We start from the raw sequence: 142,495 nt of genomic DNA, 5'->3' as shown, positions 1-142,495 counted from the left end.
GTTTCCGTAAAGCAGGTTAGGTCTGACTTTACACTAAATGTAGCATTTAGCTGCAGGATGTTGTTAACTTTCACTGTCTGCAACATTTTAATAGGAATAACTAAATGATTTTGTTACACAAGAGGAGTCAGTAAGACAAATATAGTACAGTACTTTGAAATAAAAATGCCTTTAATCTACTGTAGCCTCAAAAGCTATCATAAACTAGTGACGTGAGACCAAACAACAGGTTAGAAGCAAAACCCTTCATTTTGGCTTTCAATTGCCCCTAGGGGACAAATAAAGTTATTTGAATTTTAAGTGTTTCAACCATCACATAAGTCACCTTTAGATGGAATAACTGTAAAATGTAAAAAAAAAATGTGGTTCATAGAGATATTCCCAATAGAAAGCTTGGGTTCAGCTACATCCATGGAACAGTTTTTACAACTGTGTTTAATCTGTGAAACTGTTTTATATCAAGCCCTCAGATATCAGACGGTTATCATACATTGTCCAGGACAATAACAGTTCAACACCTCCTGGTTACCCTCTGCTACATGTACAAATAAGAACAGACGAGACAAATCTTTGCACAACAAATAAGAAATAAACTCTCTGTACTGGTCTGACAACATTTCAATACATTAAGCTCAAACAGGTGCCTGAAGAAATCAGATCTCACAAAGAGCTGTACTGGGTTTTAACATCAACCACTCACTTTCACTAGGGAAACAGCTTTAGATTATTATAATAAACGTGACTTCCTGGTCCGGTCTGCTGGCTTTTCCATTTCAACAGTAATAGAAATACTTTAGTAGCACATTTGATAGAACAAGCACGACTAACCAAAATTTGTCTGTTCTTTCTTGCGCAGGCAGCTGAATATTTTAGTCAATACCAACTAAAATTTGCTAATTTAATCCATCTATGATAACATAGGGTTGTCAAGGATGGCTTTGAGGGAAAAATGGGTTCATAAAACAATGTAACAGCAGTTTGAGGCTCAGAAACAATTTGTAATTATGAAAAATGAAACACAGGTACAAAAATATTCAACTGAGTTTGTGTCACATTTATCTAAAGCAATAAATATTTCATATTTCAACTCTAACTTGCTTTGCTTTAAAATCCAATACTCCTAATGTCTTCACCCTAAAATTAAAATCCAACTGAAGATATCAGAATTCCGAGTTTTAAAAAGATTTGAAGAATTTTTTTAAGTGGAATGGTATGAGGGCACTGAGAGTCCTATTTCCAGTCAGTGGTTCAGGAGGATTCACTGTCAGACTGCCTTCCCAAACTGCCCAGAATCTCCCTGCCAGGCTTATCTGATCCTGACCGACTGGATGCCACCAGCTTCCCTTTTGACTTTTCCCCAGAGCTGACTGACCCAGACTCAGTCTTGACACTGACATCATTGAGGCTTGATCTTTCAGACCATCCACCATGACAGCTGTAGCGTCTGTGAGAGTCACTAGTCTTTGGGTGCTTTAATGCTGTCTGAAAAATTTGACCAAAGTAAACATCATCCAAGGGATTCTGGCTGTGCTCAGAACCTGAATCACCCTGAGTGACCGGCTTTGAAAACTGATACGGTTTCTCCGATTTATTTACATCAGGGTCTAATGTAGGTCTGGAGGTTCGATTGATGGTCACATCTAGCAGCATGTCTTGATGCGAGGACTCCCTGACAGAGGGTAGAGTTCCTGGAATATCAGCTGCTTTCCCGGAGAGAGCAGGTGGGACATCGCTTGGCTGAAGCTGGAAAAATGGGGGTTTAATGAGAGATAAAGAGCAACAATTGGATTAATCATTTCAAACTATTCATATGAACAGATAATACTTAATTATATAATACATTCACTATAGAATGAGCAACACAAAAATTATGGGATATGACCCTTTGCTAGTCCTATGAGAGGTACTTAATGTAATTTTCCAAACATATTCTTTCTTGCAGTGAGTCAGCCAACTGTGAATGGATTGCTCTAAATATATGTGAGAACCTTCAGATTAAAAATAAAATATGCAAGATATGCCTTGCACAGAGATAACTACAGATGGATAGCCTGAATAAATCCCTGTCATTGACACATCATTCAAAAGCATGACTTTATGGCTGTTTAATGTGGCTATTTTCAGAGAGGTAGCTTAATTGTATTAAATAGCCTCAAAGTTGCTGTAAAAAACTATAAACATTATAAAACTGTGTATAAACACACACACAGTGCATCTTGAAAGTATTCACAGCACTTCCACATTTTGTTATGTTACAGCCTCATTATATTTATAATTCTAAATTGGTGGTCCTTCCCTTAACGGATGGAGGCCACGGTGCTCACTGAGACCTTGAAAGCAGCACAAGTATATTTTTACTCTTCTCCAAACCTGTGGCTCAAAACAATCTTGTCTCCAAGGTTGACAGACATCATGTTTGGTTTGTGCTCTGACATGTACTGTTATCCTTGGGACCTTCTTAAGACAGGTGTGTGGCTTCCTAATCATGTCTAGTTAAATACATTCACTGAAGGTGGACTCCAGCCAAGTGGTGGGAACATCTCATGGACGATCAGTGGGAACGGAACGCATCCGAGAACAATTTTGAGCTTTGTGGCTATGAAAACCTGTGTAGATGTAATGTCTTTCTTCTTTATTGGTAATACATTTGTAAAAAAATTGAAAAGAATTGTTTTCACTTTGTCATCATGCGGTGCTTTGCGGCGAAGATTAATTTATTACATTCTGCTTCAAAGCAGTGACGTATTGTAACTTTCAGTGTTCTTTTGTTTGTCCGTCTGTCCACCAAATATCTTCGCAACTGTTGCAGATGGAAATATGAAACAAAAAGCACATTACTCGGGTGGCAAAGGGGATGATGACCTTGAAAAAACTAGGTCAATGCCAAATTTCGACTTTTGTACACTCAGGAACTAGATAAGAAAAGGGAGAAGGCCAGTGTGAGTAAGACCATAGATCAAAGCACTATCTTTGATCTGTGAAAGTAGGTCAGGGTAAAATTTTATATTCAGGGGTGTCGCGGGATGTTGCAGTCTCTGACTGCCTTGGTTCTAGTTCTATTTTGGAATGAGGTTGTAACATAACAAAATGTGGAAAAAGTGAAGCTCAGTGAAGCTCAGCAAATGCTTTCTACTTTACTTCATGAGTCATTTAGAGAGCATACAGCAAAAGTTTCTTCAATCACGTGCTTCAGTATGTTTCAAGTTCTTAAAATGTAACAATAGCACTGCATGTGCTTTACCAGTTGTTCTAATGAGCCAATTACCCAAACCAGTTGTTCTGCCCTGTAGCTTCATTTCTAAATATTAGGCTACATAAAATCATCTAACATGAAAACCCCATGTTAGATAGAAACTAATATTTGTGCAGGTTTTACACCTTCAACAGTAAAATATACCGAATAAAGCCTCCAATATCAATAATTCTTTCATTTTGATCTGAGCAGAGGCAATTAATGGAAAAATTACTCACTCCAAAAGGCAAAAATGATCACTGATTAGATGTCATCTACGATTAAATGTAGTTTGATTCTTGGAGATTTATTTCAGGTATTCTTTAACCAATGTAATCTCATAAAAGAATATCATTGGTCCACTGTGCAGAGCTAAATATATTTACTGCAAAGTGTGCCTTTCTCTGCATGACAAGAATCATCTCCAACTTTAATCCTTATTCCTGAACCTCTTTAAAAAAATTCCAAATTTTTAACCATGAAGTTGTGATATAAGCAAAAAAACTGGCCCGGCATGAAGATGCTGGTAGAAAATGTCATAATCAGTTATGTTCTTAGCTGAAAGAAAGGGCAAGAACCGGACAAAAATCAGGCAAATCTACTATGTGGACTGGAGTGTCACAGAGGCTACAGGCTTCAAATTAAGTTAAAGAAGAACAAAGTAGTGGAATGTTTTTCTTAAGTCATTCCTTGCAAAACAGCAGTGCTTCCTCGTCAGTATTACTGTTGACTTGCGGCTTTTCTGCAAAATTATATCATGTTCTTGTGTTTGGTTTCTCTGCTCGTGACTAATTAACACCGCATTGTAATCCAGTCCAACACCACTACACTTGGGGCAATGACAAGGCAAATTGACCTTTGTTTGAGGATGTAATTATGTATTCGAGGAGTGGCAAAGAAAAACATCTGTCTTCTACTCTTAGTGCAGACATGAAGCTGAAACACAGCTGGTGGAGTTACCTGACAAGGTTTTCCAAACATTGCTTTACATACCCTTGCAAAGGATGAAGAATCATTCTTTGTCCCACCATCCTGAAGGTCCCTTTTAGTTAGTGATACAGCGCTACCCAAACAAGGCCTGATTGTAGAGGAGAGCTGAGGTCTTCCCAGAGACTGGAAATCAGACTTCTCAATTCCAGCCATCACAGGTAGCTGGCCAAGGCTTAAAAAAAGGGGGAAAGGGATGAAGAACATTTAAATGACAACATTACAGTGTCCTACTTACACTTCACTCACAGATAGATAGATAGATAGATAGATAGATAGATAGATAGATAGATAGATAGATAGATAGATAGATAGATAGATAGATAGATAGATAGATAGAGATAGATAGATAGATAGATAGATAGAGTAGATAGATAGAGTAGATAGATAGATAGATAGATAGATAGATAGATAGATAGATAGATAGATAGATAGATAGATAGATAGATAGATAGATAGATACTTAATAATCCCGGAGGAAATCGTATTATGTATACGCCAAAACATGAATTATTTTAGAAGGTGCATTTAATTGGCATTATATGTAATTGTAAAAGTAGTATAAAAAAAAATAGTGATGGCTATCTATAGACGTCAGTTTCGGACGTGGTCAGTTCCTTTTTAAACCAGAGCCAAGACCTCTGCTGCCCTCTACAGGTATGGAAATATACTCTAAAAATATAAAAAATGATTTCCAAATATTTAGTTAGCTATTGTCATAATCTCTCAAGAGGTTCTATGACTATCTCTCACAACTCAAGCAGTGTCTTCACGGCTTCAAGTCCTTTTAAATTCAATACTGGTGTGTGACAAGGATCCTTTCTCAGTCTTCTTTTCACTCACTCACTCCATTGTGTGAACATTTTTCATCAGATAATCCAGATTAGTATGCCCCAGGTTCCATTCTTAATCTGTTAACTGAAAAGGCAGTCAGCTTTCAACACATTTCAGATCTCTCATATGCATCACAAGCTTTTATTTCTCAGTAACTAAATGTAAGAGATTTTCCTGCTAACCAAAGAGCCTATTGCACATTCTGAAGCATTTAGTGCACTAAAATTGAAACTGTTGAATTTTATAGATATTTAGGGTTTAGGACTTACTTCTAATAAAACTATCAAGTAAACTAAAGGACAAAATCAGATTCCTTTACTGGAAAAAAAATCTGTATGATATTCAAAAAAATCCACCACATTTTATGTATAAATAAGGGCAGAGAGGCGTGGACTGCAGAAGTTTCAAAATTCAAGGTCTGAAATAGTCTCCAGCAGACCTGGGACCCACAAGTGGATAAGTGGCTATAGATAAGACTATTGCGATCGAATCGAAGAAAAGGGAGGGGTTCATGGACAACATCTATGAGCTATAAAAACGCCAAAAGGCCTAGAAGTGAGTGTAAATATCTATGCAAAATAAAATATTTAAATCAGGACGAACTGCAATGAACTGAACTGAACTCCAATGATTTTTAAAATTCCCACCCAGCATCATGTAGGAGATCCAGGAAGGCATGGAATTTGGTAAATGAGTTCTCAATGCTGCTGAGGACTGCCTCATCTTCAAGAATACTAGGACAAGCTGCTGAAGCAGAGCCAGTGGCTGCAATCGCCTCTGACAGGGAGAGGTTGGTGTTACGCAAATGAGCATTCTCCATCTCCAACTGGATGAAAAATAGAAAAAGATTGTGAAAGAATAATTCTAATAACTCTAATAACTAGTATTAGTTTCTAATAACTTATAAAGAAACACATGTTTGACTGTTCGGCTTTCAGAAATTGCTATCACCATCTATCATAAAAGGAAGTTTCATTCCATAATAATCGCATCTTTCAGAAATATAACTAATAGAATTTTCAATAAAGTTCCTGTACAGGAAATAAAATAGAATACAACAGAAATAAAACATTACCTCCATGAGTCTTGACTGAGCTTTCAATCTGGCTCTGCGCTCCTCTGTCAGCTGAAGACGACACTCTTTTAGTTCCATCTATGTGTATAACACAAAAACAGACACAAAAATGATTAAATCCATATATTCTGCCTTTGTCATGTCTACAAAACCGCACTAATAAAAGCTCCAGTTCAAACAACAGCACCTGTATATCTTACCTGCAAATGTTCAATGTGCTGTTTGGTGATCCTGTCTTGTATATGAAGAGAAGATGGTCTCTGCTCCTCTTCTAATACAACCTTTTCCTCTTCTTCATCTCCCTCTGAATCTGACTCCAAAGTAATCTTTACAGTAGCTGCATCCTAGAACCAAACCATGTATTTCACTGAGTATACTCGGGACAAATTCACTGACTTTAAAGACCTTTTTAATACCTCCTAAAATAATAAAAACACCAAATCCCCAACAAAAGATATTGTCTAACTACTGCCAGTCACCACATTTTTCATCTTTCAACCACTTCTTATGAAACTTAATGCATAAACATGTTACTGTAACAATGCTGTGGTATATACCCAATCATTCATTTGGCTCATGTGACACCCCCCCATATCAATTTTCTGAGTTTTTTTTTTAGTGTATTGTTATCTCATTTTTACTGATGGAGATAAAAAAGGACTTACTTTAAACCCTTCATTGATACAATGATAGAGTTCTAATCTGTTTTCTACCATGGAAAGTCTCTGGTCAGGTCAATATGAAAATTTGGCAGTAATGTGTAAATGAAACTGATCTCACCTGAAAGCTTTGGTTATTCACCCTAACTCCAGGCGCCATGCCTCTGCAAAAGATTTTAATTGGAAACTGAGTGCTAGCATGGAAAGAAAAGAGGTGTCAATGTTTGGAGTGACCTCCTCACCTTTGGCGTCCAGCTCTAGCAGCAGCCCGCCAAGGGACATCACGGGGGTGGGAATATGGCTTCTGTGTCTTCGCAACGCCTGAGCATCTCCCTCCAGGAGATGTTCTTTCATGGGGGTCTGCACCAGAGAGAAAGAGCCATATAAAGACATTGAAATTCATGAAGGAAGTGGTTCATACTGCAGGAAATGTGCATTGAAAAGTGGGCATGGATGTGAAGGCCAGAGTTCATTTTACCTCAAGAAAGTAGTGCATCCCTAGGATGCGTTTCAAGAAAAATGTGTGCATCCCAACACGACGTTTATGCATTCCCAAAAGTAATAATATATGGTAGAAGCGTCAGCAAGGATTAGGTCTTGCCAATAGTACAATATCAAAACTAAACAAACTGTTCATTTAATGTTTTATTAATTACCTTATTAAATACAACTGTTTAAAAGAAAAACTAAAATTATGTATTAGTATTATTAAAATGTTAACGCCTCATAGTCCTTTAAAAAAGTTTTAGAAGATGTAATAGTTTTTTTTTTTCACTTTTGCTTTTCACTCAAAGGTTTTCTTTGCCTTTAATTCATACTGTATTCTCCTGTGGAACAGACACCAAGCTGACAGAGCCTTCGCCACACACATTTCAGTAATATCTGTCAGTTCTATCAGTCTCTTTTTCTTCATTAACTTTTGATTGATTTTTATGCAAGAAAGCCGTCATTATCATGTGCGGATGACCGTGGTCCTTCACATCCACAAACACTGGTCCTAAATATCTCAAAGAAATGAGACTTAAGAATGCTGGGTCAATTATTTATTAGCCAGCCTGGCACTTCTCAACTTTGGCAAATATAACAGTAAATGCCATAAAATAATATCACGATACAATAAAATATGTTCAAGTATGTGACAGAATGATGATGTTCCATAATGGCGGGGATGAGCTAATCCTCATCCTCGCCGCTTCACACTCGGATGCAAACCGGACCAGTGAGTGCTGCAGGTCACAGGCCACATCATCTGCAAAAAGCAGCGATGCAATCCTCAGGCCTCCAAACCGTAAAGCCTCCTCACCATGACTACGCCTCGATATCCTGTCCATGAAAATCACGAACAGAATTGGTGATAAAGCGCATCCCTGGCGAAGGCCAACAGCTACTCGGAACAAGTCCGACTTACTGCCGAGAACCTGAACGCAGCTCTCACTTTGGGCGTACAAGGATTGGATGGCCCTGAGGAGAGGCCCCCTCACCCCATACTCCCACAGTACTTCCCACAGTATATCCCTGGGGACCCAATCGTACGCCTTCTTTAAGTCTACAAAACACATGTAGACTGGATGGGCATACTCCCAACCCCCCTCTAGGATCCCTGTGAGAGTAAAAACCTGGTCCGTTGTTCCACGACCAGGACGGAACCCACATTGTTCCTCCTTAATCTGAGGTTCGACAATCGGCCGGACCCTCCTTTCCAGCACCTTGGAGTAGTTGGCACACACCCTCTGGTCCCCCTTTTTAAAAAGAGGAACCACCACCCCAGTCTGCCACTCTTTCGGCACTGTCCCAGACTTCCACGCAATGTTGAAGAGGCGTGTCATCCATGACAGCCCCTCAACACCCAGAGCCTTCAGCATTTCCAGGCAAATCTCATCAACATCCGGGGCTTTGCCACCAAGAAGTTGTTTAACTACCTCGGTGACTTCGCCCCAAGAGATTGACTTGGATCCCCCATCATCCTCCAGCTCTGCCTCTGCAACAGATGCGAAGGAAAGTGTATGTCCTATGTGTCCCATGAATTAACTCAAACTCATACTGTTCATCCTTATATGTTCTTGTTATTCCTTGTACTCGAACTCATCCCTATATGTTCTTGTTATTGCGCAGTAAGTACCCCAACTCATGAGAGTTCCTGTGAACATGTCAGCCTATGAAATACACCACCTGTTTCTCCACGAGTTTCCTGTAAACGTGTCAACCTGTGAGATGTACCACTTATTGTATTATCTTAGCTGATGCTCGTATTTGCCTTATCAGCCTAAATAAGGGGAGACTGCTGGCCTTGACCAAAGATGGATGTTGCCTGCAAGTGGGGACCGGCCCTCCTCACTTGCACGCGATATTCCACTATAAAGAAGAGAGATTTTTCTCTACCAGTTAGAGTCTACCACGGGTCTAGGTACGGACGCCTGGTCATTTGTTTTTCATCTGCTGCTCTGACTGAGGTGTTGGCTCTCCGCCTATTGTCAACGGTAAGAGTGATTTAGCTGATGACTTTTTTGCATTCTTGAAACTGATGTTAATGTGGGGATTGCGGGAGTGACAACCTGTATCTAGCGTTTTCATCACTGTTGATTATATTTGCTTGCTTTGTGGATCTTTTGTTATAATAAACATATTAACCATTTGTGAGTGTGCTGACTTACTTCGGACCTTAGGTCTTCAAATAAGGCTTAAAATTTCTACGCCCCCTAACAACGGTAGTTAAGGGGCGTCGCCGAAGTGCTGACTCTCACTGACTTGCAGCCTGCTGAGAAGAACACCGGTGACCGGCTACGATAACATAGAAAAATATTTTCAACAATTCTTTAAATAAAGTTTGACTGACTGATCTCAGTATTTTCCAACTACTTTGGCGCCGGAAATAACCCATTTTAAACTTAATTGGTCTAAAAAATGCCATTGTGCTGTCATCTGGAATCTAGTGACGGTCCATTCTATTAGTCTGCGGAAACACACGGAGAAACTGGCATAAAGGTGAATGAAAGACCCTCAAAGCTGAACTTCCAGCCTTTTCTGAAATTTCAAAAACAAAGTCACTGCTAGACAAAGGTGTCTGGTGTGCTGCAAATGTATCTGTGTAGGTTCTCAGTCATTTGCAAATGTAGTTGATAGCTCTGGGCGGGTGGCGGAGCCAGCAAGCCAGCGACGTGCTGTGAGATTCACAGCGGTGAGACACCGATGTTAAAGTCAGTTCTATGAGTAAAACAGCGTCGCATTTGCCAGTAAATTAGCAGCCCGACATCAAAAACTGGTTAAAAATTGCTTGGGCAGCAAATAGCTGCCCCTCACCTCCGACTGGACAACCGATCGATTGAAACAATATTTAATTAATAAACAAAGACGAACGTTGGAGCTTAAATATCTGCTTCGAACTTCAGATCAGGGAATAATCCCCTGTTTGAACTGAGTAATGAATGTAACCAGTTTTAATGTCATGTTTTTTAATACGCATGCTGACTTCTTTCTAAAAGACGGCAAAGTGATAAAACGATCAGGTTTCCTTGATGAGCCTCAGGCCCCGTCCACACGATAACGGATTTTTAAAAAAACGGAGCTTCTTAAAAACGCATCGAAAACGATTCCCGTCCACACGACAGCGTTTTTAAAAAAATCTCCATCCACACGTAAACGCAGCAGTGCATTTTCGAAGATGGCTATAAGCATGCCAAACCATGTTGTGGCAGTATTGACTCAAATTTTATCCAATAGGAATCCTCCGTGTTTTGTTGTCACAACACACGGGCCCATAAATATGATGTCACAGCGGTTTTCGTCGCAGGCAAGACGTCAGCGTTTTTTAAAAGTCGCGGATACGCCGTCCACACGAGAACGCAGACACAGCGTTTTTTCAAAAATCCACCTCGGCCAGCGTTTTTAAAAAGTTGCGTTTTCGTTCCGGATATCTGCGTTGTCGTGTGGATGGAAGGCGTAAACGCAACAAAAAAGTTGCGTTTTTAAAATATCCGTTATCGTGTGGACGGGGCCTCAGAATGGCTTCATTGAAATAACAATAGGGCCATTCATAGCTGACTAAAGGTACTCACAGTCATGAATGCTCCAGCTAGTGGACGGATAGCGCAACTACAGCCACTAGTTTTTTTCAATCTATTTTGATATTTTTTATTACTTGCGCATTATAATCCGGTGCGCCTTATTTATGAAATAAATTATAAAATAAACAATTAATTAAGGGTGTGCCTTATAATCCAAGTGCGCCTTATACTGCAGAAAATACTGTGCTTACAGTATAGTGGTGAAGCATTGTGAGTTGTGCTTGCCTGGGTGTTTGCAATTTGATTGCTTAGTAATGATTGAAGTACATTCAAAGTGATTTCAGAGTGATCTAGAATCCACAACTGCATGATTTAACACATCCTTTGCCCAAGATCCACTCCCAGCAGAAGCTGCAGTAGATTTACATTTCTACAAATGTGAAATTTGCTGTCTGGGAACATTTTTGTCCCTTACATTGTTGAAGCAAGATTATTTTATGAGCCTGATGAGGTTCTGAAACAGAATCCAAATTTAATAAAAAGATTAGATAGTTTACTAAAAGGAGATAGATGGAGCATGTTAACTCTGGCCGGGGTGATGATTTCAAATCAGTTAGGACTCAAAGTTTGAGTGGGAGACGAGAACAACATGTGTGCACATACCTATCTTGAATGTAGTGTTTCCTCTCTTTGCACTGGGTGACACCAGTCTCTTAAGACTAGGAGCTCTCTGTGGCTCTTTGGCTGAGGGCTTGATCCAGCAGTACTGTAGAGCATTACACACAACACACAAGGTATTTACACTTCCATCGGAACTTTAGACTTTCATTTGGGATGTTAAGTGACACTGACCTCTGATGATTGGTTATCAGTATTCATCAACACTTTCTCTATCACAGTTTTAATAAGGACCATGTCTGTAGTGGAATAAAAACAACAACAACAAGCAGTCCATCAGCTGTCTGACAGCAATTACACTGAAATAATAATAGTATAAGCGCTTATGAAAAGCGTAACAAACACTTGAAACAGCAACATTAAAACTTACTTAGGAGATCTGTGATCGTTTATATGATAATGTCATAGAATATATATGTGCTTGAGGCTTGAATGTAACAAAACGTGACACTGTCATTTGAATGTGCTCTTTCTAAATAAGACGTTAAAAATTAAAAATAAAAATAGTACAAATCAATGTCAGTAATTTACAATAAGATAACTTTAAATATAGTATTGGAAATATGAATGAAATTAACATGTAACGAGGACACAGCTACATAAAACATTATGCTAACTGAGGCTTCAATGTTCTATACAACCAAAATAATTGCCATGTAGAATACAAAACATATCAATAATTAAGTATTTGTTAAGGGAACTTATTTACGTACCAACTAATGGGTTATTTCGAATATCCAGTACATAAAGAGTAGAATTCGTTTTCAAGACCTCCAGCAAATGTCGAGCTCCCTCACTGGACAGACCACACCTCTGCAGGTCCACAGCTGTTCAACAAGCCAAAAGGCAGGGACAGATCCTGAGCCTCAGGAAACAAGCTCTTTTCTGTCTCATTGTATTTGTCAAAAATGCTGACCTTTAACCCACAGATCTTCCGTCAACTCATGTGCAAGAGCAGCAGCACCTCGGTCCCCAATCAAAGTGTTACAGCATAGTGTGAGGCGGCGGAGCCCTCCCATTCCCTCAAACTCTGGCCGTTGATACCTCAGAGACTCAGCCCACGCTGTACCATGCCTCTGCATTGCCTGATACTGACAAAAAAGCATTTTAAAGGCTTTGGGTTTGTAATCAATAATTAACTACATCAAACTAATGTAGAAAACACAATCCTAGAGATGACAGTGCACCTTGATGATCATGGCCATATACTCTGCTCCTCTCCAGGTGAGATTGCATCCTGTAAAATCCACTGTCCTGATGCTTGTAGAATACCTAACACTTTGACAAATAACTGAAACACAAAAATAGCAGTAATGGAGATAACATACATGAAACAGTATAACATTGTGGCTTTCATTGATCTAAAGGAAAATAATACTCTGAGTATACATACTCTCTAATCCCTCATCAGAGATTGGACAATTAGCCAGAGATAGGTGTTCCAAGCAGACAGCTCTTGCCAAACCCTTGAGGAAAAGATTACATCTAGTTAGTTTTAAATTAGTTTCCGTTTCAACATGAGTCAGTCTTAATGAGAGCAGAGAAAAAGACACCATCAAAATTGTGTGTCCTGCACATTCAAATAAAGCTTACTCATCCAAAAAAGTATTCACTTAGAATAGAGAGGAAACACCCCATCTTGCAATGTTCAAATAGTGGATAGATATTTCACTTGTCCAGTCAATGAATCGGCTCAAATGTTATGTCACGGCCGTAGCTCGTGTCTATTGTTTATATTGTGTATCCCTCTGCGACCCTACCTCTGAGCTGCCAGCACTGCACTACTCCTGGATGCTCCGCCCTCGCTCGTCAGTACCTGGTTGGTGCAATGTCTCTGGGATTGCTGGCCACGCCCCTCCGCATCTCCTGATTGGTGCGCCGTCTTCTTGACAGGCCCAAGCTCTGCCTCGATGCCTGGCTTGGACAGTTTAAAAGCTCTGCAAGTCATTCAGTCAGGGGCGACTGTCTGACTGTGGCAGCACGCCTTTGAGCCCGTTGAACTGTGACCTTGTGAATTAAATTGGTGTCTACCCCTGGTTAAGAACTGGTAGTATTTTGTTTTCCACTTGTATATTTTAGTTAGCGAGGTTTTGGTAATTTTGCATTTATAGCGAGTACTCATTTTTGTTTATCTTTGAACAGCTCCCATTGGCAGTGCAGTGCTGCCAGCTCAGGCATGGTCGCAGAGGGATACACAATATAGACACAATAGACACGAGATGCGGCCATAACAGTTTAATTTGTTCATTCTTGGCTCAACTCTTTCATTTAATTTCATTCAAGTGTGCTAAATAAACAAACAAAATAATGCAGAGAAAACAATAGAGGCGAAAGAAGATACAGTAAATAATAACAAGATTTTTATTACCTTTGTCAGTGTAATGAGGTCCCTCTCTCTCAGTGGAAGTCCAGTAAGCTGCAAGCTCTTGAGTGTAGGAGAGACAGTCAGACACTCTTTGAGGGCTTTGCATAACTTAAATGTCATATCCTTTGAGCAAATGGCTGGGACATTTGTCTTTAATCTGGGTTTAAAGTATCTCCCATCTGAAATTAAAAATTATATGTTTTATGTTCGTAATAAAAATGTAGGTCATTTTCACGCATCAGCTTTCTTTTCCATCTTACCTGCATCTCCAGATCGAGGATTATCTTGGTATGTGCTACTTATTGCAATGTGGTGCAGATGTTTGTTAACAGAAATGGCATTGAGGATGGGAAACCAGTCTATGTGTTTGACTCTGTCTCCATTGAAGTCCAGCATCCCTTTGTTAAGGTTAATCTTAACGGCAGGGAGAGGGACTGATTCCTGCTTTGCACAGGCAAAATCATAGTATGCCAAAAAATCCAGGGCACCCTGCTGCTGTACATGAGTCCGGTCTTCAGCCATCTTTGTCCTTGGAAAAAAGGTAATTTTATAGTTATGACTGAATTTTTAGTCAGAGCAACCCACTTAGAAAAATAAACAACCTTTTGAACACCTTTGTGACCGGTCAGATTCTGTGATGTTTATTAATCTCTCTCTCTCTCTCTCTCTCACACACACACACACACACACACACTCACACACACACACACACACAGTATATACTGTATATACACATACATACAGATATATATATGTGCATACATACACATATATACATACGTACACACAAATATATAGAGCGCCCTCGTTGCTCGCAGTTAATGCATTCCAGGAAGCACACGCGAACAACGAATTCCGCGATATATCGACAAACTATCTTATTATTTACAGTAATTTAAATGTTTATGAACCCTCCCCATACTGATATTAAACCACCTTCTATCTGTACACACTTATCGACTGTTTAAAGCACTTTTGAGTGTCACAGAAATGTGCTGCGTTCCGAGACTCACCAAACGTAGCGCACTTCCGAATGCCGCCAGCCAGTAGAATGCACATACGGTATCACGTGACCGCCTACCAAAACTCCGCAGTGAGCTGATGTCGCGATTGTTGATGCACGAATGCGCACTATACATATACTGTATATACATATACATATATACAGTATTTTCCGCACTATAAGGCGCACCTGAAAGCCTATAATTTTCTCATAATCCGGTAGTGCATCTTATAATCCGATGCACCTTGTATATGGATTAATGTTAATATTAGTATTTGTTAAAAACAAGATCGCTGAAAAAAAGCCGGCAGTCTGGACGGCAGTCATGCCGCACCAGGAGGCACCCTCAGAAGGCACTCAGGCCTACGCCCCCTAACAACGGTAGTCAAGGGGCATCACCGAAATACCGGCTCTGACTGAGCTGCTCTCAGACGGTAGAGCAGACTGTAGGAGCACCGGTGATTACGTAGCAAAACATAAGGAACTTTCAACAATTCTACTTATAAAGTTTGACTGACTGACTGATCTCAGTATTTCCTAACTATTTGGCGATGGAAATAACCCACTTTAAACTTAATTGGTCTTAAAAATGCCATTGTGCTGGAATCTAGTGAAATTGTTTAGGACACACAGCAGCAAATAGCTGCACCTAACCTCCGACTGGACTACTGATCGATTGAAACAATATTTAATTAATAAACGTAGACGAACGTCGGAGCTTAAATATCTGCTTCCAACTTCAGATCAGGAAATAATCCTCTGTGTTTGCACTGATTGCACTCCTAATGAATTTAACCAGTTTTTAATGTCAGGTTTTTTAATATGCGTGTTGACTTCTTTCTAAGATGGCAAAGTGATCAAGTGATCAGGTTTCCTTGATGAGGCTCAGAATGGCTTATTCATATAACAATAGGGACCATTCAAAGGTAGTCAGGAAGTCATGAATGCAATCATCTATCTAGACACTACTATCTATCTAGATCTACTATCTATCTATCTATCTATCTATCTATCTATCTATCTATCTATCTATCTATCTATCTATCATCAGCGCGGCTCAATCTAGTGGACGGATTGCGCAACTACAGCCGCTGCAGTTTATCAAAAAAATTGTATTTATTTTTTATTGTGTGCGCCTTATAATCCGGTGCGCCTTATATATGACATAAATTATGAAACAAACACATTATTAAGGGTGCGCCTTATAGTCCAGTGCGGCTTATAGTGCGGAAAATACTGTAATTACAAATCCTGTAATTGGTACAATTGATTTTTTAATCGCCTGACAGCACAAAAAAAACAGGTTTCTTTTTTTTTGGTGTACGACAAGGCAAGGATGATCGATTGAAAAAAAAAGATAATAGAGTGTTTTATAGTAGATTTTGCATTAAAATTCTAGTGGTGAATGCTGAGAGGGGGTAGGAGTGGTGACAGAACCATCAGAAGGTAAATGAAAGATGTTATCAATATTTTTTTGTAGTCTTACACTTTTGATCTCTATGACCGGCAGGAAGAACCAGCATGTAAATGTGTATTCACCTCGCTTGCTATTTTTCATGCCTTTTTAAATTGAAATGAAAAATCATACTATCGAATTAAAAAACAAACAAAATATGGCATACCAATGGTGTTGTCTAAGTCAAAGTTAAATGTATTCTAGTCCAAGTAAAACTTACAAGTAAACATTGAGTAACATTTTGTACGACTGTATCTTCACATAGTGAATGCAATTTTTCGATTGTTGAATCTCACATTTATACCTGCATAAAGTAGGATAGATATAAAGATAGTTACGCTTGAACTATTGACTTTAGTGTATTTTTGTAGGTAAACTGAACAGAAGATTTTGCCCTCAGAATGCATGAAAACAACCTCATTTTCTAAAAAATTTCCCGTGGGGGGCCCCCGGATCCCCCCCCCCACACCCCTACAACGAGTGTGGTTTTACACACCCCAACAATTGAAAACTTTCATTCACTATGTGAAGATACAGTCATTCAAAATATTACTCAATGTTTACTTTTAAGTTTTACTTGGACTACAAGACATTTAACTTTGACTTAAATTTGATTCTTGGAATTATTCAATCTTTACTTTAAGTTTTACTTGCTATTATAGCAAGCCGCTGTCTTGGACACAGAAGGTGCCTTTTTGTGGCTTGGTCAATTCTTTTACACTGAGTCACAGTGGCTTAGTCATATTACCTCCTAGTGCAAGCCCAGAATGGGGTAAGGCCTCTGCTATGTTGGGAGAAGAAATAACTACACATGGACTTCCTAGTTAACATACAGTAATTTTAGAGTGTCATAATTGTTCCAACAATTTTCATCTATTTTGAGCAGAGTCCAAACAGCAGGAACGACACAGAAAATGGCAACGAATTCTAAGTGAAACTCTGACTGAGGCCCCGTCCACACGATGACGGATTTTTTTAAAAATACAACTTTTTAAAAACGCATCGAAAACGATTTGTGTCCACACAACAGCGTTTTTAAAAAAATCTCCATCCACACGTAAACGCACCAGTGCGTTTTCGAAGACAACTATAAGCATGCCAAACCATGTGGTGGCAGTATTGAGTCAAATTTAACCAATAGGAATCCTCCGTGTTTTGTTGTCACAACAAACGGGCCCATAAATACGACGTCACAGCGGTTTTCGTCGCAGGCAAGACGTCAGCATTTTTAAAAAGTCCGGGGATACACCGTCCACACGGCAACGCAGACCCAGTGTTTTTTTAAAAATCCACCACGGCCAGCGTTTCGAAAAGTTGCGTTTTCGTTCCGAATATCTGCGTTGTAGTGTGGACGGAAGGCATAAACGCAACAGAAAAGTTGCGTTTTTAAAAAATCCGTTATCGTGTGGACGGGGCCTGAAAGACAGGAAAGATTTGCATCACAAAAAGAGAAGTACTACTTAGCCAGAGCCAATGAATGCCAAGCACAAAAGGAAAATCGCCAAGAAAAAGAAAGGTGGGGTATGCAAAAAGTATGCTATACATTCAGTTGCTTAAAGTCTATCAATCAAAGGTGTCTATTTATTCTTTTCATGTTTGGTATGAACTCTGATATTATTGTTTTATCGTGGAATTTCCAGGGGTTCCCACTAGTATCATTTTATATATTTATATATATATATATATATATATATATATGATATACATATACATACTTACAAACACACACTCAGTTGTGAGAAATGATATCCAATTCCCATTGCATATTAGGTTTATTGGCAAAATGTTTGAAATAACCCAATCACCCAACAACTTAAAAAGATCAATGCAATGGATTTCAAGGTGTTGTGGTTTTACATTCAACAAAAAATGCTTGCAATCTCAAAATCATTCAACCCCCCCAGAGTAACATTTATCAAAAGCGCACATACTTACAAAAGAGATGTTGTCAACCTTCACATACATATGTAGCCGGTCTGGCCAAATTTGTCCATTAAAGCACTCTGCGTTGTGTAATGTGAATCCTGGACGTGGAGGTTCAGCCGAAGAAGTGGCGTATTTATTCTGTACAAACTGCACAAAATGGAGTGACACAATCACACACATCGTGAACACTGAGTGGGACAACAAAAGAAAACTTGTGAAAAAGAATATTACAGCGGAGTCCCTGAAATCTTTCCTGCGTAATACACATATTCTAAACATCAACAAAACACTCCATTTGTGATGAAAATTGAACTTGAAAAACTAAAAACTAAATCGTGCCAACCTTACTTCGTAATTACATCCCGCTTCAAAGGGATGATATATTGTAATTGTCAATGTTTGTCCATTCGTTCGTCCACCAAATATCAGTGTGAGTAAGACCGTCTTACTCACAAAGCAGAACAAAGAGAAAAGCTAGTGCTTTGATCTGTGGTCTTACTCACACTGCCCTTCTCCATATGCACCAGTCTATGCATTAGTCAGGTACTACTTTCAGGGTACCCCGACCTATCCTGAAAGTAGGACAGGGTAAGTCGTATAGATAGATAGATAGATACTTTATTAATCCCGGAGGAAATTGTATATATCCACTGCTCAGGCATTACATGTTACATACATACATGTTACATACATTACATGTATATTACAGTCTCTGACTGCCTTGTTAATAACTTCTTTTTTTACAGTTACATTGTATTCATTTATTTTCCTAACCATTTCAGCCGCTGGAGCCTATCCAGGATGACTGGGGCGGGGAACACTCCGGCCAGGAGCCACACAGAGACTCAGACAAACACGCACGCACGCACACGCACACACACACACACAAACACACACCTACGATCAATTTGAAGCTGCCCAATTAACCTGAAGTACATGTTTCTTTGGAAGTTGGAGGAAATTGGAGAAACCGAAACCCACGCAGACACAGGGACAACATGCAAACACCGCACAGAGTGGGACTCGAACCCGAAACCGCCTTGCTGTGCCGCGTCAGCGCCACTCACTTCGCCACATGCCGCCCTCGTAGATCTTTTGGAATCATATTTACTAGGAGCACTTAGTAAACTCACCTTCCTCAGTCATCACCCAAACGGAACTGAGGGAAGCTCGGCTAAGGAAGTGACGTCATTGGTCAAAAGTAACGGGAGCCCAAAATAAAAGTTGAATACGTATTCACAAACAAAATTTTCCTTACGTGAAAATAAATACAAAGCATTATTTGAAACAACAGGATGAAAAAATTTTTTTTTAAAAACCCCAAACAATTAGATATGTCAGATAGCCCAGAATTAAAGGATATTGTTCAGATCTGTAGTCTATTCAGAGGTGACTTCCTAACAACGGTAGGTGAAAGTGACTCTAGCAGGCTCCATGGTTACTAAGCGATACACGCTTTCGCTGCATGGAAGTGCTTTGTGAAATATTGTTGAATCGTAGTAGAAATATTTTGTTTACCTTGAACACATGAGTAGACTTAGGTGCCGAGTATAAAGTCCAATGAAGTCGGTTACGATGCCGCCGTACCGGTCAAAAGTGGCGCTGTTGTGTCCTGGAGCCACGCCCACTTCTCTTCTTCTCCCGACTGGAGACGAACGTAAAGGGATATGGTCGGATACTGCCACCTACCGACAGGAAAAGAAACTACGTAAATTCTCTATAATTTGTTTATTCTAAGTCATACTGTACAAAGCACAGCACAGCATTGAATTGAATGCAGTATGTTTATATGGTGTTTAATTAGGCCCTAGCCATAAGCCAGTGTAAACTGATTAAATTAAATCCACTTTATTCGTCCACTCGTGGGGAAATTATCTTTACACTCTGTTATTGTGCAACTTTTAGACAAGAGGTTTGAAAGGCCATTGGTGGACAGGAGAAGCTTCCATAAGATTGGACCATTACATCCAAGGTGATCAGAGAAAGGGGCAGGAGAGTGCTCGGAGCCTCTTTTGCACCGTATTTATAAGGTTGACGATTTGCTGTGTTAGGTTTTCTAACTGTAATAACTATATTCTTGTGCATTTCTGTGTATCCTTGTGTACTGTGTATTCTCGTGTATGACTGTATGTGCCTGTTTGTGGGCAAGCAAAGGCAAATAATTTCCCTTTGGGATTATTAAAGTATTTATTCATTCATTCATTCTGGTGGGAGTGGGGAGAAGGAGACTGGGTGGTGGAACCCTAAAGTACAGGAAACTATACAAGAGGCTAGCGAAGAAGAGGTGAGAAACTGAGAGGACCAAGGAAAGGAGATGAGGATACATTGAGATCAACGTAGACCCAAAGTAGAGGTGGTCAAGGCATAGGATGATGTGTATGTCAGGTTGGATACTTCAGAAGGAGAGAAAATGGATGGGAGATGGAAGGAATATTTTGAGTTGATGAATGAGGAAAATGAGAGAGAAGGTAGAGTAGAAGATGCAAATGTTGTGGACTAGAAAATAGCAGTGATTAGTAAGGGTGAAGTTAGAATGGCACTAAAGAAAATGAAGAACAGGAAAGCAGTTGATCCGAATGACATTCCCGTGGAGGTATAGAAGCATTTAGTGATGGCTGTGAAGTTTTGACCATTTTTAACAGAATTCTAGAAGGTGAGAAGACACCCGAAGAATGGAGGAAGATTGTCTTTTTAAAAACAAGTGTGATGTGCAGAGTTGTGGGAACTATAGATGGATAAAGTTGACGAGTCACACAATGAAGTCATGGAAACGAGTAGTAGCGACTAGACTGAGGTCAGAAGTGAGTATTGGCGAGGAACAAGATGGTTTCCTGCCTAGAGTACCATAGATTTATTATTTGCCATGAGGATGTTTATGGAGAAGTACAGAGAAGGCGAGTAGGAGTTCATTGTTTCTTTGTAGATCCATAGAAACCCTATGACAGGACACCCAGAGAGGAACTGTGGTACTGCATGAGGATGTCTGGAGTGGCAGAGAAGTAGGTTAGAACAGTACAGGACGTGTACGAGGACAGCAGAACAGCAGTGAGGTGTGCTGCAGGTGTGACAGTGGAGTTCAAGGTAGAGGTGGGACTGATCAGGGATCAGTCCCACCTCTACCTGTCTGATTCCCTTCCTGTTTGCAGTGGTGATCGGTAGGCTTGAAGTTATACTGGAATCCCCATGGACCATGATGTTCGCAGATGACATTGTGATCTGCAGTGAAAGCAGGGAGCAGGTGGAAGAACAATTAGAAAGGTGGCAGAATGTGTTAGTGAGGAGAAGAATGAAGATTAGCTGAAGTAAAACAGAATATTTGCGCGTAAGTGAGAGGAGTGGAAAAGGAAGAGTGAGGCTACAGGGAGAAGAAATAGTGAAGGTGGAGGACTTTAAATACTTGGTGTCAACAGTCCAGAGCAAAGGTGAGTGTGGTAAGGAGGTGAAGAAATGGATCCATGCAGGCTGGAACGGGTGGAAGAATGTATCAGTTGTCTGATGAGACAGAGGAGTCTATGCTCGAGTGAAAAGCAAAGTTTATAAAACTGTGGTGAGGCCAGTTAGGATAGATGGATTAGAGACAGTGGGACTGAAAAGAAGACAGGAAGTTGAGCTGGAGGTGCCAGAAATGAAGATGTTGAGGTTATCATTAGGAGCAACCAGGGTGGATAGGATCAGAAATGAGTTCATTAGAGCAGAGGTCCCCAACCACCAGGTCGCAACCCATTATCAGGCCACGGACCATTAGGACACACAGATCGTTTGGATTTTTTATTTTTTTTATTGACTATCAGTCTAAAGATGTATTGTACGAAAAAGTGACTTCTGTGTGTAATGACGCACAGACAACTGCATGCATCTGTGACACTTAACAGGTCTCAGGCACGTGACAGGTTACTGGCTGTTACCCCCAAAATTAAGCACACAAGCAGAAATGAGTAAAAAAAATATCCATCCACCCATCAATCTTCAACCGCTTATCCAGGGCTGGGTCACAGGGGCAACAGTCCAAAGAGGGATGCCCTTACTTCCCTCTCCCCAGACACCTCCTCCAGCTCATCCGGTGGGATTCCGAGGCATTCCCAGGCCAGCGGAGAGACTTAGTCCCTCCAGCATGTACTGGGTCTTCCCCGAGGTCTCCTTCTGATAGGACATGCCCGGAACACCTCCCCAGGGAGGCATCCAGGACGCATCCAGGACAAATGCCCAAGCCACCTCAGCTGGCTCCAGTCGAGGCGGAGAAGCAGCGGCTCTACTCTGAGCCCCTCCCTGGTGACTGAGCTCCTCACCCATCTCTAAGGGTGTGCCTAGCCACTCTTCGAAGGAAACTCATTTCAGCCGCTTGTATCCAGGATCTCGTCCATTTGGTCATGACCCAAAACCCATGACCATTGGTGAGAGCAGAAACGTAGATTGACCAGTAAATCGAGAGCTTTGTCTTGAGACTCAGCTCCTTCTTCACCACAACAGACCTATACAGTGACTCCATCACTGCGGAAGCTGCACCGATCTGTCTGTCAATCTTACATTACATCCTTCCCTCACTCCTGAACAAGACCTCAATATATATAAACTCCTTCACTTGGGACGAAGACTCTCCACTGTTCTGAAAAGGGCACACCACCCGTTTCCGGTTGAGAACCATGGCCTCGGATTTAGAGTTACTGATCCTCATCCCACACATGTCACACTCAGCTGCAAACCAGTCTCAGTGCATGCTGAAGGTCCAGGTTTGATGAGGCCAACAGGACAACATCATCCGCAAAAAATAGAGATGAAATCTTTTAGTCCCCAAACCGGACTCCCTATTGGATCCTGGTTGCACCTAGAAATTCTGTTCATAAAGATTATCAACATAGCCGGTGATAGAGGGAAGCCCTGCTGAAGTCCAACATGCACCTGGAACAGGTCTGACTTACTGCCGGCAATGCGAACCAAGCTCTGGCTTCGGTCATACAGGGACCGGACAGCCCTCAGCAAAGGGCCCCAAAACCCATACTCTTGAAGCACTTCCCACAAGACGCCACGAGGGACACAGTTGAATGCCTTCTCCAGATCCACAAAACACATGTGGACTGGTTGGGCAAAGTCCCATGAACCCTCGAGCACTCGATGAAGAGTGTGGAGCTGGTCCAGTGTTCCGCGACCAGTTCCTCCTGAATCCGCGGTACGACTATCGGTCGGGAATGTCTATTCCAGTACCCTGGAACAGACATTCCCTGGCAGGCTGAGAAGTGTGATCCCCCTATAGTTGGAACGCACCTTCCGGTCCCCTTTTTTGAAAAGAGGGACCACCGCCTCAGTCTGCCAATCCAAAGGTACTGTCCCCAACTGCCCTGCAATGTTACAGAGAAGTGTCAACCATGACAGTCCCTGCACATCGAGAGACTTGACGTACTCAGGGTGAATCTCATCCACCCCCAGTGCTTTGCCACCAAGGAGTTTGGCAACCACCTCAGTGACTTCAGCTTGGGTAATGAATGAGTCCACCTCTGAGACCTCAGCCTCTGCTTTCTTCTGTGTAAAACATGGTAGCGGGATTGAGGAGATCGAACTATTCTTTCCACCACCCAACAACATCCTCAGTCAAGGTCAGCAGCTCTCCGCCTCTACTGTAAAGTGTTGGCTGTGCACCAATTGGTGCCTCAGGAGGGGAAATTCTTTGGAAAGATTCTTTAGAAAGGGGAAAAGGCCCAATGAGGAGACAGAAGAGCCTACGACTTCCAGGAACAGAAAATATGCATTTAAAAGACAACGTCAGTAGTCCTACTTACAATACGGTTTTATCTCTACAGCGGAATCTCCTGCGCTTAGCCTGCTCTGTGGAATATATGGTGACAAGCTAATAAATGAGTCAATGAAGCCTTTAAAGCTGCCTGGAGACCAAAACATTCTGCGTTAAAAGACAAAGCTTTGAAGTTTTTTGAAAGAAAAAAAAAACGTGAACACAAATGGCAGAAGCAATTACTGATGGCCACCACATCAACAAATGTGAGCGCACTGAGAGCACCATACTTAGTGGCTAATCGTATTGCTAAGGCGAATAAACCTTTAGCAGAATTGATGCTGCCTGCTGCCAAGGACCTTTGACATGAACTTCTAATTGAACATTAATTTTCATTCTTACTACTAGTTGATGGATTTGTTCACCCTTTCAAAAAGGAATAATCAGTATTTCTCCTACGTTGTATGCACTGACTGTAAGTATCTGTATTTCAAAATAAACCTCATCAACACATTCACTTGAATCGAGTTTTGTTGTTACATTCATTCATTCATTCATTTTCTGCCGCTTTATCCGACGTAGCGGGTCACGGGGGGCTGGAGCCTATCTCAGCTGGCATAGGGCATGAGGCGGGGGACACTCCGGGCATCCCCCTTCAAAATGATGATGTATTGTAATCATCAGCGTTTGTGTGTTTGTCCCTTTGTCTGTTCTTCCGTCTGTCCGTCCACCAAATATCTTCACAACCACTGCAGATAGAAAGATGGAAAAAAAAGCACATTACCCGGGCGGTAAAGGGAATGAAAATTAGATAATGACCTTGACAAAACTAGGTCAAGGTCAAATTTTAACTTTTGTACATTCAGGAACTGGATAAGATAGAAAGTTGAGGTAGAAGGCCAGTGTGAGTAAAATACTGAGTAAGACCTACTGTCATAGATCAAAGGGGCAGCTTTCATCTATGAAAGTAGGTCAGAGCACTAGCTTTGATCTTTGACATATGCAAGTATGTCAGGGTAAAATTTTGAATTCAGACGTGTCGAGGGATGTTGCAGTCTGACTGCATTGGTTCTTGTTATAATTATTCTTTTTAGAAAGGATTTTCATTCTAAAATCAATGTAGATATCTGCATTTGACATAAGACCACTGCGGAGGATTTATTATTAGACTACAACGGTTTTGGTGTCATTAACGATTTTCGAGCAAATGAAGGCCGGTCTGTGATGCAACTGGTCCGTGGCACAAAAAAGGTTTGGGACCACTGCTCTAGTGTACTGCTCCAACAAATTGAGTGTCACTACAGCTTTCAGTGTTCTTTCAATACCATTCTCGAAGGGTTTAAGAAATGCATATTTCAGCAGATCATCATCCAAAATTGGGATTTCTCTCTTTGGCAACAATGAGAGGCATTGCTGTTGTATCAGAAGTGTAGTTATTTCCTTTTGCTTTCTCATAATTCCCAGCATCTTGTTTTGATCCTCATTTTTTGATCCAAATCCAGTATTCCATACATCTCCATTTTGATTTTGGGTGTTCTCATTAGCACTGTAATTCACTGAATATTGTTTGGGTTCAGAATGGATGGAGTGAGGTGCAGTTCTCATGTTTAATTTCCTTCTGTTTCAGTGAAATTTGTGAAATAAATGAATTTGCATTAGTATTGAGAGCTTTTGGTTTTGATTTTTCTTTTTTCAGGTAAGAGTTCATTCCATCAGAACACTTGGACAAGGAACCCTTTCCACTTAGAATGTTCTGAGATCGTAACACATTTAATTTAGCCATGTGTGCTGCAATGTCTTCATCCAGTTTTAGCTGCTCTTTCCTTCTCCTCATCCGTTTTCTTCTTGTTCCTCCAGCTCTTGTTTGTCCTTTAGTAGTTACTGTCCTGCCATTAAAGCTTCCAAGTCAGCCTCACCTATAAGAAGAAGGAGTAGAAAAAGCCGACTTTCCTCCAGTAGCAGAGTTTTTGCTTCCCACATTTGACACACTGTCACTTGGTTTTATGTTATCTTGCACATCCTTTGTCAGGATTATGGATACAGCCTGAGTTGGAGCTTGATGTTCATTGTCTGTTGGACAATGAAGCACTCCTTCACTGATTGAAGCAGGATCTGACTGACCAAGGTTGTTATTTGGTTGTGGTTCCTCAGATTCACTATCCCACTTTTTAACATCTTCAAATGTGTTACTGTATTTCATGAGCCCTTTTATTTTATTCACAGCAATTTTGAATTTTATTTGCCCAAGCCTTGACTGCGAGTTTAGTTCCCCTTTTCCCACACCCCATTTCAACACCGGCATTTGTTTTTTTTTCAGTACAGTATATTGTTTTTGCATATAAACCACATCCACAGAAGACAATGAAATTCATCCAGTCATCATCATCAAAACAGCAACATCAGAGTGACAGAGCGGAGATTCACACATTCATTGTATGTAGATAAATTCGGCACCACAATGAATGATGATGGCGCTGGTGCGCCGAAGGATTCCGATGGCGGTCGTTGTTAACCCCGGCAACGACCAATCTGGTATGGAAGTCATAGATTTGAATGGCATGTTTGATTTGGCAAAAGTATTACATCGGATGCCCTTCCTAACACAGCCCTCTGTATTTATCCGGGCTTAGGACCGGCAAATAAGATATTAGCTTGTACCCTCTTGCGGCTACATTAAATACTTGCATATACTGTATGTTTGTGTTTGAAGTTGAAAATTATCGTTTAACGGGGAGTAATGTAAATCTGCTATAATTGAGCAACTTGAGTAGGATTTTTATTAATTTTTAAAAAATGAGAAGAGTATGACTTCTATATCATAAAAAACGTTTCATTTGCCAAACTGCATTGAGACCTTTTTTTTTAAATCTTACTTTTTCATAAATAATCTGGTACTGGAGTGATTAAAATCGTCTTGATCGAGGACAGGGTACTCTGGACAGAACCGTAGTGGTGACCCACGCTGGTCGATTATTCGTGTAGCTGTTACTGCAGCACGACAACGCCCTCCTCTGTCCCGGACCCAATAGTCGAATCCCATTGGTCCGTCCAGACGTCAATCGAATAGCCAGGTCCTCTGTTTTCCAGTAATCCCAACCTATTTTGATCCACTGGAATGGTCCAAGAAGTGCGCACGGGGCGGTGTAGAAAAGAAAAACTGGATTACTGGATATTAAACAGAAATTACAGCGAAGAGGATTTCTATTTCTATCAGAGGTAATTTTGTACGTGAAGTCGAGACAACGTTTAGCGTTAGTTCGGAGGTATGGTCTGTAGCTCGCAGTGGGTTTCCAAATCCCTGTGGCCTGGATGCGTGGAGTGTTGTGGGGTTTTGGTAGCTAGCTGAATTTTAAATAATTTTCAGTTCGGTACTTTCCAAAAAACACGGTCTCACGCGATAAATCGCTGTTAGTAATGACAGCTAAATTAGAATTATAAAGTGTAGTCCATCACTACCTGTCCGCTGTTCATTAAATTACTGTCCTTGTGACGATATGGGTTAGCGTTATCCATTAATTGCTAATGCCTGTGACGTCAGCTGTCCTTGGAAAGTCTGCGTTATTGGTAAAATAAAAATAACCATTAAACACGAACAGGATTACCATCTCACTTGGATTTAAAACACAATGTTGAGTTTCGCAGTAGAGTATGTTTTATTCCAGGGGCGTTTCTAGACACACAGGTCTCCCGGGGCTCAGACACCCTTCAGTCATGTCACTTGTTTATTTGTTGAATGTATGCTTTCTGTATGAAATATGAACACAGAGGATCTACTGAAGTAAGACTTATGATTCTGAGCTTTACTTCAAACAAACTGTCTTATGAACCCTCTTTTTTTAATGCAGTCTTTAATTAAAAACAAAAGTTTGAGTCAAATTATGAAACTATCTCTGTATTTCACAATAATTATTATTATTCACCCAATGTATCCCGATTGACTCAATAAATGCTTTTTATATGTAAAAAGTTAGCATCTACTTAAGTGTCACTCAAAATGGTGTTTGTAAGTCATGTAACGACGCCTCTTGCATGTTTGATTACTGCAAATGTGAGATCTGTCATTTTAAAATTTAAGAAGTTGTATCAAAATAAAAATCTTGACCGGCAGGTATTCTTCTATAGGTAATACAGTGATACGATCGGCATCTACACAGAGGAGACATTGTTGATATTTCCATACATTTCCATAGATTTGTATTGCAGTACTATTAGAATTTAGATCACTGCACCTTCTTGTAGCTGGCAGGACAATAGCGACAATGTTCAGATGTTTTCTATATTACCAGTCACTTCACCATTTATGTGCTGACTACAGTCATCTGGGTGGACTGGCATGGAAGTGACCCCCATACCTAATTTTTTAAAAGATATTCAGTAATTTAGAAGAAAGCCTCTTAAAGCATTTCTACTGTTTTTGTATTTTTGATGTTGTGTTTTTTTTTACCCATGTCCTTCTTCTGATGAAAGCAAGATTTGCTTTCATGGGGAAAAGGAAGGAAGGAAATTGCATTTGGTTGAAGACCAAAATGTGCACACAGAGGACTGAATGTCCCCTATTGAATGAGGTCAGAGAACCAACATTCCACATAGACACTCATCTTCTAACCGTGTGTTTGTTTTATATTTTACTTGTTCCTTCACCAGCATCCGGTCCCTTTGCCACTTAAAGGTCAAACATAATTAGCAGGAACTTGAGCTCATGTTTCTAAAACGACGCCACTTATTCATTGTAGCAGAGTCACTGTATGCTTATTCCTTTGGTGGTCATCATATAACAGTTTAATGACAGCATTGTTGACAGCAGGGCGAGAACAGGCGCACTACAGTTGAGCCAGATTTTGTTTTAGCTGCCATCCCACACACTTTTGGTGCAGACAGCACATTGAAAGTTTGGTTCATTCTTTTTGTATGTGGTTTGCTTTATGGAAAACACTGCATTATTGTTTTTGTTTCATCTGGTTTGATGGCAATTTAACATTTCAGAGATTTTTTTTTTTGTGACTCAATTATTACTTTCTAATTTGTGGGTTGTTGTTTTGGCTCAGATTCATTTTATTTTTTCCTGGTTCTGGTTCTGACTAGGATAACTTTCCACTTGAAACTAGAAAAACTAGAACTACAACATCGATGAAGCTGAAGCAAGTGTTGACAATTAATGTATTAAACAGTACTTTGATAGTTATGTGAAGATGTAGTCTATGAAGTGCTTCTCAACCACACACTCTTAGCAAATGCGTTTTGCAGATTGGTTGAACAGTCAGCGTTATTAATATTAATAGAATGTAGAGTTGTGTCAGGCCTTTGCAGTATTGACATTTATGTGCACTGAGAACACTCCATTGCTGTGGGACATATCACATCACACATAGCTTTTTGTGTCTCTGGAAGTTAAAACGATCAAAACATGTGTGTGTTCCAGGATCTTTGTTTTCCAGTCTTTTTGGGTTTAGTCGTTTAATTGTTGTCTTTTTTAACCTGGGCTTGGTATTCTTGAACTAAGTTTTCCCTTTTGCAAGGGACAATTGAGGCCATTTGAGGGAATTCTCAGAAACGATTGCATCACAGGATTGCTCTGTATAATTTGTGTGTGACTTTTTCAGACAGTTTCCATGGGCTACACCAACAGGCTGCCTTTGCAGCTGAAGAATCAAACAAAAAAGTATTGAAGTCCAGTGCAGAGAGGCAGATCACCTAAAGTCAGGCTTGGCTTTTCAGGGAACAACTGTGTCCTTGTGGGTTTTATTGTTTGTGGACGTTTTGATTAATGCTACAAAGACAACAAGCAGAACCAAGTACAGAAGTATTGATTTTTTGTGCCTGTGTGCATTTGTGGCTATCAGTTTCTTGGTTAGATTTCCCAGAATCTATGGCTGTGTTTTTCCCGCTTCCCAATCATACACTCTTTACTAGCTATACAACATGACATTTGAAACCTCGAAATCTTAACGGCACACAGCTGTATTTACTAACACCATTCCTAAGAATTTCATCTGGAGATGATGTTTGTTAAGAGAGTAACACACTTAAAGCTTTGTTCCAAATCCGAGACAAAGGTGGAACTCAGCAGTACAAAAATATACGTTAAGTCTTGACAACCAAGCTCAAATCAAGAAGTTAAACTAGGAGTAGTGATTTTTAAGTCTTTTATCCCCCTCAGAATAACTGTGTTTGTATTGCACACATTTGTAATACTCCTCTTTCTGCACGTAAAGCTTCTCAGTAGTCCACCCAGAATATTTTTTCTGAACTACATATATCTTTATTCTGTGTTTTTGTTCTGCAGACATCTTCTTGTTGTTATAATGGCAGACTTTCCTTGTGTTTGCATCCTGTCTTTTACCAGAAGCCTAGATAAAAATGATGCTTACTAGCCTGTGATTTGGAAACTTAAGGTATGCACTCAGATAAGGAGGCTAAAAAACGTTTTGTACTTTCCAGTGATGTAGGGTTTAATTTCCATGGAATCTATGTGTCATCCAGCGAGTCAGTTTATCAAACTCTGATGAAAGAAAGATTCAGTAAGAGACATATTTTTAAAGTAAATGTAATGCAAACAATGATATTCAGAAATGTTAGCACAAGTCACATATTGCTACAAATAAAGTATTTGTCCTTGGGACATTTAACGAAAACACAGTTTTTTCCTACCCCAAACCAAAAGGGCTTGTGTTGCCTAGATACCGGCAGACTGGGATCTGATCAGCCATCCCAACCAAACCTGCACCTCCATTATAACCTTGTGTATTATTAAGCTGTTAGCATCTGATTTTGTGCCAATTATTTCGAAACAAAAACAAATTATTATCCACTATTATCATGACAACAGAAAGCAGACTTGCAAGACCAAGATAATTGTTTATTATTACATTTCCAGAGATGGATATTGGCCTGTTTTTTTCGTTTTTTTAATACATCTCAAACACTTGAGTCATCAATCTTTACAGAAACAGATGCAAAGAGAACGTCTCTCGTGTTTCAAGAGGTATGCAATTGCCACAGTAAAAATACGATGACCTTGAAAGCTCCATTAATAAAGCAGGGAGGCTGAGGCTCCTCAGGCCTGTTCAAACCTGTCCTAAGGGGAACAAGTTCAGCAGCACAGCAGTATTTTGGTGACACACTAACAGACACCAGATTATTACACGCACAAATGTGTGTACATATTTACTCATGAAAAAGAAGAATGAGCATAATAAAGAACTTTTATTGCAATCTTTTTTATGTTCCAATAAGGTGTGGATGTATTTTGGAGAGAGTAGCAAAGCCATAAAATACGGTTTCTTGTCACATCTTTCTCTCTCTGTGTGCCAGTCGGATAAAAAATCTTTTCCATTAATATTTGCTTTCCTAATTCTTTATTACCTTTAAATTGTAATTCTATTGCCCCGTTATTTTGTTGCCACTACTTAACTACTAATCACCAGTTAGGAGACAGTAAATATTTCACCACATTTGGCTCAAATTAATGATTAAATATTTTAAATCCTTTGGTTTGTAAAAAGCCAGAAAGAAATGACAATGCTTCTCCCAGGGGAGTGTCCTGTTTTGTTTGTTTGTCAAACCAGCTAAACAGTTGAGCCAAAACAGTCGACCCTTTAGAGTTGTAGTCTGTGCTGCATACGTCATTCTCTGTCCAAAAATCCATTTAGCAGGTAAAATATTGAAGAAATCTGAGGAAGAGTATGGATTTCTTTAACAAGGTGGATGAAGGTGACCAACAGAGTCAGAAATATACAACAGTGTGGCCCATCTGTTGTTGTTTTTTTAATAACATTGTCAGAACTACAAGGATAAATCTAGGTGATGTCACCAGACAGTCACCACATGTGCTTGGTAATAATGTGATGGTTTTCATAAATATACGAGTAAAGTCTTGCATGGAATATAGGCAGTGAGTTTAAGTGTTTTACCGGCTTATTCAGTAATACTCTGTAAGTTGTGCATAAATGCTTACTTGAAACATTTGACTGTGTAAAGTTGACTGACAGAACACTGAAACTGAAATGATACTGAAAGGAGCAGCCAAATAGGTTTCACGTTTATGTGCCATGGAACGACACAGGATGGGGGCTCATTCAAGGGAGTCAACCAGACTTGAAAGATCTAGTTTTCTACTAGTGTAAGCATTTCCAACGCACCAGAGCGCCATGACGTCATAATCACCTTGAACCGCTTCAAGCTTAAATTAAATAATAACTGGATTCTAATCAGTATAGAGTATGTTGCAGTCTGTTTCTAGATAATACATTTTAACTTGTTTTAGAGTGAATCCCGCCTTATTGTTTCCAAGTGCTGATGAGCCCTGATGTTATTTCAGGAAAGTTTGAATTTTGAAATAGCGAATGGGTATTGAGCTAAAGATCACACTTAGCTGGATGACCTCACTTTGCAGCAAACCAAACCATTACATGCCACAACTTGTGAATTTCACCCAATAAAATACAGCTGTCACACAAATCTAGAAGAAAGTCCACTTTAGTGTCCCACAACGGGGAAACTATCTTTCTCACTCCACACTGCATGCAGTTAAATATGTGTCAGATCATTCACATACATACCGGTAGTTGTATACAGGCCCCTGAAACAACACAGTAGGGGCCTGTAGGGGGAGGCAGAGTGAAAAATTCTCGAAGTGGGAAAGCTTTGAAGTTTTGTGAAAGAAAAACAACGTAAACACAAATGGCAGAAGCAATTACTGATGGCCACAACGTCAACAAATGTGAGCGCAATGAGAGCGCCATACTTGGTGGCTAATCATATTGCTAAGGGCAAAGAAACCTTTAACTGTTGTTGAAGAATTGATGCTGCCTGCCGCTAAGGACATTTGCCTTCTAATTTCTTCTAATTGAACAGTAATTTTCATTGTTATAAATAATTGATTGAGTATTTCTTTGTAAGAGGGTGAAAAAGTCAGTATTTCTCCTACGTTGGATGTACTGACTGTAAGTCGCTGTATTTAAAAATAAAACATCATCAGCGCAGTCGCTTGTATCGAGTTTTTTTTTAAATAATTATTTCTTATTAGAAAGGATTTTTGTTCTAAAATGAATATTGATGTCTGCATTTGACATAAGATCACTGCAGTGTTTGTAAAAAAGCCACAGAACCCATAAATTATGAAAAAAAAAATCAGCCAGTAGACATGAATACCTGTACATAATTAATTTTATATAAGTTACGTAATCAATGATTAAGTATGAAAAGAAATGCAAAGGTCACGAGCACATGTGGTCTACGTCTTAAGAGATTGTCTCAGCTGATGTTTTAAACATCTGCCAACTAGCGATGGTGTCCAGAAGCACGGCTTGTAATTCAGATTTTTGCTCGTACATTGAACAAAAACATGGACAAAGCGATGGCTCATATCTCAAAAAACTCATGTTGAGCGGCTCGTATCTCAAGGTACTACTGTATTGATTTATAAAATATATGAGCCCTTCTACAACTATTTAACATGAGCATAAACAAGCTTTCCAGTTTCTGGGTCGTTTGTTACACATTTCTACCCGCTTAGTTAAAAGTAAGTTATTGATGACGTTTGGAATGCATATTAAACAAAAATGTTGACATGACTCCAACATTACAGTTTTACAATGGCTGCCACCAACTTGACATCTTCGTTGTATAAACCACTAGCCTTTTCCTCACCTTAAATTTGGTTTATTTTGATGTTAGTCTTTATTCTGCTTGATTGTTAGCAGATGCCTTATGTCTCTTTTCTGCTGTGTTTTCCCAAAAGGCATCTTCTTCCTGTGTCTTTGCTCTCAGGATGTCTGGCATTTTGTCACTGTAGTGGAAAGGAAAGCCCCCTTAGGACCTGCAGACAGGGACCTGGCCAGTCCATCATGCCTCCCTCAAAGCTTAACTGCCATGTCTGGCTCATCTGTGTTCTCCTGAGCCTCTTGGATGAACACGTTCATGCCGAAGGTAGTGATTACTAAACAGCATTTGGGGGGAAATTGTCATCATAACCTCATCAAACATTAAACCAGCATTTGTTTATTTTTTGTCCAGCACTTACGATGCCCCAGCAGGTGAGCCTCTCACCCGTCATGTTCACGCAGCAACTGTCCATCTCCTGGCTGGGAGGAGCAGCCACAACATTCGACCTCATGATTCAAAGAACTGAATTCAATGAAACCATCTTCTACGTAAGTGTGTTTCTCTTCACAGTAACCAGTTCCTATGTTTGCAGCATTGTGCAGTTATTATATGTCCTAATGCAGAACTCTAATACACACTTTTTAATGTATGTTATCAAATGTTGAAAAGAGATACGAGATGTTTTCCAGTTTTGATGGTTCCCTCAACGTTTTGAACAATTGTGAGGGTAAAATGGAAACTTGTCACTGTATTATTATAAATAAATCATCAGTGGATGATGTTGTTTATTGTATTGATCACTGTACAGCCATACTGAAAACTCTGATGAGCTCATATTTGCTGATACTTCAGCTCTAAAAGGCGATTTAAATTCATGTTTGTTACAAGTTATACAAATGATATAATTATAATTCAATAAGTCACATAACCTTATTTCTGTGTTTTCTCTGTGGCATGTAGGAGACAATATCTGTGATGGTAAATCAGGAAAGCAGTCAGCATCAGTGGAACTGGACCTCAGTCGAACCTCTGGAGTGTACTTCGCTGTCCGTCCGAATTCGCTCACGAGATGGTCAGATGACAAGTGAATGGAGCAACACTCAAATACTTCAAGGTTAGAGGGACAGCATTTACACCATTGCATTATCTTTTAGAGGGCCCCTGTACTTAGAGAAACACAAAGACTGGTTTCTTTTTTTTTTAATCTAAGGGGAAGGCAATTTTCAATCCTCTCTCAAGCCAAACAAATGACCTTCCCATGTACCATGTTCTCCCTATTTGTCCCCTATTTTCAACATTTCAAACATCATCTTATTCCCTCACTCCTTCTTTTCAGAAAAGGATCTGCCCACCAATAGGAACTTCCAGATGTACCCACAAGACAGAGTTGTACCTGTGGGTGCCAACACCACTTTCTGTTGCATTGTGAAAGAAGGGAAACAGCTTGGTGCTATCCTATCTGACAATACAGTCTTGAACACCACACGACTGAGTAGGCGAAGCTACGCCGCCACGGTGGTTAATCAGAGAGCTTCACGGCCGTCAGGAACAAACATCGTCTGCCTCGATGACCAGAAGACAACGGTGGCTGGAGCAGTTGTGTTTGTTGGATGTAAGACAAAAGTCTGGATGGAACAGAATTGAAGTGTGAATGATTGTCATCACTAAGATAGGTGAAGCTGATTGGTTTGAGTGAGAGATGGAATTAAAGGTGATAGACGGCACCAAATGTGTCAATTTGAAATTCAAATAAATCAGATTTGAAGATGAAATTGAAGACAATTTCATCATTTACAAAACTTTACTTTTAATCAGCTCTATAAAACTGTATTATTTTATTTTATTTATTATTATTATTATTATTATATTATTTATTATTATTATTTATTATTATTTAATTTTGTATGTATATGATAGGACTTTCAAATAAGTGTCTTACTTTTCTATCCCCTTCATCAGATCCACCACTGCCAAGGGATTTTGTGTGTGAGACTCGAGACCTTACCTCAGCTGTGTGCCAGTGGAATATAGGACGGGACACTCACTTGTATGGCAGACGAAGAACACGCTACTTTGTGAACGAGAGGTACCCAATTCACAACCCCAAAAACAATAAATTACTAATACAATCCATGACCTGGGCTGTAACCTGACCTGACACCTTATACTTGTAGTTTCTGCTCGGTAACAGAACTTTATGAAGCCAAGTATTCACACAAGAATGATAGCTCTTCTAAACATCCATGTTGAAGATATGGAAGGCAGTTCGAAATGCAGGAAGGGAATATTTAAATGATTTTTGATGGAGACATCTTTAAGTCACCAGCCGCACCACTTCAGGAGCAGACAAAAGAGACCCAGCATGAGAACAAACTGAGTCGATTTGGACTTTTAAGTTGCTCCTCACTAATTCTGGTCACAGCTTAAATAAAGTGGACAAAATGGGGCTCAGTCCAAACAAGAGAAAAATGGAGACTGTTGTTCACGTCCTTCTACAGAAACGTTTCTCCACCACCACATGTTGAATCAGTCTGATTCACTCAACTGTTGAAACCATGTTCTAGGCAGAGCACAGGAGGGGAGGCGGGTGTTTCCATCAGTGATGCATCGTGCTTAAATGCAGTCAAGTTGATGGACATGGTTTTAATTTGAAGATACCAGTCATGTTTTCATCACTGTCTTGTTGCTGTAGTTACAAATGAAAAATTTGCTTAAATTTTTATATGGATAGATTTGTCTATTGTATTTTTCATGCTATTCAAAATGCAATTACTTTTGTATATATTCAGTGTGTTCAGCATACTGTATATGTAGCTACAAAGTTTTATCTCATGCAACCCTGTGCTAGCAACAACTCTCATTTTCCATGAAGTCTGACAAGAGTTCAATCTGGAGATTAATTTTCTTACAGCTCATTAACTTAACAGTGGTGTAGATTTTACTATTAATGTTAAAAGGACACACGTGCTATAACATGATGTTATAACAAACAAATCCTAACACCATAAAGATTTAGTTTTAACAGATGCATCTTTTCAGCAGTCCTCGTACGCTGATGAAGTGAACACTAGATTTAATCTGAGAGCGCTCACACCACATTAACAAACCAGATCAAACTCCAAGCACAAAACCAGGTTAGCATGGCATGACTGGCATGACTCGGCTCTGCCTGAATGAAGTAGGCAACAGGTGCTGATTTTCATTTTGTGCTGCCTCCTTAATGCTTGATGACTTCAGCACATTGTAGATGTGGTAGAGTCCTCCTTAATAGAAAATTTACAGGGATGTAGTCATCCATTCAGCATTTCTTCCATCCATCCAAGAGACGACCAGAATCGTCCGGTCTACAGCCGCTTCTTCCTCTTTCTGGGTTATGGGTGTGCTGGAGTCTGTCCCAGCTGGCTATGGGCAAGAGGCAGGGTACATACCGGAAGAGTCGCCGGCACAGCACGTAACAACATGAAAGACAAACAACCACTCACACCTTCGGGCAATTTAGAACTGGTCATTTCAACTGAGGTGCATATTTTTGGAGACGGGGGGAAGCCAGAAAACCAACGCAGACACAGAGAGAACATACAAACTCCACCCAGAAAGAACTCAAACCCAGAACTTTCTTGCTGTGAGGTGACATCGCTACCCACTGCACCCATTCAACCTCCTCAGCTTTGTATTTTCTTGGGTTTAGCTTTAAGCCGTAACTGCTACCTTCATCAAACCTGACAAATATAGTGATACAAGTGGTCTTACCTTTTCACATTTTAGTTAGATTTTTGTTTTTCCATGAAATATAATCTTTAAGATGTTGTTTTTATTCGAAGCATATCTGGAAAACTAAATGTCCTCATTTGACTGAATGTAATACATGTATCAGCCGGTTTATGTAGTTGCTCCTTTTGGTCTTTGGAATTTTATGTTCCTCTTGTTCTGGATGTTTCTGATGGGTGGTCATCTTCTCCATAGCATGTATCCAAACTGTGTACATGTTCTCTAGACCCTCCAGGCTCATCAAAGGGAAGGAAGAGATGAGTTCTACTGGTCCATTTGCTTGTTATTGTATATGCTCCATTATGTGCCACCTACAGTTTTCAATCTAGAAAAATCCACCAGAGAGGATGACAAGAAGCATAAAGCACTTAGTCTAAGTAACCACTTGCTGCTTCTGTTTGTTGGTTTAACACTGAGAGTGGATTGGCTGTTGTCCAGAGCTTTTACAGTAATTGTCTGATGATCAGAAGACAAGTTACATAATGAGTGATTGGAGCTTTATTTGCATCTGTTGGTTAGACTGGACATCTGAAACCACTCTGTTTTATTGTTCTGATATTCACTAATATTCATAAAACATTGCCTTTTCTTTTTCTTATTTTTTCAATTTATTTCAGGAAATGTAGTGAAGGTGTGCAAACTGACGCAGAGAAAGTTTGCAATATGGGCCAGTGGGATGGTAACTGGACTCTGGTGGCTGAAAATCGTCTTGGCCGGTACAGCCTCACTGACTTTGCTGAACTCAGTCACAGAGGTGGGTGCATCATCCTTACATAAAAACAGTTAATGGATACACTTTATTGATCATTGTTGATGTTGAAACATGTTGAAACATGGTTATGAAGTACATCCATTCTCTCTCTCTCTCTCTCTGTCTCTCTCGCTCTCTCTCATATATCAGTGTATCCCGTAGCACCCAAAAGACTAACATTAGTGGTCCACGCCTGGAATGCCACCATATTGTGGCAGTGGGAACACGGGAGTTATTTGGCCCTGGCTCTTGTCTGCCAGGCAGAGCTTACATCCCATGAGTACAAAAGAACGGTGAGTTTGAGCGTGTGTCTATGTGTGTGCGTGCGTGCATGCTAGAGGGGAATACCCTTTCTCTGCTGGTCTGTCTCTAGAGCTTACTTCTCCATCTTCCTTTTGTTTATGTGTTGTACATTTTTTTACAATTTATTAAGGGCTTACCACATTAACTGCATGTTTGTTTCTTCTTGCTGTCTTTATTTTTGTAATCGCTCATTATCACTGTGCCAAACAATAATCAAATCACATTTTTTTGGTCCAGAGTAACTTCTCAGGTGTGGGTCTACAGTCAGTGGTTCTGTCAGACCTGCGTCCTTATGAGAATTACAGTGTCAGAGTTCGCTGCTGTGCCCAGCACAACTTCTGGAAGTGGGGAGAGTGGAGTCAAACTCTTTCCATGAGATCCAGCTCAACTGGTTAGTATTTTATATCATTTTTATTTGAACAGAAATCCAAGTGGGAAGGACTGGACTAATGGCAAACATATTCACTGATTAATGTTTCAGTAGTAGAAATGTGCACCATTTTCATCTTTTCTCTCAGTTCCAGATGCTCCTGATGTTTGGGTGTGGATGAACAGAGACAACACTGGGCAGATCCTTTGGAAGGTACATTTTTTTGTCTTCAGACTATATTAGTTTAGATTTTAATACCAGATTTATAAATGACAAGTTTCAATTTTTTGCTGTAGGGAGTGCAGATAGATTTACAGCATGTTTAGATTTGTCAAAATCAGTAGACACGTGTGCTTTCTGGTTATCTTAGTTTTTGTCCCACCCCCCCTTCTTTCCTTTTCACATGATTGTCCTCCAGCCTCTGACTCGCAGACAGATCCATGGTCGCCTCATGGGTTATGAAGTTACTTTCTGGAGCCCTGGAGAAAATGTGCAGCACACAGAAATTGTTTCATCAAATACTTCTGCTGCTCCAATCAACCTCACACAGATCGCTACTTTTGGTGTTGATGAAGTCATAGCAACTGTTATTGCCAAAAATGATGCTGGGGTATCTCAGTCTGCAAGTATACGTCTGCCTCTACATTTGACAGGTATGCAGCATGAATCACCACACCTGACTGTACGTGGACATAAATTGCATTAGGAAATGTGAGAAGAATAATTTAGAAAATTTATGATATCTATGAGAGACTAATATCTACTGCGGGAGAGTTACTGTGTGAGAGTGCGTTGATTTAAAAACAAACAAACTGTAGAGCTCATTGGGTGGCTCATGGGCGGCAGGGTGGTGCAGTGGATAGCGCTGTTGCCTCACAGCTTTAAAGTAGTGAGTTTGATTCCTTTCTGTGTGGAGTTAGTATGTTCTCCCCGTGTCTGTATGGGTTCTCTCCGGGTTCTCTAGGTTCTTCCCACCTCAGAGAATTTGCAGCTTAGGTGAATTGGTCACACTAAATTGTATGTAGATGTGAGTGTTCACTTGTGTGTTTGCTTCTCTTTTGTGTGGCCCCGCAATGAGCTAGCATCTTGTCCGGGGTGGGGCGGATGGATGGATGGACGGACTAACAGATGGGTGGATGGATGGACGGATGATCTCATTCCCTACTCGCAGTCCTAAACTCTTGGCATTCCTCTTCTCTCTCTTCCTACAAACACTTTTCTCCTCTCCTTCTTCAAAAAACAGTAGTCCAATTTCCACTGGCACCCTGTAGGTGAACAGCACCGATGGCGGTCGTTGTTAACCCGGGCCTCGACCAATCTGACATGGAAGACATAGATTTGATGTGCATGTTTGATTTGGCAAAAGTGTTACATTGGATGCCCTTCCTGACACAACCCACTATATTTATCTGGGCTTGGGACCGGCACAATAAGACACTGGTTTGTGCCCATTTGCGGCTACATTGGATAAGAGTATGAACATCTGTCAAAATTCAATGGATGAACTGGTTGAAAACATTTAATGTCTGAGTTTGTTGACAACATATTGGAACGAGAGAGGTGTTTGCTCATTCTGGGAGACTGGAATTTCACAAGCCTATTGGCTTCTACCTGTCAGCCCTTTTTTTTTCAGATGTTGTTGATGTTGTAATGTTGATGTGATGAAGGTGTGAAGTCTGTTATATTAACATGTCCAAAAAAAAAAAACCTAAAAAAAAAAAAGACATTACTTCAGTAAAAAGAGACAGACATGTAAAATTAAAAGAGAATATGAAGTTGTACGGTTTCTACATTAATGTGGTTTCTTCTATCCAGATGTGGAGCCTCCTGCTGTGTCTCGTCTGACTTCCCCTCTGCACTGGCAGAGCCGTGCTAATGCCACCTGTGGTTATGTGGTGGAATGGCATGACGCCTCCTGCATGTGGGACTGTCCTGTGGACTGGATCAAAGTGGCTCCAGGAAGCAATAATGTTTCCATTGAGTCAGGTAAGCCAGGTTTGAAAAGAAATCACCTTAATTTGTGAAAATAAAGAACGTGCATATATCAAATGCAATTATAGTCAAGACAAGCTTAAAACTGCAGTATCTTTGCCCCCTGTTGTTTTTGGCTATTGACTCTGTAATTGTTTCCTTCTCGTCAAACATAAATGAAAGTTTTCTGTGTATATAAATAAAAAACACTAAAAATTGATATTGCATGGTATAATATACCTCTTGCTTTTTTCTTTTCCATCAGTCAACTTCCAGCAGGGTGTGAGGTACAACTTTTCTCTCTATAGCTGCTCATCAGAGGCTCTAGAGCTGCTACAGCGTTGGCAGGGATACATGCTTGAGCTGGGTGAGGATGGCACTTGTCTCAGTCTTTAAAATTTTTGATCTATTCATTTGATTTTAATCGCTGAATCTCATTCTCACTCTGTCAACCCTACTCTTCTGTCATTCTCTTCCTTTACTTGTGGTGTTCATAGTCCCCTCCAGTCCTGTCCCTGTGAGAGCAGAGCAGAAGGACTCTGACATTGTCCTCACATGGGGAGAGATCCCGCTGGTCAACAGAAGAGGCATCATCTTAGGCTACAACATTTACACCTCTAATGGCTCCCAGCTCACACTTTTAGGTAAATGTTAGGAATGTGTCCAATTACAGTCAATATATTACATTAAGCATGTTGTGGAACATGTGTTTGTATCCTACCAGACTCCTCATTGTTGCATCTCTTTCTTTCCCTTCTTTACTCTCTCTTTTGAGCAGCCAATCTTTCAGACCCAGAAACCAGAAACTACAAAGTAAAAGGTTTCCCGAAGGGCATCTATAAATTTACTATCAAGGCCTACACCTCAGCAGGCGAGGACACAGGTGCAACTGCATCCATAGTTCTGGGGTCATACGGTATGCAAATTATGTTACATAATTCTATGATTTATTATTATTTGAGGCAACTGATGAGGCTCCTTGCTTGCTTTATTTTTGAGTTTTCACTGTGATTTATACTCAAAAGTAATTGAAAAAATCTTAGTTGTGTTTAGGATTATATTCCAATTACCGAGTACCTGTGAAGCTGTTACTGTAGTTCAGTTCTAAGAGAACTGATTAGCGAACAGTCGCTACACTGAAACCATTGTACATGTTTTTTTTATTTTTGTAACCATACCAGTTTTATTGGTGTGGCTTTGAGCTAACATTCATAAAAACAATGCTTCATTCATCATCTTCATTCATGAATGAAGCATTGTTTTTGTGGAGACGGCAATGCTTATTTTAAAAAAAATTTTTACTTGTATTTTTTTCTGCCTTTTCTCTTGTATTTCCAAGGTAATAAGCTAATGACCAGCAGTCCCCAACCTTTTATGTGCCACGGAGTGGTTTCATCTTAGACAACATTTTCACTGACCAGCCTTCATAATTGTTAATGATTCCAGGACGGCTGTAGTCTAATAATAAATCACCTCAGTGGTCTTATGTCGAAAAAGGACATCAACAGACAATAAACAACCTTTTATTCATAAACTAATAATAAACATCTCTCTAAATGAAATTATTTATTTTAGAATAAAAATCCTTTTTAATAAGAAATAATTATGATTAAAAAAAACTTGATTGAAGTGACTGTGCTGATGAGGTTTATTTTGAAATATAGGGACTTACAATCACTGCATTCAACGTAGGAGAAATACTGATCATTTCCATATAAAAGGGGGAACAAGTCAATCAAACAACAATAATAATAACAATGACAATCAGAAGGAGCCCTGAGCTCGTTTCTCTGTAACGAGCCGGTCCCATCTAGGGGTAACGGGAGACAATGACACCCGAAGTGTGTTCCGGACGTCCAGTCTACTTTGCAGTTTGGCAGAAAATCCCGCTTAACAGAAACAGGAGGTTGGAAATGGAAGCAGGGTTTTCAATGTTTTTTGGGACATCTCAGGTTATTCTGCCTTGATTTTATTCCAGAGCACTGGCGCAGTTCTGGGCGCTTAATTTTGGGGTAACGGCTGGTAACCTGTCATGTGACCGAGACCTGTCAAGAGATACAGACGCTTGCATTCATCTGTGCATCATTCCACACGGAAGTCACTTTTCAAAATACAACACCTTTAGACTGATAATAAAAAAAATTCAAATTTCTGTGCCGCCTGGTACCTAATGGCCCGGAACTGGGTTGCGACACGGTGGTTTGGGACCACTCCTATAAAGTATAGCTTGTTAAGAACATATACACTTGTCTTTCCTTGCGACAGCAACAAGAAGTCTGCACTGGGCAGCACTGTTTATGTTCTGTGTGGGACAGAATCCATGATAATATCTCCAATGTTTCTTTAATCAGGTGATTGGATGATCCTGGAAATCTTGGCAGCTCTGGGAATCATGACACTATTTCTTGTCATCGCCGCCTTCATTTGCTACAAGAAATGGAACTGGTGAGACTGTTAGGCTGCTATCCAGTGACTCTGCCTCTGTGCTTTCCATCATTTGAATTTATTTTGGTTTTTGATAATTATACATCTCATAAGATATTTTGCTTTGTCACCAGGGTGAAAAAGGCCTTCTATCCAGATATACCTGAGCCCAAGGTGCCTGGTGATTGGTCAAGGACTCAGGTAATCAGTCTAATTAAACCAGATCCTCACAAATAAAGTCATAATGTGCTACGTCTTTCTATTTAACAAACTATTGACCTTTTCCTATTCTTTCCATCCTTGATCAGGAGTTTGCACTGAACTGTTTTATTGTTCTGTGTCTTCCAGGGCCCTTTGGATGTCAAGCCGTCTCCACACAGTATGGTCCATATTATAGAAAAGCCTGAGTTTGATTCAAGTAAAGAAATGCTTGTGGTTATTCCGGAAGAAGAGGAGGATGAAGAAGAGCAGAGGGTAGGAGATGAGCCAGTAGACACAGATGAGCCAACGTCATTGCGCTACTATAACCAGGTGGTAGATGAGAGGCCCATAAGGCCACGTTTCCCTGACTCCTCTGATTCTTCTGCTTCATCTCTGGACTCTGCATGCACTGACGTGACATACACGGGGATTCAGACCTCAGGGTCTTCTTTGGTCTGGCCTATGGATCCCCAGGGCTCCTCTGAGGGCCAGCAACCACAGGCTGATCTGTGCAACAGCAGCAGTGATGGAGGAGGGGGGTATCGACCCCAAATGCGATACAGAGGCCACAGTGATGACGAAGCTTCACCCGAGCCTTTCCTAGCACCTCAGGTTGCAAATACTGGGGGCTACAAATCCCAGAGTTTGTGGCAGTTTGACTGCCCCAAGGAAGCAGTGGAAAGTGGTAGCTTGGCACCCTCTCTTGGATCACCCACATCAATAGCTTCCACTCAGTTCCTCCTCCCTGATGGAGAAGAACACACAGAGGACAAACGACCGCTGTCCTCATTGACGTCAAACTGGTTCACAAACCTGTTGTCATCTTCAAAACCTTGATATCATTTCTCTCCCAGTACAAAACAGCAGGCCAGGGGGCTCGTGTAAAGCTGTCAGATTCATTAGTTACCAGCGCCTTGCATCATGCAAGTCATGCCTATTTGTTAGCACTACATTCATACAACTTTGAGGTATTTGCACCTACCTTTAAGAAAATAATTTACAGTGAATTTACAGGTATACAAATCTCAAGATCTTCATATTTCAATGTCAGGGCATCAAACTGCAAATGATTTTGATTTTTTTGCACCTCCTGGCAGTCTGGTGTCTGTTGTGTTTTGTAATCAACTTTTTTGCGACTCCCATAATGGGCATTTGTTTTATGACACATCCTTTGTTTCAATAGAAATATGCAGTATTTAGCTTGCATTTTAGATGATTTTATTTTTTTGTGAAGTGTTTTTTTTTTTAACAAAACTACAGAAGAAAACTGAAAATGCGAGCGTTTCAACCCGAACAATTACTGACTAAATGTGGGTGTTTTTGAAAAACTACCAAAGAAGACAAAAATATTCCCTCTCCCTAGAATCCATGTCTTCTGCTGATGAACTGCTATAGAATGATGAAAATGCATTTAGCTAGAAAAGTCCATCCCATCTCTTACCCTGGAGGACTTGATCTATTTTTTCCACATATCCTGTACACTCAGATGTTGAAAGATGCATGAGAACATTAATTGTTTTCCACAGGCATAGGTGTAGGGCTTTCTGTTACAGTCTGTATTTGTGTGGGTCACAAGCTCAGTGGATATACACTAATATAAGCTAGAATATTCATACAAACCTATGTCATTTGATGACTCAACACATTTTTGTGTTACTTTTGAGTATTTTTGTTGTTATTTTGTCTTATGAATCACATTGAGATTACCAGTGTCTGCTTTTCAAAAGTTAATTCACCCTCAAATCAAAAAAGAATGTTTTCCAAATGCCAGTAGTTCTGTTTGTCCACCTCAGTTGTTTTGATGGGACTTGCCAGCTTTTGGTGTTGGAGATGTCTGTCTTCTCTTTGATATACTTGAGATAGACAGCAGGTTGCTTGTGGTACTAAAATGCCAAACAACACAACAGCAGTGTCTCTTATCTGTGTTCACAATGCAGTTATGCAAGATAATCCACCAACTGAGAAGGACACCATTTATGTTTATTTCCTCCTTTTTACGAGCATGAGCCTCTCGTCTTTGAATGGATGCATAATCTCACAACAAGATATGTGGATTATTTTAAGATACAAGGTGCTGATTTCTAGAAAGAGCTTTTCTAGTTATTTTTTTTGGTATCTTGAGCACCACAAAGTTACCAAGTTACACAAAGCGGACACCTGTATAGTCAATAAGTCAGAATGTATATATCTTACACAAAAATAATATTCATGGATAAGTAGTACTACTTATAAGAGGAAAATGCCTTTACAAAATACATTTTTGGTTTTAGGGTGAACAGCTGAGTTTAATGTATTAGGTTTTAGCCTCAACTGGAAGATTGAACTTGAAAATACAATTAACTTTGATGAACAAAGTCAGCACACTGCCTTGCTCCTGAAGGCTATGCATTAAGAAAAATCATACTACAGGAGGGCAGTTGTGAACACTTTTTTTTTAATTTAGTGAACACTACACTAAGATTTTACTGTCATTGAGCATCATGTACAAAGGATATGTTTGATCCTCTTTAGTGTCTACTGACATGTCAAAAATTTTCTCACATTCAAAAAGCCTTAGTCTTAGTCTAAGCCCTCTCAATACATGTGTGTGGAAAGATTTTTTTTTCTTTTTTTTTTTTTTTTTTAACATAGAAATATGAATGATGCATTAATTTGATGTTGATTTGTTGTCTTTTAGAGTTTGTTTATTTTAATAGAGATATATGTTTAAGTCATTACATGTAAAATAGTTTTTGATGAAACTACTACCTGATCTTGTCATTGCAAGTGTTTCCTAAAACCTCCATCAAAATTTGGCAAAAAGGACCAAATTGTGAAAATTTGTTGGAATCTTATAGTTCTATGAATTTAGAAAAAAATACCACCATTTAGACTAGATGGTATGGTTTACAAATTCCATGTTTTCCATACTGAGACTGTCTGGGAGGTACCCTCAGTCTTCCAAGAGCATCGTTATGCAAATGTTCCTCCCGGTGCTCTAATTGAAATCCAATGGAAATCAGTATGTAGTTATTTATGCAGCCAGGCCTTGGCTTTCCTGTGTATCAGCCTGTGTTCCATTATTTCTTAGTGCCTCCAGCCAACAAGCTTTATGTAAAACTACTGTGACATGAGAGATGACTTAGATTAATTGTAACTGACGGCTTCACTGCTTAAGTGATAACGAGCAGCCTTCTTTGACTACTGACAAAAATGTATCAGTTCTTCTACTTTGTCTTGTAAAACTAATTCAGATTTTTGAGTGATACATGAAAAAAACTGGTCAAAGCTACATTTTACAGCAGTCTGAGTAAAGTAAAGTATGAACCAACCCCTCCTCAGTGATAACTTCAGGGCAACAGTAAGGGGTGGGTATAGTTTTGAGTACAGTATTTAAACACGGCTGCAGATCATTTTCCTTTGAAGCCTGCTTATTCAAACAAGCAGACTTTGGAGCCTAACCTATGAACGCTATGTGTTACATGACTTTATGTTGATTTACATCGACAAAGTGGCATGTTTTTTTGCTTTCCTGTTTTTTTTTTTGAAAACTAAATGTAAATAAAACATTTCTTTTTATCTTACTGGAAATAGAGTTCCTATACTATGACAGTTATGCTGACTAACCAACTTTCTTCAGAGAATAAAGGCAAACGATTGTGCTTATGATACTGCATATGTAAAGTCTCATCAATTGTAAAGGCATCAAAATATATCTATTTTGTGTGTTCAAATACTGTACATATAAAATTGTTTTAAATGTGTCTGAAAATTATGTAAACACTAATTTTTTTGTTAAATGTATTGCTTTGTATCATTGTTAAGCTACAATTTTATTGCCTCTAGCCCTAGATATTTTTAATTTGATGCATGCTTTTATTAAACTGGCTCCATATCTATTTTACCCTATAGCTTTAAAACACTAACATTTAATGTTATGCATGATACAGGATTCAAAGTGCTTAGCACAAGGCTATAATTTCAGAAACTGCTCAGAATTTCAATATAATTTGCAGATTAATTAACAATTACATTAAAAAACATTGAAGAATGGTCAACCCTATACATTAACTGAAATGCAATTTTGTTTAATGTCAATAAAGTCATTTGCCTCGCTAATTCTGTTTGCAAGACATTTTTTCGGGTTCAACATCATCTCAGCGGACACTTAAGTCTCATGCGAAAAACCGTAAAACTTAACATGAGCATCTTAATATTTTTTTTCGGCTGTTCTTCGTGAGTGGAGGACAGTCTCGATCAAATTGAGTGAGAAATTCTTGCAGCCCTTTGAAATGTGTAGTTTTACATCTTTTATAAATTGATAAGCGCCGTATTACCCCAAAAATACTCGCCTTTTACTGGGAGCGCGTTTATAATCCTACTATGGCTATGTGATGGCCCGCCCTACCCAACCTATAATTAGCCTATCGTGATCTTCTCGCCCTAGTTGTAACCAATCACAAATTAACTTGTGTAGCCACGCCCAACAACCCAATCAACCAGGAAAAGAATTGCGAGTCAATCAGGCATTGGGGCGACTCATGTCGTCACCGTAGTACGAATAGAAATGAGGCGTATTCCTACCGCTCAGTTCCCAGTTGACGTGTCACCATAGCAACCGGACGCCAGTGGCGAAGTAAGTTTTTCATTGTACAGGGAAACCATGTTTCTTTACTGTGCACATGACAATAACCGCTTTGAAGCCTTTGGATCCTTTGAACACCGTTGGGATTCTTCACGCTTGCGACTGCTTTTCTGCGTTTATAATTGAACCAGAACGTCAAACTATTATCGTCTATCACGCAAATTACTAGATAAATTAGCGCAGTGCCCGAGACGACCTTTAAAGACGGAAGATGTCGGAAATATTGTGCAGGTGGCTGAACGACGAGCTGCGGCTGTCACAAGTCGTCGGTAAGTTTGACAAAGGCTGTGCCTCAGGCGGGTAGCCAGATAATAATGGGTTGTTTAGGGTTAGGGTACGTTAGTTAGTGTGATAGTTATTTAGTTAGTTTATTCATTCATTTAAATCCTGCCTGCAACAATATGTATATACTATCCAGCAGCTGATTAGTACAGTAGTTAAGTCGACTGACTTGAATGCAGGAGGGCGTAGGGTCGAATTCCGGTCAGGGTGAGCACTATCCAATCAACGTACTCAAATGCAGGAGGGCGTGGTTTCGAACCCAGAGAGAGAGGGAGAGAGAGGCCAATATCTACCGCAATAGGGTATATACTGTATATACAGTATATGTATATTATATATATGTAAATATATATATATATAAATATTATTTATCACAGAGGAAATTGTAAAATTTATGAAAGATGTTCGCTTGCCTAAATTTATTTTAATAAATGAATAGATGTGTTGTGTGTTGTACCAACACTGTTGTTCCATAGATAAAAGATAGTTATTTGTTTTAAAGACACTAAAGTGTTTTAACAGGTAAAGGTGTTCCTGTTTATAATACCTGAGACAGCCCAGTAGAGAAATAATCCACTTTTCAAAAAATTGGGGAAAAAAAGTAAACTTGATGGAACATTATGTCCAAAAAAATTAAGCAAGCACTTTTTTGGTTTAAGCACCATTGCGGATGACAACATGTTTAAAAAATAATGAATTCATGAATGTTTAAAAATAAAGATTTTATATTTATATTTTCAGAGCCAAAGAACTTTGCCAAGAATTTCTCTAGTGGTTACTTAATTGGGGAGGTTCTGCATAAATATCACCTACAGAAGGATTTCAGTATGTTTTCCAGAAAAGAGTAAGTTGTCCTTTTTTTAAATTTTACTCCACATTTCATCCATCCGTTTTAGCAAGATAGCTGGAACATTTTTCCAGTAATGCGTATTTGTATTTACTGGAAAAATATTTGAAGGTTGCATGAATCTCCAGCTAAAGCATTTGTTGTTTTGTAAATATTATTTAAGTTACACCTTTTTTCATAGCACCTCCACCTCCAGACTGAGTAACTTTACCCGCCTTGAGCCTACTCTCCAGTTACTCGGGGTCTCCTTTGACATGAAAACAGCCCAGGATCTGATGCAGGAAAAGGCGGGTGTTGCCACACACCTCCTTTACCAACTTTATGTTTTGCTTGAAAAGAAGAAGAAACCTCCAGGTGACAGGACAGCAACGGAAACCGTGCAGCCTGCAGCCAGTGCTACCCTGCGAAAGAAAGAGCGTGACAACTATTCTGATGTAAGGGGGCCTTAGATTATTATGTAGTATGTGTACTATCAACAGAATGTAGGTTGATAAATTTAGTTCTACACACTTTGATGCAGTAACTTTCAGTATACATGAAATACATTGCATTGCAGTATGCATTGAATTTGGTTTCTGATCCACCAATAAATGCTGATCAAGAGGAAGAAGTGCATCAAGCTGTTGTTGCACTCATGGCATCAACCTGCTTCTGTTTGAGCCATGCAGTGTTGTAGAGAAGCAAACACTGTGTGGATTTCTTTTCAGTTTGGGAAGAAAAGAACATGATTGTAATTATTTGTGGCACACGTTCAGGTACATTTGATCATTATTTGTTCATTATAGGTGCATAGTATTGTCATAAGTGTATCATTTGAGGCACAATGACTAAAAGTTACCAGGTCTCTATCATCCAGGTTCCCAAGCCGCTGTCCACCACTTTACAGCTCACCCGTACGAGAAAGAAGCAGCAGCAGCAGCAGCAGCAGCCGCACCAAAAAAGAGCACAACAAGCACAGGTAGAGTATGAACCAGGTTAAATATGAACGTGATATTTTTACCAACACCAATTTGATTGCTTAGTGTTTGCTCACACAGGTTAAAATATAGTTCTTTGTTCACAACGTTTGGTATTGAATGAAAATGGCCTGACATCTAAATAAAAGTTCTCCAATCAAGAAAACAAAAAAGTGGCAGGTTTTTTTTTTTGTCTTTTTGCTTGATATAATTCTATTTTAACCCCACAGACCGTCCAGACCGAAATAGCTCAGTTTGAGAAAAACAGGAAGAAATTGGGTGCTTATGCTTTTGCTTCCTCGTCAAGGTGAGGGACAAGGAAATGCCATATAAATATTTATTTATTAGGGTGTTCTTATATGTTTACTTTTTTTCTCCAGTGATGAGTTTTCTCCTAGAGATTTAACTCTTACTTGCTGCAGCCGGAGCTATGACAACCGAGGAAGTGGGGCTAAGGCGGTCTTCCAGTCCAGTAAGAAGTACATAGAGGATATTAGACAGAGGTTACAAGAGAATACAGCAGCTCGTGAGCAGAGAGAGAAAAGAATCGACAGATTCCTGGCACAGCAGCGTAAAGTCCATGAGGCTCATGAGGTAAAACTGATCTTCCTCTCCCACAGAGAAATCTTACTTTATGATACATACAGAGATGTAGGTTCAGCATGTATTTGACACACTTTGTTACAATATGCTTTCACCAGCTGATGACCATTTCACTTTTTATTTCTCTTCACTGTTTCTCTTCACATTTATTTAGATCTCCATTTATTTTGTGACAATATCAAAAATATTGTAAATTGATCCTACATAGTCTGTACTTTGTTCTTATTTCAATGCGAAATCAATCCAATCCAATCAATCATCCATATCTGCCTCATTCTGCAGGAGGCTTGGCATGAAGAGCAACTAGTTGAGCGTCTGACACGCCAAACTCAGCAGGAGCAGCGTTTAACAGCTCATCTCCTTCAGATACGTTGTGAGAAGGAGGTGATGCAGCAGAACCGCCTGTTCAGGGAACAACAGTACCAGCAACGGAGAGAGAGAGACTTCCAAGAAGCTCTGGAGAAGGAGGCGGTGAGATAGGATGAATAATGCAGAAGAAAAATCATCTGCATTCTCACTTTAAATCAGGCTGTATTAGCAGTTGTGTCAGCCAAGATACTTTCATGAATGCCTCACAAGGGACATAGTCTGTGGTCTTGCATGTTTCCAGTGTTACATATATAGTGTGTTGTAGCATGGTGTGGTCCTGGTGGAGAAGCCATTTACTCTGAAAAGAAAAAGATTTTTTTTTTCAGGAAATGTTTTAGAGAGAAAGTTGTTTGATTAGATGTACTTGTATTTGATAATCACTCTTAATCCTATGTCTACTATACAGAATCCTTTCTGACTCTTTTCTGCAATCTCCAGTATCAGTGATCAATAGATTGAAAACTTATAGTAATTGTGTGTTATGCACACAAAAAAACTACGTCCCATATTTCACTGTCAATAATTAATTAATATAAAAATTCTAATTAGCAGAATAATTTGTGCAAAGCCTTCTCCAATTATTCCATCTGTCTGATCGGGGTCTGGTGCAGGCTTTGGCTCAGCAGTTTAAGTTGGAACGTGCCGAAGAGGTCAGAAAGGAACTTGAATTCTCCACGAAGGTTGCTGCTCAGCGAGCTAAGAAGAAACGCAAGAAGCAATTTAACACCTGCCAGAACATTTTGCTGCAAATAGTGGACTTGGCCACCAAGATTGGAGAATATCGGCTGCTCACTGGAAAGTATGTTACACTATTACTTTAAATAGTGCATTACAATATGTAGACAGTAGTCAAGCTTAAACTTCTTCAACAGTCATTTAATGAATGTGATGAATTAAGATAAAGGGAGTGATATAAATCTGCAATGTCTGCAGAGCTTCTTTCTTTATCCGCTGTATGTCATCATTCACTTACCTGGTATACATTAAATTATGAGCTCCACTAATGAAACCAAATGCCTCCTGTCATTTTCTGCTGTCATGTCCAGTTTGATTCCAAACAAGTTGATGAAGGAGTGGATGGAGCTGTTGCTCAAAGGACTTCCTCTTTATGAGCCGAGTAAGATCCAACCAGGGTCTGACTTCTCCACCCCATCAGACCCTGTAGAACTTAAGAAGCAGGAGACACTAAATAACCAGGACTATGATGAATACACTGTGAGTTTGAGACATGAGTGCATTGTTTTGATGTCTTGCCTGCACATTCGAGTGTAGTTTGTATGGGCACTGAATATGTGGCTTAACTCACAAATCCTGATTTTGTATCCACGATTAAGTGACGTAAGGAAAGCAAACCAAACTAGATGATGTTCATCCTGAACTGAAGCTCTGAGTTGTCAATACTGTAGATTTGTCTTAACCATGCATTATGTTTGTCAGAACATGGTAGGTGATTGGGCATGGCCAGAGGAAGCAGGTGAGCCCAAATTACCTCCAACCAACAATGACATACTTGGACACGTTATTGGGCGACTAAGGAGCATTACTCCTCGACCACGCTCTGCCTCCTCCGTGGCCCCATTTCCTCAATTTAAACTTAAGGCCTGTGTCCTAGGCAAGTTTTGCTCTGGCAAAAGCACCTGCCTGTCCAAGATTGCTAAAGGTAGACATCTTGAAATATGAACGCAACAAACTAAACACAAACACAATTTCACATCTATTATTATGTATTAACTGAAATAGGTTATGGAATAACGTTGTCTGACTTCCATGTTGCTGAGTATACTGTATGTGTTGTTTTGTGCTTTAGACCATGGCATCCATATATTATCAGCTGACAAACTGATTGATGAAGCACTGAATGCCCACAAAAATGGAGAGGAGGTTAGTTGGATACAGTTCACTAACATCACTGCATTTGATCTTGTCACACACTTCAATTTTTCAGGACCTTAAAGTCACGCTAGTCTCAATTTTCACTGCATACATTCTATAAACCACTTATATACCTGACAACAAACTGATCAGAAACATTTTGCATTTATAACAACATTTTTGGAAAAATTTCACAGGTCACACAGCAGCAGCAGGAGAACACTGAACAGCGTCTTCCGTTCTCCACATCATTGGAACCTGGTGAGTTACTGAATCCAGCAGGATTTTATTCAGTGCTATGTTAAATTCCACAATACTGTATGTGTTTATCTGCATACAGTGAAAGTGTATTGCAATGCAAATATTTCACACTGATATGTATTTAATGTGATACATGGTAAATGTTATTTTGTTTTGCAGCAGCTGAAACTCAAGAGAAAAATAGCAATACTGACATAGAAGTAAGTAATTATTTTTTGGAGAGAATTTTAATAAACAACTGAAGTTAGGATTTTTTTTCCTCCACATTGTAAAATACTACAAGATGTATTTATTTTTATTCGTTTGTATGTTTGTTTGTTTGTACTATTTTTGCTCCACTTAAACTCTTTTACTGATCACCACGAAAATGCTTAGAAGCATTGTCGCAAATAAGTTGCAACAATGCATTTTGCCATTTTTAACAACATTTTGGAAAACATTCACAGGTCACACAGCAGGAGGAGAACAGTGAACAACCCCTTCTGTCCTCCACATCACTGAAACCTGGTGAGTTACTGAACATAGCAGGATTTTCTTCTGTACTGTGTAAAATTCGACATTACTGTATTTATTTTTTGGCATGTTGTGAAAGTGTTTTGCAATGCAAATATTTCACACTGATGTGTATTTCATGCGACACATGGTAGTTGTTATTTCATTGTTTTGCAGCTGCTGAAACTCAAGAGAAAAATAGCAACATGGACATAGGCGTAAGTAATTCATTTTTGGACAGAATCCAGATAAACGACTGAAGTTAGGATTTTTTTCTCCACAATTTAAAATATTGCAAGATTTTTTTATTTTATTTTTTTATTTATTTAATTAATTAATTTGTACAATTTTTGCTCTACTTAAACTCCTTGCCTGATCACCATGAAACTGCATGGAGCAGTCGGCATTGTCGAAAACAAGTTGTCGCTGAATGTTGAAGTAGATCTGAAATGGGGTAAAAAAAACAACCCTGAGACAAACCTCAAAGGGTAGCCATGTGACATGAAAAGTTACACTAGATTTCTATGAACGTGATCAGAAATGAGCCTTGGAGATGGGAATGTGTTTGTTTTTTTTCGTTGGGAGGAACGGGACATTCTGAGTCAGTGTTTTGTCAACGACAGCATTTATGAGCTCAAGGTGTTGCTTTTCATCTTGGAAGAATCAAAATTAAGGTTCTGCTCAGAACAATACTAGAACAATACTACTTACATGGCATCTATGTATTATCAGCTGACAGGACCTTAAAATCACGTTAGTCTCAATTTTTACTGCATAAACCACTTGCTTTTAAAATACCTGACAACAAATTGATCAGAAACATTTAGCACTTATAATTACATTCTGGAAAACATCCACAGGTCACACAGCAGCAGGAGGAGAACAGTGAACAACCCCTTCCGTCCTCCACGTCACTGGAACCCGGTGAGTTGCTGAACCCAGCAGGATTTTATTCTGTGCTGTTTCAAATTACACAACACTATATGTATTTTTTGGCATGCAGTGAAAGTATATTGCAATGCAAATATTTCACGCAGATGTGTGTTTATTGTGATACATGGTGATTGTTATTTCATTGTTTTGCAGCTGCCGAAACTCAAGAGAAAAATAGCAATATCGACGTAAGAGTAAGTAATTATCTGGATAAATGACTGAAGTGAGGGCTTTTTTCTCCACATATTAAAATATTGCAAGACTTGACATTGTTGCAAATAAGTTGCCGCTGAATGTTGAAGTAGATCTGAAAACGGTTAAAAATAAAATAAATAATAATAAAAAACCCAAGGGAAGCCATGTCACTCAAAAAGGTACACTAGATTTGGATGAAACTGTGATCAGAAATGAGCGTTGGAGATGGGAATGTGCTTTTTACTGTTGGGACGAAGGGGGCATTCTGAGTCAGTGTTTTCTCTACGACAGCATTGGTGGGCTTTAGGTGTTGGTTTTCAGGTGCTGCTCATTTAGAACAATACAGTACTACTTAGGGAACCCATATGAGGGAATGTACAGCTTCCATCCATCCATTTTCAACCGCTTCATATGCTGTGGCGGAGAGCTGAAGCCTATCCCAGCTGACTGAGGGCGTAAGGCAGGGGAAACACCAGGTGCAACGCTAGTGCGGAGCCACACAGAGACAAAGACAACCACATCCACACACACTCAGTCCAACGGTAAATTTGGAACGGCAAATTAACCTGAAGTGCATGTTTTTGGAGGTGGGAGGAAGCCGGAGAACCTGGAGAGAACCCACGCAGACACAGGGAGAACATGCAACCTCCGCACAGAGCGGGACTCTAACCCGGAACCGCCTTGCTGTGCGGCGACAGCGCTACCCACTGCGCCACCATGTACAGCTTTTATTGAATACTATATTAATTAGACACATAGAGTTGTTTTTTTAAAAATTTATAAATACTAAACCCTGGTACCTGTATCTGTCCCTCACTCAGCTGTCTGCCCGTGCAAAGCTTGGAAAAACTGTAGAAAAAGAGCTGAGGAGAGGAAGTTCTGTCCCAAATGAGCTGTTAGTGAACATTATAGTAGAGGCTATCAGGTAAGCACATAACCCACGTGTTTCGAGCTCAACACACACATTTTTCTGTGTAACTGTAATGTTTGTGACTTGAATAAGTAAAAAAAATTCATTTTTTTAACATTAAGGAGTAGTTACATTTATGTTACATTACATTGAGTTACATTTATTAGTTACATCCGACCCTTTGAGGACAGCCGTTATGCTGATGTAGCCCTCAGTGAAAAAGAGTTTGACACCTCTGACATAACCTGTATTGCTTTAAAGATATAGCCAGATGTTTAATTTTTTATCATATGCAATGCTTTTCACATCTCCACAGTCAATGATTCCAGGACATCTCAATGATATGTATATGGTCAAAATCATGTCTCATCAGTAAAATATCTCCTTATTTAGGCAGATTCCAGCCCAATCAGGTTGGATTCTGGATGGTTTTCCATCAGACATCACCCAGGCCCACCTGCTAGAGGAAGCCCTTTGTGATTCTGTAGATGTCAGGGCTGTTGTTATAGACGACAGAGTAAGCCTCGCTGTTGATCCAAATCCACCTAAACCTCCACACCCACCAGCTCCTGCACTGGACCTGGTTCTGCTGCTGGATGTCCCGGATGAATGTGCAGTCAGACGTGCACTCAGTCTCACGGGTACATAATACTGACTATGCATCTGTAAAGCAGCCATATACTATGGTCGATATAGGTTGTAGTAACCAGTCAAATGGAAATGAATGGTTGTGTGTTCATGGGGTTGTCTTTGCTTATTAACCCGGTACAGATTCTCTTGCTTTCACTGACAAGACCTTGTATCTGGCGCAAATGCAACACAGGTAACACAGAAAAGTAAATAGAGATATAACTGACATCAATACATTTCTACTTAAGTCTGTGTAATATCTAATATTTTTTCCCTGTCAAGGATCAACACTTTTCAGGACACTTTGCCCAAACTAGAGACGTGGTTTGGTGCTCATCAGAACATTTTAGCCCGTGTGGATGCAGATGTAGAGGAGGAGAAACTTTACCTAAAGGTGGAGTCTGTCCTGCAACAAGTTATGGTGAAGATAGAGGAAGGTAAGTGGATGTCATTTTTAGAGTTTGTGGATGTTATAAGATTTTTATTTAAGAAACTGATTTAGCCCACTCTAAACCAGTTTCTTAATTGTTCCATCAAATAAAAGTACAGTAATAAATAAGGTTTGAGTAAAGTTGTAATTTTTCAGCATCAGTGATGAAATCCCATTTGTTTGCTTTTATGGAATTTAGTAAACAATATCTCCTCCCTCAGAAAAACGCAATATTTTTTCAACATTATTCTGACATGCCTCCTCTTCAGCTCGTGCTCCCCCACTTGCTGAAGATGTAGTGTTGGACAATCAGAATATTCCAGAATCCTACTCTTCAGCCACATCTCCGCCTATTGACCAACCTCCGCCCCTTGAAGATGAAGCCTCTGGCCAGAACGAATCCCATTCAAATCTTAATGCGGACCAAGACTCCCATAGAGGTGACTGATCTGTAATTCACTTGTGGATTACACATTTTAATTGTTATTTGGTTTCAGAGAAATTCTTTTTAAAATAGAGGATTGATAAACATTGTGGGCTGTACATGCACAAAATAAGTATTATCAATTTTGTTGGTTGTAGTGATTATTTTAATTTTACTGTATATGATAGCACTGATTTATACATTGACTGTCTTCTCAACAGAGCTCTCAAGGAGGATGTCCTCCTCCTCAGAGACTCTTGAGGATATTCAGGGGGTCACCGACAACTCACCGGAGTCGGCCTCTCCTTGTCCGGGGTCATCCAGCTGGGTCTATGTGGATGAACCCATTCCCCCAGTAAGACACCAAAAAATCTGAATGACATGCATGTCAACATGTAAATACAATGGTATTGCGTGAAAATGCATGTTCCACCACTTTGTGGAATTTTTTTGTCTCATCGTTTTCAGTGTGAACCTGACTTTTCGTATCTTCCCTTCCTCATCCCTAGGATATCCCAGAGTACCTTTGCTTCCACTGGAACATAATGTGTGACTCTTATGTGAACAACATTAAGATAGTGATGCAGCAACTACGCTCACAACGCAATGCCATTACTCATCACCTATACAACATCAGGTACTCATACAGGCTTTAGAAGGGGTGTCAACATGGTTTATTTCATGTAGTTCATGAAGCACAAACATTTGCCTGAACAGCTAAAATTATAGCTGCAGAGTCAGTGTTAATGTTGAACTTAGTGATAATAATTAGCTTCTGATTACAGTATCACAATGTCACAGGTTGTCGTGGTTAAGGTTACTTGAGTCACAACAAGATGTGTCCCAAACGTTGATATCATCCGCTCCTGAATGACAGAGGAAAAGTATGTTTCTCTGGTGAACATGATAGTTTTTTAGTATGTAATTGTGATATGCGTCTGGGTTCCTTATATCTGTAGAGAGGAGTACAAGCATTATCTGGGACATCCACACCTGAAGCAGGAGTTAGTGTTGCAGTGGCAGAAAGACTTCAACAGCTTCTACGATGATATGAGAGAAGATGAGGAAACTAAAGCAGAGCTGCATCTGAGACTGGATGTGAGGAGAATTTGTAATTTAATACAAATATTTTTCCGACTGGTCACAAAAATGAAAAATAAAAACAAAAATGTAGAATATATGGAGATACTCTAACATATCTACAGGAGCTGTGTGAACGTCTGTGGGACATAGGTGACAAGCGTAAGGAGGAGAATGAGCAGGAGAAGGATGCTGTCATGGGTGAAGGCTGGTTGGAGGAACACACCATGGTCTTCATCAACCACCACTCTGTACTCATGCAGGTGATTTCCTTTCAACCACTTTTAAAACTTGAATTACAGATTATCGCTTTCATTTTTGTATGAATGACCACTTAATTTTTATGGTCTACAGGTGTTTTGAATGTATTTTACTTTTCTTTTCACTGTGATTTAACATAACCTGTGATTATTTGTATGGCGTAGGTGGAGTTGGACCGCTTCCAGATCACACTCTCTATTCTCAGGGTTTACTATATGTGCATGTACAACCAGATTCTCCCTGAACAACACCCCAACTTTGGATGTATTCCCCTACTAAACACCCCAGTAATTGAAGATCAGGGGTAAGCAACACTATTAATAGCAACCTACGAGTGTCATCATAACAGATGGTTGATGGAAAATGAATGCAGAAGGTTAAAGCATTGTTTTTCCACCACTGCTGGACCGGTGGGTACAAGAGTGAATGACAAAGAGGAAAATGTCATTGTAAGGGAGTAACACTACGGTTTGTAGTTATGAAATGTCTGTTATCATCTTCTAATACTTCATATACTCCCCAACTTAATAATGTGTACACCGTAAACTCTTCTGCTCTGGTATTTCACCTTCCAGGCACCCTGACTCTCCTAACGGAGATTCCAACAACGACCAGGATCCAACAGAATCTGTCAAAGTCAGTTCAGATCACACACTTGATGTTTTCAATCATTTTCCGTTTTTCTCAGGGTTTTTTGAGAGTTTTTGTCAATCTAATTCAACTGTTATTTTTGTAGGATGTTAAATTCTAACTTTATTTATTTTATATTTGATGTATCACTTATCAATAGCTTAAAATCAATCTTGTTATTATATTAACGTATAATTAAATGTTTTTATTTTTCGCGATTTTCAAAAATGATATTTTATAATTAATGCTGATGTGGTAAGACGTCTTTTGTTAGCTCCAGCTCCCCCATGAGAAACTGGTGTCAGACTATGAGGAGGCAATCGCAAGAATCAGCAAACTGGTAATACTCTCTGTGTGAGATTTTGTATGAGTCTTGCCTAATGGTATATATAAAAGAATATTGATTTATCCAGTTCTGACTTGTTTGGGATGTGATTAGGTGTGTGCAGAAGTCCAACAAATGGAGGCAAAAGAGCAGGATGACAAAATGCAAGAGAAGGAGTCATCAAAGAACTCTGGGAATGCAAAGAAAGCCAAGGGGCAATCATCAAAAAAACAGAAAGGCATGTTTTCTGATAAACAAGAACACAATGGAGAGATGTTTCAGCAGACATTCTACACACACCATTATCACCCTGCCTATTTTTTCTGTAGGTCAGCCATCGTCAAATCGAGGGCCCAGCCCTGCAGAAAGTGATGACAAAACTTCAGAGAAGGGTCAAGATCAAGAAGTTATAAAGAAAATCCTAAAAGAATATGTGGCTGCACTGAATCATGAAGGTATGGAAACACATACTTCATATGGGTTCATTCTGGTCTGCAGGTGTGTGTGTGTGTGTGTGTGTGTGTGTGTGTGTGTGTGTGTGTGTGTGTGTGTGTGTGTGTGTGTGCGTGTGTGTGGCAGGATGTGTGGGGGGAGGACATTATACTGATTGTTCTATGGTCGTACATGTGTTTTCCAGAAAATGCAGCCAAGGTGCGCATCACTCTAGTGAAAGGTCACGGTCTGGCGATGGTGCAGTCATTGAAAATCAGAGCTGAAAAAACTTCAAGCTGCACGCAGAAATGGCTAGAAGAACATTATGTTGCTGAAATGCAGAGGTACGACAGTACAAGTGGGAGTTTTCCCATTTAGATGGCTATTAATGTGAATGTTTCCAGCATGTTTTCATTGCCATGTTGTGTCACTATATGCTTATGTATATTTAGGTTCCCTGAAAGCATTACTTTGACCAAAGTGTCAATGCTTTTAATTCTTAATTGGCAAAAATATAAGAAAACTTTGCTCCAGGGGTTTTTTTTCCTTCAGAATATAAAAATACAAAATCTGTTTATCACACATTCAAGTCAGGGATTTGTTATTAACTAAACATGGGCAACACTGACATTAAACATACTGTGTCAAACATGAATACTTCTCCTTTCTCTAGTATTGAACAACTGACAGAAGTGGTTCGACATCACATAGAGACTGGTGCTAAGTTGCAGAATGAGCTGGTTTTGGTATGAGAATATACTTAATATCATAATTGTAATAATTCACTAATATTGATGGGTATCCACCCCCGAGGGTAATGATGTGATGTTCATTACTTACAAGGTAGCTCTCTCGCTGTTTCCTTGGTTATAAGATAACTGCCGAATGAAATCTAAAGTTTTATGCAGATTATGACATAGAATAATAGGCCATCATTTTCATTTTTCCATTTTAAGATACTCTTTATTCTTTTTTCCAGGACTGTACTGACTTTTACCTGCATGGAGGTCACCACATGGTGGCTAGCCCCCTTCCCCCTCCACGCCCGCCTTGCCTGGAGAAACCCATGCTGTCTACGCCAACCATCAGTCAGTTAGAGTCACTCCACCATCAGTTCCACACAGTGGCTCCATCAGGTCCATTTATCCTTCTATCATTTTATCCATCCACCCGTTAATTCGTCTGTCTAACATTTACTACCTTCTTTTATGACTTTCAGGCCTCATGTCCATGTTACAGTTCTCAGTTTTGCTCAGAGATATTGTTTCAGTTAACATGGGAGACGCGTTGCCTGAGCCCTGGATCAACAAGAGTGAAACACAGGTAGTCTTCACAGCATGCCAGAAAATAAAAACACAAACTTGGTATTCATTTTCACTTTTTTTTTTAATAGCATGAGTAATCTTCAGACAGAATGAAATACAATTAGAAAATAAATTACAATAAGACAAAGCAAATACAGAAAAAAAAATTTTTTTTAAAAAGAAGAAAGGAAAAATCCTTGTTTCCCATTAACAGGTGATGGAGATTGTGTGTCTGCTCAAGGATGAGTGTGACCTGATTGACTGGCGTCGTTTTCTGCTCAGTGCTGCCCTCCCCTGGCCATTTCCCTCCTTAACACAGCTGCTGGTCGTGTTACAGCAGTTCAAAGCAGCAGATGTTGACAGCACAGGCTTTATAAACAGCGATCAGTACCTTCAAGTTAGTTATTACATACTTTACATAATATGAATATTTTCACGTGAATAGAAAGAGTAACCTGCTTGTCTGTGATCCTTTCTCTCCAGACTGAGTTGTGGTTTTCCGGTGGTGGTGTGCATCCTGTCCCTGAGGACCCCACTGAACCTCTGCCTTATGACCGTCTGGCTAACCTACACAAGGTAGACTCTCTGAGACCGTGTGATTTCAAGTCAAAGTAAACTCTGCCCTGTCTATTCAGGAAATTCACATGATTTTAGTACATAAATAATATGAAAGATTTGATAGGGAATTAGACAAATAATCATAAAAGAAAAGAACATTATTATAAAATTACTTTTCAGCTATGTCCTATGTAATTAATGAAATGTGTCCTTTGTCAATTCTTTCTTCTTAGTTCTTTTTCATGCTGTTTGCGGACCAGTCTTCATCGCCCCCTCACGTGGAGTATGTTTCCATGCTGCAGTACTTTGCAGCTGACCCCCACCCTAAACAGGGCTTCATCAGAGCCCTTAGTATCATCTTGGGTCAAAATCTCAAGCTCTCCTCTCCGGATCACATTACCAAGGTGAGCTAATTAATGCACAAAAAAATAATGACATTTACACTTGTTTTTAATTACAAAATAATTTAATGTTGCTCACCTCCTGCCGTCAAAAAACATTATTTTCTGTGTTTTCTGTATTATGTCTTCGGAAAGTAGATGTATTTTTAACAATAATGGAAACAAATGCACATCAACAATTCTCTCTGTGTAGCATGTCCAGTCAATGCCCACTATAGAAGAGGCTGTAGTACTCTCCTCCTCAGAACATGATAGTAAGGACAAGGAAGAAGAAATTCCAGGCGTATCAGTCATTTCAGGAAAGGAACAGGAAGTTTCTATACCGGCTCTCCTTGATGTCATCTGCCACAAAATCACGAGGATGAAAGAAGGGCAACCCCTCCCTCCAGGCTGCCTGAGTCAGGAGGAGCACAATGAGGTATCGCTGCACGAAGGGTTTGATTAGGAGTTCACAGAAAAACATGAATGAATGGTTGAATTAATGATGGGGGAAAAAAAGACTAAATCCAAAACTAATCATGAGTAGTTTTAAATCCCTGTTTCTGTGAGTTTGAAGCCGGCTTAAGGCGCTGGGGTGTATAATGCATTTTTAAGCGTAATGATCAATCATCAATCTTGATTAAAACAAAACTTTTCCTTCTTGTTGATCCTGTTTGTCGCTGCTTTCTAGCACCTGGTGCAAGTATTCAGAGAGCTGGGGTACGAACCTGAGGAGCACATCCCCTTCTCTGTTCTCTGTCAGCATCCTTTCATTCAGGGCCTGATGGATACATCAGTACAATACCAGCTTGTAGTAAGACCCGTCTTCATTATTGTTTCTGAAATTAAATATCAGATAAAAATGTAGAATCAGCCCTCCGTCATCTGCTGCTCACCATCATGTGCATTAATGCTGTCATTGCTCATTTTTGGAGCTTAGAAACCTGGAGGATGATTCATCTTCATCTTTCATCTCCCCTCCCTCCTCACGGTTTGCATTCTGTCTTTCTTTGTCTCGCATTTACTTCTGTCTCTTTGTCTTTTAGGACATTCACAGAGTGCTCCTAGCCAATCAGGGTTTGGGAGAGCCAAACAGCTTGACGCCTTCCTGATTAATACGACGTTCCAGTAAACATACTTCTCGATGTGTCTCAAATATCATGAAACAAGTCTTATGAAACACACAAAAACATACGGACAAAAGATCTAATTGTGAATTGTCATTTCACTAATGTTCCACATATTGCTGAACTGCCTTATTCAAGTAATCAATAAACAGTTTTGCTCCTATAATGACTTTAAGTGGATTGAATTGTCTAAAACAGATGGTTTGAATGGCCATACGATGGACAATGATGGCAGGATTGACCTTTCTCACTCATTTTTCCCCTGATACACTCCAGCAGTTCTTCTGACTGATTTGTTTTTCTAATGGCCTCGCCGACACTGAAGCCGACCGCTGTGGCTACAATGAGTGCATTGTCCAGGTTAACCTACATGTCAAGCCTGACTTGCCAGCAACAGCCCGCCCAGCAGTCCATCACAGCGTATCACAGTCACTGCTGCTTGTCAGCCAGTCAGGTTAATGTGCATGCATTTAGAAAATATTAACACAATAATCACACAAATAAATAAAGTTAACTTAACATAATGTTAACTCGTGGGGTTTTTTTTTCTGAAGACAAAACAACAAATTTTGTTATTTTGTTATGCATTATTGATCTACATCAATCTATATTAAGAAAAAATGATTTCTGGTTCTTTGATGGTCTGTTTTATGTCTCCATCACCAAGACAGGATAACCCCTGTTAACATTTCATTTGTCTAAGTTAGTGTGGGGGCATGAAGCATCCCCCACCCCCTGACTCAGGGCTCTTTCTCTTTCCCTCCCATTCATTAATGCTGCAGGTCCAGGGCTGCTGGACTTCTCAGAGTTTAACTTTGAGATTTACTCTCGAAGATTTTTATCCAAAGCGTCCGGAATTATATGGAATAAATCAGCTCCTTTAGATTTAGATGACCACAAATACTGGCAGTGCTCAAGCTTTACCAAATAAGCATTTTTTTTAACTTCCTCTTTATCAGTTTGACACGGCAGACTCCATCGAAGAGACTTTTCACTATTTGCTCAAACGGCTGCAATGAAAAGATGATTTTCTCTGTATTTTCCAGATATTAAGTCAAAGATCCTCCATGCTATTCTGATGATGGAGAAACTTTTCTAACAACCAGTTCCGCTTTAACACTCATCTGCACCTTAGGGATCAAGGCAGGCAGTTGTGTTTGAGGACTATTTTCTGACGAGGACTTAATTTTCAAGCAGGTTTTTTTTTTTTTTTTTTTTTTTATTTTGGAGGAGAAAGATTGTTTTAAGAAGACTTTGGTTGCTCATACATAACATGGGGATTACATGCTGGGCATTATCTCTTCTGGCTCTTCCCATGCTTCAGTCTGCCAAGATCCTGACTGTCTGTCTAATTGGTGAGTAGTGGAGCAGTGATTGTTAACGTTTCTTCTCCTCTCTAATAGAGGTATTGATTCTAACTACTGTTCAAAAATATGACAAGGAAATGCCTTCCAGTCAAGGAACTTTCCCCAATAACATACAGTAATAAAGGAAAGTTAATAGTCTTTAAATGAAAATATACTAGTAACCGCCTGAAGGAAGCGATCCACATATTCAGATTACTGACAGTGCAATTCTTTCTCCTCTCCCCCAGGAGGAAGCCACTACTTGTTACTAGATGAAATTTCTCATAACTTACACCTGCAAGGCCATGAGGTCCGCATGATCTTACAACTGGGCAACCCTGTAATAACAGGTAAAGTGTACTTACAGTAAATGCACCAGCATACCTATGCAGAAATATGTTGGGTACAGCTTCTGTCTTGTCCTTTTGATAAAGTGGTTCCTAAATCATTATGCTTCAGGTTTTTCCTACGCCGGCCGAGCAGACAGTTACCAGACGAGCACCTGGTCTTTAGGAGAAAAATACATCAAAGAATATAATGACTTTTTTCTGGAACAGCAAAAGCAATTTCTACTGGGGAGGTATCATGTAGATGTTATAAGATGCGATGGTATTGGTTCTGGTTTTCCATTTTCCATTTTGAAGCTCTGGAATTAAATTGTGATGATGTTCCCTGTTTTTGACCTGTGGACTTTCTTTTATTAATGTGAATATTTGAAAGCACTGGTTTATGACATGAGTCTAAATTTTATTTATCTTACCTTCTCTCCTTCTCTTAGGGAAAGCTTTACCAGCTTTCTAAAATTCATGGGGCACCTGTCCTATCAGTGTGACAAGCTGTTGGGAGATGAAACGATAATGACGTTCCTCCAGAAGGAGCGTTATGACATCACCATCCTGGATGCTTTCAACCCTTGTTCCTTCATCCTGGCATCCAAACTTGGTACATCTACTGTTTGTATAATCATCTTTTACATTGTAACAATACTATAGTAATATATAATTTGACAGTACCTTGACATGTATCTTATGTGAATGTGAAAGCTAATTCAGAGTGGTTTTATGCTTTTTCAGACACAGTGAATAAATCTGTAGACGTCCAAAGGTTTAATACACTTATTTTTTGGTTAATACAGGTGTCCGCTATATAGCCTTCTATCCTGGTGGTCTGAATGGTCCTCTGTCCATCGCTCTTCCCAGCCCATTGTCCTACATCCCAGTGTTCAGCTCTCGGCTGTCTGACCATATGAACTTCTTGGATCGAGCCCGAAATCTGTTCTATGCATTCTTTGCTCCTGTAGGTAAGAGTGGTGTCATATAGGAAATAGCATATAAGTTTGTGTGTGTGTGTGTGTGTGTGTGTGTGTGTGTGTGTGTGTGTGTGTGTGTGTGTGTGTGTGTGTGTGTGTGTGTGTGTGTGTGTGTACACAATAGTATACACAATAATACATCCCTCACTCATCACAAGGCATATAATTGGCAGTATTTTTAATTTCGGGATTTATGAAAAGCACGAGTTTAAAATGATAATTCTTCTGCTACCTCATTCTCCTCATTTATAATATGAGGACACATTATATATACACATACACATTGCAACTTAATTTCAGTGTAGTTTAATTCCTCCTGAAGGAACGCTATCTGTGTTTTTCAACTAGCCACTGAAAGCTACTATCGTCTAATGAGACATTGGTTATAATAATGTTGTCCTACATTAAAGGCCAGAAACTTGTATGGTCGGCATTTATGGAAGTAGCTGAACACCACTTGGATTCCGGCTCACCCCCCGGGGGCCTGGAGGAATTACATCAAGGAGCTGAACTCTGGGCCTTCAACACAGACTTTTCCCTTGAGTTTCCTCAGCCTCTCCTGCCCTGCACTGTGCTGGTTGGGGGTCTGCTGAACAAACATGCAAAGCCCACCGAGCAGGTCTGTCCTTTTGGTGCAGATGTCCAGATACATCAGACAGTCTCTGTGACCATTTCACTCCCCTTCACCTCTGAATTTTTATTAATTCCTAAGCACAACCACCTCTTTCTCGTCCTATGTTACTCAACACTCCCTGCATATTTCCTGCATTGTCTATACCCCAACTGTATCGATCAGGATCTTCAGTTGTGGATCTCTGGTTTTGGTGAAGCGGGTGTCATTGTGGTGTCTTTGGGATCAATGGTTTCCTCCATCTCTGTGGCCCCATTGCTGATTGAGCTGGTGGCTGGCTTCTCCAAGATTCCTCAGGGAGTCATCTGGAGGTAAAACAATGGCAATTAAAAAATGAAAATGAACATTCTTTGCCATATATTTAAAACACACATAAAAGAGAAAAATAATGCAGTATGAGTCTATTAAGAGTATAAAAACATTAAATTATCCCCCAATACTAACAAAAAGTGTTTTTGGGTTGCTATGAGGAATTTTTTAACCTGCACATGTTGCTAGCAGGTATGACCCCAAGCGATGGCCATCTCACCTGCTCAGACCTCCAAATATCAGGCTTGCTGATTGGCTGCCTCTGAATGACCTGCTTGGTAGGCATACACTCATGCACCAAAACACTATGCAAAAACAGAAAGACAGGTTACAGTGTAAAGCATAGTAAACTGCCAAAGGCAGTGAATTCTGAATTGTGGACTATCTGACAAGCGAAACAATGAACACCAAACAAAAACATCAACAGAGAGATGCCCCCTCTATCTTTTCAATAGTTAACGAAATACCATGAGGCAATGAAAATGGCTGTGTGAATGTGGGCACATCCTAACCACTGTCAAAACTCTAAGATATAGGACCGTGCTTTACCCAATAAGTCTTAATGAAATTTGTTTTTTGATTTTGTCTCAGGTCACAAAAAAACTCGACTCTTCATCACTCACGGTGGACAAAACAGCCTCCTGCAGGCGGTGTATCATGCTGTTCCAGTGCTGGCAATCCCACTGTTTGGAGACCAGTTTGATAATGTGGTTAGAGCTGAAACAAAGGGACTTGGCCTGAGCATCAAACCCTCACATGTCACCAGAGAGCTGCTCAACTCCACTATTCAAACACTCTTGCAGGACAGCAGGTATGTAAGTGGCGTGACTGGATAACAGCGGTGCTGGCGGAGTATAAAGGTGTCTGTACTAACTCTCTTTCTTCCACATTATTTTCTCTTTTCCAGGTTTAAGTCTGCAGCTTTGTATCTTAGTAGGATCCACAAATCCCATCCTATTGCTCCAAGCCTTCGACTTGTTCACTGGGTGGAACACATCCTGCGCAGTGGAGGTGGAAGTCATTTAAAATTGGCTTCACTGTCACAAACATGGTACCAGAGATGCTTGTTGGACCTGGGGCTGCTTTTCTCCATGGGGCTTGTTTTACCTGTAGTTCTCTGCTGGACTTTCTGTCGGAACAGTCGCAGCAGGGAACCGTGCAAAAAAAATCAATAGTTTCCCCAGGTGTTTCCTCTGAGGCCTGTCAGATGTATGTATGTGTCACATATTTCTGATTTTCATCTTGGACTTTTTTAGCAATATTAAAGCTTAATAGAAATATACTTTTAACCTTGTTTGTTGTAAGTCATTCATACAACTCACCATTGCAGACATAAAACAAAGTCATGATAACCTGATTACATGAGGATCTGGTCACTTCTGTGTCGCTTTTAGAGGCGGCTTGCAGTATTGCCGTAAATCGTCCTGTTTTTACGTGTCCCCACTCTGCCTTAGGGGGGCGCTGTGTCATTTGAAGAGCCTCTTGTCCACGAAAGGCATGTATCACATCTGCACGTGATTGGTTGAAAAGGTAGAGTCTGATTGGTCAGAGATGACACTCTGGGCGTGGCGAGCCATCTATGTTTATGTAGCTCCGTGTCCGTGTCTGTAACCACACGGACGGACCGGGGATGTGATTTCCTTTAGTTACCGCATCCATTCTCTCGCAACAGCCGTTCCGCCGCGGTTCACGCCAGCCTGCGACATGGGGGGGACCCACTAGCGAGTGAAACACGGAGGACACCCAGGAAAAAGCCGGAATGGCAGGCGCCTTTGGATTCAAAGGCTGCCAGAAAATCCGCGGTCCGCAGATTAGAAATCTGCTCGAAGCGAAAGACTTCATTCTGTTCGACTGCGACGGGGTGATCTGGCACGGGGAGAAGGCGATCACCGGCGCCGTGAAGGTCGTCAATTCCCTCATCCGGCACGGGAAAAACGTAGTGTTCGTCACCAACAACTGCACCAGGCCCCGGGAGAATTATGTTACCAAGTTCTGCCGGCTAGGCTTCACCGAAGTCATGCTGGAGCAGATCTTCAGCTCGTCCTACTGCTCGGCTCTCTACCTGAGGGACGTGGTGAAGATCCGCGGACAGGTGTTCGTCATGGGCTGCGACGCGCTGCGACGGGAGCTGCAGGCGGCGGGGATCCCCTGCGTGGAGGAGGAGGCGGACGAACCCAACGCCACCATCTACAACTGCCCCCTGGCTCCGGACGTCAAGGCGGTGCTGGTGGGGCACGATGACAAACTAACTTTTCTCAAACTGGCTAAAGCCTCCTGTTACCTGAGAGACCCCGAATGTCTGTTCCTGGCCACCGACAACGACCCCTGGCACCCCCTCTCAGGTGGAAGGATACTCCCAGGTATGGTTGGTGGAGACGGGTTGTGTTTACTTCAGGTCAGGGGTTTTAGCTGTGAACATCAGACTAAAGGATTTACCAGGGGTATGCAGAGCACCCACAGGGTCCTGAGGGCCCTAAACTAGTGCCTTGGATGTCAGTGATATTTATATGCTTGGTTGATGGACACTACGTCCTTTACAATTTTTATTTTGGATAGAATTCCCATTTAAGAAAACTCCTAGGCATGAAACACTACTTCTTGCAGGTCCTACTTGTCCTTTGAGGCCAAATTCTCCCTCAAAGAATTCAGTTCACAAAAGCTGATTTTCATTTTGTGTTTTGTTGAAGTGAAACCTGTTTACCCGTCAAAGAACAAGATTACATTCCAAAATCCTTGCGTAGGCTTTGCTGTGTTTAGTGTTGGAACACCTCATCATTCGCTCTAAAGATAACCCTGCTCTCGTCTTTGTCCCCTTCAGGTTCTGGGTCCCTCACCGCAGCTTTGGAGGTGGCCTCTGGTCGAAAAGCCACTGTGATTGGCAAGCCGAGCCGCTTCATGTTCGAGTGCATTTCCAGTCAGTTCAGGGGTGTGGACCCCGCCCAGTGCCTGATGATCGGGGACCGCCTCGAGGTGGACATGCTGTTTGGGTCCAACTGTGGCCTTGACACCATGCTCACACTCACCGGTGTGTCTCAGATGGAGGAGGCCCAGGAGTACAGGGATAGCGAGCTCAGCACCAACCACAGCTTGGTCCCTGACTATGTAGTGGACACAATTGCTGACTTCTTACCTGCTTTTGAGGAAGTGGATGAACAGAGTAATTGACGAGTATCTTTTGACTTCCAGTACAGATCGTAGATTCTGCTTCTGATTCATTTCAAGTGCAACGTTTAATCCGGCATTTGCAAAACAGAACCCTTTTCAAATAAGTTGTCAAAAACTGTAGTCATTTATCAGCAACAGTGCGCTGTTTATGTTGTGACCAAGATACTTTCTCCCAAAGTAATCCAGTGCAGACCTCAGTGTTTTTTCTAGTGTTGTGCCCATTTGTGTCTTGACAGTTGTAAATGCTTCAATATATAAATATACTGCACTAGCAAGTTCATAGGTTGTGTTTGACTTTGGGTTGAATGTGAAGACAAGTTTTTGTAAAGCCATGAATTATTCCGTGATGATATTGTGTTTAGGAGCTGGATGTTTTTGCCAAAACAAACACACTTAGAAATGCAGAATTCCCCAGGTGTTTTTTTGGGTGTTGCTTCTCCTCAGTTGATGTCAGAAGGAAATTCAAACACCCTCTTAAGGATAAAGATGACAAACCAGACAGGTGAAGCTTAAGTTCACTTTTGGCTGTTTGCAGCATGTCTGTTCAACTTGTGCAAATGTTCATGAGTAATGAAGCGCTTGCTGAATCTTAGTTAGAAATTCAGTGGCACACTGATGGTTGCTGCTGCATTATTGTGAAATGTCAGTGTTGTTAATGTTTACCACATAAAGTATGTCAACAACAGTAACAATAAATACATAAACTGAACTTTTTATAGGTTATTCATCTGTCAGAAAGTGGTTTACCTGTTACTGCACAGGTCTTTATCTTCTGTTTGTGTGTCTGTGCATCGACATCAAGCATGATAAGAACGTCACAATCAAAATATAATCTTTTAATCAGTAGATCATGAGCTCAACAATGTTTAATTCAATTAAATACTATTCCAACATATTATCCAGCATCTTAGCTCAGCCTTATCTAATGCTCAGAAACAGAAAAGCAACTTTTAAATAAGTTTGATCAATATGCCTCAGACCCCCCAGGTATTACATGTACAGGTCAAATTAAAGACAAAAAGAAAAGAAAATAAGCCGTGCTTGGAAAACAAAACCACTGATAAAAAAAAAAAATATATGAATAATTCCAGTGAAGATATAGAAACCTAGAGGCCGTTCTGGATTTGTTGTGTGAAATGAACAAATAGCATCATTGAAAAATATATGTACATGCTTAAAGATTTATGTGACCGTTTATTCAACATCCACATGTCTAATGTGGCTTCAGGTTCTAGTGTGCTGAGGAGCAGAACTAAAGACAAACTGATCCAACAGATAAGGGCTTTGGTTGCAGTGCTTCAAGTTGCTTCATGTCACTCTGGTCCACCTCGCTGTGACAAAGAAAAAGGTTCACATTTATAGTTTCTGAACCCACACATGTAATGTTCATAAAACAAGTAAAGGTTCTAAAAGAAAAAATAGGATGGCGGTGGTCCCCTCACCTGGATGTACTCCATTTCGTCCACGGTCAGTGATCTCCTCCGGTACCTGGCAGTAAGAAGCTGAATAGATGCCAGGGTGTCCGGAGTGCCAAGGATTGGGGTGACTGGTACGTGGGGGATTGATGACTGTGGTGGTGCTGAAGTGGAACTCGCAGCATTTTGAGGTGAGAAGTTATCTGCTAATGTTTTTAGAGCCTCTTGGACTAGAGAAAAAAAAATGAAAAAGGCAACTCAGGAAACACCCATGAGAAGTCAGGCATCTCACAAACATAAAAACAAGTCCCTTAATAACGTGTATGCTGACAGCAAGACAAAAATACCACACAGAAATGTGGTGCTTTATAAAGACGTATCCTCCATTCAAGGGTGACTCTGGAGTAGTTTATACTGACGCCACGGAGATGGCCACCCTTCAGATTCACCTATAACATGATGTTTCCAAGGAAACCACACACCATATGACAAGCTTATGTATGTCATTGAAAAAAACAAAGGTCTTAAGAGTAAAAATGTTATATATCTTCTGATTTATGTGGATGTAAATGAATATGGAATTGGTTTTAACAAGCATGTTAGAGAAATCACTGTGGGTGTTTTTACACAAGCTAGTCTCAGGTAGTTTTGATAAATAAACGTGTTTTAGGCGTTTTATCTCTGCTATTTTGTCTTCTTTGGATCCATTTTATAAAATAGGTCAGATTTCTCCCCAGTTGATAATGGTAAGAACAACAGGTTTGTACAGGGAGCTAGAATAAATTATATTCTCATGGGATGCCTGAGCAAACAACTCATCTAATCTGTCTTGGAGCAAAAATGTGCTAACCCAACTGCTGTAGGACAAAACTGTTGTGTGTTTGTCGATGCATAAATGTGTGTGATAGTTGCCTGATTCATGACATAATTTATCTACTGGTGGTGGGAAGAGTGGTAGTCGACTTCCTGGATTAACAATTCAAACACTACCCCTCTTAACCCTTTATTGAGGGGCAAGTCAAAAAGTCACGGGCCCTAGGAAACGAGCTGTAGAGTTAAAAAAAAAAAAAAAAAAAAGGATTAGCATTACACCTCAGAATCCATCCAACCATCTTCTTGCTACTAATCTGCCTTGCAGGTCACAGTTCTATCTCAGCCAGCCACTGGCAAAAGGTAGGGTACACCCTGGGTGAGACGTCAGTTCTTCATGGGGTCACATGAAAATAACCAAGCACGCTCACACTCACACCTACGGACAATTTGGTGCGACCCATTCCCCTCAGCTGCATGTTTTTGGTGGCGGGAGGAAGCTGGAGAAGGCAGAAATAACTCACACAGACATGGAGAGAACACACACACTCAGCACAGACAGGAATCGAACCCAGAGACTTGTTTCTGTGAAGCAACAGCGCAACCAACTGCACCACCATATTGCCCAACCTCAGAATCACTAAAAGAAAAAAGTACCCATGTACCAAACATTGGTTGAGCTCAAGTTCAACATGTCTCTTTTGATTTATATCAGCATAAAGTTTGCCTTAGTCAGAATTCATAGTTTGCAAGATATGCTCTGACAGACAGGCACCAGTAATTTTAAATATAAGGAGAGTTCAATGTTTAGGTCATTCAAACTATCAGAGCTCACCACTGGGCCGTACGGAGTCTTGTCTACTGGGGAACTTGATCAGAGGTATGTGAGGTCGAACTGCCTGTATAGAAAAACACAAACATACACACCAAAAAAAAAAAAAAATCATATAAAACATTGGGTGCTGAATAAAGACAGTCAATAATGAAAAACCATATGTAGTGAATGTGAGAATAAGGCAAGAGACTAAACACTTTAATGTCTTTTACAGAGGAAGGAAGTGCAAAGACCAAGTAGGTCCCAATCAGGAACATTCTGACCTAAACATAGTTGTTGACTTTAATAAAATTCTGTATATTAAATCTGTGAGTATACTTATAAATGGGTTAGTACCCTAAAGTGACAAAACATCCTGGTCCAAATTTTCAAATGTAAATACTTGCTATTCCTACTTGATCATTTCACGGTGCCAAACGTCAGATGAAAGATTAACATCCGAGCTAACTGATAACCATCTGCAGACATTAACACATTGATGAGGTATCTGCCTGCTGATCAGACCCGATCACAGTGTCGGCCATGCTAGGGTCCGAACAGCAGCGTCAGAAACGTGAACAGGTCAAGTAAGGTCAGCAATTATCCAGGTAGTTTGCTATAGAACCTAAACGATAGAACACGCTTGACTGGATATTTCCTTGTTTAACAAGGACATCAACAAGGACACTATGGTATGTCAGCCAAAAGGCCTCCCAATCAATCGATTGTTCACGAGTTTTACTCTTCAGCGTTTACATGAACTCAACACATTAATCTATAATCACCTGAATGAAAATGAAAATAAATAAATAAAAGTAAACAATGATTTCAGGATCAACGGTACCTGGATGACTCTGGCGGTGGGAGCTGCCATTTTGGTGCTGACTTTGCTGCCCATGACGACGTCAGGTTTACTTCCGGTGTATGTGTAGAATCCAGCTCCTTGTACCTCCTGAAACACACCACAAGGTGGCGCTGATGACACGAACAGCTATGACGTCTATACCATGAACGTGCACAGTGGTCCAAAGGATGCAGTTCGTTCGAGTCTCCCCACATAGCATCCGGATGAATTCAGTATATGAGGTACTAGTAAGCAGAATATGGCAGCCTTACAAAACGTTTTTTAATCAACACCACAAAGCTAACCGTAACTCCAATTATACATTTACCTCTGGAAATTATGGCAAGCAGTCCACAAATGTGTTGTCCTGTCTGATGTCTTGCTAGGTCAAATCGTCAGGCCATTCTCCAGGCTGTGAGGTTAAGCTAGCCTTCTCTTTATGAAGGATATACAGAAATAGACAAAAAAAACCCACCTCACCCTAACCCTATGAAGCAACCCCAGTCCACCACCAGAAAGTCTCCAAGAGCGTGTATTACCCGCAGAGCATCGGGTATAAAACCGTATTTGTTTGTGTATTGGTATCGAGATACTATCCCGTGCGGAGACAAGAATCACAGCCGAGCTGAGGTCGGTCGTGTTTTGACAGGGGAACCTTTCTTACCAAGGATTACGATCCGGACGCATTTAGGCGTCGGACTAGGTTGTAGCGTTTCCGTAGCATGACGTACTGTAGTGTGTATCCGTTCTTCTGCGTGTCAGCGATCCGACGCTTTCATGTTATTGAAAGATTAATACTGATACACAAAACCATCCTCTAAAAAACAAAAGGAGATTGTTGATCGGAGGAAATTCTGCCGCATTGTGTGGCGCAGTGTGTAGCGCTGTCGCCTCACAACACGACGGGTCCGGGTTCGAGTCCCGCTCTGTCCGGAGCTTGCATGCTCTCCCTGGGTCTGGTCTAAATGTCTGGCAGCACCTACGTTTGCATGAATTATTCTGTATTTTTGCCAATTGCCTTGTCCTATTCAATTGAGGGCACAAGGACAGGATAGGTCCAAAAAAATGGAAATGCAGAGTGCAAAAAGAGCACAAAACAAGACTCACACAAAGTAATAAAATACACAAAAAAATAAAGTGTATAAAACAGTGAGATAATAAATATGTAAAGAAGACTAGAAACTAAAATAATAACGATATCCAGAGTGCAGCAGCATGTAAGTATCTGGAGTATAAAACTTTTACTCAGCTTCATCCTGTGCTTAAATTCATTTTTTATTTTCCCAGTTTGGGATCATTAAAATATATCTATCAAATAAGTCACCTACATATTAATAGTATTAAAAAACATAACTGCAAAAGAAAATAAAAATTGCCAGTTTTTTATGATGATAAAAATATGATAACATATTGGGTCCTGCCCAGAGTTTCTTCCTAAATGAGGGAGTTTTTCCCCGCCACCGTCGCTTATGCTTGCTCTGGAGGGCTTTGTTGGCTTTCTATCTGTAAAGCGCTTTGAAATGTCTTCAGATATGATTAAACACTATTTAAGTAAAAGTTGATTGATTGATTGATTGATATTGTATTTTTAATTAAATATTTAATTGTATCTGGTTGGTCGGGATGTTTGATTCTCATTGTCGTCACTGGAGTTCCGTAAAATCGGAAGAACTGTGTTTCTGTTTAAATGTAATTCTGAAAACTCTAAATATACTGTTATAATCTGCCTTACATTAAGTTTTGTTTTGTTCCAGGATCCCCAGAAAAGGGTCTATTTGCCAAAGTTGGAAAGACATTGGAGATTACGAAATATAACATTTAAATAGAATTTACTCATTATTTTTTTAGACAGTCTTGGTTATTAAACACTTAATGTCAGAATCCCCATTGTTATTGCATTGCTTTTCTCCATTTCACCATGTTTAAGACTTTGCAATCACACATTTGTCTCATTACAAAGTGCTATGACGATTATATGTGATGAATGGAACTGATACCTCAGATGAAAATACTTTCTTCAGTTAACCTCCAACCATCCATTAATACAAGAATCTACAAACTCAGTCAAGAAACCAATTCACAGTTTATTAGGTCTTATTTTATTAAACAAACTGGTCCATAAAGTCATAAAGGCCCTGAACATGGGCCCAACTCCTAACATAAGACACCACAGTGGTTTCATATAAAACAGAGCTTTACAATCAGCATAAACAGAGTGAATGAGGATTTGGCCCCTGGTATTATTGTAGATGTAGCAGTGTTCACACATTGTTTACACTATTGTGGCATCTTAGCAGCTCCATAGCAACGGTGATTACTCAGCCCTGTTGCAGATCTGAATGAGACGGACACATTCAGTGTTTCTTTGACCTGTCAAATACGTGCTGTAGTTGGTCCTTAGAGGTGGCTTCTTTCTGCTGCATGAGCTCAGAGTGGCCCTTGGTCACACCCCACTGATCTGGATTAGACATGGAGGGACACAGGGGACGACCAGACGCTGGCTTCAGGTTCTCCCAGTACACACGACGTGCTCTGAATGTAAGAAAACAGGAAATATGACCATATGACCATTTTTATTCACCAGAACTGATGAACCAGTAACTCACATCTGACTAGGTTTAGGTAGAGATGATGGTCAGTGACAGACTGGCAGATTAACAGTTAATTCTCACCTGGCTCTGACCCAGGGCTTGGTGTGCATCTCCAGACCAGCACCCCAGCTGCCGTGTTTCTCTGATGCAGCTGGGAGGATGCCTCTTTCAGAGCTCAGCTCCTCTGCCACAGCTCTGATGTGGTAAGGTTCAAATCCACAGCAGCCACCAATAAAGTGAATGCCAGCATTGTAGGCCTCTCTGGCATACTTGTGCATGTCCCACCGGGTCAGGATTCTGGGCTCCAGACCTGCCAGAAGATTCAATTTTGTGAAAAAAAAACATTTCTATTTTGATTGGTGTATGGTATCATGTTTTTCATCAGCACTTAGTGCATGCTTGTTGCTAGATACTTAGTTTTTCAATAATTACATTAATGAGTCAAATTTGCACCATAATACTGTATATTATTACCGAAGGGGAATTCTGGCAGATCAATGAATCCCTGACAGCCACAGTCAGGGGTGTGGAATGCCAGGGGCTGCACCATGTAGTGAGCCTTTAACCCAGCCTTCTCCACTCCCTCCTTCATCATCTTGACAGTTTTCACACAGGTCATGGGGTCAAAGTGGCAGTTGATACCAACAATCTGGGCACCTATGAAGGAACATACATTGTGATAACTGGCTGGTAAAGAGCATATATAGAGAGACTGTTAAGTAAATCAAAGTTCTAATCATAGGAGTATTATAGAACAGTGCACTCACCAGCTTTGACCAGCCTGACGGCACACTCCCCAGGTGACACGCCATGCATGTCTCCCTCTGGTCCGATACACAGAGAAGCAGCTACAGGCTTCCCTGTCTCCTTCAGCACCTCGACAGCCCACACGGCCTCTTCAACATGCTCATAGTACTGAAGACAGAGTCAAACATCAGCCAAACATCCACCAGCAAATGTTAAAAAAGGATGGCCAGTTTTTTTAGAAATAAATCTCTACCTCAGCAATCAGGAAGTCAACATTTTTCTTGATGAACACATCCAGCTGTTTCTTGAAGATGGCCTTCACATCCTTCTCACTCTTACAACTCAGGTAGGAAGGAGTCTGAGACACCCCACCAGCAACGAGGGCATCGCCCTCGTTGGCGACCTGACGGGCGAGATCACAGGCAGCCTCGTTGATCTGAGCTCCCTGGAGAGTAAAGACAATATCTGGTCAGGATTTGACAGACAATCCTGATATGCATGAAAACAACATTTGTGTGTCAGTGTAGATTGACATTATCGGGCAATGGATACTGACATTGAGCATTGCTTCTACATAGTTCACTTTGTCATTAAAATTTCTTATTATAATTGATAAATATATCAATATATATATCATAACATGATGTAGAGAGTAGAGCAGGGTAGAACTTTATTGATCCCTTAAGGAGGTTCTGTCAGGGAAATTAACTTGTCTGTCACACTTCACACAGCACAGTGGGCACACAAAAGCACACAGAAAAAGCACACAGAAAGTAGTACCAACACCTAGAAAAATAAAAATAACCCCCAAAAATATACAAATAAAAAGGCATAAATAGGCATAGGAGTTAAAGTGTTTCTAGTGATGTGATGTCCCATTTAACTTACAGTGTTGATGAGCTTGTTGCCTCTGTTCTCCAGTTTGTCATCACTGGCGTAGAAGGTGAAGGTCTGCATTACGTTGGCCCCAGCCCTCAGGAACTCCCTGTGCAGCTGTCTCACTTTAAAACAAATAAAGAAATAAATTTATGGTTCTCAAACGACGCCTGCACAGGACAAAAAAAACATTTTGTGTTGAAAGATATAAGTTTGTTCAGACCAGCTTCGGGGTACTCTGCGGCAGCCTCAGGTGTCCAGGGACCAGCTTTCACATAGCCCCTCTTCTCCAGGGCGAACACAAAGCCTCCATCGCCGATCACGACCTCCCCAGCGTCAAGACGCTGCAAGATTCCCTAGAAAAATAGATCAAGTTTAGCTTATCCATGTTTGGGATGAGATACTGAGACTGTTCAAGGAGCCCTCAGGGTTATTCATCTCCATGGACAGACTGACTCTTACATTAAGAACTTATCAGCTGCAGAACCAAACATGTTGGACTTTTATCTTTTTGGCCTAATGGTAAAAAATGGTGGTCTTTATTACAAGTGTTATACTGTATATTAAGTTTACAAAATGGAATACTAATTTAAATGGAGAAATATGGACACGAGGCATAAATACAAATGTTTATCTATGTGTTAACTATCTATGTATTACTTTTCATTCATTTCACACACACACACACACACACACACACACACACACACACACACACACACACACACACACACACACACACACACACACACACACACACACACACACACACACGCACATACACACACACACACACACACACACACACACACACACACACACACACACACACACACACACACACACACGCGCGCGCGCGTGCAGCTCTAATGACCCAGAGTCATCAAAAATCCACACGTCTGTGAACAGCTGCACTCCTTTTGCTCCTCCTCAACAAATGCTACAAGATTCCAACATAAGGTCAGGCAAAGGTTAACTTAAATTGTAGGGATGTGTTTAAACTTTTGCTGACTTTACTGCTTTTCACATTCAGACACCTATTGGCCCTATAGTTTGCACTACACTGACAGGAAGAGTTTTATCCAATCAGTTCCTGCATTTTTAAGTCAAGAACCATTATAAAACTTTAAAAAAATCAAATAAAACAGAAATGAAAAGTAATTTATTTGTTGTTTGGGGGCGATTTAAACATTGAAAAATGAATGTAAAAGATTTAAAACAAGGTGAATCATTTTGAAATGCTTTGCTTTTCAATTTTAAACTCAAAAATGCTCATGAACATTAGAATCTAGTAAATGGTAGCAGCAATAGTAAAACCACAGGTGGTGCCCCTGATGTGCATTGGAAGAAAGGCAAATAAAAAAATAAAATAAAGGGACAAGCATCTATACTTTGACTAATATAAGTAAGAACATAAATGAATTTATAATTTGAGTTATTCTATTACTTTAACATAAGATTATATTACATTTTTGAATGTGTTTATTCAGTTTTGAGCTTTGAGTGTTTGTGTCTTTGCAAATTGACAGGCCAAAACAGCACATTAAATTTCCCTGCATGAATACTGTGCATTGTTCAAAGTTCAGACATACCTTCTTTACTGGTGCCATAATCCTCCGGTTGACTGGAGTCCTGACTGCTCAGACTTTGAGATGCTGAAGAGACGGAGTGCAGAGGAGAGTGCCACTATAAATGTCTGTGAATCAGGGGAGGGGTCTAGGGAAGAGCTCCTCTGATTGGCAAGAGGGGAGTTACACAACATCAACTCCCTCTCTTCACCTCTTTATTGAATGAGAGTATTGTGAGTGAGGGCCAGCAGGTTGACCCTTACTGGTTACGATTCTCTGTATAACTGACTGCTCCTGTGGTTTTCTGCAGTTTGGACTCTGAACAGACAAATACTTCAAGTCTAACCTGACACTTGACAAACCAATTAGGATTAGGATTCTAACTGAATATATTGCATTTGTGTGTGCAAGTACTGACATTTGTTGAATAGCAATCCGCCCACACTGACAAGACGTAGTTGTAAAATTTAGCAATGATATTGGTATTACTTCAGGGTTGACAGGAAAAAGGGCGTTGTTACACGTGTTTTTATCTCCAAACTGAATAAGGACACACTCCATGCTCTTCATCCTTCTTGTGTCATTGACACACTACTACATACCAGTCTTCATTAGCCTTAAGATACACACTCCAAGAAGCAGAATCTGAGACCTGCGCTCTAATTTTTCATCACTGGTATAGAATGTGAATGCCTGCATAACATTTATTCCGGTCCTCTGGGAATTCCTGTGCAAGTTTTACCTTATCAGAGCTCCTGGGTTTCATGCAGCTCTGGGTACATCGTGTGTTATTTCAGTCCTGCCCTCAAAGAACCCCTCTTCTCCAGGACAGTTAGGAAACTTCCAGTTAGCACCTCAGTGTAGATGCATATGAGCATCTACACTTAACGGTTTTTAATCATCCTTTAAATATTTTGTTTGTGATATCTTTACAAATATACAATATACAACACAATATAAGTGCAAAATATGTGCAATGCTGCAGTTTACAGCCAAAAAGCTTTTTATTTTATGCAAGTGGGGTTTGTAGATTGTCCAGATGTAACTGCTTTAGACGGACTGTCTAATAAATCACGAGCAGACACCCACAACGCCTGACCGGAAAACACTGTCCTCACAACACTTTCTGCAAAAGGCACAACTAGGGCCCAAGTCCACGTAACGTGAACACGACGTGTGTGCACAAGTGTGTGAAGAAACTATTTTTTGTTGCTGACAGCTGAAATCTACTTTTACTAGGTTCAGCTGTTGCATAGAACTCTTTGGAACATCAAGACCCTTTTTCTGGGCTAAGGTGTGCTGAGATTTGTTCCTGCCAGTTTTAGGCCACTGGGTTAATATAGCAGGGATTCACATCTCTGCATTTGTGTTTGAAAATTGTGCAACATTGTCTGGCTTAAAGATCAATGAAAGTAGCAGACAGCTCAATGTCAATGTGGCTGTCAGCATAACCTAACTTTGAGTCTGTGAATCATTTAAGTAGTAAAATTGTTCACATAGCCTTTTTTTTTTCTTTCAATAACCACATTGATTACATAAAACAAAACCTTTCAGGTGTTCCTTATGTGACTCTGAAGCTTTTGATACAATAAGACATTTGATGAATTCACAGCATCCTCACCATTGGAACCCTGTGAAGTCACAACAGGAGGTAATTGTTGACTGCTTATTTGGATCTCTATTAGCTGATTCCAGTAATAGTTACTCTTCCTGGGGTCCTCTTATTAATCAAAAGTCTTTTTGGCTTTGTACCCTTGGACAAAAGACGTTGCATGACACTGCTGTAGCCATGAATGCAAGATTTCTCACCATGAAGTGATTAACTGGGAAAATAAAAAGCGATTAAAGCAATGATAAAAGTAACCATTATTTCAGGCAAAACGTAGTCTGTTCATTCACTGAGTTTAACTAGAACCCGTTCCTTTCCTTTGTCATGTTTTCATGTCCAGCACACGGACACATGTGCAAGCAAACACACTATCAGGTTTGTGGATATTGACCTTAGTGGGTTAGTGTGCAGCTCGGCTGGCTCTGGGTCTATCCGGTTTCAGGGGGAATGTTACTGATGAATCTCCCTCACATGTTTATCAACAGAGTCAAAGTTCAGAAACCTGCCTTCAGCCTATATTTCTTCAGTGGATGTGTCCAGTTGTTATTGCAGGTGTACGAATCGTATTTCCGTATCCACCTAAAAGTATTAATTTTCTGCACAAATTAAACAAATAAGATTTAGATCAGAAGCAGGGTGTTTTTTTTTCCTGTCATTCTCATGCTGAGCAACACTGAATGATAGAAGGTTAACATTTCACATGCTGATAAAAAATAAGATGTCAGACAAACAGGAGATAAACAAGGGTAGTTAAGGGAATCTGGGAATCTGATGATTAACATGAAGGAGCTATCAAAAATAAAAATTGTTGCGCCTCGACACTAATGCATAAAATCCAGTCCGAAAAAACCCCAAACTTCTCCTCGCAGCAAATGTAATGTTAGCTCTGCCTGTGTTTAGACAGCTGAGGTCTGTTGGCTACAGTGTGTACAGTAAGTCTCACATGGAAAGGCTTCAGCAAAAGCAAGTTTCAGATTGTCTTCCCATAAGCACAAGTGTTTTAATGTACATGTGTGGTGCACATGGCTCTCTAATGAGTGTCTGTCACCCAGTAAGCAAATGTGTGCTGGTATAAATAAGTCTCAGAGCAGAAATAGCTTCAATGTGTCAAATGTCAATGAAATGCTGAGCCGGCCGGCCAAACAGTGACCAGTTGCGGAAGACACCCCAAATTCCAGGTGAAAACTGAACCATAACTGTCTTCTGCAGTCAGAATGCAGCAAACGTAACTCTGTGTACGTCACTTCATAGGGACTGAGCTCATTATGCACTGAATGGCTTATGCAACAGGCAATGAAAGGGCCAAAGAGGGCCGAAATAAAAAAGAGGTCACATTCTTCTAGAGACCACCTTCTTTTGAATACAAATTTGAAAATTCCTGTCATTTCTCATCCATCATAGAAACTCCACCAACACGTTTGTGGGACCTTGTGAGTTTACACCATAGATTAAAGCCTTAAAATCTATTTATATAGTATATTACGACCATATCATATTCTTTCGGAGTCAGACCACCTGCCGCAGTAGGAATACTCAGCATTTACCTGCAGTTGTACTGCGGTGAACTTTTTTATTTCCGGCCACAACTAGTTCTCACAGGTTGCGGCCTGAGTTGAAGCTGTTAGTTCAGGTGCCAAGGGAACAAAGGCTGAGGAGAGGGGTGAGGGCTGTCGATTCGGGGTGGACACCTTACAATGGGCGGAGTTGGACTCTTTGATGGAGTGAGGACTGGGATCAAGGGTGCCTTGGAACAAATCCATGTCTGCGTTAGGGGTAGAGCCTATGCAAAACTGAAGGTTGGGTAGTTCATTCTGAGTATATGTACATTTTAAATGTCCCATGTGTACCCTGATAAAGCTGTGGTTAACTATTAATTCATGACTGATAATATTCAACTTTTCAGACGTTCTTGGAAAGTAGAAATGGAAGAAAGAAAATCTGATGTATCAAACTTCTGTTTTTGATCTATACACTTCATTGCCAGATGTGCTGAATACAAAAAGCCTGAAAAATGAAATACATCAGAATGTCTGCAGGCAATTCTGACCCACATGTTCTGATTCACTGCTTCACTCTCCTGTTAATGGGACTTTTTGTGCGCTTCTACAACTCCACTTTCTCATCCGCCCCTTCCTCTAGTCCAATCACAGCTCCAGCTGAAGAAGACATCCAAACGGATCCTTTTTTGTGATTTTTTTCAGCTGCAGAAATATACAAACAGAGAAAGAGACACAGAGTTGAGGAAAGAGCTAGAAAGTCCTCATGTGAACTACAGTAGAACAACAGCATTTTATTGAAGTATACTGTAGATGTGAGAGCATGATGCATTATTCTTGCTACGTCTCCCAGTGTGCTCCACATTGAGTACAGGATGAATGTAGAGTATATGAACAGGTAAGTATGTGTATTAATATTTGCAAATGAAATGAACTGTATATACATCAGGAGCCGTGTTCTCGCTCTAATGATAACATAGAGGAGCATAACAATCCCCTATGAGAGCCTAATCTTTACAGTGATGCTGGACCTGTGTATAAACTAATCACCCACCGACCCTCTACTAAAGGAAAAGAATGCAATAAAAACTACATGATGCAATACAGTTTTCAGACACAAGAGGACGTAAGAACACTTTCATTTGTTTTCCATCCCACTTTCTCCACTTGGAGCCTTCCTGGTGGATTTACGGGCATGAGACAAGGAGACACTCCAGACATGTTCTCGTCGCATCGCGGAACCACACGAAAGACAAACAAACACTCACGCACACTCATGGACACCTATGGGGAAATCAATAAACATGGTTTAATGTATAGTCTGGAGTGGCAGAGAAGTATGTTAGAGCGGTGCAGGACATGTATGAGGACTGTAAGACAGTGGTGAGGTGTGCTGTAGGTGTGACAGAGGAGTTCAAGGTGGAGTAGGGACTGCATCAGGGATCAGCTCTGAGCCCCTTCTTGTTCGCTATGGTGATGGACAGGCTGACAGACGAGGTTAGACAGGAATCTCCATGGACTATGATGTTTGCAGATGATCTGCAGTGAGAGCAGGGAACAGGTGGAGGAGAAGCTAAGGAGGTGGCGGTTTGTCCTGGAAAGGAGAGGAATGAAGGTTAATTAAACTTTCCTGTTGATTGAAGATTCTGGGTTTAAATCCCACAAGGTCATCGGGCCTCCACAAATACAGTGCAACTTAGATGAAATAAGAGACAAGTGAGCATGACCAAGGATGTGAGTATGGAGTGGTGACCTATCTGGTCACCTGTCATAGGCTCCAGCCTCACACGCTGTGTGGATGGAGCTGTACATGCTTACTAGAAAAGCAACATTCTCTGTATGGTCTTAGGTGAATTTTTAAATTATATGAACAAAAAAAAAACATCGAGCAAACATGCCTGAGGAATTACCTTCTTCAAATGTCAGTGTTGTTTCTCTTTTGTTTGTTAGCAACCACAGATGTGGTGTCCAAACACAAAACACCTGGATCCAAATTTTATGCTAGTTTTGGCAGCAGCATAACACTGTTGACGCCATGTTTTAATGCTTGGTGTGATTTTCCTGGAATGAGTCAGGAAGTGGAGCACTTTAGTTCATTCCTAGTGATTAATGGTTGATTAATACGACGAGAGAAAAAAAAGGTTTGTTAACATAACGTAATTTGTGTAAGCAGAGATTATAAATATGGTGACACAGAGTACTCTCATCTCTAGTCTACGTTCTTACTATGTATGTGCACAGTGCACACTCATGTGTCAGTCCCACTCTGAACTACCCTGCTGTTTTTGTTTATTCTGATGAAATTAAATACAACTTTTTTATATTCCTCATGGGCACAGCAGAGACATAGATTTCATCATGACATCATTTGTGCTTGGCTTCTCCCAGCAGGATCTGGGTGCTTTGTTTGGATAACCTAACTCGTCTGTTATGCTTTTCTTTGTGGAGTTTTATTTCCTTGTGGAGTTTTATAAATTCACGTGTCACATCTTTGCCATGACTTATTTCTGCCTTTTTGTCACAGTGTAAACTCCTTTCTAACATCGAGTGTTATCCTGCTGGGAAATCCCCCAGAACCTAAAGGAAATGATGGATTCTCCTGTTTGCTAAATGCCAATTCTCTGACCACGCTGCCGCTGACTGTACATTTGTTTACCTCACTTGTCTGAAGCATTTTAACCCCTAATTAACTCCAAAAATTTGGGTCAGTCGAGGGAAAATAAAGTTCTATTTAGATTTGCAAAAACTGTATGAAAATGAGTCTTTTTTCTTTCTTTGTGTTGCTTTGATTATTTTCAAGATCCTATTTGTACTATCAAGGGAAAGCCTTGCTTATCATACTAATCTTTATTTGTATGAGAGGAGGCTGTACTGGCAGTAACTGAACATATTATTCTGTCTTCATTGCTGTATAATATAGACTCAGGCACTGTGTTTTAAGTAGTAGTATGTCCCAAGTCAAGATGGACACGTTTCAAGTGAAACCCTAAAGCCCCGGCCCTTTACCACAAGAAGAGATGTAGAATTCAGACATTTCAAAGTGTACCTGAACGCACCATGTGGTGATTGTCTCAGCCAAACAATAGAGAACGGAAGCTACATGAACACACAGTGGGCTCTCTATTTTTTTATTCAGTGACTATTTTTGAGTTTGGAACCTTTTTGGATTCTGTCAGGTTGAATGAATGAGTAAAAGTTTCTCAAGTAACTCAAGTCTGACTCTTATCTGAGTCATTTAACTCAAGCCCACAGCTCTGCTGTATAATCATCTGAAACTATGAATTGTTGTGTTTCTGTTACCGTAGAATCAAATGTTCATACCACCGTGTTCCTGAAATAACCCAGAGGACAAACCACACACCGTTTCCAGATAGACCATTGCTCATATTCAGTGGATTTAAATTTGAAATGTCACGAGTTGTCACACAGTTCGTAAAACTGGAACTTTACCAACAGGTTTCCTTTGTATAGTTTTTCAGGTGTCTGCAGGTCTAAGAAGATGAACAGATTTTTATAGACTATGTCAGATCACAGTGAAGCACTTTGACCAACAAGTTTAGTTCAACAAGTTTATCAACAGTAATCATCAAGCAGTTGTTCCACCGATGAATCAGTCAGGTTTGAGTGAAATTATTTTACCATTCACTGATTTTCTTTAGTAACCAAGGGCAGCAGAGGCAACACTAACACACCATCAACTTTCAGGTTTATATGATGATGATATGATCCAGCAGTTGTTATTACAGTCAGAAGATATGGAGAAATATTGACATTCATCTGAACCCTTATTGTTGGTAATATTTGGCTTTAGGGCAATCAGTGACCTGAAAGATACTAAACCTGACAAACACTGTGTTCTGTATCTCATGCATTCACCTTGCTAGAAGATAATGGAGCAGCACATTTATAACTTAAACACACCATTCAGAGGCTAACATACCTTCTAAAACCACGTTAATCTCTTTCAGTCTGTGACCCCTTACCCCTCGTGTTATCTTTGGGACAAAAACAACCCACCAGAAGGTTTAACAGCGGACAAATGTCCCTCAGTGATCTTTATTCAACTTTATATTTTCCTGGTGTGACCCTGAAATCATAAAAAGTGAAGCATTGCCTTTGTTAATTTTTTCACAGAAGCTGTAACCACCAGGGTACAAAACTGTCTTCAGGACATTTCTGAGTCGGTAGTTAAATTTACAGCCATGAGTCAAATACTCCACAAACACACTGATTTTTTGTCTGTTGTTTTTTACACACTTTGCAGGATGGAATCATTACTATTTTATAGTGCAATTAATCATTGTACAGAAAAGAATATAACTCTGTTCACTGAGAAACAGAAACAGTATGTTGCAAAAGTGATCGATAAAATGCTTTCTAAAAAACTTTCTGCTCATTTTAGTTTTTTTCCTTGGATATTCAACTGCTAACTCTATCTAGAAAAAAAAATATTCTCATCAATATGCAAGATGTCTGTGTAGATTCTCAATTATTTAGATCATGGTTATCCAAAGATGTTTAAATCAATCCACTGGACTTTAAGAAAGTTTCTTGAACACTTTTAACCTCACGTTCCAAGAGGCTTCTTGAGTTCAAGTCATTAGTAATAAATCTGTATTTCAGTGAAGAAAGGGCTTACGTTGTGTGACAGGTGAGTTGTCTTGGTGTCCACTGAATCCCTAGTCTTTTTGCTCTGTGATGATTGACAAAGACTGGGATCAATTAATGGATATCTCTTCATGACATGACCCTTCAAAATAGGAGAAATAAACTACAGCCAGAGCCGTGACCATTTTGAGCATCTGTTTGTACATATGACACACACTGGGAATTTGATGTTTAAATATGTATGAATGCTTAACACAGATTTACTGACACTCCCATAGAAAATTAAAACAGTTATACCTTATTTGCATGCACGCACACACACACACACACACACACACACACACACACACACACACACACACACACACACACACACACACACACACACACACACACATGGAATGGCATAATTCCGTGCAGGAACCAACTTCTTTCCCACAGCCACTAAACAACAAACCCAGTCATGTCTCCTTCTGTCTCTTCAGTCGCCCTGCAGCTAAGAACATCTTCCTGCCACTGTCGCCAGAGCTCCAACCACACTCTTCTATTTAGAGACCTCTTTAACTCCTACAGTGTTCTTACCAGGATGACACACATGGTGAGGATGGAAGAAGCTGTAAAGGCGTCAACCAGATGACAGCAGGAAAAGTGACGACCTGTAGAGTAAAATAAATCAGGAGGGCAACTTGAAGACCTTAAAGTCCCACTGCAGCATCCTAGAGAGGATCTGACAGCTGGTGTGGACACTCTGGGAAGAGGCTGATGATTTTGTGTGTCACTAGATGAAACAGAAACAGCCTGCAGCCAGTAAATACCAATGTGGTGGAACTCATTATTTTTGAGTTGCACGTCACAGATGCTGCAAATATCAGGAATAAAGCCAGAAGAAGTCATGCGGATAGTGGATATCAAACAGATAAAACTGCGTCGGTGATTGCAAATAGACAATCCCACATTTTGATTCTTAATGGAACTTTTAGCAACTATCATTCATTTTAAAAATAATTATTCATTTTTACGAACACACACTCATGCCATGCGTGTAAAAAAAAACCCAAATGCATGTGAGTATACCCACTGAGAAAGGAGGAGGGAGTCGATCACGTGTCCTGACCTGATCATTTGGATGTTTGTTCTCTGGTGTTGATCCAACCAACATGACAGGATACATGTAAGAAGCTTGCAGATCCAATCACCGGATATTGAAATAACTGCTGCAGAATTTTGTTTTCATGGTTCCTAAAATGGATATAGATGATTGACAAGTTCAAGTTTTTAAATCATGTTAAATGGGGCTGCTTCATGTGGCTCTTTGCTGTCACATAAAGCAATGATAAAAGTAACCATTATTTCAGGCAAAACGTAGTCTGTACATTCACTGAGTTTAACTAGAAACCGTTCCTTTCCTTTGTCCTGTTTTCATGTCCGGCACACAGACACATGTCTTTCTTTTAAAGAATAAAATCATGGATGTCTTCTTCCAAACATAAATATCATGTGACTCGAAATCCAATTTTGAAAGTCCAACTGCGATCGGTGTGGACTAAACGTCTACTCCAGTTTACATCGCTAACAATCCTCCATCCCTGGAATGCTCATATGGTTTCAGCGGCTGTGACAGTCTGGCTTGTGTTGTGACAGTTTCACAGACCATGATGTAACATGTGTGGTTTCTGTCTCCCTGAGTGCACAGAGAGAAAAGAGCAGGAGGAGACACAACATGAAAGGATGAAGCTGATAGTCTGACTTTCTTCCCTTCACAAATTTTTTTTTTTTAAATTAGAGCTGCCACATTAAGGATTAGTGCTAAATATTCACAGAGCAGAAAAGTCAGATATCTTGGTAATTTAGACATTTAGGTGAACATGTTCTTGAACAAGAAATTTTTATTTAGTAATTCCATGAAGCTACAGTCAGAAATCAGTCAGTTTATTTGAGCTTAAGGGTTGGAAACAGCGAGAACCTTCAGGCCTGGTTCTGCTCAAAGCAATATAAACCTGTAAAGTTGATTAATAAACTCATTAGGATATATGTTTATTTTATGATCTCTATTTTATGTTAGGAGCTACTTCATGGATGACTAGACTACTTCTCTTTGAGTCAATCAACTGGCTGTAAATTCACATCTGCTGTACACAAATGATAACAACATTGTCGTATAACACTTAGTGTGTAAGTTATGAGGTGTGTTTTTCAAAATGATATAAAAGACCCTCAAAGGATTTTTGAATTGAACTATGTGGACCTCTCCCCTGGTGTACAATATTTGGTTCCAGATCACACCTGTGACACTTGGAGAATTAAAATATTGAAACTGAAATCACATTTTTTTACACACCTTCAGAGTAAAAACTTAATGAGTGAAGATTAAACTTCCTCCAGCTGTTCTAAAGCCTTCATTTTTGGAACTTGAGGTAAGATTATCTCAAATCTGCAATGAGCAGGCTGATTAAAATGGAGTATTACTTTAGTTCTCTTCCTAAGGGGAAAATCCATCAGGAACATTTCCAGATGAGTTATAGATATAGGGGTAACTTTATGGCACCAACGTGACACATTTAAAGCTCATTCTTGGGATTGCTTATTAAATAATAAAGCATCACAAATTAATGGATTGTAATCAGTGATGTCTGCCTTACATGGATGCTGATGGTGATCAAGGTGGACTACTACGACTGTCTGCTGTCAGGCAGCTCACTACTAACAGCAGCACAGTGATTTATGGATCACCATAAGATTTACGCTTCATGCGTTTGGTCCGCATCTGGAGTTGGATTGCAGTTCGAGGAGGAGGATGTGGAAATAAATAAAGGGCAATGAAAGTATGAAAAGACTGATCGCCAAGTCTTCTTCGTCCTTAGCCGTGTTCCACAAACGTGGTAGGGGAAGGGACACGGGGGGGAGGGAGGAGAGAGAGAGAGAAAAAAAAGGCGAGAGGGCGACGTCAGATGGATGTGGGATGGCTCTTGGAGAGAGAAGGAAGGAAGGAGTCTGAAAAAAAAAAGGAGAGCAGTTGAATGAAAGCTGCGCCTCTGAGGGGAATGATCAAGACTCTCAGAAACAAAGGACAGCTTCTCCTCCTGCACCGGGGAAGGGGGGGGGGGACCTCTGCTCCAGGAGCCACAGTAAGTCGCTGCTTTTACGCACGGATTTCATATCAGTCGCGCTTGTTTTGTTTGGCAGAAATGGATCAATCCAACTTGGATTGTGTGTGTGTGTGTGTGTGTGTGTGTGTGTGTGTGTGTGTGTGTGTGTGTGTGTGTGTGTGTGTGTGTGTGTGTCTTTCTCATCACTTGAACTCGCGTGATGACCCCTCACACGATCCTGACCGCTGTGTGAGTTCAGGTAGAACATCCTGCAGCAGTTGGACTCACTCCTCTCTGAATAGCTTGTTATGATAGGACCCCGTACTAAATAACTACATAAATAACGTGTAATAAGCCGTCTGTCACGCGTGTCCACGCAGCACTGCCCTTCTCTTTCCCCACCGCAACCCCGCGTCCTTGAGGCGCGGGGAGGAGAGCGCCACCCACGGAGCGCTCCGCTGGATCCACGCTGAGAGGGGAAGTGGTGCTGCATCAGAAACTAAACAAAACCAGGAACACGTTGAGTGTTTATTCCAGCTCAGTTCAAGGACAAGGGAGTTCACCCACGGGGCTCAACAAAAAGAAGAATAGCCAGCTTCAGGCTATTGTGGTGGGAGATTTAGTGTGATTGTCCTCAAAAAGGTTTTTGGCAACAAGTGAACTAGTTAATGTGAATGTATGGATCAGTGTGAGTGGGTAAAATGGGAGGAATCTGCTCTTATATGCTTTTAACTTCACTATTAAGGGTCGAGTCTCCAGTATAGAGTTGTGTATCTGTTCTTTACCACCTCACACAGCTGTCAGGGGTGTTGTTGTTTTTTTATTATGGTTCTATGATTTCATTTAGGCCGTTTTTCCTGTACAAATACCAAAAATCAACCTGGAAAGGATGAAATATCTTACTTGGAGGCTCTGATATAACTGTAGACCGAATAATCTGTACTGTACTCCATTATCTCAGTGTTTTTGTGTATATTCACTATTATTTCTCTAGTCTAAGGTAACATTTTTGTGTATATTCACTATTGTTTCTCCAGTCTAAGGTAACATTTTTGTGTATATTCACTATTGTTTCTCCAGTCTAAGGTAACATTTTTGTGTATATTCACTGTTGTTTCTCCAGTCTAAGGTAACATTTTTGTGTATATTCACTGTTGTTTCTCCAGTCTAAGGTAACATGAAAAATGTTGTGATTAAAAAAAAGTAAAACATGAAGTATAAACAGCTAGAAAACAGCCATTAAACACCAAATGCATCCTTTCGACACTGAAGGCACAGAAAAAGAAGAGAGCTAAAGTGTCTCCACCAACTTCTTGGAAACCACCAGGGCGGCTGGGGGAGTGAGGGGGGAGGGGGTGGGGGGAGAGGCCGGGACATGCCTGTCTTTGTGCATGTGAATTGTGAGGGTCACATTGAGGCTTTGTGCGTCAGAATCTGTGGGGCCGCCGCCACAGAGTCAGTGTGGGGCGTGAGGGGCACAGATTGAATAGGTTAGGGGCCACAGCGGCCCCGTCTTCAAGAATGAGGGAATGCATTCTGTTCTTGATGGTGACATGTCTCTGAGAACTGAAGAGGGAACAGATACACACACACACACACACACACACACACAAACACGCAAACACATTCACTCCAATGTGTGCTGGGGAAGTCACGCGTTTTGATGCAGTTATACCCTGGATGAATGAGCTCAGGCTGACGTCTTTTGGCTGGTTACGTCCGTGTGTTTGTGTTGTGTGAAAGTGCTCCTCCATGTTGACTTGTTTACGTCTTATTGTCGTCAGAAAGCCTGGGCTTCCCGGTTGCAATTGGAAGCTACAACTGGCTGGCTTTTCTTCATCCGTTTGTAATGTGTGGCGAGAGAATAGAGTGGTTAATTTTTTTTTTTTTTTACAGCTTGGATTGTTTAATCGTGTTTAATCTGGGACTGTAAAATAAATCCCAAGCTTTAAATATAAATTTGATGGCCATCATCACTCACTGGATGAAGTTAGAAGTCTTGAAGTTATTGTTTTGCGAGCATCTCCATTGGAAACATTATTTTTCCTCTTGTAACTCTATTTGCTGCTTATGGAGGGCTCAAAGAGCAGTGACTCACATGGTTATGGATAGCAAGAAAGACTTTCATAATATCTGAGAGGACTGAGGAGGCTTCACAGTTACCGTCGGAACCTGAACTCATCTGTCTCTTTGCTCTCCTTCCTTGTTTAACTTACATGGCGCTGTGTTTTTGCTATCCTGTTCCCTGTGGTTGGCGTGAATCACGTTGTGAGAGCAGGTGGATGTTTGCTTCCCCGAGGCCACAGATTTTTAAAGTGTGATGTACAACTCATTATTTCTGTGTGTAAGTTGTCTCTTTCTCCTTGAAAGTCTTTGTTCTCTCTCCACCTCTGATGGCTGACATGCTTTGGGTTTCACAAGTTCCCAAAAAATGACTTTGCTGCAGGCAAATAGAGCTCGGAGTTGCTTCTCCGTTGATTCAAACTGTGGTAAACTTTTACGAGTCATCACCTCGGGGCTTGGGAGTCTCAGTTGGGGCTAATGTTACGTCTTGCCTGCTGTCGTTACATCACCGTGTCACGACACGAAACACAGAGAACGAAGCCTTCACAAGGGGTAATTGATTGGGAAATAAGGAGCAGAGGGTGTGATCTTTTCCTCCCTGTACAGGTTGTTTGCTCAGTCTTCAAGTACTCCCTGCTCCACTCGTCCCTTCACCCAAAGTACTGTTGCTTCACATTCTTTTATAAAAGAGGGATATGTTGGATCCTGCCTCACGCTCTATGGTGCCGTACTAGTCCTAAAACAGCCTCTCATGTGGTTGTGGTTTGAAGGCCTTCCTCCTGGCCGGTGCAGATGCATGACCAGATCTGCCGCAGCAGGTTTGAGGTTCAAGGATGACCTTTTTTGAGAGCAGGCCAGTTTGGCGTGTGTGTCGGGGTTATTATCTGCTCTCGGTAGGTGATCCAGATAAAATATACTTTTGCTTTTCTAAAAATAAGGGACAAGCTCACTCACACTTATATGTCCTTGAATGGAATTGTTTCTCACTAACTCACCACGGTTGCACCAAATTTCTCCTTTATGGACCGATCTGGGTCAACTGTGCTTTAGATCTCTCCACCACCCACCTCCAGTCCTCGGTTGCTTTCCCCCCGCTGCAGCATGCTACAATGGCCAGCGCTCATTACCTCAGCAGCTTGGCATGCTCCCAGAGCCTTTGCTGATATCTCAGACCAATTACTCCAGATATACTGCTCAGAAACCCTCGTTCCTTACTAACGGCCAACCGACTGACCCACATATGCCTCGTTTTCACCAGTTTGTCTTGAGCTTTGAAATTTTTATTGAGCATACAGGCCAACAACCTTTCAAAGCCAAACCTGTCATCCTCAATTCTGGCGGTGGGCCAGCGGATTGTATTTTTGCAGAATCCATTAAAGAAAGTTTGCCTCTCAGCACAGAGGCGATGGTTCATGTTGGCATAACGCATAACAGATTGGAAACTGCGTATGAGTTGGCTTCGCTACTTCACTGCATACAAATAATGCTGTGTGGCTCGGTTTATGTCAGGGAAAGAGAAGAGCGTGAGGAGGAGCAGGTCCAGCTCAGATGGAGCATATCTGCTCTATCATCAGTCAAACTCTGCGCCATGAAGGACTCAAGAAGGGAGCTTTAGGCTCCGCGATCTGTCAGTGTTGGATATGATGAATGTCAGTGATTCCTTCAGTGAGTTGTAGTAACAAAGATCCTACAGTTTAAAGATATGAATCTATCATAAACAGCTGGGAGACAGAGACCTCTCACCCGAAGCGCCTTAATCTGAGGGTTATGACTAAGTCATAATTTATAATCCTGAGAAGTCTGACCAGCCAGAGGCTGCACCTCCCAACATGCAGGACCAACAGACTTAAGAATTCCTTCATCCCCCGAGCCATTAAACTGCTCAACTCCTCTCTGGGGGAGATGAAGAAGAAGAAGATAGTCCACACGAGAGCTGAGGGATGACACACATAATACATCAAAAATACTACAAACACTATAAACACTTAACTTTTTCCTATGCCTATTTATGCCTTTTTATTTGTATATTCTTGGTGGGTTATTTTTTATTCTTACTAGGTGTTGGTACTACTTTCTGTGTGCTTTTTCTGTGTGCTTTATTGATCTCTTGACGGAACCTCCTCAAGGGATCAATGAAGTTCCCCTCTACTCTACTCTACTCTCTACTCTATAATTCTGTATTTCATATGCTGTGAAGTGTGAAATAATCCTCCCTCAGCACTGAAACACAGAACATCTGTACCTCACCAAAAACATCCCGATTGAGCATTTTCATGTTTGAGACCTCGTAAACGAGAGTATTGATCGCATTGTTTTTAACTTCATTATGCACATTTGCATCGTGCTCACAGACAGACGCTACATACCACTAGGAAACCACAAGCACACGTATGTGTACATGTGTGCACAGAATTTCAAGTTATTTCAACATTAATAGTTATGTCATGAAGACGCATTTGTGAGAGGCATATTTAGAAAAGATCAAGAACCTTGAGCCACACTTGTACAAAATAACCCACCCTGTAGTGCTCTAGAAAAAGTCCCAGCCAGTTCTTATTGAGTTACCGAGAGTCATGATGAGGTATGAGATTTCCTGGAAGAGCCGGGGGAGATTACACAAGGTGGCCGCCGACTCCCTCAATAAGGTGTGTTTAGTCTCCGTGCCTGAAGGCATTGTCATCCTGACAGCACCACGACCTGCTTGGATGGAGTGTAAAACTGCTGACTTCAGAACTCCATACAGAAACCAAAACTACTGCAGAGTTGAAGCTGTCATGATCATAAGGAGGGCTGCGGTTTGTGAGGATGCCTGGAATAAAGTCAAGGACTATAATCGAACAGGGCGCACCTCAAACCATTCTCAAAAACACTTCAACAACCTCATTATGTTGTATATGCATTTTTTGTATGGCTGTAATTCCCTGCATGAACGCATGTGTAATTTTATAAAGACTTTCCTTTTATATCTTTTAGTGGAAACGTGTGTGTGTGTGTGTGTGTGTGTGTGTGTGTGTGTGTGTGTTGAGGGGGGGAGGGTGGGGGTTATGCTGTGTGAGTCTTCTTGGGGGGTTGTGATTAGAGTTAGCACTGGTAGTGTAGAGAGAAAGCTTATTGAGAGGTCATCTTTGCAATGCATGACTGCATCAGAGTCGTTCAGACACACACTGAAGCTTCCTGTTTGCTTCCTGTTTATTCCTGTCATTTCCCTCTCAGCTTAGAGTGATAGTCACACTGTTGCACCTTTATCCTGTTGATATAACGCCTCTCATCTCTTTTGTAATTGAGATGAGCTTCCAAAGTTTATCTTCATTTGAGTAAATATATGTAGACAGTGTATTTTTCAGAGTGGATAAATTAAACTTTTGAAAAAGGGGGTAGATGGATAGAAAAATGTAAGAAAGCAAATAAAGCGGATTACAAATGGAGACATTCCCCTGATGAGATGAGATGGAATGAGAAGAACTTGGCTGGCGGTGCTGCAGATAGGCATCAGTGTCAGACTTGAGACTCAAACCCGTGCACAAAGCACAATCCTTAACACGGATTCCAACTCCAGAAACACAACAGTGACTGCAGACAGACGGGATCTCGTTGAACCGACTCAAACCTGTATCTGAAGTGTTTCAGATCTTACACCACCTCTACGGATGTTGTCACGCCTGTGACTTTGTTATTGTGACCCGGTTGTGTTGCTTCCTAGTGGACCCCGATGTGAGACGAACCACTGCTTGAGACGTTCAGTGTTACCCTGAACTGACTTGGATAATATCAGACATCTCCATAGAGTGTGATGGGATGATTTACCATCCCAAATGGAGGCTAGAGGAGGGGGGGTAACCTAATTCCACGCATGTTCCCCCCAGGCCATCAGAGTGACTTACTGTTCTTAATGAATGTGCACTCAACTTTCCATCACCCCCAAAATGACACATTCCCTAAGAATTAGAGCGATAGCAATCAGGGAGCAGCCTCCTCTCCCCATTTATGTGTACTACAGTGCACCAAAGTAAAGCCTTATTTATAGGTCATCTCATAACAGATGCAGACTGGAGATGCTTAAAAGTAGACACTTCCAAAAAACAAGAGTTGTCATTAACCATTACAAATATATCTGGGTATTTTTAGTCAGGTTTTTGAGATATTTCCTTTGAGATTTTTGCCCTCACTCGAGTACAATGAAGGCAAACTTTTTTTTTTGTTTGACCTCATAAAATTAAAGAACTGAATTTAAGTCCTTCGAAGGTACCTTTACTTTCCAGCAGAAATGATCCTGCTGCAGCGTATCTGTGGAGAATTTACATCTTGGATTGACTGAGTTCTTGCTCACTGAAGGATGTGTCTCCAGTCTAAGTATCACTTACTGGTGATTTGTAAGGGCTAGACAAAGCACAACTACAATAGCCCTCAGTAGCAAACACACCTCAATCAAGGCCCGACAACTATCCATGTTTGTTAAACTGACTAATCCAGAAATCACTTCTGTAGGTCTTTCCTAACTAGGGAAAATGTTAAACACTCTCAGGATGTTGAAGAATGGACAAACGTACTGAATCAACCCTAAACCTCAATGTTCTCTTTCCCGTTACACACCTCCTACCCACACACCTGGTTCAGGTAATTGTTTCAGGTAGATTTTGCAGAATCTTAATTTAAAAAAAAAATCAAGCACATACTGCAGTAAACCAAAAAAAGCAGATAAAGTCCTCAAGCTGCCATCAGTGTGTGTGTGTGCATAATTATTCTATACTTACAATTAAACTCACCTTATAATCATCCCATTTAAATCCGTACAGACTAACAGATAACCAGTGATTGTGTAGTCATTGGTTTTCTTTATGTGCCCTTTGATATGAAATTACAAATCAAGTGATTAGATGTGATGCATGTAGAAATATGTTGACTTTACATCACTAAATGAACACTTCAGGTAAAGAACATCTAACACACTCCTAACATATGTAAACCAGGCAGACACTGACTGAATGCCAACAGCATACAGTCTGCCCTGACACCAGACCAGGTGAGCTGAATCACCTTGTAGACCAAACTCCACCCACCAGGCTTCTAGAGGGTGAGGCCTGCCAGTGGGGGCTTCCCATGATTCAGTCTGGTTAGTGCAACGAGCAGCATGGGTGTGTTTCATTTCTCCACCTTTGCACTGGGGTGGAAGAAACAAACTGCCTGCATGAAGATAGTGTAAGTTAAAAATAGTATTTAATCTGGGTTCACAGGCTGTCTTCACCACCTGGACTGGAGTAGGATTGTCCTGACTTCATTGTTGAGACTCATCCAGATGTCGGAGTCCACATACTTATCTGTGTGTGTCATAATTTAGGATCGTGAACTTACACACTTCTGAGAAACTCCCCGTGGCCGGTGTGGTCACAGCAACGAGATCATAACATAGCAACTGTACCACAGTCACTCTGATTAAAACCTATACACTAAAACACCATACACACACACACACACACACACACACACACACACACACACACACACACACACACACACACACACACACACACACACACACACACACACACACACGCAGTGAGAGGATTGTTCTGCATCTTTCATCTGTTTTAAGTTACTAGTTGCTTGTAATCAAGTTTGTTGAATGAAGAACAAAGACTTTATTTGACGGGACAAAGATTTATTTATTAATTACTGCAGCATCAATCATTACATCATAAAATACATTAATGAAAGCAGTAACCTCTCCTTCTAATGTATTTCATTTATTCAAGTCCTGATTGAAATCATGATCTGAGTTATGGTGCTCCAGTGTGTGTGTGTGTGTGTGTGTACTGAAACAGTGAAGGTCTGACATGTTTCACCATCAAATGCACAATGTCTTGAGTAATCAAGGGTTCAGTGAAAAGAGTCTGATCTCTGTTGTGTGTCTAATTCATGCCGACTGCTCCGGCACACATCTGGAAGTGTAGTTCTGTTCATCCTTCTTTGCCGTGTCCCTTTTTTCTCCTTCTTTGTCTTCACATGTATGCAGCTGTGTGTCTGATCTCATGTGTTTCTGTCTGTAGGTGCGTTAATAAGATGATACCATGGCTGAAGGAAGCTGCTTTGGTGCGTTGTAGGTGTTTGAGATGACCAGAACCTCACAGAAAAAACAGCTAAGAAGACAGAGGGGAAGGAGGGGAAGCTTCTGCTCGAAGGATAAGTTCAGCAACACATCTGGATCTCAACAGCATCTGCTGGACCTTCCCTTTTTTTAAGGAAAGACATCTAACCCTACTAGCATCAGTGTGCTGTCACTGAAAGGAGAGAAACTTCAAGGATTGCTTTTACTACTACACCATCTTACAAAAGCCTGTCGCCATGTGCCATGTTATTGTCACGTGCCGCTCCATGCTCTGGACGCTGCTCAGCATTGTAGTAGCCTTTGCTGAGCTCATTGCCTTCATGAGCCCTGATTGGTTGCTGGGATACCCTCGGTCAGACTCCAGCGCAAAAAACGGGGCAGGAGGGGACTCCAGGGAGTTCCGTCCGTCTCTCGGCCTGTACAGTCGCTGCCTTCGCATCGGGAGCCGTGGGGTCGGGGTGAGCTGTGGGCCCTACGCCGGGACGTTCGGAGAGGTGGCCAGCGGCTTCTGGCAGGCTGCCATGTTGTTCCTGGCAGCAGGGACTTTAATGCTCGGACTAGTGGCCTGCATCTCCATCTTCAGCCTCTGCTTCCAAAGCATCCTGAAGAAGAGTATATTCAACATCTGCGGACTGCTCCAAGCAATTGCAGGTGAGCCAGCAGGTGGATGGAGATGATGCAGTAAAATAAAACTCAATTTTTATACCACTTCAACCACACTCTCAGAAATAATTTTCATTCTCTGCATGTTGCCATTAAGTAATAAAAACATGGAAAGAAAGATCCATCAGAAGGATTTAAACAATCGGGCTAGCTAGGTAGCATATACTGTGACTTCATTTTAAAAAGTTTTATTGAAGTTCTTGTTTTTATTTTCAAATATATCTTGATGTTAGACATAAACTGACAACAATAGAAATAATTCCAAGGCTTTAATGTTTGTCCTTAATAAACTATATACTGCATGTCCAGTGGAAATAACACAGACAAGATGGAGATCAACCACGATTTTTCAAAAGTACCAAAGTAAAAACCAAATAAATGTAACTGTGTTGAAAAAATAATTGATCGTGAAAGGTGTGAGCATATGATATGCAAAACTCATACTATGATTTCATACATATGCTCTTTTATTTGTTGCATGCTCGCTGCCTATTGGTGCACAAGTTTCAGTAGAAAACAAAAGACATCATAAATAAAAAAGTCACATATGTATTGTTAATGTTCCAATGACACAGCTTGAAAAACCTAACTCAACCATGTGTGAACTACAGCTACACCTCACTCGCTACTGAAGCTACGCTAACAATCTGGAATCTGTGACGCATCAAGCCTTCGGGGAATCTCGCTGTTTTATTGACTTTTCATGTTGAAACTGAGCGTATGAGTTGGAAACATCCCGAAACATTCCACCACACTTTTCCCCAGTTGGAGTTTGGATGTTCCCACAGCTGTGTTTGGCTGAACATGTCTGTCAAGTGGGTAATCTATCATCACGTGACATCCCTGTAGGGGCAGTCAAGTGGTGTCTTTCCTCTGATCACTGCTGATATAATCGTCATTAGAGACCAGCTGCAGTGTTTGTGCTCCCAGCCCTGCTAACATAAACGCTTCATGTCATTGTGTCCTCCACCCCCCAGGCCTGTTGCTGATGGTGGGCCTCATGCTCTATCCTGCCGGCTGGGGCTCTGAGAAAGTGATCAGCTACTGCGGCCCCGAGGCGTTGCCCTTCAGGCCGGCTCTCTGCTCCCTCGGCTGGGCGTTCTACGCAGCCATAGGAGGCACGCTGGCAAGCTTCTTATGTGCTGTTCTGTCTGCACAGGCGGAGATCGCCACCTCCAGCGATAAAGTCCAAGAGGAGATCGAGGAGGGGAAGAGTCTGATCTGCCTCCTCTAAGACTTCACTTTAAACTCCAGGAAACACATGGAGACTTGCCCATCTCAGTGGAAGGACAGACATTTCTCTGACTAATTTTCTTTATTATACCTTGTATAAAATCAGCTGCTTGTTGAAAAGATAACTTCCTTTATCTTTAGGCATGGCATACGCTTCTGAAATTTGCTGAAACCTACCTGATGATGAAGGAAATGAATGTTTTACCTTCTACACCTTCAGGTTGGACTGCCAGAAAAGCTCTGATGCAGCAGGAAGCAAAGCAACGTGTTCTGTATGTTTGTCCACTAGTTTTGAACAAAATACTGTTTATTTCTTTAATGAGTCTTGCCTTAAACCACTGTACTGAAATAACAGATGTGTTAAACTAATATGTTGTTAATGTTGTGGACAGATTAGACGCTGCCAGTGAAAATGTGTGTAGGCTCTGATGTAACAATGTTCATTCACACAGTTCACCTGCAGACCTCAACAAGCCACAGAATACTAGCAGATGTGTCCAGTAAAACACCCAACAACAGCTCACACATAGTCATGGTCAACTTTATTGTCACGATATATAGCACAGATGAAATTACAGTCCTTTCAGTCCCACAGGCAGTAAAAAAACACGAAAGAACCGCTCTAGCGAGAGAGAGAGAGGAACCGCTGTGTGTGCACGTGCCGACATCCTATCCTATCCCCAATAGGCAACAGAACCCAACAGAACCCAACAGAGTAAGCATAAGCGACAGTGGTGGGAAAAAACTCCCTCATAGAGGGAGAAACTCCGGGCAGGACCCAGACTCTGGAGGGCAGTCATCCATCTCGACCGGTTGGGCGGGAAAGGAAATATACTGGGGATAGAGACAGGGCAAGGAAAAGAGATAGAGACAGAGAGAGAGTGTCACATAGGACAGATAGAATTTCCAGTCCAAATTGTGCTGCAGTTGCTGAAGTGGGGGCGGGATTTCCAGGTCTCTGGACTTCCTGTCTTCCATAATTGTTCCCCACCTGTCAAGCAGAAGCACAAAGACAGCGGCAGTAGCTTGCGTGGAAAAAAACCCTGTTCTGTGTCTGAGTATGTTTTAAATACAGTATTTATGGCATTTTTCACTTTAATAGCACATAAATAAATTGTTCGTGGGTCAGTAGCAGCCGATCGTAAGGCAGAGGGAGAAGACGTCTTCTTTGCATGAGCTTTCATGGGGAGAAGTTTGTACACGGCAACATAAAGCAAACTACCTTCTGGCACACTGTATTAAGATTTCCACAGCACAAAAAAGTGAGTTAAAATTTCAGATCTTATCAGATGAACACAAAACTTGCCCACTGTGATAATAAAGTGTCAGGTCAGGTGTCAGTTTGGTACATTTGGAGTATTCTAAGACATCAGCCCATACCTTGTTTTGCACTCGATCCTGAATCAGTTTCACACCACATGTATTTTGTTTACTACTTTTTCATTTATTTTCTATCAAACTTTTTTCAAGTTGCAGAAAATGTGTAAATGCCATGTGATTGCTTTTGTTCCATTTTTAATATGTGCAATAATTCAACTTTAATGTGTTTGCTGTGAGAGAGTTGACTGAAAGGATGAGACTGTACAGTGACATCATGGCATGAGTTTGGATTGAAAGCAAAAAAAAAAGAAAGAAAGTGTTTTTAGTCTTTACATGCTTTAGTCAAAAAGTTCAATGTCCGGCTGTTTTTTTGTTACATTAACAAAAGAGTAACAGCATGTTATGTCACATTTATGGTGTGTTAAGAGATACAGCCTTTGCTTTGTACTCAATTAAAACAGGCCTTATGTAGAAAATACATCAGTGATTTTTGTGTGCTACTGTTTGTAAATCCAAGAATGAAATGTGTGGCTCAGGGCTGTTAGTGACAAGTGTCTGTGGAAAAGTTGTAACTTTGTCTCAACGGTCCTGATGTGTGCAACTACAGTAGTTGGAGCACTACTGCATGATTTTCTTGATGGCAGACATTCAGCCCGTTGAGATTGTTGTGTCACCCAAAAAATGATGATTGATAGTGATAGATTACATTTTTATATTCAGCCTTTATTTGAGTTCCTTCAATCTTTCAACATGGCCACTCTTAGATAGCTTGTTGTGTGTATTAGCATGTATAAGGATTAATAGTTTTAGCATTAACAAGGAAACACTCTCATGGGGAATCAGGAAACGGATATTTCAGCCTTCAGTGTAAGAATACGGTAATTTCCACCTTTACTGGAAGCAGCAGCTTCGCTGCCAACTCCTCAGTCAGTGGAGAGTCAGAACCAAGTTCATTCAGACAGCTACGTGAGGGGGAGGAGGGCTGACGTCATACAGCGTGGGCTGTGATTGGTCCGTTGGTCAGTCTTCTTCTTCCCTGAAGGTTCGATACAGTTGAAAGATGTTACGCGATACTGCCCCCATGAGTTCAGAAGTAGAACTGCATATTAATTTGTGCGTTGTACTGCGGCCGGAATGGTACTTTTTTAGAAGCGATTGGCCCGACCTTCCGGTTCTGAGAAAATGCTGCCATCCAGAGGTAGGAAGCAGAACACAGCTAATTCCAACATCACAGGACACATTAATCACAAGTTTGTTTTTTATTGTTAAAAAGTTTAATAAAAGTTGATTTTCCCAAACTGTTAAAAAAAATTTAAACAGCCACAGTCCAGAAACCAGTAACCCATGCCACAGATTTTAAGAAAACACCTTTAACAAAATTGTATTAACAAGATTCACGTAATTTCTGGAGAATAACTTCAAATGATAAATAGAGCAGACAAAAAATGTGAGTTTCTTTCAAATTTTATTTCATGTTAATACCATAAATATACAAAACAAACTATTTCACATGCAACAATGGCCAGACAAGTGTGTGTTATGCTTTCTTTTTACATCTGACAGAGAATGGGGATCATTTTTTTCTCTTTACATAATATACAAGAGTCCCTCTTAAATGAGCTTCTTTTCTGAGTCAGTGAAACAACATGGTCACAGGTCAAAAACAGCGTTGTGTCAGCAAAACACAGACACACTGTTATGTACTGCAGAGCAGCTTTTGCTATACATCAAGAAATTATCCAGTTGCTTGGCTTCAAATAATGACTTTGTTTGAAACTATGAATGCATTGGAATAACAAGGGTGTTTGGAACATAGAAAAGTTGTAAGTTTAAGTATGGCAATGGAATGTGTCACAGAACAGGATTGAAAAAGAAATCATTTGGACATTTGGTGAATTTCTCACAGCTTTCAGGAAACAAGATAATAAGTTACAAGTTTTCATACCAATCATGCACACATCCTCAACCTCACAAGCACAACACTTGCAAGTTCAAGTAGTAAAGCCATCAAACACATGTAAATGCTGCTGATGCTATAACTATTTCATAATAAAAAAAAGAACACGTAAAATAAAGTCAAACCAAACAAATGCTGAACTGCAAACTTAAATGACATCATAAATAAAAACAAGTTTGACTTTTACACTAAGTGCAATGAGTTTAAACAAATGTAAAAAGAAATACTGTCAAAATGCACACATACTAATCTGTGACTAATTATTGATCTTCAGCTTCTCATAGGAGAATTTCGTTCACCAATAATGTTCAGTCCATACACTCGTAACATTAGCACCACCAGCACTAATTGTCTCCTATGCATATCTGCAGAAACTCAACACCACTATGAGAGGTGCATAAGCGTAACACAAATTTAACCCTGGTCCATCAGTTACTCCAGGTCTATACACCTTAGTATTGAACAATACTGTTGAACGAATCGAAGTGATATCACTGATTGTACATCAATTCAAATTCTGTTAATGTTAATTCTGGCTCTGACTTGTGTGATATCAATAATTCAGTTCTGACAGGAAAAACTGTTGAACTGCATCAGTAACAATACAAAGGGACTGTTAGCTTATGTTGTATCCATATACATAAATAGTATTAGTGCTTTACCATTGTTTTTACTATTTTATATATTATAATTACACCTTGAGTTAATTACAGTGAAAACAGTTCTCTGTATGAATGGTACACACCCTCTTCAAAAGCTATCATGACAGCAGGAAGTGACGACACAGCAGCTCTCAGGCTCATAGCAGCGTTAGTTTTCAACTAAGTGTGAGGGGAACAGGAGGATCCACACAGTAGTTTGTTAATGTCGAACATACATACAGAAAAATGTGAACACCTCACATTCTTTTCTCCTTTCAGTCCACAAGGCCAGGAGAGACATGGACAAATTTGTGGTCACCTGCTGACATGGGTGTTTAGTGCATGATGGAAAACAGATCCAAACTTGATTAATCAGTCAAACAGCCAATAGGCATGCAACAACTTCACAGTTCACTTCTCACCGAAACCGAGGGGATAACAAGACCTTCCATCAAAACCAGCTACCAGAGAAAAGGCTGAGTGGACAGAATGATGAAGAGTTCTTTGTTTGTGCTAAACACGCATGTTGTTATCGTGTTACCAGATACTTATAGGTCAAATAGATATTGACCCCGCCCACTGTGCGATCAGTGCAGCACACAAAGTCTGAATGATTGTTCCACGAACATCTCACTGGAGCATTAGGCAGGTCCTAAAATTAGAACGTACTGTCAAAAGTCTAAATCTATGGATCACCAGGATGGTTAATGTCAAGAATCTGAATAGAAGAACCAACACAAGACAAAATAATTTGTCTTTAAGGTCTCAATAACCAAGGAAGAAAAATAAAGCCTTAACTTTCTGAAAGTGAAGAACACATTTGGGCCAGCCATAAAACACCAGACTGTATGTTCTGCATTTGATCAAGGCAAAACCATGTGAAAAACACTAGGATTGAATCATCAAGTCTAAAGTTTTTTCTGTGCTAACAAGGAAAGAAGCTGTTTGACGGTTGTCACCATGGAACAAAAAAAAACAAGGTATCCTTGACCTGTGACCCCCGACCAACCTCGGATCACCTGGTGGTAATAGATGAACGGGGAAATCGAGGTGAAAGTGAGCTGGAATCCCACACACGTGCATCACACACTGAATTACTGGATGTTTCAGGGGATGTGAGTAAACATCAGTCATCTTACTGAAAAGCAGACAGGAAGGATGTGGAAAGTTTTTACTGAAACTTGATTGGAAGTGAAAGTGGACAACTCTGGTCGTTTAATTTGACTATTTTCTCAGTTGATTCAGGTCTCTGACTCTTTGCATTTTTAAAGGTGAATCTTAGCCCAACGATATTTTTAAGTACAATCAATCTGATAACCTGTTGGGCCAGGGTTGTTCACCTCCAGCTTTCAAGTGTGTATGTCTGCTTACATGTACGTGCATGTTTGTGTGTTTAGTCTATGGCTAAGGTTTAAAGGCCCCACGAGCAGCGTTGGTTGCAGCATTAGCTGCAGCGTTGGCAGCTGCAGTCTGAACTGTTTTATTCGACATGACCCCAGTTGCAAACTCCTGCTGAGCCTTCTCAAAACTAGCACCAGTGGTGCGATAGAGTGCGTGCACCTGGAAAGAGCAGAGAACAAAGTTAGCTGAAATCAAGGGATTTAAACGAGTCACCAATCAGAAATATATTGTGATAACAAAAGATCGGTTGTTTGTGTTTGCTCACTTGAGTCTTGTCTAAGAAATTAAAGTTGACCTTTAACTGAGTCTAAGTAAAATTACATGACTGAATTCATGCAACCAACATATATAATACTTATTGCACAGTCAAGAGATTTTGTGTTAAACTTTGACCACATGCAGTCCAAACATCTATATTTAACTCCTTGGCTGCCAGCGCTTTGTAGCAATTATTCTCCTCTGACACTCCGGCCATTTATTGGTGTTTTCTTTCTGTTCTTGACTGACCCTGACATCTATTGACGTCAGTGAGTTAACTGTAACTGGATGCTGCATATTTGTTATTGCTGGGGGCAGCAGTGACTCAGCGGTAGAGCAGATGTCTTGAAGACAAATCGCTCAGCCATCGGTGGTTCAAATCCCGTTCCCGCTATGACATCCCTTGGAGTGTGAGCTGATGGTGGGAGGTGCGGCGTGTTTGGGGCACGACCCCCTGTGCGCGACCCGTCACTCTGTCTCCCCCTACTGTTTGTGTGATGTGTTACTAATTCCAAGCCCACAGGCCCCCAGTGTGTTGTGTTCAGGGGGCTGTTTTCAAAAACTATGTGTGTATGCATGACTAACAAAAGACTGTAACCACACGCAAAAAGAGTCAAGAGTGTAAAGATAATTTCCCCACGTGTGGACGAAAAAAGTAGATTTAATCTTTAATCTTTAACTTGACTGCCATTCAAACCTGACAATAGACAGGTATATCGAGTATCACTGACTAAAACGATGTATTTGATGAGTTGGAAGCAAAAAACTTCTTAATGATCCTGTTTATGGCCCTGTTGTTTGTTAAACATTGCAACGGTTGTGCTAGTTAAATTTTTTTTGGACTGTGTTACCTTTTTAAACATAATGAGGGATCCCACAGACAGCGCAGTGAACAGAGCTGCAATCAGTAACATGATAATGCCCACTGGGACACTGGCATTCAGACCAGTCAAAGCTGCGATCCAACCACTGGCAAAACCAAAAATAAAACAATACAATTGTGAGTCTTCTTCAGCACACATTTGAAGACTTACAGGAAAGTAAAGGTAGAAAATGCTAACCATGTTCCCCAACCAGTGATGCCAATAGTTTGTAGGACATGAACTCCAAACTGACAGATATAAATGAAGAAGAAGACAAAGAAGCGGAATGAACTGTCACTCCTGTAGCAGAGACAGAGATCAGGTAGTGAGAGAAAAGTGGGTTTACAGGAAAATATCTTCACCATTAATTACTCTCTAAAATTAGCCTTTTTCAGCATTAATTCTTGGTATTCTCTGAATATTTCCGGAATAACCAAAGGTTAAGTCATGAAAGTAAAGCATCATAAATTAAGACCTTCTATAACACAGAAAAAAATATTTTTAAAGTCATACATCTCTTTTTAGTAGTTTAATACTCAAGTGTTTGTTTCTTTCTACTGCTGATAAAGGCCTTGTAATGTTCATTTTATCTACTCACCTGAAAGCCCCATAAAGCGGTCTGTACCAGCAGATGAAAGAACAGGGGGTAAAAAGAAGAAACCACAGCATGGCTAAGCCAAAATCTACACCATGAGATGAATCCACAATGAACCAGGCCAGGCAACCAAACATGTTCACGAAGAGAGTCCCAGCATGAACTGGTAGAAGAACAAATGAAATGAAGACAGTTAGTATTGTTTAAGTAAAGAGATGTAGTGAAATCTAAAATATTCTCAACAAATTGAGAAAAACAATTGGCACAAGAGACGATAAGATCTGTTTCAGGATGTGTCAGATTCACTTACACATCCAAAGGTTGTACATGATCTTGACAGTCTTTTGGAACTCTACGGGAATATCCACTGCAATATCATGGTAGAAGCACGGCCCGATGGGGAACCTCTCAGGCAGAGGAGGCCAGTTGTTCTTGCGTCCTGCATGAACAAAGGCAACAAGTGGTTAAACGCACAGCCAAGTGTGTACGTCTGAGTGTGTGTGCAAGATTTGGAATAACATCAAAACAAAAGGTATAAAATCTACTAAAAAACAATACGCTGTGTTCAGGAGTTTTAGTTTAAAGTGATGTCATTACATTACATGTGACCTAAAAGTAGTGGGCGTATGTGACCTGGTAAGTGTTTAATATTTGTTAATTAATTTGATGACTCAACCTCAAACTCATATGAGGAAACCCCACTCTGTATTTCTTAAAAAGAAGTGACATGAGCGTAACTTTTTCATTCAGATTTTTCCCATGTTTCTTACTGCCGTTTGATAATCCGTACAGGTGGATGATTTATGTCTATATGAAAATTCTGATCCTTTTAAGAGCTGATCATTATTTGCCTCTCACTTGTAGTTATTTCATATAGACTTTATTAGGCATAATGTAATGGTCTGAAGAATCATAGACTGCTCTATGCACTCATATCACATGAATGTGCACAAACGTATCTTCAAAGGTTTAAAGCCTAATAAATCAAAAATGTGAGCTCATTGTTTCGACCTTTATTGGTCCTTTGCATCTCTTAAGGTGATGCAATGTCTCTAAACTAAAAAAGCAGTATTGTGATATATCACACAACAAGCATTTGGGTCAGCCCTAATGAACATTATCAGGAATCTGGCCTTGACCTTCAAAAATCAATCAATCAATCAATCAATAAGAGCTCAGACACTGAGGTTAATGAGTGGCTGAACAAAGTGATTCAGTAACAGACCGACTGACCTCCTACAGCTCCATGGGACTGTAACTCTCTCTCCCGACGGTCGAGCTCTGCTGCTTTTTTTTCCAACTCCTCCTGTCTTCTTAACAACTCAGCCTGAGCACGTGCTTGGTCCTAACATAGACACAGAGATGCACACATAAGTTCAATGGGAAACATGTGACAGTTATATCTGATCAGGCAAATAATGCAGGAATTTCTTATCTCAAGAAAGGCCAAGGAGTCATAGTTGGGTGGCAGCAACTAAGTCCACAGGGTCTCGGACTGAGGATCGGAGGATGGCCAGTTCAAGGCCCACGTCGACTAAAAAGTTCAATGTGAACTGACAGTGGAGATGTGTCAGTTAATCTCCTGAGCACTGTTGAGGTACCCTTGAGCAAGGCACCATCCCCTTACAAGTTGCTCATTGGGGCGCACCAGGGAGGAGCTGCACGCCGCTCTACCTTTCACTATATTTCTGCATGCCTACAGCCACTGTGTGTGTGGGTGTTTGTTTCAGGGCCTGTACACATATGTGTATATATGTGTCTGTAAAAATATAGACTGTGAGTGGAAAAATAATTTTGCCAAGGGGATTATTAAAGTAGTTTTTGTTTCTTCTTCTTCTAGTTGGAAGGAGAAAACTTTTTGACAGGAGAAGTAAACAGCTATTGTTGTTTATTCACTTGTTGTCTTTAGTTATCTTACACTGGCTCTTAAAACTGTACAACACAAGGAAAGCCACAAGTGGAGAACGGCTTCACACAGGCCCTCTGTGGGGGCATCATAAGTAAAATAAGACAATGTAGTCAAAATAAATGTCAAAGAAAAGCAATGGAGTCCAAACCCGCAAGACAAAGATGATAACCTAAAAGGATTTGGTACAACCCTGTGTGTCTGTGTCTTACCTGAGTCTGCTGCTGTGAATACGCCGGTGGTTCTTCTGTAGGCTTCATGATGGCAGGTTGCGTGTTTTGGGATGGAGCAGGAGTAGATTTGGGGGCATTTCCAGCGGCAGGCTGTAATCCAGCATCCACATTAACATTAGTGTGGTCAGAAGACAATGACTCTAAAACTAGAACTAGGCCACAGTCATAATATGTCAGTTAAATCCTCTGTGAGATGTGGAGGAGATGGATATAATGAGGACATTGATTTAGAAACTCTAAATTCCATTTGTGCAACACGATGAATAGTGATGCTAGGTTTGCTGACCGTTCTGGCATCCGTGAAGGGGTTATACTCCTCCAGACCACCAGGGGGGGCAGACTGGGTCACCTGTGTCACCGAGGGATCCTAAAGAACAGACAGGTGCATGAGGAGTTTCAACATGTAGACAGGTAGAAAATCACCAAAGCATTAATGCTTCCACATTCAAACAGTTATTAATGTGTAGATGACAGCTACCACATAAACCTCAGTTAACTAAGGACTTGAAGATGCTGGCCTACCATGTGCAACAAGTGGTTTTATTCCAAAGAACACCCCATTTCTCTTGTAAACACACCTTCCAGGGTCATGTCACCTTATGAGCTGCTCATTTGAACTGAAACTGCAAACCGGTGGCAGATCTTGGCCTTCGGGTTAAAATGTGCATTTCCTGACTTATCTCTGAATAAAATTGTTCTCATGGGTCATTCCATGGGGGAAAAAAGAAACATGTAACACGGATTGGCTCCATCGTTGATGTTATGTCTATAACAATGGAATATTGAAAATTTGCAATGTCAAAATAAATAAAACTCAACTGTAAGACGAAAAATCTTGGAATAAATATTGCACCCAAAAGACCACATCTGGAGCTATTTATTTTGTAAGTTCTGGGTTGGGTATAAACAAAGCTAGCAGGTGAAAGCAAGATGTTTACTGAGACAGCTAACCGGCTAATTTCAAGGCTCTTTGTTCTACATTTGTTAAACAATTTATGTATATTTTAATTAAATTGTTTAAACCTTACTCAGCAGCAGTGTGCTTTCTGCTCCTCGGCATTATATCGCGCATGTTTTACGGTGGAGAGCTCTACCCAGTCCGAAACTAAGGAAAACCTTCTTGCTGGCATTAGCTGCCACATAGGGATTAGATGGGTCCGTTAGCTAACATGCTAACGTAGTTACCTGAAATGGGTTGCTGAAGTCTGGGTCTGCAAAAGGGTTGCTGTCAAAGTCGGACATCGTCCAGCTGTCTAATAACTCTCTCCAGTGCAGAAGGGCTCCCTGTTTCCTCAGAGAAGGTTCAGTCTTCTGGTGTGACTGCCTCTCTCTGACACCTGCAGTCTGCTCTGCCTCCTTCGGATGGAGACCCCCTCGGTTAGCCGGTTAGCCACTGCCACAAAGATGGCAGCAGAGCGAATGGATGGGTGATGAGCAGCATCCCTCTACGTCATCGTCTCAGCCTCGCGGGCAGCATGACGTCACACAGGTACCAAACATCAAAAGACACCTGTGCAGTGTAAGCCTAGTGGAAAAGACAAGCTGATTTAAGATTAATAGTGTATTGATTTTTCAAAGCTTACTTTTGCATTTCCAGTATGTGGTGTTTGTTATTATAGCTACAGGTATAGATTAATAAATATACATGGATCATCTGCAATTTTATTCAGACATCAGTATTACTCCAAATGCATTATGCCTTTTCAAAAGTTACAATAGAATGTAATTTAATATGCAAATAATGTTGGATTTGGTTGTACATGACCAGAGGTAAATATCCTGGTGATTAGCTGGGAACAGGAGACCTTGACTTGCAATGGAATACAGTACATAAAATACGTTCTTGAAAACATTAAAGGCCACACAATGAACAGGATTTTATATGATTTCATCAGCAGTTTTTAATTTTACATTTTGATTGTTTTTAAAAAATCATCCTCATATCCACAAGCTCTTTATATACAGATTGATTTCCTCAAAAATATGTATTTGAAAAATATTTGGGTGGGAAATGGACAGTACAGAGACAAACACTTCATATTTGATCAGATACTTTCAACAGTTTTATTTGAGTAAATTGAGATGTTTTGTATTTGAAATTTAGAAAATAGTATAACTATTTTCTAAATTCACAAAACAGACTTTCCACATCCAGTAGGAATCATCGCACTGGCAACAACATACATAACAATTCAGGCCAGCCATGATGATACCTGAAATACCCATAGCTTTTATTTGGAGAAGTCAAAAGTGAATTAAACATGTCTGCAACTGTCTTAAAGACATTCCACAAGCTCACAGCTATTTAAAGTTCTGACCAAAAAATATTCAGTCCAAGTGACCTAATTAATATCCGTATCCTGACTAACTGTCTACATACGACTTGTATAAATGATCATGTTAACATTAATGAACTTACCTCTGGATTGACCAATGTATTAATAATAATGTGTTAAAATGGAGTGCCAAAAAAGAAATTGCCTGGTCTTTTTTCTTTTCTCCAAAGAAAATTAATCTTTATCCGTATTTTATGACATCATGATTTTATAGTTGGTGCAGCATGGTGACATAGTGTGTAGCACTGCTGCCTAACAGTAAGAAAGTTCCTAGTTCAATTCCTTTCTGTATTTGTATGTTCTCCCTGTGTCTGTGTGGGTTCTCTGGCTTCCTCCATCATCCAAAAATAATTATGAGAAAGGTGTGAATGCGTGCATGAGTGGTTGTTTGTTTATGTGGCGACGCATTTGCTCATTCAGAAGTCAGTTGGCATAGGATGGATTGGATGAATGGATGGATGAATGGATGGATTTTATTTTTGAGAAAATAGTAGTATAGTTAAATCAGAGAAATAAGCCTCTGACTCATTCACCCAACAATCTCTTCTAATCATATAAAGAGAATCCTTTTGGTTCTTCATTTACCTTAATTTTTATGTATGAACACACTTAAAAATACAGGATCCATACCTTGGAAATATTCATATCTGCAAATTTCCAGAAAACCTGCTGACACTAAACTTGAGGGACTTGATTTAAAAAACCTTTCAGGTAATTTATCATTTAATACCTTTGAAGACATTAGATGTTTTCAATTACCTCTCTGCCCCAAAATTCAATTTCTGCTACTATCATTGTTCAAAGTTATTTGTGAGCATTTTAGATTTTATTGTGTGGCAGGGACAGCCAAGGAGACGACAGGAGAGGTGGAACAAAGTCAGGGCGAAGACTACATCTAATGTCTGATTGAAATGGATTTTCCTATTTCTATGTTATTGTGTATTATACATGTTTTTTTAGATTAATTTTCATTTCATTTTCCTTCTTAAAAAACTCAAATAGGTGATATCATATTTCAGCATTGTGGGCCTGTGTTCAACATACTCTAAAAAACGAGTTGTTCTCCATCTTTATTTCTACTATTCTGATAGCAGAAAAACAAAACAAAACAAAAAACCCCCAAAACAGTACATTTACCAGGCTGCGATGTTAAATTAGGGCAAACAAAGAATATTGTGAAATGATTTTCCCAGGTCTGATCTTTAGATTGTCCTTGCGTTCATCTCTACATTACATATATAATATATACATATATACATTTACTGTGTTCACAGAACCCAGTGCTTGATTTTTTGAAGGTCAAATACCACAGCAATCTCCTTAACTTCATGGTTATGATGATTATGTTAATGACTAGAATGATGATGAGGATAATGATGTATGGAAGTGTCTGCTAGCTGTCTTGGTCTATTATGCCTATGAGAACGAGCTGGAGAGGCAAGCCCATATTACCTCCTTTGTGATGTGTAAAAGCGACCTTTTTCCCTGCAGCAATCCTCCATACTTTGCAGGTATTCATTTTGTTTTACATCGTTTCAATTATTATTTAAATTTCACTTTGCCTATAAGAAGCATCAGATCCTCAAGAGGGCCGCTGCACTGAGTGCTTTTCCAAAGGGGCTTTTAGTTCCCAAAATGGCCACTTGGGGGCACTACTATCCAATAGGTGTCCTCAAACCATTTTGCAGAATCCTTTCTCATTTGCCGTCAATTTATTTTCATTCAAACAAAGGGTGACCATGTGAAGAACATCACATCAGTTGACAGCCTGTAAATGTGATTTAAACATTTAAGCACCATTTACCCAGATTAAGTTTCAATTGAAGAACAAATGCTATTAGGTGGAAATCTTACAGTATGTGGTGAGTGATGGAGGTTAAAATATTCCTTTTTATTGTTTAAATCCTAATTTTTAAACAGAAGAATTGTGTTATCTAGGTTTTATAGTAAATTAACAGATAATATATTTAACTTATATTAATGTGCTTTGTTAATATGGAGCTAAACAGATTCATAGCAACCTAACCTGCTTCTTCTTAGTATGTAATGTACCGATATTTTTACGTTGATGCACTCAAGATAAACACAAACTGTGGATTCATTACATTTCAGGCGCTGTCCACCATTGTAAATACACACGCACAGGCACACGCACGCACACGCACACACGCACGCACACACACACACACACACACACACACACACACACACACACACACACACACACACACACACACACAACACACACACAAACACACACACACACACACACACATGCATGCACTGTATTGGTTCCTCCTCTAATCTTGTATTAATAGACCCAATCACAGACTCTATGAATAGTCAATGGCCAGTGGTCTGCAACCACACTGGTTAGACCTTGAGTGATACTGAATTTTACTAATAAAACAAACACATACACACACCTTGAGGCCCTAACAAGCACTAATGCACTGTGGGTTGAGAATATGTCACATGGTTTGTTTGCTGCACAATGCAAAAGATAAACAGTTGGTGCCCGGCTGTGTGATAGGTGTGTATGCGTTTGCTGTTTGTGTGTATGAAGAAGTGTTTGTAATGTACTTGCATGAAAGCAGGGACCTGTCTGCCCTCGTCCACTCTCTTCTGTCTCTTCTACTGCTTAACACAGATCACTCAGAGTGGAAACAACCTCTTTGGCTAATAGATGCTACAATAATTTCTTACCCAGCTATTTAAGAAACTGTTGACGGTAGAAAAACAGAGAAGAGAGAGGAGACTTAGCGACAGACAGATGGACAAACGGATGAACAGACAGACAGATGGAGCGGGAGAGAGAAGCAATTTACCGACCAGTATGGCAACCAAGTGTTAAAAGCCACAGATGCAATTATCATCATATTACCCTGAATAAGAACCGTGAGCATAATTAGATCTCATTAAGGTCTATGAGTGTTATTTTAGGGTTCTGAGAAGGTTGGATGAGCAGGATGTGATATTATGGGTTATTAATGCTGGAACATCTGCTGTCATTCTGACAATGCTGTGAATGAAAGTTTAAGGTTGAACTGATGTTATGACTTTAAAGCTCCATACAATAAATCCTGTGTATCCTAATCAAACATACAAGCAGTATGGAGGAGATGGAACTGTATTACACTTGAGGTGGAACCTATGTGTAGTTGGTGTAATTGGGATGATGTGTCTTAACACGATGGATGTGCCTTGTCCACCAGCTGGGCCTCCATATCGCTGTAAATTTCTGCTTTTCCTTTTGTAGATGTAGAAATGTAAGTCTGTTTAGTTGTCCATTATATATTTCTCAGGTGTGTATTTACATATTGTTAAGTAGTTCATTCATATATTTAGTGCTATATTTATATGTTTCCTTACGTTTATTAAATGCACACCCACATGTTTATGTGTTAGTCTAGCTGGATTGTGTAACTGTGTTGTGCATTGCATCTTGTCTCTGCAGTATAATTGATTTCTATTTCTATTTGTGTATGTGTGCGTGTTTGTGTGTGATTGTATGTATGTATGTGTATATATATATATATATATATATACACACACACACACACACACACACACACACACACACACACACACACACACATACATATATACAGTACATACATATATGTATGTATGTATGTATGTATGTATGTATGTATGTATGTATGTATGTATGTATGTATGTATGTATGTATGTGTATATATATATATATATATAAATATATATATATATATATATATATGTACATATATATGTATATATAAATATGAGAGCAGTCAGAGCACATCGCACAGCACACCACAGCCCTCTGTCAGCGGGAAAAGGCGATTGATTCTCCATTTCCATATTAATGAGCAGATTTGTTAAGAGCCTGCAGGAGAAGGAGAAAATAACAGGGTCTTCATAGGGCACGACATTTATAAATAAAGCTGAGGCAGAGAAAAATGGAAATTAAACCTTTTAGTTTAATAAATTTGAGGCGTCCGCAGCAAAGCGAGCAATTTGCATTTCCATTTGTGGCCAAATAATGAGAGCGCGGGTCCATGATGAGCCCACTAGTGCTGCTTTTGGGTCTCAAACAGTCAGACAATCTCTCCAGCGTGCAGCCCTCCAAGTCAATGTCATTAGCTCAGGCCGGTTAACTCTGCTACTTGGCTTTCTGAGATTACTTGGTGAGTGAGAGATTCCTATTGTCACTTTGAATGAGCAATAGGATAATGCACAAATCAAAAGGTATTTATGTCTATATTTCCCCACATGGGTGTATCTATATGTTTTCTCTTGAATATTCCACACAATCTGTACATGCAGGTGTCACATTGACCCAATGCTGCTGTGAAACAACCTTGTCAGAAAGAGTTTCTCTCTTCCGCTCTGCCTTCTCATAAATACTTGCACTTAGACACACACCGTTCACACACACTTGTACACACACACACTTGTACACACACACACTTGTACACACACACACACACACACACACACACACACACACACACACACACACACACACACACACACACACACACACACACACACACACACACACACACACACACACACACACACACACACACAAAGCATCACTGATTGAATTTATTGGGGAATGGATGTTGACTAGACCACTCCAAGTTGGCTAGATTGTTGTTGTTCCCAGATTGACAGACAGACCCAGAGCGGCTGATTGAAAGTGCCTTTTAGCTTGCTCTCACTGTATATTTGATTTGGCAAAATGGAAGGGGAGTCCAGTCTTTTCCCAGAATGCAAACGCAAGTCTCTGTGTTTGTGTGGGTGCATGTGTGTTTGTGTGTGCCATGTGTACTTTGCCGCAAGCATGCCTTAGCAACTGCTGCATAAAATGTACACCTCTCAGGTATTAATTGAATAATGTAAGCACTCTTGCCAACCACAATGCAGGACATTTTCTCAGTGGCCTGCGCTCCATTCTCTGTCTGTGAGTCAAGTAGATTTATCTGTGTTGTTCCAACCAATGGATGCCATTTGTTCCAAATGTTTGACATAAACATGCAAAGAGCAGAGGCGTGCACTCATAAAATAAGCTTCCAGACTGTTTTTTTTACAGCACAAAGGGACCTTTGGGGAGGGGGCTTTCAGCCTATCAAATCATGTTGAGCTCTTGCTAAGCCAATGGCGTGTTAAAGTTCTCTTTCAACCATTGATGTGATGAAAGGAACGATTGCTACCATAATAAAAAAAAAGAGTGGTGCAGGAGAAGAGGAGCATGGAGGGAAGAGACAGGAGTGCTTTGGAAGATGGAGGGAGAGTAGAGTTGGAGGAGAGATGTGTAGTGTTCTGCTAAATATGCACACTTATTTTCCATGCCTTTAATGGGACACATCTCATTGGGTGCCTTATGTCTGCTTCTAAACTATGAAAGATATTCAGCTTTACACCTGTAGGAAATTCCCCCATAACAAAGACAATCAGCAAGTCTTTGCTGATTCGGCGCTATGCTTTCTAAAGCTGTCAGGACAGGAGGTAGTAACATTATTAAAAAGAATAAAACTGATCAGTCTAGATGTTACGCTCACAGAAATGAAAAGAGAATGAGGCTAATAGAGACACTGCTTCATTTAAATGCTCTGGTTTTTATTGAGGTAGAGATGCTATTCAGATGTTGTCTATACTGTGCATATGGATTAAACTGTGCGTGTTGCACACATTGAGGTTCGATTTGCTGATGTAGAACTTCTGTAATTTTCCACAGGGTAATATTTGCCCTACCAAGTGGCCATCTGTTTTTATTATCCTGTTTGTCTAAGGATATCAATAATCATAAACAAAGCCATGACTCTCTCACCTCTCCCCATTGCATACCCTCTCAGCGTCCCTTGGTGGTCTCTGGCTCACTGAATATAGATAGTCAACATATTTCAAAGAATACCGGGTGAGGAACAGTCAAACTATGAAAGAACACAAAACATATAGTCACACACATAGAAATTCGCACCCATTGTACCATAGCTCCTGACTCGACTATGTGCTCATCCTATTACAGGCAGTAATTACCGTCAGTCATCCTGTGTGTCCATAACAAGCCAGCATAATGCCCTAATCAGGCCTGGATTAATCTAACCCTTTCTCTAATCACTCTAAAAGTGATTTATATTGTTTTTCCTGTTCGGAACAAATGAAATCTGTTGCCCAAATTAATACTGGCTTTTCATCACTGGAAGTTAAAAAGCCAGTAACCATCACAGTGTTGTCATTAAGGCAAATGCAAACATGCACATGCTGGTATTCATTTAAATTGGAAGGAAAAAATATATATAACGGCGATCTTCCATTAACTTGACATAGTAATGGTACTGGTGTTTCAAACCATGCTAATAAGATCTTCAGAGGAATTAGCAGAATCTCATGTTGATGGTGTTGCTACTATTTCATGTTGCATCTTGCTATGTTATAACAATTACAATTTAATGGTGGTCAATCACGTTCCCATTATATAGTTCTGGCAGTATTATATCAAGAACGTTTGGAGATGTATTCAAGTGCAGACAGTTTATTAGCTATTTTCTATATACAGTACGTCAGCATGGGTTAGTTTTGCTCAGTAATTGACATTAAAGAATGTTATTAAATCAATCTACCAGTTACTCTGATGAAAAACACTCTCTATCATTCTGTAAAAGTTATTTGTCAAATAGAAGCCAATATCTTGCAATTTCTTGGTCTTGAGCTTTCATTTAACGTAGCATGCCTCCTATTTTGGTCCATGCCTCCTACTTCGTTTCATTTCCATTGTTAAACAAATCAATTCCAACCCTGACTCACTTCCCGTTGTTTTTCATTATGAGGAATGAAGGCCGGACACGAATCATAACAGAACCTTGAAATTTCCTACGCACTACTCAGTTTGTGCTCAGAATACAAACCATCTCACAAGATGCACGTTTAACAAATGCAAATTTGTGAACCAATCTGGTTGAGCTATCTGGGCTGCTGGTTCCATATTCATTTCCTTCGTCCTACTGTTCAGACATTCCAAAAACAGTCCAGGGGTTAACCAGAAAGGCAAAGGAAATGGATATCTGACAGTGTCCCTTGTCTCACTCTGTCTACTCCTCCTTTATCTCTTTCTCTTCCATGCGGTCTCTCACCTTTGCTCCCCTCTCCTTCCTCACCTCTCCCCCACTTCTCCCCTCAGTCCTTTCTCCCCTGTTCTCTTCATGCTGTGTAATTCTCATCTTACACACTCTGTTGCTCTGGACTATGAATAATGCATGTTGCGTGAGAAATCCTCAATCTCATGCTTGGCTCCCAGCGAGCATTACGAAGCTTGCATCTCTATTACGAAGATGAATAGGAGAGAGAGGAGGAATATTGCATAGGATTCGCTCCAAATTCCCTGTTTGTTTTCGGCATTAAAGCCCCATTCTGGGATTTCTTTTAGTACGTATGAATTATGTATATAAAACGACAAAGAAGGCTCACCGATGACAATAAAACCATAAAAAACTTTTCATAATCCACCGTATCATCACCATTGTTTCATTTTTTCCTCCAGTGTCACAGTACAATTGAAAGTGAACAACAAGAACACAGTTTTAAGCTCCAGAATAGAAAAATGTATTTTATAAGTTAATCAATGACAGAAATACTTTAAATTCAATCAAATTATGGTATAAAAAGCAGCAACATTTCATTTGTTGCTGTGGTGTGTCTTTCTGGTCTGAGATATTTGTACCCTGTCTGTTATTTGATTTTATGGAAATGAAAAGATTGAAACTACAGGGACAATACATCTATGTACACAGGAGTGTGGTTTGGAGCAAGCCCGCATTAATCCACACATACTATATTGACATAAGTATTTGCTGAACTTCAACTCTTCTGGGAACGCTGTCCACAGGATTTAGGAGTGTGTTTATGGGAAATTTTGACCATTTTTCCAGAAGTGCATTTGTGAGGTCACTCACTGATACTGGACAAGAAGGCCTGGCTCTCAGTTAATGCTCTAATCTTTCCCAAAAGGTGTTCTATCTGGCTGAGGTCAGGACTCTGTGCAGGCCAGTCAACTTCATCCATACCAGACTCTGTTATCCATGTCTTCATGGACTTTCCTTTGTGCACTGGTGCACGGTCCTGTTGGAACAGGAAAGGACGAACTCCAAACTGGTCCCGCAAAGTTGGGAGCATGGAATTTCCACAATGTCTTGGTATGTTGAAGCAGACTCGTCCATCCGATTTCCAGATGAAGAAGTGTGTGTCGTCACTCCAGAGAACACGTTTCCACTGCTCCAGAGTCCAGGGGAGTCGTGCTTTACACCACTGCATTCAACACTTTGCATTGTGCTTGGTGATGTATGGCTTGGATGTAGATCTGCTACTTTCGAAGTTGCAAAGCATAATCTGCAATCTTCAGTAGGAGTAAACTTACTGAAGTGGCTGAACTACATTACCTGTAACCTTAACTCTGAGCAATAATCTAAACTTTTAGACTAGTTCAGAATAATGTAGTATTAACTGTTCAGTAATATTTACCAGTCTTTTAAACTGATGATGATGATGAACATATCAGGAAAGGTTGTGCCTTTTGAACAAGTGTTATATATGCGTTACAGACATGTGTGTGTTACTATAATGTAAGCGAGAGCTATGCTGAGATATAAACCAATGTTTTATGGGGTGTGTACATGTAATAAAAGCACTGAAGAGTTAAAAGTGCTTTCCTACCATGCTCAGAGCCATGTGTCAGCACTAGACCACTAAATCCACACAATTCCCCCGAACAGTTTCCCTTGGTACGACAGTCTATCATTCCTGTTTCAGGTGGCTGGCCACTGTGGCTGACGAGGTCGAGTCCTTGAGGAGATCATGTGTCTGAAGGGAGAATGAGCACTGCTCTGTTGTGTATGTAGCTGTTTCTCCTTTCTTCCAAGTTCTACAACATGTTCTTTGTATTTTCATTAAACTTACATACACATATAATAACCTCGGCCAAAAAGGTGATGTTTTGCTCTTATTGACTTGCCTGTTTGTCTGTCTTTAAAAGTAATGAGACAAGTTGTAATGATAGGTCTTGCAACAATCAGTTGGATTCTGTTCTTGATCCTGAAGGATTCTTTACCGCTTTGGAATAAGGGAAAGTAATTGCTGTTAGTAAGTTCATGCATAAGCTCATTATTCTACATAAATGACATGATGACATTTCCATAAAATTCATAAGAAGAGTATTAGTATAGGGAAATCACTTCTGTGATATAACGAAAAATTGGCACAGACTTCCAAACAAAAACAAACTGTAGCTGAAACTTAATTTATTGGATGTTAAATTTACCATATCTTCAAACACCATTAAGATAGCTTCTGAAGAATTGTACTATTAGTTAAATACTTTTTCTTTAATTAAAAGAAGGAAATATCCAAGTACTAAAGATACAGATGCATCTAGAGGTTGGTTTCCATGGTCATATTGTCACGGTCAAACTACTATTGGGCTATTTCTTTTCAATGTAATGACATAATAGAAAAACTTTGCTTCTTCGGCAGAGGCCTGTGCTTTCTGAGTGCTGTCTAGTTAGTATTATGAAGCTGGGATAGAAAGTATTATGGATAAAATCCTCCCCATTATTCCATGGTGCTGAAATGTTACAGAAATATGCCTCCCATATTGCTGGACGTGGCTTACTCTTTCGGTCTTTTTCATGCCCATTTGGCTGATGCCCAGATGAATCACACTAACGACCTGGGCTCTGTGCTGCAGAGCTGATCTGAAATTAGTATCTAAGGAATGGAGATACAGGGCAAATAGATGAGAATAGGAACCTAATATTCACTCTTGGGTACTACGTGCTCTCTCTTTCTCTCTCTCCCTCTCTCTCTCTCTCTCACTCTCAGACACACACACACACACACACACACACACACACACACACTTGCATATACTGCACACAGAGGCTGACAGGCAGGCTATTATCCCCAAGCCTGGGGTGGCATAATTGGCTACCGCTTTTTACAAATGTGGCTTCATCTGACTCACATATTGGCTCCCATCCCATCAACCATGTAGGGGTCACTCTGTCCGTCTGTGTGTGTGTGTGTGTGTGTGTGTGTGTGTGTGTGTGTGTGTGTGTGTGTGTGTGTGTGTGTGTGTGTGTGTGTGTGTGTGTGTGTGTGTGTGTGTGTGTGTGTGTGTGTGTGTGTGTGTGTGAGTTGAAGGGGTGCATGTGCATGTATATATGTAGGAGTCACTGGTCATGCTCATGTCTCTTATTTAAGTCAGTGCTAAATGAGCAAGCTGACGCTAAGCTTGTCAGTGGCTCCTCTTTAGCAGGGCCAAAGTATTTAACCATTAGACAACCTATAGCATCATTCCAGCACTGACTAGCTGATGAAGAAATATTAGCCTAGCTCAGGCCATCATTAGTTAGTCTGGTCTTGCTTTGGAGGTCAGGTTCATCTTATTTCTCACACTCATAATCAATACCTAGTTATTAATTGAACATACAGATAATTCTTAAGTTTGTCAGTTTGTAAAAACAGCATAATTTGAGATCGGACCAAAACTTCTGCTGCTGAAAGGTGATTGTTCAAATATACGTCTTCTCAATTAACCTGCTTAGACATTTCAGTCAGTGTTTTGTGCTATTGTGCTTTTTTACCTAGAGATAGTCATAACATAAAATGTGAATATACAAAGCCTCTGGTGCTTAAAACAATGTATAATAAACTGTAAATTTATGACATCCGACTAAAATTTGTCTGGCGCATGATAAAAACCCCCAAAACTATCACACAGGAGGAAACACCCTGAATTGTTTTTAATGTGAAAAAGATGCTACATCTTTAGACACCTACGATTTAGTGATTTTAATGTCTAGCTACTATATTAATATACTTTTGTAGATGCACCATAGGTTTGCAGTTTTACTTTATGATTTGTTTAATTGCATAATCAGAGAAGGCAACTGCTTTCCTATCATACACTTGCACCCTTTTAAACCCTAACCAATGAATTAACCCTCATTACCAGTGTTAGAATATAGATGAGGACTCTCTTCCCCTCTTGGTCTGAATTTTCTTCTCTCTGTCTGGTTCTTACCCTCCATCTAGCTTTCGGTGATGGGGGACTTCTTGGGTCAATGATTCTGTCCTGTGTCGCCCCCTGAAAGTTCCTCCTGCATTCAGATTATTCTGACCTTAGATCAGCCCTATCAGCTGACCACTAAAGCATTTTAAAACCCAACCTTTCATACAGCCATCTGCTCCCCACAAAGATTGCCTCGTATCTCTCAGCTTGTTTGCGTTGCTGTGTCTGTCTCGTAGCGCTAGAGGAAACTCCGTGACTAAAAAGGAAGCCGATGCTGAGCAAATGTTCCTCTGCAATGCTTCAATTTCAAATGACAAAGTGGTGACAGAGAGCTGAGCACTGGAGTGAGATGAGCTTTATCCTCAGGTGTCATTTAAAGCAGGCCTCGTCTATCCTGTAAATAGCTCCACTTTGCACACGAGGGCTAAAGTGTTCTCAGCTAGGATTGGAGAGAAGGAGGATGTGTGCAATTATATGGACTTTACAAATACTTTACATTTACCATTAATTCATTCCTTTAAGACCATCGTTCCTATCGAGCATTTACTAAAGAGATCCAAAGCAGGATTCAAACCCTGATTTCATTTGGTGAAGCATATAATCTCAGCAGGATTATTGTGCGGCCTTTCCTTATCTTTTTGCCCGTGCACCCTGTGTGTTGGACTCCATTCAGATGAACATCTAGTCGTATTGTGTGTGACCGTCGTCTCTCTGGCTGTTTGCTATCTCAGATAACATTTTGACATTCCAGTCTCCTCCCTCAGACGCTGTGATACCTCGGACCGAGGGTGAGTGGGGGGCCCAATGATAACGCTTCAGTCACAATTAGCAGACAGGAGCAGGGAGGCGAGAGGGGGAAATTGAACTGTCAGAGAGAGAAGAGAAGAGAGGAGGAGTGGAGGAGAGGGGATGGTGGAGGGGGGGGGGTGGCGGGATGTGTGTGACCCCATCCTGTAAAATGGAGCCCGTCATAATTTGTTCATTTGGTGCCCATCAGGCTCTACCCTCTCTCTCTAACAGTGCTCTACTGACCTTCCTCCCTCTCTTTCACCCTCTAGCATTCCTGTGTCTCTCTTCCTCCATTTCGCTCCCCTGCTTACCTTTTGCTCATCACAGTCTTCCATCACTATCCCTCTGTTCTTTGCTTGTGCTCCATCTACTGTATTTCCACACTCAATCTGTAGCGATTAATGACATTATTCTGATTAAATACATCAAGTAATTGAAGTGAATTTACCCAGAATCTTGAAGAACTGGGAGGCTGGAGTAAAGGACATAACAAGACCGAGGCCTTGTCCCTTCCCTGCTTCTCTAGAGGATGTGATGAATGGTAATGTTAGTATTAAATAAGTAGAGAGGCTTTTAGCTGCTCTGTATTTAAATGTCAAATGCTGATGGACCCTAATGAGATAATACTGCTGAAAGCAATTAGCCTGCTATTGCAGAGAGGACTATTCACATCAACACCAGTTGAGTCACACACATACAGATGATGCACACAAACAGTTTTCTCGTCATACACATACTGTATGTAGATGAGCAGAGAAACATCTGCCACCGAGAGGGAAATAAAAATCACTTTTAATGTGTTGCTTGATTTATTCTAGCACTGTATTAATGAGAAGAACAAACTCTTATAGCTGGTTGTTACTGCGGAGGCATTGTGTGAGTTTAGTCCCTCATTCTACAGCTGACCATCAGTGATGTTAAACACTTCATACACATCAGCCTGTTTCTAGTCGGTGCAGGAAGTAATGCCCCCACTTTAGCTCAAAGGCAGCTACAGCGTAAAGGTTTATGCTTACTTTCTTTTCTTTTTTTCATCCCACTGTGTATCATGGTGTATCAAAATAACATCATGGAACGTCTCTTCAAACACAGTGTAACCTCCTTCGCTAGGAGAGATGTTCTTGTCATGGTGGGTTCTTTAGTTTCTCTACTTTTACTTTTTAAAGTACATCAGCATTTTGGTGATCATTGTTGTAATTTAACTGAGTTTTATTTTTGTTGGCAGTTCTGTGATCATCTACGTTTGTTTTTCTGCAAGACCTCTTAAATACCTTTTGAAAGATTTTGATGAAAATTGGTTTGTCATGGTTCTGTTCTGTTGGTGTGCTCAGCAAGTCTGTTATTGTGAAAACTCTTTTCTCCTGACGGGTCAAGCTGTGGCAGAGGGTGTTGCTGGATCAGCCTAATTTTAAAAGGCCTGGCTTTTCCCTAGGAGGGTGCCAGATTATTTCGTCTCGTTTTTGGGATGCTAGTGTTCCTAGTTTTCTCGCAGCTACGTGCTCTTTTAAGTGTTGATGATTTTTGTTATTTTTTGCTCTGCTGTTTCGGTTTCATTGCTCACTTGTGTTTTTGCCTGAGCAATAAAAAAATTATTTTTACTTTTGTGTCAGTCTCTGCTCCTTGGGGTCCAGACTTGAACTACCCGTAACGGAATAATCTGGCCACCATGGACCCCGCAGAGACTGATGGCATCTAGCAGACTTCGGCTTTTCAAGGGAACCTTGTTGGAGTACAAACTCAGCACCAGCGTGACTCAGCTCGACAGCCGCTTGGATCAGTTCACGGTACCCACCCAGCCAAGGGAACCCTTCATTCCCACTCCAGTCAGGTACTCAGGGGTTTTAGGGTCATGTAGGGAGTTTCTCCACCAGTGCTCACTTGTTTTTGGCCAGCAGCCTAAGACTTATGTTTCAGATACTTCGAGAGTAGCCTTCACCATGAGTTTATTGTCCGATAAAGCATCTGCTTGGGTTGTAGCCATGGCTAACAGTAATTCACCCATTTGCAGTAACTATACGTTGTTCACCGCCGAGATGCTGAAAGTTTTTGATCATCCTTTACAACGAAAGGAGGCCAGTAACCGACTCCTTTTCCTGCGTCAGGGCTCAGACCCTGTTTCTATTTATTCCATAGACTTCCGCATTCTTGCAGCCAAGAGTGGCTGGAATGAGAGAGCATTACAGGGGGTTTTTTGTTTGTGGGTTAAGTGAGGAACTGAAGGACGAATTAGCGGCTAGGGATGAAACTGATTCCTTAGACGAGTTAATTTCCCTAGCAATTTGTCTTGATAACCGTCTTCGTGAGAGTCACAGGGAAAGGGCAGCCAGGGAGAGTGTTCCCCTCTTCCAGCCCAGGCCACCTCGACAGCAGCAACCACACCTCCAGTCATGTCCCTCCAGAGTTCCTCCACCACTGGCTTCATTAACTTCCAATGCTGAGGAACCCATGCAGCTGGGGAGGAAGAGACCAATGCCTGTAGAGTGTCAACGTTGTTTTGAACAGAGGTTTCGTATGTACTGTGGTAAGGTTGGCCACATGAAAGCTCATTGCCCGGCCGTGCCAAAAAGAGGAGGATCATCAGCGTCAGGAGGGGCACTGGTGAGCCATACGTCTGCTAAGTCGGCCTCTTCTAACCACATTTTACTTAAAGGTACTGTGTCCTGGAAACAAGCTTCTTTTCCTCTGCAAGTTTTGGTGGATTGTGGTGCTGATGAAAGTTTTATTGACTATGATTTTATCACTCGTGTGAACTTGCCCTCCGAACCCCTTAGTGAACCCAAGAATGTGTTTGCCCTTCATGGGGGGCATCTAGCCCGCATAACTCATCGTACAGTCCCTTTGTCCTTGTTTCTCTCTGGGAACCATCACAAGGTAATTTCCCTCTATATTATTTCTTCCCCCAGTTCCCCACTAGTCTTCCTCTGCAATCACCAACTGGAGTTTGTTTTGCCACTCACGTTGTTTTCATTCTGCCATTCCTGTTTCAATCACGTCACCACCAACTCCGTCCTCGCCAGTAGATCTCGCCTCTGTTCCCTCCGAGTTCCATGACTTTCAGGAGGTTTTTAGCAAGGACCGCGCCACATCTCTCCCTCCTCACAGACTTTACAATTGCACGATAAATTTGCTCCCTGGTGCTTCTTATCCTTCAAGTAAGCTCTATAATCTATCCAGACTAGAGAGAGAGGCCATGGAGACCTACATAGCTGACTAACTTGCTGCTGGACTCATCCGTCCCTCATCGTCACCGATGGGGGCGGGATTCTTCTTCGTGGAATTGTATTGATTATAGGGGCTTAAATGACATTACCATTAAGAACAAGTATCCCCTTCCACTCATTGTTTCGGCCTTTGGCCCCCTCCACCAAGCGACCATATTTTCTAAGTTGGACCTTCGTAATGCGTATCACTTGGTTCGAATTAGGGAGGAGGATGAGTGGAAGACTCCTCTCGGCCATTTTGAGTATTTGGTTGTGCCATTTGGACTCACCAATGCCCCTGGTATTTTTCAAGCGCTGATTAATGATGTATTACGGGACATGCTTAATCAATTTGTATTTGTTTATCTTGATGACATCTTGATTTTTTTCCCGAACTTCTCAATAACATGTCCAGCATGTCAGACTTGTGCCACAGTGACGATTAGAGAATAGACTCTTTGTCAGGCCTGAGAAGTGTGAGTTTCACGTGTCCTGTGTTGGCTTTTTAGGTTTTGTTGTGGAGAAGGGGCAAATCAGAACTGACCCTGCCAAGGTCCAGGCAATGGCCGAATGGCCCACTCCTACAAACAGGAAGCATCTTCAGAGGTTTCTGGGGTTTGCCAATTTTTTCATTCGAGATTCATTCATTCGAAGTTCATTCGAGATTACATTAAGGTTGCTACCCCTCTGACCAGACTGACGTCCACCAAGGTCCCTTTGGAATGGTCACCTGCAGCTGAGGCAGCTTTTGATAAGCTGAAGTGCCTGTTTTCCTCTGCTCCTGTTTTGTGTCACCCTTATCCTGCTGCTCTGTTTGTGGTGGAGGTGGATGCTTCTGATTGAGGTGTCAGGGCAGTCCTCTCCCAGCGTTCCAGCTCTGACCAGAAGATGCATCCCTGTGCATTCTTCTCCCGTCAGCTATCTCCAGCAGAGAGCAATTGTGATGTAGGGAACCGGGAGTTGCTGGCAGTGGTCCTAGCTCTTTGGGAGTGGAGGCACTGGTTGGAGGGCTCATCTCACCCGTTTGTGGTATGGACCGACCACAAGCACTTACCTCCAACTCTCGCCAGGCCCGGTCGGCCTTGTTCCTCAGCCGCTTTAATTTTACGCTCACCTACCAGCCTGGGTCTCGCAATATCAAGCCTGATGTTCTTTCGCATCAGTTTACACCTTCAGTGGAGGATTCTTCTGAGGACACTATCCTGCCCTCTTCCTGTGTGGTGGGAGCAGCCATGTGGGACAATGAGGGGCTCGTTCAGGGGGCCAGACTTGGTAATCTGTCGCCTGAGGGCTGTCCACCAGATTGGCTGTTTGTGCCCCCACCTGTTCGACAAGGCATCTCACCGTGCCCCTGCTGGCCTTCTTCGCCCCCTGCCTATTCCTCGTCGACCGTGGTCACACATAGCGGTGGATTTCGTCACTGGCCTGCCTCTGTCGGAAGGAAAAGGGACCATATTGACTATTGTCAACTGTTTTTCCAAGGCTGTACAGTTTATTCCGTTGTCTAAATTACCCTCTGCTTTGGAGACTGCTGCTCTGCTTGTCCAGCATGTTTTTAGGTTGCATGGCATTCCCCAGGACATTGTGTCCGACAGAGGTCCACAGTTCTCCTCCCAGGTGTGGAAGGCTTTCTGCAAGGCATTAGGGGCATTGGGCAGCCTGTCATCTGGTTACCACTCACAGACCAACGGCCAGACAGAACGGGCTAATCAGGACCTGGAGGCAGCTCTTCATTGTGTGGCATCTCAGAACCCTGTTTCCTGGTCCACCCATCTTCCCTGGGTCGAGTAAGCCCACAACTCTGGTTTGCACCGCCACTGGTATGTCCCCGTTCATGGCCTCTAATGGTTTCCAGCCCCCACTCTTCCCAGCTCAGGAGAACGACGTGGCATTCCCCTCTGTACAGGGACATCTCTGTCGTGCTCGGCGGGTCTGGCTTGAAGCACGAGCAGCTCTCACCGGTACTGCCGTTTGAAATTGGAGATTGGCAGCCCCTGATTATCAGCCCAGCCAGGAGGTTTGGAAGTCCTCTCGGGACCTTCCACTTCAGGTGGAATCTAAGAAACTGGCGCCCAGGTACATTGGCCCTTATGTAATTGAACGCATCATTAACTCCAGTGTTAGACTGAAGCTACCTCCCTCTCTGAATGTCCACCCAGGCTTTCATGTTTCACTTCTGAAGCCAGTTTCCTCTAGCCCTCTGTGCCCTCTGGCCGAGCCCCCTCCACCCACCCGGATCATCGATGAGCACCCTGCTTTCACCATCCGGCAATTGCCTGCCAAGTAGTAGGGGTTTTCATTACTTGGTGAATTGGGAGGGGTATAGTCCGGAGGAGCGTTCATGGATCTCTCGCTTCCTTATTTTGGACAACGATCTCCTAAGACTTTTATGATTGGTACTCAGACAAGCCTGTAAGGCTGCCATGAGGCGTCCGTTGAGGGGGGGGGGGGGTGCTGTCATGGTTCTGTTCTGTTGGTGTGCTCAGCAAGTCTGTTATTGTGAAAGCTCATTTTCTCCTGACAGGTCAAGCTGTGGCAGAGGGTGTGGCTGGATTCTAGCGGCTGATGGGGCACACCAGGTCCCACTCTGCTCATCAGCCTAATTTTAAAAGGTCTGGCTTTTCCCGAGGAGGGTGCCAGATTATTTCGTCCTGTTTTCGTGATGCTAGTGTTCCTAGCTTTCTCGCAGCTACATACTCTTTTCAGTGTTGTGGATTATTGTTATTTTTTTCTCTGCTGTTTCGGTTTCATTGCTCACTTGTGTTTTTGCCTGAGCAATAAAACTGTTTATTTTTACTTTTGTGTCAGTCTCTGCTCCTTGGGGTCCAGACTTGAACTACCCGTAACATGGTTGATCTAGTTTTTAGGGGAATCCAGGAAGGGATGAAGAATTTGACTTATTCACTTCCTTCAACATTGTGAGATAATGCCTTTAAAACAATGAAAATAGGCCACACATCATGACAGATATTAATAATAATGAAAAAAAATGAATAAGATAATGAATAAAAATACCCAGACATACTTGGAAAACTCCTAACATTTTATATGCCACATTCACCCCAATGTTTTTTATGTGCATCTGAAATGAAACGCATTATTATGGGTAATCATACTTTTGTTTATAACTCTTAAACTACTAATGATAACCACATTATTCACAATGTTATTCATCAGGACCTAGACTCTGTGAATTAGAGGTTTGTTCTTTTTAAATCCTTGGGTGGAATAACTACTAGGGGAATTTTGATTAATACAATGTTTTTTGAATGCTGTGTAGTTCATTCAATAACTGTCTAATTAATTTATTGACTGGTGTGACGTGATATAATTGAATTAGTATAATTATTTTATTAATTATTTAAATGAGGCATCTTTTGTAGCTGTCACATCTTTAAAGGATAAGCCTGTATGGGATTTGGTGCGTTGTCTCCCCCCTGCCTCAGCTGGCTGTGATTTAATGACATTCAGTAAACCTTGATTTTTTTCATTTTGCATACATTTAGTCATTTTATTTTTACCACTTATCCTTTGCAGGGTTGCAGGTGGGTGGCTGGAGACCCCCTGTTGGTTTTTGGTGGGTAAGTCATCAGTTCATCAGAGGGCCACATAGAATGACAAATGTCCAATCACACTCGTACACATACTAATGGGTGATTAAGAGCCATCTATTCAACCATACTGCACGTTTTATGTGGTGGGAGGAAGCCAAAGAACCCAAGAGGAACCCATGCAGACAAGTGGAGAACATGAAAACTCCACACAGAATAGATTTGAACCCAGGACCTTCTTGCTGTGCGGTAACAGTGCTATTAACTGTCATTGGGCAAGATACTGACCCCAGTGCCTGTTTCAGTGGTGTGTGTGTGTGTGTGTGTGTGTGTGTGTGTGTGTGTGTGTGTGTGTGTGTGTGTGTGTGTGTGTGTGTGTGTGTGTGTGTGTGTGTGTGTGTGTGTGTGTGTGTGTGTGTGTGTGTGTGTGTGTGTGTGTACACAATTGTGTGCATGGAACCCTCCTAATGAGCAGGTGCTGCCTTGCGAGCCACGTTTGTTTGAATGGATGAATGCTGGCTGGTGTTGTAAAGCCTTGTGACCAGTCAATCCGACTGGAAAGTATCCATGTGAGTTCAGTCCATTTTTGTTGTGTGACGTGTGCTGTCAAACGTATTCCGGTCGGGTATGTCTCAAATGGACAGAGGAATTTCCTTATTTTAGCGCGGTTTCCCCAAATGTCAATTTGGCTTGGTTGAGCGGAGTGGTCACTGCTGATGAGACGATATAGATTTTCAGCTTTTTAAAACTTTCTCTTTTCTCCCACCCTTCTCAGCGTACACTTGTATGTGTGGATTGTGTGTATGTGTGTGTGTGTGTGTGTGTGTGTGTGTGTGTGTGTGTGTGTATGTGTGTGACAGAGAGGATACAGGTGCTGTTAGGAAGCTCTGAAGGTGACTGCTGGTCTCATCCATCAAACAGGCTTTTCTCAGGCTGATCCCTAATGGATCCCCTCAATCAGAGTCGCTCACTGTCAGTCGCAGTGCAACAAAATGAGAAATCAGGCAACTGGTTGCGCAGCCAAGGTTGGGAGTCATATAAAGGGGACAAAGTGATAAAGACCAGCTCGTGTCCAGCCTGTTGATTAGTATTGAGTGATCCCAGCCTTCCAGCCGGTCATGACGGAAGCACGACATCAATCTGCACAAAGCTGGTTCCTCAACAACTACAATTCAACTGCACACTAAACCATAACACCTTGCTTTAGCGTCAGGCCAAGTTTTGACACTGGTTTCTACAGGTATCAGTCTGACTTTAATGCCACTACTGTGCCTCAAATTATCTACTGTCACTGAAAAAAAAAGAAAATTTTCTAACTGGCTGAAGATTGGACTGAGGCCAAAGGTGCTGATTTCATTTAGTGTAATTTATAGCACAAATCCAAAGGGGGAATTAGACACCAATTCAACAGCAAAAACACTTGTCTTTGCTATAAGTCATGAAAATCTATGAAGGGATGACTGACTGAAACAGCATTTGCTTTATTCTTTGTTTTCAGGGCTCCCTCTCATGTTATAAGCTGTTTTATGATTACATTTAGATATATTTTTAGATTTAATGTCTAACAGAATTGTATGCCATATTTCTTGTTGTAAACACAGTCCAGAGATGGAACATCCAATAATGCTCTAAATGAGATTTCTGGAACAGTTTTTTTCCCCCCTAGACTCAGTTTTGGGGGAGATTTGCTGTCTCCAAACTTATTTTAGGAAGGAAACTCCTGCCAGTTTGCTAACAGCCCCCAATCTCCAACATGTCTTACTCATGATAGAAATCAATCACTCTGGTTGGTTGTCAGAAATCATAAATATGGATGATTTTAATTAATGACTGGTGTTTTTGTTTGTCACAAGTAACTGACCATGTTTGTACATCATCCAGTCCCCTTCCGTTTATCTTTTGTTCTTGTTTTTAGGCTGGTACTCGTCTGATGACGTCTGTGGCTGAACTTAACTTGTTTGGTATTGAGTTGGAGGCCTGCACACAGTCATACATACAGCTCTCCAGTGGTGGGCTTACTAACCACTGGAGTCAGAGTCTTGCTGGGAACCAGAGTTGAAAATAATTAGAGAAATATAATTCAGCCTTCATCTGTAGTAGTCCGGGAATTAAAAAAAAAAAAAAGTACTAATCTGATCCCCAAAGGGAAATTAAGAGCACACTCAAACGTATGCTTACGTTAGTGTGTACAGGCCCCTGTAGCACGTGCACACATACACACACACACACACACACACACACACACACACACACACACACACACACACACACACACACACACACACACACACACACACACACACACACCACACACACACATGGGGCCTGTAGGCATGCAGGGGGAGGTAGAGTGGCTGGCAGCTCCTGCTTGGTTCGCCCCAAATGACCCTAACCCTTGTAAGAGGGGACGGCGCCTTCCTCAAGGGTGCCTCAGCAGTGCTCGGGAGGTGAGCTGACACCTGCCACTGTCAGCTCACACCCCGGAAGCGGAAGCGGGAATCAGACCTCCGATCTTAGGAACATTGGGCGACCCGCCCTACCACCCGCTCTACCACTGAGCCATTGCCACCCCTATTTGCAGTTCTTACATTATTTATTAAAGCATCAAAAGCATCTCAAAAGCTGTGACAACAGCTAATGAAGGCTCCTTGGTTACAGTCCATGATTATCATACAGATAGGATCATATCCCATTGATTTTATGCAGATGATCACCTTTCTGTGTACAAAGCCCTGATGGTGGTAGTAATTTACAAAAGAAAATCAATTACCCTTCTTGTCTGCTCGAGTAATTGTTTATTATTTTCCTATTAGACAAACTGTGTTGATCAATGTTATGGAAAGATTGCCCATGAATACAATCAACATAAATACATTTGCCTTCGACATTAGTACTAGTTTTATTTTAATGATCTGTACAATGTCAGACAAATGCCACAGGCTGAGATTTAGGCACCAATGATATATGAGGGATTTGTGTGGATATTTGCCTGTGTTTGTGTTCATTATACAAGAATTGCATGTGCAGATTTAGATTATTGACAATTTTCCTGGTTCTTTATGATAAAGCTTCAAAACTAGAAGCACTTAGCTCCAAGTTCACAGATCAGCAGAGGCCTGGCAGCAAAATGAAAGAATATTGAAGTTATAAAGTCCAGGATTCTGCAACAACACTGTTGTTGTTTCACAAATCTGCTGCTGATGTGAATAGTCAGTGGTTCCCCTGGCCCCGGTCCACAGCCTCTTTGCTTGTATCAGACTCGATTGATCTAGACACAAACTAATCACTATTACTCACTGAAGTAATTGGCCTGGCCCAGATCACAGAGTAGCAACCGATCGACTGGTCCGGGATCGATTCTCTGATCAGAAGAGGTTGGAGTCGAAAGTAGGAATGCAGAGGAAGGAGGAGGGATGTTTTGTAATGTGGCAGATCAATCTCGCTTAGCAACACAGTTTCTGGGTGTGTTCAAGTTCACCTATCTCCTATCACATTCACTGTACTGCCCATTTAACTTTCCTCCTCAGCTATTTTCTCAGGTGCCGCGTTCACCAACGTTTGTGCTGCTGTCGCAAATCTGGGTGGAGAAGGGATTCATCTTCCTCACAAATCTTATTCACTCTGTTATAATGTTCGCCACAGGTTGTAGCTACAGAGTTTAAGCGAGATGCTAACTTCATATCTTTGAGTAAATTCTAGACTTTTTAATCAATAACCAGGAACAGGAAGGGAAAAAATACGCTCAGATTGAATATTCCAGAGCAACAATGGCAACTCGCCAAAAACCTGAAACTGCAGAAATGTTTGGGGTTTTTTTTCATGACTCTTTACAGTTACTCGATGAGGCCTCATAGAATTTTATTTTAAGATGTTGCATTCACTTTAATTACATTTTAATACAATGTGGATCAGTAAATTAAGAGATCTGTCCAAAAAAAAGAACATAATACACAGAAATCTTTACGTCCAGTTGAGCTGCCTCTGCATACGTTTCTTTTAGTAGGTTTGTCCAGATGGATTCCTTCACTCATCTGCTTCTGAAGTTTGTTATTTAGGGTGCAAGAATACACCTGTTGCTCATTTTGTAAATCAATGGAGATCTTTATTTGTTCTCTATGAGTACAATTTACTTAACTTGTATCTAATTTAATTTTTAATTCATTTAAAATCATATCATAACCTTGAATGTCAAATATATGCAGCTGTTAAAATGGCATTAATTTTATTTCCTTTTATTCGTTCTCAATTTCAATTTTGAGGTTTTTAGTTGGGACAACTACTTATTTTATGATGAACTTCATTTTGACATGTAACTGAAAAAAATAACTAGCCTAATCAAGAAGCTCATTAAGGTATAATTCAAGATCGTAATAATCATCAATTATTTCAGTGTAAAACTTTTAGGATTAGAGGTAATTTTCACAGATTATGTGAAAACCTTTATTCCAGTAAAATCATACAGGAAATGCTCTTGTGACCCAGTGGTAGCACACTGTTGAATTATTTACATCTTATTACATCCCACATTTCAGCCGTGCTGGTGGTCATCCTGTGTTTAGGATGTGTCTGACACAAGACTGAGCACAGGTTCAGCGCCCCGGTCCTCCTCTCGATATTCTCATCTCGCCGTCTCACCTGACGATGCTCCCATCTCGTTTTTGCCTCTCCTCCATCTCCCCGTGCTGCCCTCTCATCTCCCCCTTGGCTTCTGCTCTTTCTTCCCCATTCTGTCTTCCTCCTTTTCCTTCTCTCTCTCTCTCTGTGGTTGTTGATTGGGTGTCTGAGTGCTTGTGGCAGCTGTGTGTTGTGTGTAATAGAGCAGAGAGGCTAGTCTGAATACAGCGATGGGAGAATTTGTTTATGTGAGCGATGCATAGATGGAGACAGGTCTCCAGACGCTGCAGGCTCTCTCTTGCTGTCATTCTGCATTCAGGCCCTGACAGGAGATCTGAAATGGCCAAATATGCCAGACGCTCGTCCCAAATCCCCAAGCTGCACCCGGCAATCCAACTGAAGTGTGTTTGTGTTTATTCAGATCTGACAGAGTGATTCTTTGTGTGTGTGTGTGTGTGTGTGTGTGTGTGTGTGTGTGTGTGTGTGTGTGTGTGTGTGTGTGTGTGTGTGTGTGTGTGTGTGTGTGTGTGTGTGTGTGTGTGTGTGTGTGTGTGTGTGTGTGTGTGTGTGTGTGTGTGTGTGTGTGTGATTCCAGGATAGTATGCTTGATCAGATTCCCCTGCCACAGGCTTGGTCCAGGGTCCATTACCACTGAGCGATGGAGGGAACAAAGTCTACCAGCTCTTCTCTTATCACATCCCAGTGATCTCTTTCTGTTTCTACGATATGTTAAGTCTGTTCAGCGGGCCGAGAATTCAGCTTTCATCGCATCTCTGAGGTCTGTGTCCAGCTCAAACAGCTCATTTAGCATTTTCATTCCCACTCTTCTCGCTGAGCTGGTTGTTGCATTTATGCTTGAGTGTTTGGGGCAGTTTGTCCGAGTTATCCCTGTCACTTCAACGTCGCATCACCGGTTTCTTTGCTTTATCTCTGTATCACTGCGATGTGCAGAAACCTGTTATGTAAATCGAACCTTTTGATTGAATAAACCCAGTTTTTTGGTTGGGAACAGAAATTCTCTTCTTAGCACACAGTCATGTTGGATGCAGAACTAGCGTGGTACTCTTTCCCCTAAACAATAACTAAAGTATTTGAATAGCATGCTTAGAGGCTGGATTCTGAACAGAAGACACATTCTGTGGGTTGCGGCCTTTTAACTTATTTCTCCAATCATATTTGATGCTCTTTAATGGCCTGACGCTGTTCTTTCCCTTTGCCCTCTGTTCTTCTTCCCACTCATCTGCAGAGATGTTGCGTTTGCTTACCCTTCCTCCTTGCCTAAGTGTTCGCCTGTATGTAAATTAATCTTGATTCACTTTACCCTGCCCTGCTGAGTGCTACAAATTACCCTATAGCAACGAAACAGCACCAGTGAAAAAAGCCAAATTGCTGCACTTGATAGGCTGTTGCTCCTGTGCTTTATGCCATTACATTAGGGTTCCATTATGAATGCTCTCTTGTGAAAAGTAGTGTGTTGTGGTTTTTAATTCATCCTGAATAGGCCATGTTTGTGCATATCTCTCAATGTGTCTGTGTTTCTAGAAGGAGCTTTAATGAAGCAGGCCTTGCTGAGTAACCACCAGGCATACATTCACTTGTTGCCCCCCCCCCCCCCCCCCAATCTATCCACATCCTCCCTCCAACGTCAGCATCCATCACTCCATTTGCAGGAGCTTGACAAAATTAGCTGCCTTTGTGCCTTTAGTCACTCTAATTGGCTTGAGTTAGAAAAACAGGCTTTTGACGCAAACATAGGCAACACATTCACTTACCGAAGCACTTGTCTCTCTATGGATGAAAATGTGAAAGAGGTTTAGGTTTTAATTCACTGAAACAGAATTAGCTTCTGGCCCAAGTGCTTCATTTTCTACACTGACTGCTCTTCACAAATTTCCCCGCTGCCTTTAATTGCATTTAAACCACAGTTTTATTTTTTTTTTCCTCCCTGACAGATGTTCACTTTTACTTCCCTGTGTGGCTGATGGTTGTTCTTAAAGAAGTCAGTGTATGTTCTTTCATTTTGACCGACTTTGTAATTTTTTTGTGCTTGTTTCTCACCGCATTAGTCAAATATTCCACTGCATATGAAATAACCTTGACTATTGACGAAGGAAGGACACTGACTGTGGGTATGTTCTGGAGCCTGCGTGTGTGTTTCTGTGTGTAAATCAATGACAGTGAATGGGAGGAACCCCTCTACAAACCCTCATCTTTCATCTTGAATAACCGATATCATAAACAGACACGACTCATCAATCTCACCTGTGTTCCCGATACAAAGATGGGGGGCAGGCCTATTTCCCTCTCTTTCTGCAGACCTGATGACATTTACTAAATTGCCCTATGCGTTTGTCCAGGGTGTGTGCACAAACACACACGCACACACACACAGAGAAAGCAGTGTGTTCATAAGGGTATGTGTGTTTCTGAGAGCCAAAGCCTAATCTTTCTGCACTGCAACATTTGTGCAAACTGCTGTCTGTTTGTATTCCACTGATATTGTAGATCAATTTGGTTTAAGTGGATTGTTTGGTTCTTCTCAATAGTCTTTGCTTTTTTCCCCCCACTTATGCGTTGGCAAATGTGCAGCTCCATAACCATCCACAGAGTGGCAGTGCAGCAGTTTGCAGCCAATGTGAACTGGAAGAGAAAATGAAATAAAAGTGTGGATAAATCAAGAAAAAACCAGCACACATGAAGAAGAGGTAAAGATTGAATTATGTTTAATGATGTCATTTGGAGAGGAGTGTGCAATATTATAACAAATGATAAAAGTGGCTTTTAATGAGTAGTCATAAAGATTCAGCAGACAGTCTTATTCAATAGGCCTTAGAATGGCTTCAGGGTCCACATCGCTGAAAAGTACAAAGTGACTTTGGAACAATTATTGTATGTCTGTTTATTATCGCTTTCCAAATCCACATTAAACTGTGTGTGTGTGTGTGTGTGTGTGTGTGTGTGTGTGTGTGTGTGTGTGTGTGTGTGTGTGTGTGTGTGTGTGTGTGTGTGTGTGTGTGTGTGTTCCCAAGGTCATTGTAAACATTTTACATCACTACCCTAAGGCAACAGTAATAATTCTTGGAAAAATAATAGATGGCGTACATAAATCTATTTGCCCGAACAAGCCAGATAAAGACATGTGTCCCTCTGAGTGAGGCCACGTGTATGTGTGTGTGTGTGTGTGTGTGTGTGTGTGTGTGTGTGACGGAAAGAGACAGTGAGAGAGAGAATGTGTGTGTGAGGATTAGAGAAACAGAGAGAGCAAGTGTGTGTGTGTGTGTGTGTGTGTGTGTGTGTGTGCGTGTGTGTGTGTGTGCGTGTGTGTGTGTGTGTGTGTGTGTGTTGCACTGAAGTTCAAAAAGAGCTAAAAAAAAAATAGATTATAATCTAAGAAATCAAAGGATCAGCGCGTTTCCTTGGAGCAGAAACACATCTTTGAATGTTTCTCCTTTAATTCCACTGAACTCCTCTGAAACACTGAATGCTCATTTTTCACATCCACTATGAGGGAAACCATGATGATGATTAAAAGGCTCTTTGTTTCTGAAACATTTGAAGATGAAACTGTGCTAAATGAAGTGTTTTCCAGCCAACTGTTCCTTTCTTAGTTCGAACTGAAACTAAACAAAAGTTCCCAGCTACTACAAACAGAGTGCTACAATAATTATATGTTGACAATTAAATATCATTAAATTGTAATTAATCTCCACACAATTCATTAAATAGTAATTCCATATGAGAATCAGGAGGAGAATTACATCAATACACTGCTATAATTAGCATGTGATTGACAGCGTGCAGAAATTGAGAGTTTTTGTATAGGATGTGTGTGTGTGTGTGTGTGTGTGTGTGTGTGTGTGTGTGTGTGTGTGTGTGTGTGTGTGTGTGTGTGTGTGTGTGTGTGTATGTGTGTGTGCAAAGCAGATCATCTTAAGTGTGTAAAGATTGACTCCCCTCTGTCTGTGATGGTAATTACCTTTGCCCATGTGGGGTTACTGGTATGGCCTGGGGGGGGGGTCTTTACTAATTGTTGTACATGGGGATCTGTTTTGATTCCAATGTAGGACCTCTGGTTGTGTGTGTGTGTGTGTGTGTGTGTGTGTGTGTGTGTGTGTGTGTGTGTGTGTGTGTGTGTGTGTGTGTGTGTGTGTGTGTGTGTGTGTGTGTGTGTGTGTGTGTGTGTGAGTGTGTGTGTGTGTGTTCAAGAGGTGTGAAACTGAATGGAGCCGTATGACTACAGGTCACACCCAGAGTGCTGTTGCTAGGATACAGCATCTGAAGCATCATGGAGGGTGGTACCAGGGTGCTCCATCTTCAAGCCCCCATCACCCTGGCCCTGCTTCCTCCCCTCCATCACCCCTCGACCACTTCCCCCTGGGGTTTGGCTGAATGGGCCGTGCTGACAGGGGCTGAATGGTTTGGGGTGACAGGGGGGTGGTGTCCTATTTGTCCCTAAATGCTTCTCTATAGACCCCTGATAATAGACTGGCTGCCTGTTCCCCTTCACCACCCGCCACCCGAAGTCTCTGCCGCCTCCCCCCGCTGCCTTCACCCACTCTGTCTCTGTCTCCTTGTCTCATTGTCTCCCCCCTTATCCCCTCTGCCTCGCTTTCCTCCCTATCATGTCTCCTTCTCTTCCCATCTCTTTCTCTGTCTCTCTTTTTCTTTTCTCTTCAGGATGCTTCAGCGTTTGCATCGGTCTTCTGATGTAGACGCATTCTTTGCTGCTTGTTATACCATTCATGTGCTGCATTCAAGTGTTGGTGGTGTGCATGTAAAAGCAGAATGTCACTGCTTGTTACTCAGCTCTCCAGCTCCTCAGTATTGTCCAGCAGCTCTGGTCCTGCCAGTGTTAATAGGAGCTGCTTTTGATGCTGGCCTTTCATGCTTTGTGTGGACACTTAGCTGAAGATATCTTTGATGATTGCAGGCCTGTTAGTGATAAATGAGAGGATGTAAAGAACGACTCTTTTTTGATGGCAGGTTTGTGGTCAAATTTAAATAAAAATATTGAAGCAACAAAACTAATTTGAGCAAAAGTCTCATAGAGAATACAAAAGGTGCCTCCCCTCCATCTGCTCACCGCATGACCTGCAGAGAGTTCACCAACCTGCATTCTGCCGAGTGGTTTAACTGAATCAGATGTTAATATTTAGTTTTGCAGTGCAAAATGTGGGTTTTTTTAATGTTTATTAACTTGAATATGCATGAGTGTATGCCTGATTTTGTTTACGCCTGTGTCCATGCATGAGAATAAATGCCTGTGTTAGGGGTCAGGAGTGAAGATGTTACCCTTTGGTCATTCATCACTAGCGTGACATGCTCTCCCCGGTGCTCTGGTACGCAAAGGCAATGTTTTATAAAAGAATAACACGCCAGCAGGCACCTACCGGTCATCCATTACCACCCTGTGTAACCTGCAAAGATATTCACTAGGCTCGCACATTTCACGGACTCACTGCGTGTCATACCTCAGTGCTTGCACATACAGGAGAACTCAATCTACTATCCTTTTTGTAATGAAAAAATATTTGTTGGACAATTTAATGTTTTAAAATCTTGTCTTCCCGTACTCTATGTGAATTATGTTGTAGAAAGTAGGATGAGGAAAAGAGTTACATGGGATTCAGAATAGGCATCAAAATGCCCTCTAGTACTACTATCATTATTGCTACTCCTACTATTACCACTACTAGTAGCAGTAGTAGTAGAAATGGTAGTTTCTTATACTATTGCTGGTGGCGATGGTACTACTGCTATTACAACAATATCAACAGTAAACAATCGAAACTAGATAATGTTGTATATTTGTGTCAACATCACGATGAAATCAATACCGTCATCATCAATGTTAGTATGCTGATACAACATAGTAATCCAACAGAGCAGCAAGCAGTTGTTCTGTTGTTTCATGGTTTAAGTCACAGGTTGAAAAATGAACATCCGCTGACAACAGAACATTAAAACTAATCAATACATTTGATCAAGTTTGTTTAATCAATTCAGAAATCTGTTCAATGACAATATTTGATAGGTAGTGTTTGTTGGATCTTTTCTTCCTCGGGACCAGTTGCCAATAAATTAATCTCATCTAAAATGATAAACTGTCATTTTTAAAATGACAGATTACATAATCTGTCCAGAAAACTTCACCTGCACTGGTAGGTGCGTTTTGTTGTTGTTCACAGACTCAGGTTGACTGTATTCAGTCAGTTCATCTGACATGAGACTGATCTCATCTAAGAACCCGGAAACAAGATGACCAAACCGTTATCTCAAAGATTTCAGTGAAGTTTTGTGTTGTTTTTTGTTTCTAAATGTACCAGTTGTGTGAGATATGACTATTCTTAGCTGATGTGTAGTTATGGGTCATGTTTCGAAGCGCCTCTCGCTTGATTTGGGAGCGACATCAGATTCCTTTCTCGTGTTGGTTTCCTTTTGTTTGATTTAATGTTGCCGTTTGTACCTTCCAGCCATCAGTATTTTGGATGCGACAGCTTGTGCTGTGTAAGACGGAACAAGTTGAGGACGTTGTGAGTTATAGAGCTCTTAGACAAGTTTACGAGCACTATTATCCCTCAGTTAGTCTCAGTTTTATGTGCATTTTCTCTGGGCTGGTCGGGAACCATCAATTTAATGCTTTCATAAAGCAAGGTTAGATAGCACTGAATCAAAGAGAGCACTCGCTGACACTCTCCTCCAAAGTTACAAAGAGGAGACGAAAGAAGACGGTGAGGAGAGGCCATGAAAGATGGAGAGACAGTTTTATGATGTCTTTTTAAAGCCAATTTAGAGCAAAAGTTTTGTTTCCAGCTGCAATAACACTTGGAAATATAGTCACATAGTCAAACCCAAACAAATATATTTCACCCTGTGCATTTGAGTGTCTGTTGCAAGGACATTTTATTATCTGACTCTGTGTTCATGCATCAATCAGGCTTATGTGTTTTGTGAGGCACACACTTTCTTAGTGCGTGCATGTTTTATTGCGGGCCGTTCCTTTCATGATGTTGCTCTATCACCTGCTGTACCCTGTCAGAAACAAAGACAAAGACCAGTGTACCTCCCATGCACAAAACATTTTTTTCAAGCAACCCCTAACAAAATCTGATTCCATTTCACCTCATGAATGCTGGTGAAAACACAACAGGCTCAGCGAACAAATTTAATTAGAAAGAGAGAGAAAAGAAAAGGAGAAACAAGGAAAGAGCGAAATCTGAAGGTGATTTTAGTGAC

General features: G+C 40.7%; 9 protein-coding genes across 16 annotated transcripts in view; 5 read left to right on the top strand and 4 right to left on the bottom strand.

Moving 5' to 3' along the window:
- The window catches only part of cep78 (centrosomal protein 78), a 20,447-nt gene extending 648 nt beyond the window's left edge, over positions 1–19,799 (bottom strand). Inside the window, exons 1-17 of one of the 4 annotated variants that reach the window (XM_068311783.1) lie at positions 19,735–19,799; positions 18,226–18,363; positions 14,092–14,360; positions 13,835–14,010; positions 12,860–12,932; positions 12,654–12,757; positions 12,383–12,557; positions 12,180–12,293; positions 11,641–11,705; positions 11,452–11,554; positions 7,030–7,147; positions 6,909–6,951; positions 6,329–6,472; positions 6,129–6,206; positions 5,701–5,879; positions 4,226–4,394; positions 1–1,743 (exon numbers count right to left, since the gene is read on the bottom strand). The exon at positions 1–1,743 is cut by the window's left edge and continues 648 nt beyond it. In XM_068311783.1, coding sequence (XP_068167884.1) covers positions 1,249–1,743; positions 4,226–4,394; positions 5,701–5,879; positions 6,129–6,206; positions 6,329–6,472; positions 6,909–6,951; positions 7,030–7,147; positions 11,452–11,554; positions 11,641–11,705; positions 12,180–12,293; positions 12,383–12,557; positions 12,654–12,757; positions 12,860–12,932; positions 13,835–14,010; positions 14,092–14,353 — 2,298 coding nt within the window. In that variant the 5' untranslated portion in view covers positions 14,354–14,360; positions 18,226–18,363; positions 19,735–19,799 and the 3' untranslated portion in view covers positions 1–1,248. Of the gene's footprint in view, positions 1,744–4,225; positions 4,395–5,700; positions 5,880–6,128; positions 6,207–6,328; positions 6,473–6,908; positions 6,952–7,029; positions 7,148–11,451; positions 11,555–11,640; positions 11,706–12,179; positions 12,294–12,382; positions 12,558–12,653; positions 12,758–12,859; positions 12,933–13,226; positions 13,336–13,834; positions 14,011–14,091; positions 14,361–18,225; positions 18,364–19,349; positions 19,372–19,734 lie in introns of those variants that run through there. The other 3 variants (XM_068311782.1, XM_068311784.1, XM_068311785.1) reach the window with 3 other exon arrangements.
- A 7,238-nt stretch (positions 19,800–27,037) lies between these two features.
- On the top strand, positions 27,038–46,977 carry lifra (LIF receptor subunit alpha a). Of its 2 annotated transcripts, none has more exons than XM_068310984.1 (18): positions 27,038–27,154; positions 33,678–33,865; positions 33,953–34,089; positions 34,502–34,655; positions 34,878–35,153; positions 35,501–35,627; positions 37,927–38,063; positions 38,211–38,353; positions 38,601–38,754; positions 38,882–38,946; positions 39,152–39,386; positions 40,549–40,719; positions 40,970–41,071; positions 41,202–41,348; positions 41,483–41,620; positions 43,056–43,149; positions 43,263–43,329; positions 43,477–46,977. In XM_068310984.1, the coding sequence occupies exons 1-18, from the start codon at positions 27,054–27,056 to the stop codon at positions 44,164–44,166; spliced, it is 3,126 nt and encodes a 1,041-aa protein (XP_068167085.1). In that variant the 5' UTR covers positions 27,038–27,053; the 3' UTR covers positions 44,167–46,977. The 2 variants fall into 2 exon arrangements, with proteins under 2 accessions (XP_068167085.1, XP_068167086.1); XM_068310985.1 differs by having other exon boundaries at positions 27,053–27,154; positions 33,707–33,865.
- Positions 46,978–47,990: 1,013 nt separating this feature from the next.
- On the top strand, positions 47,991–63,583 carry spef2 (sperm flagellar 2). Its single transcript, XM_068311188.1, has 42 exons — positions 47,991–48,222; positions 48,977–49,079; positions 49,264–49,516; positions 49,939–50,040; positions 50,269–50,345; positions 50,419–50,632; positions 50,924–51,112; positions 51,622–51,809; positions 52,057–52,225; positions 52,448–52,670; positions 52,818–52,891; positions 53,080–53,143; positions 53,303–53,343; positions 53,590–53,650; positions 53,813–53,853; positions 54,496–54,559; positions 54,722–54,762; positions 55,351–55,482; positions 55,585–55,688; positions 56,067–56,314; positions 56,445–56,496; positions 56,586–56,740; positions 57,003–57,173; positions 57,379–57,512; positions 57,667–57,794; positions 58,117–58,255; positions 58,363–58,500; positions 58,663–58,802; positions 59,074–59,134; positions 59,403–59,468; positions 59,568–59,691; positions 59,783–59,908; positions 60,091–60,229; positions 60,559–60,631; positions 60,865–61,021; positions 61,105–61,208; positions 61,404–61,586; positions 61,673–61,765; positions 61,981–62,151; positions 62,342–62,566; positions 62,819–62,941; positions 63,174–63,583. Exons 1-42 carry the CDS (start codon positions 48,165–48,167, stop codon positions 63,237–63,239), a joined length of 5,214 nt encoding a protein of 1,737 aa, XP_068167289.1. The 5' UTR covers positions 47,991–48,164; the 3' UTR covers positions 63,240–63,583.
- A 526-nt stretch (positions 63,584–64,109) lies between these two features.
- On the top strand, positions 64,110–68,096 carry LOC137593007 (UDP-glucuronosyltransferase 3A1-like). Of its 3 annotated transcripts, XM_068311564.1 has the most exons (10): positions 64,110–64,609; positions 64,849–64,950; positions 65,060–65,180; positions 65,379–65,542; positions 65,736–65,900; positions 66,320–66,528; positions 66,706–66,851; positions 67,042–67,127; positions 67,441–67,660; positions 67,757–68,096. In XM_068311564.1, the coding sequence occupies exons 1-10, from the start codon at positions 64,528–64,530 to the stop codon at positions 68,022–68,024; spliced, it is 1,563 nt and encodes a 520-aa protein (XP_068167665.1). In that variant the 5' UTR covers positions 64,110–64,527; the 3' UTR covers positions 68,025–68,096. The 3 variants fall into 3 exon arrangements, 2 of the variants coding, with proteins under 2 accessions (XP_068167665.1, XP_068167664.1); XM_068311563.1 differs by having other exon boundaries at positions 66,320–66,851; XR_011035063.1 differs by lacking the exon at positions 67,042–67,127 and having other exon boundaries at positions 66,320–66,851; positions 67,757–67,852.
- Positions 68,097–68,458: 362 nt separating this feature from the next.
- Positions 68,459–70,713, top strand: pdxp (pyridoxal (pyridoxine, vitamin B6) phosphatase). The gene is made up of 2 exons (XM_068310490.1): positions 68,459–69,209; positions 69,668–70,713. The coding sequence occupies exons 1-2, from the start codon at positions 68,609–68,611 to the stop codon at positions 70,012–70,014; spliced, it is 948 nt and encodes a 315-aa protein (XP_068166591.1). The 5' UTR covers positions 68,459–68,608; the 3' UTR covers positions 70,015–70,713.
- A 298-nt stretch (positions 70,714–71,011) lies between these two features.
- kgd4 (alpha-ketoglutarate dehydrogenase subunit 4) lies at positions 71,012–74,735 on the bottom strand. 2 transcript variants are annotated; one of them, XM_068310492.1, is made up of 5 exons: positions 74,562–74,735; positions 73,898–74,005; positions 73,075–73,138; positions 71,457–71,659; positions 71,012–71,345 (listed from the first exon to the last, which is right to left on the bottom strand). In XM_068310492.1, the coding sequence occupies exons 2-5, from the start codon at positions 73,949–73,951 to the stop codon at positions 71,328–71,330; spliced, it is 339 nt and encodes a 112-aa protein (XP_068166593.1). In that variant the 5' UTR covers positions 73,952–74,005; positions 74,562–74,735; the 3' UTR covers positions 71,012–71,327. The 2 variants fall into 2 exon arrangements, with proteins under 2 accessions (XP_068166593.1, XP_068166592.1); XM_068310491.1 differs by lacking the exon at positions 74,562–74,735 and adding an exon at positions 74,226–74,509 and having other exon boundaries at positions 71,018–71,345.
- A 1,238-nt stretch (positions 74,736–75,973) lies between these two features.
- Positions 75,974–79,792, bottom strand: LOC137592480 (betaine--homocysteine S-methyltransferase 1-like). Its single transcript, XM_068310682.1, has 8 exons — positions 79,704–79,792; positions 78,335–78,467; positions 78,124–78,236; positions 77,489–77,680; positions 77,256–77,403; positions 76,963–77,145; positions 76,570–76,798; positions 75,974–76,429 (listed from the first exon to the last, which is right to left on the bottom strand). The coding sequence occupies exons 1-8, from the start codon at positions 79,719–79,721 to the stop codon at positions 76,252–76,254; spliced, it is 1,194 nt and encodes a 397-aa protein (XP_068166783.1). The 5' UTR covers positions 79,722–79,792; the 3' UTR covers positions 75,974–76,251.
- A 10,605-nt stretch (positions 79,793–90,397) lies between these two features.
- On the top strand, positions 90,398–100,544 carry LOC137592804 (LHFPL tetraspan subfamily member 2a protein-like). The gene is made up of 3 exons (XM_068311222.1): positions 90,398–90,517; positions 98,587–99,296; positions 100,286–100,544. The coding sequence occupies exons 2-3, from the start codon at positions 98,882–98,884 to the stop codon at positions 100,540–100,542; spliced, it is 672 nt and encodes a 223-aa protein (XP_068167323.1). The 5' UTR covers positions 90,398–90,517; positions 98,587–98,881; the 3' UTR covers positions 100,543–100,544.
- Positions 100,545–105,861: 5,317 nt separating this feature from the next.
- On the bottom strand, positions 105,862–111,103 carry LOC137592803 (secretory carrier-associated membrane protein 1-like). Its single transcript, XM_068311221.1, has 9 exons — positions 110,901–111,103; positions 110,002–110,082; positions 109,695–109,805; positions 108,810–108,921; positions 107,887–108,015; positions 107,580–107,739; positions 107,180–107,281; positions 106,970–107,087; positions 105,862–106,019 (listed from the first exon to the last, which is right to left on the bottom strand). Exons 1-9 carry the CDS (start codon positions 110,955–110,957, stop codon positions 105,864–105,866), a joined length of 1,026 nt encoding a protein of 341 aa, XP_068167322.1. The 5' UTR covers positions 110,958–111,103; the 3' UTR covers positions 105,862–105,863.
- Between the last annotated feature and the right edge of the window lie 31,392 nt (positions 111,104–142,495).

Source organism: Antennarius striatus, chromosome 3, assembly GCF_040054535.1.
Source record: "Antennarius striatus isolate MH-2024 chromosome 3, ASM4005453v1, whole genome shotgun sequence".
Classification (NCBI taxonomy): domain Eukaryota; kingdom Metazoa; phylum Chordata; class Actinopteri; order Lophiiformes; family Antennariidae; genus Antennarius; species Antennarius striatus.
This window is presented reverse-complemented; position numbering and strand designations above follow the sequence as displayed.

Excerpts from the sequence above, each read along its gene's own strand:
- lifra (XM_068310984.1), top strand. The coding sequence starts at position 27,054 with ATGGTCCAAGAAGTGCGCACGGGGCGGTGTAGAAAAGAAAAACTGGAT. Across the intron at positions 38,755-38,881 it reads CATGAGATCCAGCTCAACTG|TTCCAGATGCTCCTGATGTT; the intron begins GTTAGTATTTTA and ends CTTTTCTCTCAG. Across the intron at positions 41,072-41,201 it reads GGGATACATGCTTGAGCTGG|TCCCCTCCAGTCCTGTCCCT; the intron begins GTGAGGATGGCA and ends TGGTGTTCATAG.
- spef2 (XM_068311188.1), top strand. The coding sequence starts at position 48,165 with ATGTCGGAAATATTGTGCAGGTGGCTGAACGACGAGCTGCGGCTGTCA. Across the intron at positions 50,346-50,418 it reads GCTTTTGCTTCCTCGTCAAG|TGATGAGTTTTCTCCTAGAG; the intron begins GTGAGGGACAAG and ends TTTTTTCTCCAG. Across the intron at positions 59,909-60,090 it reads GGCTGCACTGAATCATGAAG|AAAATGCAGCCAAGGTGCGC; the intron begins GTATGGAAACAC and ends TGTGTTTTCCAG.
- LOC137593007 (XM_068311563.1), top strand. The coding sequence starts at position 64,528 with ATGGGGATTACATGCTGGGCATTATCTCTTCTGGCTCTTCCCATGCTT. Across the intron at positions 65,543-65,735 it reads CATCCTGGCATCCAAACTTG|GTGTCCGCTATATAGCCTTC; the intron begins GTACATCTACTG and ends TGGTTAATACAG. Across the intron at positions 65,901-66,319 it reads TGCATTCTTTGCTCCTGTAG|GCCAGAAACTTGTATGGTCG; the intron begins GTAAGAGTGGTG and ends CCTACATTAAAG.
- pdxp (XM_068310490.1), top strand. The coding sequence starts at position 68,609 with ATGGCAGGCGCCTTTGGATTCAAAGGCTGCCAGAAAATCCGCGGTCCG. Across the intron at positions 69,210-69,667 it reads AGGTGGAAGGATACTCCCAG|GTTCTGGGTCCCTCACCGCA; the intron begins GTATGGTTGGTG and ends TGTCCCCTTCAG.
- kgd4 (XM_068310492.1), bottom strand. The coding sequence starts at position 73,951 with ATGGGCAGCAAAGTCAGCACCAAAATGGCAGCTCCCACCGCCAGAGTC. Across the intron at positions 73,139-73,897 it reads CCACCGCCAGAGTCATCCAG|GCAGTTCGACCTCACATACC; the intron begins GTACCGTTGATC and ends TTTTCTATACAG. Across the intron at positions 71,660-73,074 it reads AGACTCCGTACGGCCCAGTG|TCCAAGAGGCTCTAAAAACA; the intron begins GTGAGCTCTGAT and ends TTTTTTCTCTAG.
- LOC137592480 (XM_068310682.1), bottom strand. Across the intron at positions 78,237-78,334 it reads CGCAGAGTACCCCGAAGCTG|TGAGACAGCTGCACAGGGAG; the intron begins GTCTGAACAAAC and ends TTTGTTTTAAAG. Across the intron at positions 77,146-77,255 it reads CGTCAGGCTGGTCAAAGCTG|GTGCCCAGATTGTTGGTATC; the intron begins GTGAGTGCACTG and ends GTTCCTTCATAG.
- LOC137592804 (XM_068311222.1), top strand. The coding sequence starts at position 98,882 with ATGTGCCATGTTATTGTCACGTGCCGCTCCATGCTCTGGACGCTGCTC. Across the intron at positions 99,297-100,285 it reads ACTGCTCCAAGCAATTGCAG|GCCTGTTGCTGATGGTGGGC; the intron begins GTGAGCCAGCAG and ends TCCACCCCCCAG.
- LOC137592803 (XM_068311221.1), bottom strand. The coding sequence starts at position 110,957 with ATGTCCGACTTTGACAGCAACCCTTTTGCAGACCCAGACTTCAGCAAC. Across the intron at positions 108,016-108,809 it reads GTCCCATGGAGCTGTAGGAG|GACGCAAGAACAACTGGCCT; the intron begins GTCAGTCGGTCT and ends TTGTTCATGCAG. Across the intron at positions 106,020-106,969 it reads CCCTCATTATGTTTAAAAAG|GTGCACGCACTCTATCGCAC; the intron begins GTAACACAGTCC and ends TGCTCTTTCCAG.